This window comes from Enhydra lutris, unplaced genomic scaffold, assembly GCF_002288905.1.
Source record: "Enhydra lutris kenyoni isolate GAN:26980312 unplaced genomic scaffold, ASM228890v2 scaffoldscaffold53, whole genome shotgun sequence".
Lineage (NCBI taxonomy): Eukaryota > Metazoa > Chordata > Mammalia > Carnivora > Mustelidae > Enhydra > Enhydra lutris.
The window spans coordinates 12,459,535-12,561,650 of NW_019154137.1; the positions used below are offsets into that span (position 1 = coordinate 12,459,535).

The following is a 102,116-nucleotide window of genomic DNA, read 5'->3' on the forward strand; positions in this document are numbered from 1 at the left end:
TCTGGAAATCTATCCAAAGGAAAAATTGTGGATGTGAATATTTACCTTAAGGATGTACCGCGAAGAGTAAGGAAAAAAAATGAAGCCAACCTAAGTTCATCCGTGGGGTGTTGAAATAATCATGGTACATGCGCACGATGTGCTGCTTGGCAGCCATTACGAATGGCAGAGTTGAAGAATATCTCATAGCTTGAGAAAATCTCAGTGATACTGTATTCAGTTGGACAAGCAGACATCAACACCATTTGTGAAGTGTGAGCTCTTTTAATTTTTAAAAATGTAAAAATGGTTCTGTTTAGGTATAATTGGCCTGCAAGAATCTGCACGTTTTTAAAATGTATGATTTGTTTTAACATACATATACACCCATGAAACCACCATGGCAACCAAGATAGTGAACGTATCTACCACCCCCAAAAGGGTCCTTGTGCCCTCTCTGACCTCTCCCTCCTCTCCATATTCCCTCAAACCGCAGATCGGCTTTCTGTGAAGTATCATTTTTGTAAAACGGGGGGGGGGGGGAGTTAAATGCTCAAAAAAAGAAAAAGATATTTATCCAAACATTGTAATTATGGAGAATTTTGAAATTTTCTTCTTTTTGTATATTTGTGTTTGCTAAATTATATGTGATGAATAAGAATTACTTCTGTAAGATCATTGAAGTTATTAAAATACCTGCCACATATAACCCACAAAGTGAACATTCTAAACCCCACACGCATTTAAGAAATACCTCTCGGCTGGAACGTTTGCTGATGGTCTGAAGCTGCTTGCGAAAGCCTGTCTTTTTCATGGTGCTGGCTGTTGTGATGATAGACAGGGTGGGGGCAGGGGAGTCAAGGTGTTTTGACCCCAAACATGACTGCTCTGGTGAGGATGGCTCTAGGTGTGCTGGTGGCAACGGAGATGAATGCTATAGGGAGATGGCCGTGACCAGGACAGCAGTGGTGGGGCAGACAGAGGCAGACGGCTGAGCGGTGTTGACTGGAAGGCTGGCTGCTCTAGCAAGTGGCGGTGATGGCCGTGGGGATTCCTGCCGCCTTGACCCCTGGGGGTGTCTTTACAGCCATAAAGGTGATGGCTATAGGGCTGATGGTGGTAGGGGTCCAGTCGCTGTCGGTGACTAGCTGGGACGTCCATAAGGGTGACAGCCAGGAGGCTGATGACTGTGAGGGTGACAGCTGAGGGTGCTGGCTGGAGGGTGCCTGCTAGAGAGACGGCGGCTGTCGGTGTGCTGATGACAGTGGGGATGACTGTAGGGTCATAGTTGCGGGGTTGGTAGTGGTAGTAGTGACGACCTTGGTGATGCAAGGTGACCAGAAGCATCGGCCTAACGGGCAGACAGAGATAGCCCCACTCCTGGCTCTGGCTTCTGGGCTGCGGGATCGGTGGCTGGAGGAGGCCATGTCATGTCAAGTTGATTGGCCACCTCCAAGGAGACGGAGCAGGATGGGTGACGACTGATGTGAGATGGCAGGGTAGGGACTTTTCTCTGCTTGTTCAACCTAAGAGCCATCTGTATCAGAATCTCTGGAGACCGAAGTTGGGACTTCCTTCCTCCCTAGGGGCCGACAGGGGCCGCGATTGCTGTAAGAGCAGGTCACGTGGCAGAGCTTCCTGTATGCTGCCGCCGGGTGTCCATGGCCCGCACCCCCAAGCTGCCACCACAGCACTCAGAGTGGCGGCCAGAGGCTCGGTCCATGCCGTGCACCCTGAGCGGTGCTCGCGAGGCTGAGCAAGAGGCCTCGGCATCTCGACACCTAGGATCGCAGGGACGGAGCATCACCAAAGTAGAGGACCATGTTGCGCCGCAAACCCTCCAATGCCAGCGATAAGGAGCCCACTCAGAAGAGAAAGGTGAGGAGCATCTCCGGGAGCTTGCTTCTTCCTTCCCTCTGCTCTCTCAGCCCTCTGGGACTCCTAGAAGTGGGAAGCGCCAAAGGCCAGACGTTGTGTCTGTCAGCAAGGGTCATTCTTCCAAGGACAACGGTACAGGGGCCCAAAGGTTACTAGAGTAACACAAGTACAGAAGAGACTTTCAAAATCTGGAGAATCAGGGTTACAGACCCTTAGAAGTCTAGAGTTACAGAATTCAACCCTACAATGAAGGGATAGAGATCTAAAATCAGGGGCCAGAAGTCTAGACTAGATTTCACAAAATGCACTTCTCGAGTTACATCCTTAGACTGTACTCAATTCTCTCTCCCCTACGCTGGTCTTGCCGCTGCTTCTGCCCAAGCCCGGCCTCTCAGGAGCCATCTCACTCAAAGGGCCCTGCTGGGCCACCCTGAGAGGCGCCATGATGCTCCTGGGGCCCCTGCCCTCTGGCCATAGCCAGACTCTGCCCACTTGTTTCGGCTGGGTTGCAGCTCCCCAGGCCCACAGGAGAGGATGCCAACCTGGAGAGGGGGCCCAAGGTGATTTCTAGACTCAGGAAAAGGCTCTCCAAACCTGCAGTGGGATACAGGGGTTCGACAGGTTCTTCCTAGGCGGGAAGAACTTATTGTGAAGAATGAGAAATGAAGCTGGTGAGATGGGAAGTAGGGGCTGAGGAGGAAAAATTCAGTGGAGGGATTCTAAAGGCCAAGAGGAAAAGCAGCTGTTGTGGACAGTTGAAATATTCCTCTTCTTGGAGCAGAGGCCAGACCAGAAGGTTCCTTGAAGACTGCCAGATCTAGATTTTTCTTGTTGGATTTGAGGATTGCTAGACTTATTGGTTATAGGACTCTCCCAAGCAACCAGCAGGTATATTCCACACATCCTGTGGGATCCTAGGACCATCCCCAAGCAGGCCTGAACCAGGTCCAAGAGATCTAGGCCTAGCCCCAGACCCCACTCGGAAGGCCTCCAGGCCCCGATTGTGTCCAGCTGTTTTCCCCAGGAGCTCAGCCCAGGTGCCCAATGGGGGAGCCCCCTTGTCAGGGGAGCATCTCCCAAGTGGAGGCCAAGCCAGATGAAGGACTGTGCTCCTGGGCACTGGGGTGTATATCCTGCCCCATCTCAGGTCCTGGGGTTGCTGCCACTTCCGGCTGTACTCTCCCCACCCCAGATGCTTCTCTAAGTTGCAGTGGAGGTAGGCAGAGGGGGTGGTAGAGATTCACAAGTCTTCACACAGGCTCTGTCACCCCCATCTGAGCCCTGCTTGGCACTAGGCCCAGCAGATTTACCATTGGCTGCCGCTCCTGGGTGAGCAGGTCCCACTTCCCCTTGCTCTCTGGCTGACGGGGGTGGGAAGCAGAGACCGCTGTAGACAATGCTGGGCCCCAAACCGCAGGGGAGCTGAGCTGGGGGAAACAGCCTGAGAAAGAGCTGACACTTTGACACTGGGACCCTGTGCCATCTCAGACAGAGGTGCCCAGGGACACACAGAAGCCGGAAGTCCCTGTCTTCTTCTCTGGCTTCCATTATCCGGGTTCTGTATTTGGTGGCTAAGCCTCTGGGATTGTTCCCCCAGGCTTCTCCCAGAAGAAGCAAGGCCCATGTGGCACTCTGAGGTATATATATCCCTCTAGGGAAAATCATCAAAGCAAACCCTGCCTCATCCCTGTCTGAGCCTGGGCCAGCCTCAAGAGCCACTCTCCGAGCCTCAATACCATGGAAATGGCCTTGGAGAAGCCAAGTTTCCAGAAGGTAGAGAGAGCATCTTCCCCGTGCTCAGAGACAGCAGCCCAGCTCCAGCACTGTGACCTTGGGCAAGTCCCTTCTTCTTAGTGGCTGAGGTGACACAGTGGAGGGGAAAGCACAAAGGCAAGTGAGGCCTCTCTCTCCTGTCCCTGCTCCTCCTCTCAGGCCTGCCAGAAGGGAATGTGCTAGGCAGGGGGCCAGAAAGTGGAGTTGAATTCCTACAGGTCCTAGCTGTAGGACCTTGGACAGTTCGTTGACCTTCTTCGGTCCACGGTTCCTTCACCTTGGAAAAGGAGGGGAACTCTTGATCTGCACATCTCAGGAGGCTGTATAGAGGGCCTGGGACAATAAACGAGAGAGCGCTCTCTCATGGACACGCGTGTGCACACGACAGGGTGCATGCTGCCGGCGTGGCAGGGGTGCGGGGAGCGCACTGCAGAGAAGACCAAGCCCCCATCCCAGCCCTGAAGTGGAGGAAACAAGACTTAAAAGCACTCAGAGCCTGCGCTGAGGGAGGACTCACCAGGCGCCAGGTGCCACGCACTCTGCCTGTATCTTAGCTCATTGGCTCTTCGTGAGAACCTTGTGAAGCAGGGGCAGATGTTGCCTCTATCTCGATTTTATGCCCAAGTTTCAGAGAGGTAAAGTGACTTACCCAAGTTCACACAGCAAGTAAGCTGCAGAGCAGGGATCTAAGCCAAAACTCGTCAGTCTCCAGAGTCTTAATCCCTTCTCCCTTTACTCTCTTATCCCCCTACTGATCCCAGAAGCACTAGAAGAATCTGAAGAGCATAAGAGACTCTACCCATGCGTAGGAAAGCACACCTCTACGTGACAGCCCCACCAGCATACACGTTGCATTTCCAGTGATTCCTCGTTGACTTCAGGCTAATGTCCCAGTTCCTTGGCATAGCTTGCTGGGGCCTTCCATGGCCTTTTCTGCTCCACCTCCCACCACGTCAACTATGCTCAGAATGTTTCTGTCATTCTTCTTTAAACCCTTCCCAGCTCCTCCTGGAGAAATCCTGGCTCCTTTGCATGGCCCAGCTTAAATATGCCTCCTCCTCCTTGAAGCCCTCCTGAACCCTTCCTCCTCCATCTGTCCTGGAAGCTCCCTCCAAACACCACCGACAGTTTCCATTACACTCAATGCATTTCTATACCGGGAGGTAACTTACTGGGCTCTGAACACAGCAACACACACAGCTTTCAGAGTCACGGACCAGGGTTCAAACACCTGTTCTTGCTGCTGTCCGCTGTGTGACTCTGCCTTGGACACTTCATTTCTGAGTCTCCATCTCCTTGGCTGGGCAGTAGGGATGTTAAGATGGGGCTATGGTGAGCCTGCAGTGAGCCGGCACACACGAAGGGCTGGACAGGGTGCAGGGCACATGGGAGGTGTTTAGCCCCTTTCTTACCGGATTCCCACACATGCACAGGCCAGAGCCTGGAGCGCAGAGGGTGCCGGGTATGTGACTGGTACGCTGAAGGGCTGACGGGCTAGTTGCCGAGACACCTGGCGAAAGCCAAGCTCGCTTAGGAAGCAAGGGTAGAAGATGCTAATGGGGAGCAGTGTGAAGTTCTGAGGGGGTGATCAGAGGAGTCTTCCTACAGAGGGCAGCACCTTTGAAACTGGATTTGGAAAACCTTTATCCGGATGTATAACATCTGTCCAAAGAAGTGTATAAATTACAAGTGTTGGACTCAATGAACTTCCATAAGGCGAACATTCCCTCATAGGTAGCACCCAGATGAAGAAACAAAGCACTTTCAGGGCAGCTGGCTGGTTCCGTCGGTAGAGAATGCAACTCCTGATCTTGGGGTGGAGAGTGCAAGCCCCACTGGGGCATAGAGCTTACTTAAAACAAACAAACAAACAAAAAGCGCTTCCGACACTCCAGAAGCTTCTCTCATGCCCCTAAGGGTAACCACTATCCTGACTTCCAACGGCATAGCTTCGTTTTGCCGGGTTTTGAACTTTCCATACAAGGAACCACATAAAGTGCTCTGGTGGCTGGCCCCTTCTGCTCTACAGTGTATCCATATTGTTAGGGAGAGCTGTACCTAGCTCATCGCTATGTACCATTCCCTTTGATGACTGCTACAATTCTACAGTTGGTGGGCATATGGGCTGTTTCCAGTGCCACTGGATTTTGAAGGAAGGGAGAAACTGGCTGACAGAGAAGGATGGAGGGTTCCAGGTGGGGCACGCCCTGGGTGAGAGTGTGGAGGGGGTCAGAGGAAAGGCTAAGCACACGTGGACATTTGCTGAGGGCTTGCTGTGTTAGCAGTCGCACCTTCTATCCTCACAGCAACCAACCAGGCAGGCGCCCTTGTCTTCATTTTACTCACAAGGACACGGAAGCCCAGAGAAGTGGAAGAAATCCCCCCGCTTTACACAGCTGGTCAACGGCAGAACCAAGATGTGACGACCTGCCAGCTCAGAGCCAGTGAGGGTCGGAGAGGTTAAATAATTCATTAATAAAATAACATCTCAGAGTTGAACTCACCAACATCTGATGCCAGAAAAGTAGCTCTTTCCAAGAGGCCCACAATACTCCCCTCCGACATGGAAAAGGGGCCACCAGTGTAGGGTACTACCTCCTGCCTGGCACAGGACCCCCAGGAAGGCCTCGCCCCAGAGGGAAACTAGGTGGAAAAATCCAAGGGCACTCAAGAATTTTACCTCATACTCGGGAGGGGGACCATTTCAGGGTCACCAGAGGCTTTCAGGATATGTGGGGTTGGCCCCGAGGTTGGAGGTAGGCTGAGCAAAAGGCCATTCTGACAGGACCTCACCCTTAGTCACCTGGAGCACATGTCTAGTCCTTTCCATGTCCCTGGGCTGAGGAGTGGCCAGCACGGCCCAAGTCCCAGCGCCTCCCCCATGGCACTTTTGGATTGTTTCCTCCTGCTTTGAGCTAAACCTGGGACAGAGGTGCCCTGACATAAGGTCTCCGGGGGCCAAAGGCCCCCCTCCCAGCCCCCAGACTGCAGATTAATGACAGGAAAAGGAAAGAACTGGGGCCCGGTGGTGAGTTTACTCTCCCCAACAAAGCCCACTTCCGTCGCCGGGCCTGCCCTCTGGCATGCTTTCCAGGCTCGCAGTCCCTGGGGCGTCTGGGGCGACTCTCGGCCTCCCGGTCTGCAGACCAAGCTGAGGGGCAGTGAAGGGAAGGCCGTAACAGGTCCCATCGATTTCTAAATAGCAGCCCAGCCTGGTGCCCACCCTCTCTCTCTGTTCCCTCTTTTCCAGGCAATAAGAGGAGGAAGTTATCCAGGCAGCTGCATCCTAGCCATTCAAGAGGAGGAAATAAACAAAAGGTGGAGGAGAGAGGGGGAAAGAAAGGGGGAAAAAGAGGAAAGAATAGTGGGTGGGGGAAACCAAGGAAGCAGGAAGGAGGAGATGCATGGGAACCCGAGTGGTCACCTCATGGTCATGCCGTCCCCTGCCTATGCCCACTTGTGGCCGCCCCTTTCCCAACTCCCCAGTGTAGCACAGAAAAGGCTTTCTTTTTTTTTTTAAGATTTTATTTATTTATTTGATAGAGATCACAAGTAGGCAGAGGGGCAGGCAGAGAGAAAGAGAGGGGGAAACAGGCCCCCCCGCCAAGCAGGGAGCCCATTGTGGGGCTCGATCCCAGGATCCTGGGATCACGACCTGAGCTGAAGGCAGAGGCTTTAACCCACTGAGCCACCCAGGCGCCCCCAGAGGAGGCTTTCTGATGGAGGCCATGGGTGCCGCATCCAGGCAGCCCTCGTGGCGGTAGCGTCTGATGGCCTGCCCGCTGACCTAGTTTCTGGTGCACTAGCTCGCTGCAACCTCTAGGAAGGCGTGACCCCTGACCCTGATGGCTGACGTGCCTTGGTCAAGACCTTCTAGGAGAACCAAACTCCCCAGGAGTCCCCACTGGAGTCCCCAGGAGTTGGGGCCAATTGTGTGTGTGTTGGGGGGCAGGTGCTATTGTCAGTGGACCCCCCCCTTTCATAGGAAAGAGGATGTGAAACTTTCAGCTTTGTGTGGGTTTGGGGCTTCAGTTCCTCAAGCCCTTATCTCTGGTGTCTGTAGTCTATCCTGCTCTATCTTCCTGGCCATCTGTGAACCCTGGTTCCTGTGTATATCTCTGGTCTTGACTATTGATCTTGATTCAGGGCTCGGCCTTACTTCTTGTGTGTAAAGCCCGACTCCTTACCTGCCGGGTGCTGGCTTCTGGCTGCTGTCTTGCCTTGAGCATACATATATAGTTAAGAAAGCTCATTTCCTGAGAATAGTCTCATCAGTGCAAATAATCAGCCGGGTTTAAAAGTCCAAACACTGGCATACGTCATCAGCAGTCATCATCGCGTTAGTGCCTAAGGTTAAAGGCCGAGATGAAGGAAGGAAAAACAGCAATGTTCTTTTCCTAAATGAGCTCTAATAATTCATGGCCGAAATCTGTTGGCACCTTCCCTTAAGAAGCCTCTACCGAGGGTTTCCAGAAAGCAGAATGCCAGGTCTTACTGACTCTGGGGGGATTGCCTTGCTCTTCTGGGGACACAGATTCACTGGGCTGGGAGGCCTCAGTGTGTTTGCCATCATTACCATGACAGGGACACCAGACTTGCCTCAGGGCCAGAGCAAAGAGGCGGCTGCGGGGTTGGGGAAGGTTTGCTCTGTGATGTAAAGGTGACGCTGTCGTCATGCTGAGGTGCGTCTCTAGCAGGAGAAACACTTTTGCTGACTCATCTGGTCTTTGCCTCCAGAATTCTGGGGACCAAAGTGCAGGCGCTGGCGGACGTGTGAGGCCTGGCTGACGTTGGAGGCTCCCGAGGTCCAGAGCTTGCTCTGGGGGCCCGCAGTAGGGGCTACTCTCAGCTGAAGAAGAGCAGGAAGCCAGGGGGCTCCAAGTACACCTTGACGCTTCAGCTCCTTAGCCCTGGCTCGGCAGGGCCCCCCTGGCGCTGCCTAGCCCCGGGGGCTGCTCAGGAGGGCTCCCGCTCCTGGCTCCACCAGCCCTTCTCCAGCCACTGAGGGCCACACCTCTGCTTTTTCCAGCTCTCCCTTCAGCGCTCCAGCAGCTTCAAGGATTTCGCCAAATCCAAACCAGGCTCTCCTGTGGTGAGCGAGAAGGAATTTAATCTGGATGAGAATGTGAGTTGCAGAGCCTCCCAGGGGGATCTGGCTGCGGCCCTGGGTGGGAGAAGAGGAGATCTGGGCATTGCTGAGGAAAGCCTGCTTACATACAGAAGGCCAGCCCTCCCACCCGCCAAAACTCTGGGCCCCGAGAAATCACCCACATCGTTTTCAATTACAAATTACAGTTGACCCTTGAACAACACAGGTTTGAACAGCATGGGTCCACTTACACGCAGATTTTTTTTCAATAAATACAGTACAGGACTGTAAATGTATTTTCTCCTCCTTATCATTTTCTTAATAATGTTTTCTTTTCTCTAGCTTACTTTGTAGTAAGAATATAGAATATAATACAAATACATACAAAATATGTATTAATCCACTGTTATCAGTAAGCCTTCTGGTCAACAGTAGGCTTTTAATAATCAGGTTTTGGGAGAGCCAAATGTTATACACGGATTTTCATCTGCACGGGGTGGGGATAGTTGGCACCCCTAACCTGCACATGTTCAAGGGTCAACTCTAATTGTCAAATTAATCACAAATTAATAGGGCTGAATACGGGACTGGGGCTAAGAGGGAAGGAGATGAGGGCCTCTCATTCCCACACCCTCCCCCATCCTCTGCCAGGACCTGAAGGCCTCCTTCTACCCCTAAATCCTGGACCTCCTCCTTTGTTGTCACAGATTCCAGAAGATGAGTCAGGTGTCCCTACCACAGAAGATGCTGGGAAGAGCGGCAAAAAGCTGGGGAAAAAGTGGAGGGCCGTGATTTCCCGAACCATGAACAGGAAGATGGGCAAGATGATGGTGAAGGCGCTGTCAGAAGAGATGGTGAGGCCTGCGGTCTAGGGGAGGGGCGGTGGGGAGCAGGGAGGACACGCAGTGCTCTGGCCTGGTGTGAGCATGGCCTTGACAGCCGCAGCTCGGGTACTGGGCCTGAGGGCCTGATTCAATATGAGAATGAAGTTCATGTGGGAGGAGAGCTCACTCCACCATGGACCTGGCAGCAAGTCATGGTCCTAAGGGAGCAGGGGTGGGGTCTCAGGAGGGATGAAAGTCTGGGTAACAGAAGCCTCCGAGGAAGGCAGGCCTGAGTGGCGCTTGAAAGGGAGTTGCAATTGCTGGAAGCAAATTCGTCCACCTCAAAATTTCGCTTGGAACTAGCCTCTGGGATTGGGAAGACTGGATTGGAAGAGGGGCCCCTACGAGAGAAAATAGAGAAGGCTGGCTTGGGCCCAGGGAGAGAGGGTGGTAGAGAGAGCTGTGGGGCAGGCGTGCAAGTAGCTGACGTCACACAGTGAGTCGGCTGTGCTCATGGCTCTTACGGAAGGTTGCCCAGGTGGTGGTGTGACTGAGTCAGCTCGTACTGGCTCCTACCAGCTGAGGACAGTAATTGGTCAAATTTTCAGGAACTTTGTGAGCCAGGTGTGAAACTCAACCATTACTGAAAATACATTCTATAAACTTAGAATTAAATAAATTCTATTGAAAATAAAGACTATGGGCAATCTTCAAAACCCATAATGTCCTGATTCTCATGCTACCTTTCAGTGTTCTCTGTGCCCTTGAGGTTATTTGTATCTGTAGTCTCTGTGTGGGGCCGTGAGCCCCCGCGGTGCGCTGCTCTGCCAGCGACTCACTCCACGGTGGCGAGTATTTACAACACAGGAATTGGCAGCTGCTAGCAATCAGGGCTCAATTCCTAGAGAGCAGGTTGTGAAAGGGTCGCCACCGCCCTGAAGTGCGTGGTGAGGCGGGGGAGCTCTGGAGTCCAGCCAGCTTGGTTTGGGGTTCCTGTGTGGCCTTGGGAACGTTCCTCCATGACTTCTCCTCTATAAACTTGGGATGAGCATAGCGCTTACCTTCAAGTGTCGCTGTGAGGGTGCAGTGAACTGACAGGCGTGCCTGGCACGGAGGAGCACAGCAGAAGGTAGTTCGTCACCAGCGCCCCTGCGAGCTGGACTCTGCCCTAGCAGCAGCTCTGAGTGCAGGCTCTGGCACGGTAGCCCTTTGTGCGTGGACATCAGTGCTTTACGCTGACGGAGCACATTCAAGCAGCACCCTGTTCGAGCCCCACTGTGTGAGATCGGCGGGCTGAGGACGGTCATTCCCACTTCACAGAAGCAGGGACTTGGGCTCAGATTGTGGGGCAGCCTAGGAGCGGCAGAGCTAGGACTCGAGCCAGGCCCCAGTCCTCCAGAGAGTCCAGGCCCATTTCCTCTGCTCTCGGCGCTGCCCCATGGGATCCCAGCCAAGGCTGCTCAGGGCTCCCTGCCTCCCATCCCCTGCAGGGAGACACTCTGGAGGAGGGTTCAAACTCCCCGACATCTCCAGACTGCAGCCTGGACAGCCCTAGCCCTGAGAAGATGGCACTGGCCTTTTCTGAGCAGGAAGAGCGTGAACTCCCAGCACTTAGCCGCCAGGCATCCACAGGTGAGTAGGGGACAGAAGGGGACATCTGCTGAGTCTGGAGAAAAGTACTGGGTAAAGGCGAGGCAGGGGGCTGTCTAGGAGGGAGCTAAGAGAAAGGAACCTTTACAGTTTGCCTTCTGGGAACTTTCCCAGCCCTTTTTTTTTTTTTTAAGATTTTTTTATTATTTATTCACTTGACAGACAGAGATCACAAGTAGGCAGAGAGGCAGGCAGAGAGAGAGGGGGAAGCAGGCTCCCTGCCGAGCAGAGAGCCCGATGCGGGGGCTCCATCCCAGGACCCTGGGATTATGACCTGAGCCGAAGGCAGAGGCTTTAACCCACTGAGCCTCCCAGGCGCCCCTCCCAGCCCTCTTCACGTTACATTTTCACAATAACTTCATGGTGCTGGCACTATTATCCCCACTATACTGATGTGAAAACGGAGGCTCAGAAAGGTTTTCACTTGCCCAGTATGACCCAGTCTTGAACTCAGGTCTACCCTGGAGGAGCTGCCACTTGCTGTCACCAGGCCGTGGAGGGGCCCAAGGGAGACGATGAGCCCCATTGTGCTCTCGGACTAGGTCCCCTTCCAAGGGGAGTTAGAGGCTACAGCTGCCTGGGCCTCTGACATCCCAGGCTGGGGGTGGGGGCAGAGAGTCTCCAGCTGGGAAGTCTCAGCCTCTTAGACTACAGCCCGTGGTTTGCGGCTCAGGGTGCCACTTGGCATCTTATAATGTTCTTCATCCAGCCCTTCCCAGAGAGAAAGAGCCCTTCTGAGTTTCCATGTGATGTTGTAACTAGATGCTGAGTCTTATTATGTACAGAAAGTAAAATACTAGTTTAGGGTGTGGTTTCCCAGGTGGAAGGCATCTTCCAGAATCACTGGACTGGGAGTTAGGAGACCCAGAGTTGAATGGACCCAGTGCTACCAATTATAAAGTGAGAGGTCTTCAGCGCTCAGTTGGCCTGTCTGGTTTCAGTGTTCCTTATCTGTTCATTGGGCCCAGCGGGTCTCTAGAGGCTCTCCCAATTTGCTCATTCTTTAGTCGGTGAGACAGTTTTCCTTCTGTGGTTAACTGTTTTCATATCTGAGGCCCCAAAGTTGAGGTTGTGCTCCTGCAGGGTGGCCTTGGGATTTCTAGCCACAAACCCTGGCAGGAACCTGCTGGGCACCGCCCCAGCTGTCTTGGGACAAAGGTGACTCTCCTCCCTTCCCCGTCTCCTGCAGGCAGTGAGCTCTGCAGCCCCAGCCCAGGCTCTGGCAGCTTCGGAGAGGAAGCACCTGCCGCCCAGTACACAGGGCCCTTCTGTGGCAGGGCACGAGTCCACACCGACTTCACTCCCAGCCCCTACGACCATGACTCGCTGAAACTGCAGGTAAGGCTGGCATCCAGGCCTCTCCTGAGCCTGGCAGGCTGTGCCCATAAAGGAGGCTGTATTGAGCCCGGATAGGGCGGTGTCCACGGAGCCCAAGGGAATACCCTTCTCCTCACCCCTGCTCCACTCTGCTCTCCTGTCCTCCCACAGAAAGGAGATGTGATCCAGATCATTGAAAAGCCACCTGTGGGCACATGGCTGGGTCTGCTCAATGGCAGGCTGGGGTCTTTCAAGTTCATCTATGTGGATGTGCTGCCTGAGGAGGCTGTGGGGCCCGCCCGCCCCAGTCGCCGACAAAGCAAGGGCAAGAGGCCCAAGCCCAAGACTCTGCATGAGCTACTGGAGCGCATAGGCCTGGAGGTTTGAGCTGGGATCTGCGGTGGGGTCTGGGACCCGGAGAGGGTTGGAGGCTAGCACACGGTCAGCTGTGTGGGAGGGGAGGGGTCCCAAGCGAGGTGGTTCCTAAGTGGCCGCACTGGTGGTCCACCTCTGCCTGCAGGAACACACGTCCACCCTGCTGCTCAATGGCTACCAGACGCTGGAGGACTTCAAAGAGCTGCGGGAAACACACCTCAACGAGCTGAACATCATGGACCCGCAGCACCGGGCCAAGCTGCTCACGGCCGCCGAGCTGCTGCTGGACTACGACAGTGAGCGGGTCTAGGAGCCGGGGGGGGGGTGCCTGCCTCGGCCTGCCCCTGACCACACTCAGCCCGGGCGCTCCTCTGCGGGGGTCAGGCCCTTTCCACGCTTGAATTCCAGTCTTGGGCAAAGTCTGCCGGCAGAGGGGCCTTAGAGATGATCAGGTCCAGCTCCCTTTGGGGTTAAAGGGGAGACTTAAGGCCAGCGAAAGAAAGGCATGTACTCAAGACCTCCACATGGGCAATAGCAGAGCCAGGAAACAAGCGCAGCTTTCCAGCTCCTAGCTGGGTGCTAAAGTAGTTTGAGCTCCTGGGCAGGGTCACTGGCTTGGAAACCACCCCTACCTGGTTCTAAGCCAGAAAGGGTGAGAGGGGCAGGGCTGGTGGGGGGGTGCCCAGAGGGAGAGACGGCCTACAGTGGGCTTCCCAGAGTCCCCACCCCCCTACACAGGGGCTTCCTGGGGCTTCTGGCCCAAGCCCCCCCATATTCCATCTCTTTGCCCCGGCAGCCGGCAGCGAGGAGGCGGAAGAGGGTGCCGAAAGCAGCCAGGAGCCAGTGGCCAACACAGTGTCTGAACCCAAGGTGGACATTCCTCGAGACTCTGGCTGCTTTGAGGGCTCGGAGAGCGGACGTGATGAGGCAGAGTTGGCAGGCGCTGAGGAGCAGCTGCACGGCCTCTCCCTGGCCGGGGCGCCTTGAGGCAGAGGTGGCAGCACAGGCCGAGGCTGGGCCCCAGCAGCAAATATTGCAGGGAGGGACCCGGCCTCCCACGGTGGCCCGGATCCTGAAGGACTGGTGCTGAGCCTGGCCCTGCTCCCCTAGGAGCGCCCAGGGCCGCAGGAGTTAGCCAGAGCCCCCGTAGGCTGGTCTGGAGAGGATGAGGAGGCACCCAAGGGCACATCCCACCTGCCCAGCCTGCTCCCTCCACCACCTACTGACAGCACAGAACTTCTGGGCACTGCTTGCTCCCAGACACAGCAAGTGGGACATGGAGGAGCCGCCCTACCCACATCCCTCACCACCGAGGCCCCCAAACCCTCCTCACTCCCACACCACTTTCCCCTATCACATTGCTCCTGGAAAGGGGGCCAAGTCAGTGTTTCAAGTCAGTTTCAAAGCCCTAGGGAACCTGGCCCTTTAAAAAGACCTGAACTGATCACGGGTGGATAGATTTCCCCCAAAGGGTGGATAGATTTCCCCAAACAAGACTTCAAGAAAGCCGCATGTTCCTTTCCCACATTCCTTCCCCTTAACTTTTTTTCTTTTGGAGGTTTGGCCACTAACTGGTGGGGATTAGAATGGATTTTGCTGGGGGCCTTGCCAGCTCTGACATTCTGAGACATTAAATGTCTGTTCTCCTGTTACCTGTGGCCCAGGACACCAGTGGGGTTTACTGAGGGAGCTGAAGGGGCCTTGGGCTTCCAAATGAAATGGCTCCTCCCACTCATTCATTCCATGCCTCCCCACATAACTCAAGACAAGCTGCAGCTTCCCCCAGCTTAAAACAATGCCCAGACCTCGTGGAACATGCACTCTCCCCTTCCACTCCTGGCCCCATCCGATGACACTTCCCTGAAGCCTGATGGCCGATGGTCAGATCTGGCCTCCAAGGACAGAACTGCCCTTTGGAAGTCACATGCAAGTCTGAACTCAGACTTGGCTGCCTGTGTGGGTTCTTACAAGCAAAGAAAGCACAAAACTTGACCCTGGGGAGTCTGCTACCCCAGCTTTGTTTTGCAAAAGGTTTTAATGTACCCTGAGCTCCAGAAGGGGAGGAAGTACATCTGTTGGTGGGGCCTCCCTTGACCTCAGTACCAAGTCTGCCATGAATTCAGAGTAACCCTTCCCCCGGGCCCAGCTGGCCTGGGGACAGTGCCCACTACATCTAGGACTGCCTGCTTAGTGAACACACTTCTGGGCCTACTACGAGGAACTTTGGTAAAAGCTAGCTTGGGGGAAGGGTTTGGGTGTAAATATGAGGGGATGCGGGGATGAGTTGGCAGCAATAAACATAGGTAGAACTAATTACAGTCTCCAGTTATCTTTCCTGTGGGGAGAGAGTTGGGGGAGGGTCAGCCCAGTATCCTTTGGAGCTGTACTTGGCACAATGACCTCCATTGTCCTTTCAGGGCCATATGTCCCTTTCCTGAAGATGCCCACTGCCACTGATCCCGCTCACTAAAGCCCCAGTTTGAAGCACTAACGGTCTCTGCTCTTCCCACTAACGAGCTGTCCCCTGAGTACAGGCACCCAGGGCCATAGGCCTTGCTGGGATCGGAGAGTGGCCTCTTCTAGAATGATTAACAGGAGCCTTGAGGGCTTCCCCAGGGAGGAAGGGCCAGCACTAGGGGCTGTCCAGGGTCCAAAAGGGAGAGATTTGGATTCGGCTGGGCCTTCCCTCTGAGGCCACCACCTCTTGGGTCCCACCTTGTGCCCACTGAAGCTACACCATTTCCCAGGAGGTGGGACAAAGACAACGACCCCTGGCTTCCTTTGTTTCTGCCGGCGCTAACTGCATCAGGGAGGGCAAACTGGACTGAGAGCTGGCCCCAGAGCAAAGACAAGGCCACTCTGCTTCCAGGCTTTGTTCTCAGCTGCACTCACCCCACTTCCCTTAGTGGCTGTGGGCAGCAGGAGACGGCAAGCATTACCCTCCCCAAAGAAACAAGGAGAAGCCCAGCCTCAAAGCTTCAACAGTGCTGACTACTGTCACTTAGCGGGCACCCACACTGGTGCCTGAAATCAAGCACTTTGCCTTGATTCCCTCAGATAATAATCACAGTACCCCGCTGAGGTACATACCGTCATCTTCTCATTTTACAGAGGAGGAAACTGTAGCTCAGACAGGTTGAAGAAGTTGAGCAGGGAGTCCCACGAGCTTTCAGAGGTCCTCAGCCCTCCGGAGGGCAAGCTGACCCTCCGTAATGGCGTTACGGACCCAGCCATGCCCCGCCCCCCAAGGATCTGATCCTCAGAAAGAGCCACACAAGTGCACACAGATATATGGACAAACATACAACAGCTTTGTCTGTAAAAGTAAGAAATTAGAAACAACACAAATGGGGAATCAGTTAGATATAGTTCGTTCACACAATACTATGTAGCCATTAATGCAGAAAAATACTTAGTGACACAGGGAAAACCTTCATGATTTTTTGTTTAATTAAAAATGTTTAAATTATACAAATAATGTACAAACATTCTTGTTGTAAAAGAAGTCTGTGCTTTATCATGGGGGAAAAGGGGAATACTAAAACATTATTTTTAGGGTGATTCCATTTTTATTTAAGAAAAGGAAAACATAAAAAGAATAAAAACTGGAAAGATCCACACCAAACAGTTACCGCTGAGACAAGTGAGATGGGACTGGGGGATTAAGGGAGAGAAGTGCTCGCTTTCTATATTCTTCTTTTATTTGAATCTCAAAAGTATCTATTATTCTATATCTACTTAAAAAGGAACAACATTTTAACTTTTGAAAAAAATAAAACCAAATAAATAGGCCTAAACCTCTGGCCTCCAATTTGGGGCAGCAGCAAAGTCATTATCCTGCTGTCTTTTGGCCCAGACTTCTGGGAAGGTGGGGAGTGGGGATTGAATAATGCCCCAAATACTTAAAATTCACACACCAGCAAGGGGACCTTATCAGAGGAAATTCCTAACCCTTTCAAACTCCCTGGGTAATATCTATCTATTAGGTGTAAGCTGGGGAAAGGAAAATATCAGCAAAATCAGACTGAGAAAATGATGTGAACTCCCCTCCCAGCCTAGGGAGGAAAGTGGGAGCATCTCAGAACTATCGGGCCCCAGATGGGTCTACAGGTTGGATACAGGCTAGAAGTAGATAGTCGTGCAAAGACTCCAGTGACCACAGGACTTTGGGAAGGGCAGGTAAGGAGGGGCAACGGGGAAATGTAGTCTACAGGCCAGGGCCTGAGGGAGGAGAAAGGCAGTGCCAGCTGAGGCTACAGCCCATGGCCTGAAGCTCCTCCTCCAGGCAGGGCTTCTGGAACCTCTTCTCCAGCCCATGGACATCTAGAAGATGCCAAGAGGTCCCCCAAGTCCAGCAAACCAAGGGCTGCAGTCCAAGAGGTTGAGTCATCCCAGCTGCAGACCCTCTACCCCCACCCCCAGCCTAGTATGTCAGATGCCCAGGCAGCTGTAGCCTCTAACTCCCCTTGGAAGGGTGGAAGTGGACTAGTCCAAAAGCACAATGGGGCTCTTCCTCTGACCTTGGGCCCATCTAGGGCCTGGGGACAGCAGATGGAAGATCCTCTAGGACAGGCAAAGCCTAGCAGTTAAGAGTCAGGGCCCACCTGAGTTCAAGTCTTGCCTTTGTCCCTTAGCTGAGTCATCCTGGACAAGTCACTTAACCTCCTTGGGCCTCACTTTCCAAATCAGTAAGGTGAGGAAAGTAGTACTAGCCCCATGAAGTTGTTACAAAGACTGAATGAAATAGTGTATGTAAAATACTCAGCAGAGTGTCCCGTAAAAAATCAATGCCTAATGAATAATAATGTGTCTGATCCCCTAAATCCACATCACCTTGCTCCCTCTATTTCACTTCCTTCAAGGCCCATCTCACCTTGAACCCCTAGTTCACGTAGTGACCAAGAGCAAAGGCTTTTGAGTTAAACTAAAGTGTCTTCGAATCCTGGCTCTACCACTTGCTAATTACATGACTTGGGGTAATCATATACATACACATTTCTTTTCTGTAAAATAAGAATAATAATCTATATTGCAGTATATAAATATATAAAGCCAACATACTGCACACCCTAAATGTATACAATGTTATATGTTAATAATATCTCAATAAAAACTAATTAAAAATTAAAATTAAATTTAAAAAATAATGATCTAATAATACCTTCGTTTTTGGGTTGTTAGAGATACAGATGAGATCAGCATATAAAGTTCTGGCCCAAGGTAACAATAAATGGTGGCCTTCTGACTTTCTTGTAACCTCTAGGGTACTGAACTCAAGAATGGCCACAAAGGCCATGTCCAAATGCGTTTGTCTGCAGACGGACTGCTACACTCTAGAGGCAAACTGCTATCCAAGCTCCCAGATGGTGTTGAGATTCAGGGTAGAGGGTGTCAGTTCTGGTGCCCAGAGAGGCTGGTGTTGGAGAGAAAGCCCGTATGAGGAGTGGGGGGAAGCCCTGGATCTGCCCGGTTCACAATAGGATGATCAGCCTTGAACACTAGACTTACTTCAGGCAATTTCCTTGGACATCCATGGGCTACCAGAATGAAGAGGATACAGGCCAGTTTCAAGAAGAAAGAGTTAGAGCCCAGCCAGCTCCTCCCCAGTTCAAGGTTAGGAGCAACTTCCTCCTCCCTGGCCCATCAGGGAAGCAGCTGGGGGAAAATCACACCCCACCTGAATGAACTTGCTCTCCCTGTTTCTCACAAGCTTCCCTCAGACTTCCCCAGATAGGTTCTGATCAGCTCCCCTAAAACCCCACAACGAAGGCTGTCAACTCCACAAATTCTCTCTCCTACTTGCCAAACCCTACAACAGTGTGGTTCATCACTGGCCCAGCCCCCCAGCCATGGCTTCCAACTCTTTCACTCATACAGACCCCCATACCCAGATCTTTCGCATGACTGGAGGCCATGGCAGGGCCAGTAGAGACCAAGAGCATGAAAACAAAAGCTAAACAGAGTTTTAAAAGGAAAAAAGGGCACTGATCACTGTAGTCTCAGTGAGGTCCAACACCTTCCCCCACACCTAAGTCAGGAAATTCAGGATGAGGTATGAGGTTTCCCAGCTGGGGAAAAGAAGTGGCTCTCCCACCTCTCCTTCACAATAGAGGCCTCCTTAGCTTCTCACACAACGTCGGCCACATTCTATATTATTCAGCCAACAACACAATCAAGTGGGAAGGAACTGCCTCCCTTCTAGACTCAGCCAAGACTCCTCCTCCAGGAAGGCCCTAAATAAATGGAATTCTATAGCACTTGATATGTAGGCTTCATCTTTTCCTATAACTTCACAGTTACCAATAGAGCATTTGTATACCATTGCCTCTGGGACCTGCCAGGGATAGCGTCAGAAGGAGCCCGGGGCAATGACCCTCACAAAGGACAGCCAACTCGACTGTGGGAACCAGGCAAGGCAACTTCCTGACTTTCTGTGCTAAAGAAACCCCACCATCAGTTCAACCTAAGTGCAGGGATCTGGAGAAATATTTAAGAGATTTAAGTTTAAAACAAAACCCAACAACCACCCCCATATCAGACTGACTATATATAGTCAGCTCTCTCTATGCCTAAAATGGAGAGATCATTGGTAAAGTTAATCCAAAATGGAAAAAAAAATCATTGTTTGTTCTTACTCACAAGAGAATGGGGTCAGTAATGCAATTTCTCCTTAAGTTAACCCTAGCACGCAGTTTTCAACAAGTACTTATTGAATGTCAAATAAATGAACAGGCTCTCCAGTAGACACTTGGAGTTATTTAGACCTCTCTGTCTGCACCTGTGTTATGCCAGAGAACTCTTTGCACTGGGAGTCCAGACATCTGGGTTCTGGTCTCCGCTCTACCAATGATTGTCTATGTGATCTCAGGTAAGTCACAGTACTTAATTTGGTGAGAGAGCAAGAGTACATGAGAACATGTTCCTTTTAGCAGCATCATTTAACAGAGCCCTGGTTTTATGACAATCACCCTGCCTCTAATTTGGCACGAAACCACAACCCTTTAGTCACACTGGAACGACCAGATAGCTGAAGATGGGCAGTGGCTGGCAGAAAAGGCAATGAGAAGGGGGCCTGAAGGAAGTGCAGGGGCATGGAATGTCAGGGAGGTAATTCTACACCATGTTTCCAACATTGTAAAACCACTTCTAAATCAAGGCCCCCTCATTTCCTGGCCTGTGGTAGAGTGTGAGCTCCAAGCTCTCATTTACTAATCGAGTAGAAGAAAACCTCCCCAACACCAGAAGAAAAAGAAAGGGTTTGGACAGCCAATTCACAGAATACAAATGGCAAGAAACATAAGGCAAAGAGGAGGTGCAGAAAATGTTTGACTTCATTATTAACAAAAGAAATAGAAACGAAGTGGCGCTGAGACACCAGTTTACAACTATCAAATTACCAACTGTTTATTTTATTTTATTTTTTTTTTTAAAGATTTTATTTATTTATTTGACAGAGAGAAATCACAAGTAGGCAGAGAGGCAGGCAGAGAGAGAGGAGGAAGCAGGCTCCCTGCTGAGCAGAAAGCCCGATGTGGGGCCTGAACCCAGGACCTGGGATCATGACCTGAGCCGAAGGCAGCGGCTTAACCCACTGAGCCACCCAGGCGCCCCCAAATTACCAACTGTTTAAATGAGATGTGTTAAAGCAGGCTCTCCAATACACTGCTGGCGGGACTAACACTGACAGGCTTTCTAGCAAATTGGCCATGTTCATCAAGAGGCTTTAAAGAGTACTCCATTTGACTCTAGTGATTCCACTTCTGGGAATCTATCCTAAGGAAATAATCACAGACATCCTTCACAACATGATTTATAATAATGAAAAGTGAAATTCCTACATGGCTGACAACGGGGATGTGTATATGTTATGGAATCATTAAGTATTTTCAAATGATTTCTAATGATATGGAAAATGTTAAGTAAAAAAAAGCAGGGGGCGCCTGGGTGGCTCAGTGGGTTAAGCCTCTGCCTTCGGCTCAGGTCATGATCTCAGGGTCCTGGGATCGAGCCCCACATCAGGCTCTCTGCTCGGCAGGGAGCCTGCTTCCCTTGCTCTCTCTCTGCCTGCCTCTCTGCCTACTTGTGATCTCTGTCAAGTGAATAAATAAAATCTTAAAAAAAAGCAGGATTACAAAGTATATAGTTGAATTCCAATTATGTTTAAAAATATACGCGCACACTGGAACACCTGGCTGGCTCAGTCAGTAGAGCATGAGACTTGATGTCAGGTTTTGAGCTCAAGTCCCATGTTGGGGTAGAGTTTACTTAACTTAAATATACAGAGAAAAGACTAGAAAGAAATACACTAAAACATTAACAGTTATATCTTGGTGATGGGTTTATAAGTAATTTTTATTTATTTATTTTATTTATTTATTTGACAGACGGATCACAAGTAGGCAGAGAGGCAGGCAGAGAGAGAGAGAGGAGGAAGCAGGCTCCCTGCAGAGCAGAGAGCCCGATGTGGGGCTCGATCTCAGGACCCTGGGATCATGACCCAAGCCGAAGGCAGAGGCTTTAACCCACTGAGCCACCCAGGCGCCCCCTATAAGTAATTTTTAAAATCATCTTACTTTCTTATACTTTCCCAATTTTCAACAATGAGCATGTGTTGTTTTTAAATTTAAAAAGCACATTAAGGGTGTGAGGGGAGGGGGGTGTTTGTTTGTTTTTTGAGTTTTCCAAATATTTAGAGGTAGAAAGGAACCTTTGATATAATATAGTGGTTCTCAACCCTATCAGCTCCAATCCTCCATGGTAGATACAATATTTTGTGACGCACCCTTTGCCACCCTGAAACGACTTTCATAGGTAATATAACCTGCTTATACACATAATTTCCAGAATAGTAATGTAATATACTAATTATAATATAAAGGAGAAAAAAAGGAAGTTTGTTTAAGATAATATATATTTCAATATGCAAATGCCTGGGCAAGACTATACTAAAAGATATAATAAAGCAGTCAGAGGCTTCCACTTACACACGTAGATCCACTATGAATGCAATTGCTACAAAGAAAGACAAATACAGTGGCAACTTAAAAATCCATGAATGGCACTGTGTTGGTGACATGATTTTCGAAAGTCACAACTCTTGCTAAAGTTCTGAATCAAATAAAATACCATCTTTTCTCAATTTATACAGTTGTTGCATTCCTGGAAATTCAGTGTATATACTGAAATTGTACAAACAGGGGCACCTGGGTGGCTCAGTTTGTTAAGCACCCAACTCTTGATTTGGGCTCAGGTCATGATCTCAGGATAGTGAGATTGAGCCCCTCACTCCGTGGGGAGTCTGCTTGAGATTCTCTCCTTCTCCCTCTGCCCCTCCCCCTGCTTACTCAGTCTCTCTCTCAAATAAATAAATAAATCTTTAAAAAATAAATAAAATTGTAAAAACATGTTTTGTGTTGATTTGTAAAGTAATCAGGCCAAACTAATTACGCTAGGTTTGCCCACTTACATTGATGTCCTATAGGACATTTGAAAATTTACAGATACAGATTTCTAGTTCCCATTCCCACTTCATATTTATCCAAAATGTGAAATTCACAATGACTCTCTTTTTTGTGAGTTGGGCTTGCATCCTTTAAAAGTAATGATATTCACAGTTTAAGGTTTTGATACTATTTCTAAAACCTACTGCCTAAAAATACCAAGTGGTTCCTAGAATGTAATCTTTTTTTAAAAAAAGATTTATTTATTTCTTTGTGTGAGAGAGAGAGCGCTCATGTGGCAGGGGGGATAGAGGGAGAAAGAGAATCTCAAGCAGACCTCTTGCTGGGTGCATAGTCCGTGACTTGAGAGCATGACCTGAGCCAAAACCAAGAGTCAGATGCTCAACCGACTGAGCCACCCAGGCACCCCTAGAATGTATTCTTAAAACTGATACAGATGCTTCTAGATTTATCGAAAGCATTGCTCTTCTTTAGTAGCACCAAGCATAAGGGCAAATTATCGGTTTTTTGAAACCATTTACTGTAATCCCTTGGTGATTTTCCCTAGCCTGGCCCCATCCTCAGAAGTATTAAATGAACAGAGCTGGAAGAAAAGGACTAATAGGGCTAGGCCACGGGGAGATAGAGGATGCTAGGTTGCGAGGTTACCACTTGCGCCAATCTAAGCAGTCCCAGAGGAGTGCCAGACACAGGACAGGTCCCTCTCCCTGTCCCACCAGGCTGAGGGCTCTCTCAAAGGAAGGGGGTCAAAAGGTGGGAGAAGGGCTGGTCACTCACACTAGGCACAGGTAAAGAAGTGAGGCAGAAGCACAAAGAAACAGACATCCCTGTATTTCTAAAACCATGCAAGTCTCCTTCATTAATTGGCTTCACCCCAAAAAGAAAGATTTCTTTATTAAGAAATACCAGAGAGTGAAAAACCTACCACACATACACATTTGTAGATTCACACAAAAGTGCAGAGTTTTACATATTAAATTGCATTTAAGTTAGAAAATAGATTTAAAAACAAAATACTTTTTTTTCCGCAACAAGGTAAAGAGATTTGGTCAGTAGGAAAAGGGACCTTAGGGGCAAAGGCAGGAAGGGCAGGGCAGGAAGAATGGAATTTAGCTGCTACAGAATTAGAACCCACATCTGCCACTGGGAAAAAATGCGAAGGGGGAGATGACACTCTCTGCTAGGGCAAAGAAGGCCCCCGGAGCCAAATGGACATGAAGAAATGGTCCCAAACAGCCAAATCCCACCACTCCTTAGGGGTTTTGGATCTGTGCCAGCCACCCTGGCCTGGGGAAGTGGGGTACATAGGAAACTTAAGGGATGTAGAGGAAGGGGAGAGGTGGAAAGAATGTCAGGTATTGAAAAGAGTGAACAATTTAAGGCCTATTCCCCCGGGAAGAACCAATTCTTCAGTCCCCTCTGTGATCCATCACTCAGACTAGGTCCCAGCTGGTGCGTGGTATGAATGGGACAGATCTTCAGGCCAAGGCCTTAAATACAGAGGATTTATAAAGGGAAATAAAGCGGGCAGGGAGTATGAAAAAAGCAGAAACTTTTAAAAAACTGATTTCACACTAGAGATAAGGGATCTCCAGGTTTACCCTTCATCTCAGAGAGAAAGCTTCTCTGACAGACCTCAGGGTCAGCAGAAGAGTGGTTGAGGTTAAGTTGAGCGAGGAGAGAATCTGTCCTAACCCAAAAGAAAAGATGGGCTGAGACAGGGTAGGCTGAGAACTGACTAAAAAGGGGTTCATCTGAGTGTCAGGTTAACTGGAAAAACCTAACAACTTCCAAACTCTTGAGGCTTGGCCTTATTTTGAACTAACAAAACTCTAACTACAAGGATAAACCTGAAAGATTCACAAAAACAATGGGAAAGTGGAGGGAGATAGGAGAGGAATCTGAGTCAGTCAGAGCCAGTCTCTCCCTAAGGACTATTACACTCAACCCCTGCTACAAGGAAAATAGGAAGACATACAGAAAAATCTGGAAGCAGCCAAATTTCATTAATTTTAATTAGCTAGGAAGGGTGAGATAGGCATTGGTAAGGGGTCTTGACTTTAGACCATTTAAAAAGAAATATATACCATCACTTATAAAAGATCACTAACAAAGTATTTCCAAGAGGAGGCCCTGATGAACCTGCTTCAATAACCAAGACTCATTTGCAATTAACAGCATCCCTCTGCATAAAAACAATATCCTAATAAAGAACAGGTATTTTTCAGTGAATATAATCCCCTCTGACCCTCCCAATCTTGTTAACACTGTATATTGCCTTGAAAGCCCTTTTCTCATAGCCCAGAATAAGGTAAACTTCAGCCTGAATGTGGTATAGATCAATGGAGAGTTTGGGAGCTATCTCTCCAACACAAGGGCCCCCTAGAAAATGGAAGTATGGGTAGTAACAAGCAACCCCTTCAACCCCCACCCCCACCCCCACACAGACATTCACAACCTCATGGTGGTTCTTGAAATGGAAGGGGGAAGGAGGAGGCAGGCAGTTTGCATTAGACACAGTTTAATCACCTTCAAATAGATTAAAAGTTCTGGTTTACACTTCCCCCCCCTCCCCGTAAGTCATCCAGACAGGACCCTGGCTTAGAAAGAGAAAAACACAGGTGCTTTAGGAAATATAGCCACATATAATACATAAATCTTCTTCCCTGAAATAGAGCAGGTCCTGAGCAGAGCTGACTGGGGGCCATGGCCCACCCCCAGGATGAAGCGGCTCTGGGACTCTGCCGGTGGAAGTGCTGGAAGAGTGGGGCTTGGAGGAAGCCCCCGTGTGGTTACCAAGCCCGAGGTGGGCCAAGGCCTTGGAGTGGGTTTACCCTGGAGGGCAGCAGTGCTGGGCTTTCCCTCCTCACTCAGCCGAGGCCTAATGGAAGTACTGGTTATTCTTTTTTTTTCTTTTTTTTTCTTTTTTGAGGGGACATAGGGGGAGAGGAGAGGAGAGGAGAGCCTCTCTGTGCCTTGGTTTCCCCATTTGTGCATTCAGGGCCTCTACAGGCCTCACACAGGGAGTCTGAGGGGGTAGTGTTTAAGTGAGCACTCAGGCTTCCTTTGAGGAAAAGGAACCACCAAAGTGCAGACTTTTATTACTGCCGTTCCTGCTCCTAGTGGGAGCAGGAGTCAAAAGGAAAACAAAAGGGGCTAACGAGAAAGGAGGAGAGATGAGACAAAGAGTGCGAGGGGCCATGCCATTGGCATCTCATAAATTCTTACTAAGAATGGCACAGGTATTAAAAAGTTTCCGGACAGTCTACAAGAAATATGAATTGTTATCTCTACAGTAACTACTTACATATATCTAACTGGAAGAGTGGGGCCTGGGTGTTAGAGAGTGGGCAGGAGACAAAGGAGAAGCTACATGAATAAATACAAGTGGAAGTTACCTGCCCCGTTCCTGAAAGGATTTGCTGGCAATGTTGGCACTTTGTAGCCAGGAGAATCCTCCACGCCCACTCTCTAGCCTCTTCAATTCTGAAGGCCCCAAGAATCTAATTAGGATTCCCTGGTCAGGGTTCTCTGTGACTGTCTCTGGACTCATGACATGCAGCAGCTTGAAAGGATTTGAGCCAGTCTCAAGAACCTTTAACCCCAGAATTGGACCAATGATCCCAAGCAGGAGAGCTGGGATCTGGAGGAAAGACAAGGGAGTCCAAGGAGACTCCGTGGCTGAGGCCATGGAAAGCCAGTGCCGGGGCCCAAGAGACCCATTTGTCCAGTTACCAGAGGTGACTGACATCTTCTGTGACTGCCTTGAGTCCAGAAATTAAAAAAAGCTTGCAGCAAGAAAATGCCAGTGTGCAGTTGGGTGAATAAAGACCAAAGGAAAACAGTAAAAGGGACAGCTCACTTGCTCTCTGTCTCAGGTTTATCTTCTCCCCTTAAATCTCTCACAGTCCTAATTAAACACAAACAAAAGTCTCTTCCATAGATAGGCTACTTCTCAGCTTCAGTCACCTCCTGTGGTGGCTCTGGGGGCTCTGGGGGTGGCATCTCTTCAGGAGTGCTGGTGTCCTCCGGCATCTCATTTGGGCTCAGATGTTCTGTTGGGGCCTGAGAAGGAGAACATATCAAATTCAATACAAAGCTCTCCCTTAAAATCCAAATAGAGATAATACATAGATACTGAACTCGTCCTCTGAACCCATCAACCACACTGATGCTCCAGATATGCAGCCTCCGGCAGCGAACTCAGAACCAAGACTGAACTACAGTCTTCTCAACAGAATGCAACCGAAGTGTGAGTTCTCTTCTTCATTGTTGTGGATAGATGTTTCCATTATTATTCATGATAATAATAAAAGGGGGCACAAATAATTACACAGACCCCTGCACCTTCACAACAGAATGTTATAACATACTTGTCTAACAAGGCCTGACCCAGTGGTTCTCAATCTTTTTTTCCCCTCTAACACACAGCTCACTAGAACAGTGATTCTAAACCAAACAAGGTAGCCTGGCAAAATCTTCAGATGGTATATGTGGTTGGAAATGCCCCCTGAGTGATTCTAAAATACCATCCTGCCCTACATTCAACTTAGCATCACTAACTTAGATTGTTATGATTTAAGATCAGATTCATCAGAAAAATGATATTCAAAATGATGATAGTAATATATAAACAAGAGTTTGCTTTACTTCAAAAAAAAAGAAAATTCAAAATTTAGGAAAGACAAAGTAGAGAATAATTATTTACTTTACAGAAATCAGTCACTTTTTTAAAAGTAAGATTCTAAAAAATAAATAAATAAATAAAAATAAAAGTAGGATTCTATTTGAAAAGAAAGTTCAAATCTACTAAAAATCTATTAGAATAAACAAGTTCAGGAAGTTTTCAAGATATAAGATCAATATACAAAAATCAGCTGAATATACTCCCTATGTACAATTCAAAAATGTAATTAGGAAAATAATTTCATTTGCAGTAACACCAAAAAGGATAAAATAGTTATGAATAAATGTAACAAAAGAAGTATAAAACTTACACTCTGGGGGCGCCTGATTGGCTCAGTTGGAGAAGAGTCTGAGCCCCACGATGGGTGTAGAGATTACTTAAATAAATAAAACTTGGGGCGCCTGGGTGGCTCAGTGGGTTAAAACCTTTGCCTTCAGCTCAGGTCATGATCCCAGGGTCCTGGGATCAAGGCCCACATCGGGCTCTCTGCTTAGCAGGGAGGCTGCTTCCGCCTCTCTCTCTCTCCCTCTCTGCCTGCCTCTCTACCTACTTGTGACCTCTGTCTGTCAAATAAATAAATAAAATCTTAAAAAATAAGTAAATAAATAAAACTTAAAAAAAAAACTTATACTAGGGGCTCCTAGGTGGTTCAGTTGGTTAAGCATCTGACTGCTAATTTCAGCTCAAGTCATGGTCTCAGGGTCATGAGATGAAGCCCCACATTTGGCTCTGTGCTCAGCACAGAGTCTGCTTGAGATTTTCTCTCCCTCTTCCTCTGCCCCTCCCCCTGCTCTCATGTGCACGCTCTAAATAAATAAATAAAATTTAAAAACTTATACTCTGAAAAATACAACATGTTGAAGAAATTAAAGAAGACCTAAAAAAGTGCAGACAGCCATGTTAATAATGGTTTAGAAGATTTAATCTTATTAGAGAGACAATACTCCAAAAATTAATGTACAGATTCAACACAATCCCCATCAAAATTCCAGTTGGCTTCTTTGCAAATTGACAAGCTGATCCTAAGATGCATATGAACATTCAAGGGACCCAGAACAGCCAAAACAATCGAATAAATAAAGAATAAATTTGTACTACCCACACTTCCTAATTTCAAAACTTACTACAACACTACAATAACCAAGACGGTGTGATACTGGCACAAGAACTGATATATTGATCAGTGAAATAGGACTAAGACTCCAGAAACAAACTCTTGAATTTACAGTCAACTGACTTTTGACAAAGGTGCCAAGACAATTCAATGGGGAAGAAATAGTCTTTTCAACAAAGGATACTGAGGCAACCGGATATCCACATGCAAAAGAAAGAATTTAAATCTCCTACCTCACACCATATATAGAAATTAGCTCAAAATGGATCAAAGATCTAAACATAAGAGCTAAAACTATAAAATTCTTGGAAAACACAAAGACCTAAGTCTTTGTGACCTTGGATTAAACAATGGTTTATTAGATCTGACAACAAAAGCCCAAGAAACAAAAGAAAAAAATAGATACATTGGACTACATCAAAATTTAAACTTTTGTGCTTTAAAGGACACCATCAAGAAAGTGAAAAGACAACCCGCAGAATGGAAGAAAATATTCGCAGATCATATACCTGATAAGGGACTAACACAGAGAATATATATAGAACACTTCGTATTCAACAATAATTTAAAAAAAAAAGTCGCCCAATTTAAAAATGGATAAAGGATCTGAACAGACACTTCTCCAAAGAAGATACACAAATGACTAATAAGCTCATGACAAGATGCTCAACATCATTAGGGAAATGCAAATCGTAACCATAATGAGATACCACCACACACCCACTATGATGGCTGGAACCAAAATGGCAAATACTGACAAGTGTTGCCAAGAATGTGGAAAAACGGACACCCTCATACACTCCCGGTAGGGGATGCAAAAAGGTGCAGCCACTTCGGAAAATAGTCCACCAGGTACTCAAAAGGTTAAACATAGAGTTATTATAGGACCCAGTGATTTCACTCCTGTGTATACACCCAAGACAAATGATTATTATGTGTCTACACAAAAACTTGCACAGGAAAGTTCATCACTGCATTATTAGTAATAACCAAAAAATGCAAAGAACCCAAAGGAGGAATGTATACATAAAATGTGGTATTATCCATATAAGGGAATATTATTCAGCCATATAAAGGAATGAAACAACATGGAGGAACCTTGAGAAAATATTATGTCAAATAAAAGAAGCCAAACATAAATGACCACACATGATGTAATTCCATTTATATGGAATGTACAGAAGAGGAAAATCTATAGCAAAAGAAAGTAAATTAATAGTTGCCTAAGGATGGGGTTGGGGGAACTAGGAAGAAAAGAGAGAGTGACTGCTGATGGGTGCAGTGGTTTGGTGAGGGACCATGAAAATGTCTTAAAATTGATTGTTGTGAAGATTGCACAACTCTGAATATACTACAAACCAGTGAGCCATAAAGGGGCTTTAAACAGGGATTTTATAATATGTGAATTATAGCTCAATAAAGCTATTATGAAAAAATAGAAATGTCAAGGGCCGCCTGGGTGGCTCAGATGGTTAAGCATCTGCCTTCGGCTCAGGTCATGATCTCAGGGTCATGATCCCAGGGTCAGCCTCACATCCGGCTCCCCACTGGGCGGGAAGTCTGCTTCTCCCTCTGCTCCTCCCCCCCGCTTGTGCTCTCCCTCTCTCAAATAAATAAATAAATAAATAAATAAATAATTTTTAAAAAAGAAATGTCAAATACTAACTTTTTAGGAACATACTTTGTAAAGCATATCCTGAGCAAGAGAACTGGGAGATCTTCTACAACATCTGCATATGCCAGGGAGGAAGCCCCCTTCCACCAAGATAACCTCTCCATTAACTCGAACCTACTGCCCTCACCCCTATCTTAGGTCTGACAGCATTTTAATGCTTTCCTCCTCGAGTCACTTTTCATAACATTGAGCAATGGCATATTTTCTTGTCTCACATCCCCACTAGACAATGAGCTCCTTGAGATCAGGGACATTGTTTGTCATGTTCACTGGCATATCCCTAGCACCTAGCACAGTGACTGGCACAGAATGTCTAAGAAATGATTTGCTCTTAATCCACCTCAAGGGCACAAAGATCTGAGGACAATGTCAGGGCAGAAGCAGAGACAGAGAAGCTGGAATGACTAGACATGAAATTGCCTAATTATATTTCAAAGGTATAAATTAGCATACACCTTCTATCACTGACTCAGCTGTTAGGTCAGGAATACTTACTGGGCTCTGTGGCAAAAGGCTGCTACTGGTCTCTTGAGTACTGGGAGGTCGACTTCCACTTTCCTCCAGTGGCAAAATACCCCTTCGGTCCAGAACACTGAAGGAGAGAGGACCGTTAATAAAGCACTTTGTATTCACCCCTCCACCCATCTGCCCCAACCAGAACCTCTCTGTGTGTGCTAGAAAACATAAACCCGCCCTTTAGCAGCCTAGTGTTTCCTAGCACATGCCTCCTGTCTTCCATTGTTTTTTCTTCAACAGACCAGGGAACAACACATTAGGCAGGGAACAAATAAATAAGAATGAAAGGTCATCCCTTCAAAAAAAAGGTCATCCCTGTGGTCTGCGGTCCATATAGGTATGGCACCAAGGGATAATCCCCAGGAAAACCCATTTGACCCCAAAAGGCCACATTCAGAAGAATGCATCAGGAGCACCTGGGGGGCTCAGTCGGTTAAGTGTCCAACCCTTGATTTCGGCTCAGGTCATGATCTCAGGGCCCTGAGATCGAGCCCCCGTGTTAGGCTCCCTACTCAGCGGGGAATCTGCTTCAGGATTCTCTCTACCTCTCCCTCTGCCCCCTCCTACCCCACTTTTGCTCTCTCTCTCTCTCTCTCTCTCTCTAATTAAAAAAAAAAAGAATGCATCAGGCCAGGTAATAGGATCAGGTTGAACTGCTTGTCCCAAGAATCCCAGAATCTTCTAGTCCGCTGAGTACCTGGGGGGCAAGGGGCCACACAGCACTTCACAGCAGTTCTTCACAATGTTGCCATGGCTATAGGGATTCTGAACGCGATTCTTCCCTGTCCATGAGCCTTTGATCTGCAAGATAAAAGCGAAGGCCTATAGTAAAAATTATGTTGCAGAAACACCTGCAGCATGGAAAGATGAAAAGCTGTGGAGATGGATGGTGGTGATAGTAGCACAACAACATGAATGTACTTCCTGCCACTGAATTCTACATTTCAACATGGCTAAGACAGTGCATTTTATAATATGTATATTTTACCACAACAGGAAAAAAAGAAATACCTGCATAGCCATAGAAAAATATTGACATTCGAGTGAAAAATCAGAGGCTGAACAGCATGTATTATTTTCAATTAAAAATACAAAATATATATTCATCTAAATAAACACAGGAACAAGTCTGGAGGACTACAAATCATACCATTAACAATGGTGAATTTAGAGAAAAACTTAAAAAAACAGAACCATGGTGAAATCCAGGAGGTAAAGTTATGGGGACTTACTTGCTGTGATTTACTCATCTGCATTTTCTGATTTTCTACAATGAACATGGATTAATTGGTAAGTTTTAATGACTGAGCCACCCAGGTGCCCCTTAATTGGTAAGTTTTAAAAAGCAAGGATTTATTCAGTGCAACTGTCCCTCTCCATTCCAAATCCAGAGGCCCTAACTAGCCTGTAAGGACCTATGAACAGCTGAAGACCTTGTACCCACTCAATCACTGAACCTCTTCTTCCCAAACAAAGCAGCGTGCTTCGTCTTCCACACACTGGATTTAACAATCTCGCAAACCAGCTTTCTGTCTGCCTTGACCTACCAAGCCCTGGGGACTCCGTTCTCGGGCAGGTAATGAGAGCACAGGCTTTGGAGAAGGAAGAATATGTGATGAGGAAGAGGGAAAGTTGACTCACGTCTTCATTTGTTGTCTGGTTGAGAGCCACGAGGAAAGTGTGAAATCCAGTCAGTCCCACGACGGACCACAGTGTGAAGAAGCAAATGAGCACTTCTAGGACAGTGAGGTGATGCTAAGGAATGTTGAAGAAGCTACACCAGAGGACTCAATGCCTCAGCCTCATGGCAACAATCATACCGTCTTTACCTCTCAGAACATATATCAGAAATGGCCAAGTATCCATATATAACAACAGATGAATTCTAAACTCACTGGATACATGAAAGGTAAAGGACTCCTATTTATTCACTACGAGTGGCTCTCTAATGTTTCTGGTGTTTTTAAGTGTTTGTTTATTCATCATTAGCTCTTTGAAGAGAAAGTTTAGAAGAAGGCCAAAGCTAAATAATGTTGGCCTTCACTGCCAGTGGAAAATCCATCGAAAAATAAACTTTATAAATGAAAAACTGGTGGGAAAAACAGAACGTGACTTACAGAAATCCCATCGGAATCTCTTTCTCAGAAATGCAACTGTTGTACAAAATAAGTCTGAGCTATAACAGAAAGGGGGGGCTTTGGTCAAGTGATGTAAGAGGTGTACTGAAACAAACACAGCCCACTAGAGGAGGCAGGGCTGAGCCTGGGTCAGAAGGACTTGGGAGGGAGGCAGTGGAGAAAGGAGTGAGGGAAAGACCTCCCTTTAAGCCCTGGCCATCTTCCATTCTGGTTGCTACCATTAAGACTACATTTTTTTTTAAATTTTAGATCTTGGCACTCTCTAACAGATAAAAAATGAGATGGTGGGAGAAATGCAGAGAGAAAGCCTACTCTAAACTAGTTTAAGAGGGCGTCACAGGGACATACTGCCAGGGGAGGATATGTTCCAGGAGTTTCTTTCAACGTCTCCAGGAAGCCAATTTTCAAGGATTCTGTTAAATTGGGAGGACAAGTAGAAAGAAAAATCAATGACTTTAGTAAAAAAAAAAAATGCACATTTATCCTAGTACCCACTCATTTCCTTCCCTCCTTATCCCGTGTTACAAGCTGCTAAGAGATTAAGCCCTCACTCAAACAAGGGACTCTCACCTACAAGCTGGCAGTATCCTCACTAAAGAGTTTACATTTTCACTGCGGGACCTGGCACTGGACTACAGAGTCTGGCAGAAGTCAAGCTTCCCGCTCCCCTCCCTTTTCCTGAGCCCCCAACTATGGGCATGGATGGGGAATATTCATTCATAGATGAAAGAAATCAGAAATATTCAAGAAAAATCCTTTCTCCTCACCAATCCATATACCTCCCTTGTTCAAAATCCAGCTGAGAACTCATCTCTTGATGAAGAAGCCTCCTTTAACTCCACACCCCATCTGGCTTTAGGGTGATTTGGTGTGTGTGCGTGTGCGTGCACGCGTGCGTGCATGCACATGCATACATGTGGGTGTGTATTTTCTGTCTCCCAAAGTAGACCACGAGCTACTGAAAGACATTTCTCTTGTATAACCCCTTCTACCACCTGTCACAGAGCAGGTCTTACAAGGCAGAAGAAAGGATGCAGAGCCAAAATACCTCCTCAACCTTTGGGATCACCTCAGAAATGTCCACTACTCTGGGTACCCTGATTACTGGGTACAGTAATCAGAGCCTCGGTCTTCAGCAGAAGGCCAATGACAAGGTCAACATTCTCAGGAATATGGATTGATATGAGCTGAGGTTTGGTGCTAAGCTTGAGAGCAGAGGGTAGTATTCACTTCTAATTGGTCCTAGGGTGCCTCTGCAATGGTAAAGTCCCACCAAGAAACCCAACCACTCCCCTTAGCTCTCAAAGTGTTTTCCCACCCTTCACCAACAGACACTGCCCTGCATACTCACTGAGAGCCACATAGACGATGTTGAAGGCGAAGACATAAATCGTGAGGAGGGAGAGAGATAGGATAAAGAGGTAGAAGTAGCGGTAGTTCCTCTTTCCAACACAATTCCCCACCCAGGGGCAGTGATGGTCGAAGCGCTCTGTGGGAGAAAGAGAGAGTCCAGTGCCAAAGCCTCCAAAACAAAGTATAGCATGCCATCCACATAGTACCTGATTTAGAGACCCCCCAAGATCACTGCCGATTTTGATTATAAAAAACACTGGTTTTTATTTTTCACAATGTTTTCAGTCATTTCATTTGATCCCCACAATCACTCTGGAAGTCAAGCAAAAGAAGATATTCTTTTCCTCACATTGCAGTTGAAGAAACTAAGGCACTGAGGGGTCAAGCAAGCTGCCTCACTGCCAGGTGACAAGAGATTTTGCTTTTCCAAAGAAAAATCTTAGGTGGACTTACTAAGTTCAGGAAGAATAAGTAGGTGAAAATAGCCAAAGAAATTTCGAAAAATGAGTAGTGTGGTTTTTCTTTAACCTCTAGCTTAAAAAAAATGATAAAACTACAGCGGCACCTGGGTGGCTCAGTTGGTTAAGTGTCTGACTTTTGATTTCCACTCAGATCATGATCTCAAGGTTGTGAGATCCAGTCCCACACTGGGCTCTGAGCTGGGTGTGAAGCCTGCCTAGGATTCTCTTTCTCCCTCTCCCTCTGCCCCCTCCACCTCTCTAAAAAAGTTTAAAAAATAAATATAAAAACAAAATATAACCAAAAAATAACCATAAAGAATAGATGAGGGGAGCCTGGGTGGCACAGCCTGTTGAGCGGCCAACTCTTGGTTTTGACTCAGGTCATGATCTCAGGATTGTGAGATCGAGCCTCAAGTCAGGTTCTGCACTCCACACGGAGTCTGCTTGAGCTTCTCTCTCTCTACTCCTCCTGCTCCTGCTCTTGTTCTCGCTCTCGAAAATAAATAAATAAGTCTTTTAAAAAAAGAACAGATAAACATTCATCCACTGTACAGATAAGGATTTTCTAAGTAAGCATAAAATTAATAGAGGAAAACACAGATGTTCAAGAAAAATATACTTGACTCCATAAATCTTAAAAATATTTTATACATGTTAAAAATACTATAAAAGAATATTAAACAGGAAAAAAAAACAATGGAAATATATGTCAATTTTGTACCTTAGTATCTGAGAAAGCCTTACAAATCAGTAACAAAATACAAAATACTCCTTCAAGAAAATAGCCAAAGGGCAAAAACAGTTAAATACCACATAACCATATATTTAAATGTTTTCAGATTCACTAATAATTCAGTGCAATACTAGTATAAAATAAGAATTTTTATCTATCAAAATAAGAATATAAAAAAATAATATCCAGTGCTAGTAAGAATAGCATAAAATAGATACTAACATACTCTTTGTGGGAGTATAAATTCAGAGAGCCTTTCTGAAAAGCAATTTGGCAGTGTGTATCAATGGCCATAATAAAGCTCACACCCCTTTGGCAAAATAAATCCATTTTCAGTAACTTCTCATAAGGAAATAGAGATGTGTACAGAAATTTTAAGTTCAGTAATTTTTTATTAGATTTTTTATTGTGGCAAAATATATAATACATAATTTGCCAATTTATTCATTTTAAGTGTACAATTCAGTGGCATTGATTACATTCAGTGTTGTGCAACCATCACCACTACCTATTTCCAAAAATTTTCACCAACCCCAAAGAGAAGCTCTGTACCCATTAAAGAGTAACTCTCTGTTTTCCCCTTCCCCCAGACCCTGGTAACCTCTAATCTTTCTGTCTCTATACCCATTCTAGATATTTCACATAAGTGCAATCATATGATATTTGACTTTTTCTGTCTGGCTTCTTTCACTTAGCATAATGTTTTCAAGATTCATCCACATTCAGCATATATCAACACTTCATTCCTCCTTATAGCTCAGTAATATTCCATTGTATGGATATACCACATTTTGTTTATTCATTCATCTGTTGATGGACGTTGTTTCCATCTTTTGGAAATACGGCCATGCACACTGATATACAGAAATGTTTGATCTATTTTCAATTCTTTTTTGGTGTTTTTATGGACAGAATCGTGCCCCCCCCCCCAATTTATATGTTGAAGCTCTAACCTCCAATGTGACTGTATTTGGAGACAGGGCTTCTAAGGAGGTAGCTAAGGTTAAATGAGGTCATAAGAGTAAGGCCTTAATCCTATCAGATTGGTATCCTTATAGGATGAAGATGAGACACCAGGAGTGCATGAGCACAGAAAACTAGCCATATGAACAGAGCAAGAAGGTGGCCCCTGCAAGCCAGAGACAGAGACCTCACCAGACATCAATCCTGTTGGCACCCTGATCTTGGACTTCTAACCTCCAGAACTGTGAAAAAATAAATTTCTTTTAAGCTCCCCAGTCTGTGGTATTTTGTTATGGTAGTCTGAACAGACTAATTTAGATACACACACACACACACACACACACACACATATCCAGGAGTGGAACTGCTGGATTATATGATAATTCCATGTTTAACTTTTTGAGGAACTGCCAAACTGTTTTCCATAGTGGCTGCACCATTTTATATTCCCACCAGCAGTATATGAAGGTTCCAATTTCTCCACATCCTTAAATTTAATCATTTTGATTGCAGTGTAATAATAATGAGTAAAATGGAATAGTAAATAATATTTAATTAGAGGAAACTGCCTAAATAAACTAGAATATAGCCATATGATGGATTATGCAGTCATTAAAATAATATATTCAAAAAATACTTATTAAAGATGTAGAAAAATGCTCAGGATATAATGTTAAATGACAAAGGCAGGATTAAAAACTCTATCATGTGTGGGGTGCCTGGGTGGCTCAGTGGGTTAAAGCCTCTGCCTTCGGCTCAGGTCATGATCCCAGGGTCCTGGGATCGAGCCCCGCATTGGGCTCCCTGCTCAGCAGGGAGCTTGCTTCCCTTCCTCTCTCTCTGCCTACTTGTGATCTCTGTCTGTCAAATAAATAAATAAAATCTTTAAGAAAAAAACTCTATCATGTGTGATCTAACTTCCAAACAAGCGACAGTGGAAGGAGATACAGAAAAATGGAGAGTAAATTTGGGATTAAGTTTTATTTGTACTTGCTGTACTTCCCATATTTTCTACAATGAACATGTGTTATTTTAATGAATAAAATACAGCATTTAAAAAATGAGCTATGTACTGGTCAAAATTAAGACTGTAAGAATGGTACATCTCCTGGCTAAATGGCTACAATATATCTTTTCAGCTAAAGGAAAAGAATATGTAGAAAAGACACATCCAACTGATTAGGGTAATATCTGGATCAAGAATTACAGATATTGGGGTGCCTGAGTGGCTCAGTGAGTTAAGCCTCTGCCTCTGGCTCAGGTCATGATCTCAGGGTCCTGGGATCAAGCTCCACATTGGGCTCTCTGCTCAGCAGGGAGCCTGTTCCCCCCCCCCCCCCATCTCTCTGCCTGCTGCTCTGCCTACTTATGATCTCTCTCTCTCTGGGTCAAATAAATAAATAAAATCTTTTTAAAAATAAAATAAAATAAATTAGAAAAGAAGAATTACAGATATGGCCTCACTTTAAGCAAAACTGCCATATAAAAACATTGAAAACCGTAGATTTATACAGATACATTTTTACTGTATTTTATTTTTATTTTTTAAGATTTTATTTATTTATTTTAGGGTGGGAGGGGTGGAGGGAAAGGAGACAGAGAATCTCAAGCAGACTCCATGCTGAGCGTGAAGCCTGACACAGAGCTTGACCTCATGATCCTGAGATTATGACCTGAGCTGAAATCAAGAGTTGGACTCTTAACCGACTGAGCCACCCAGGCCCCCCTACTATTTTAAATCATACTTTTTCTTTATTTTTTTCCTAAAGATTTTATTTATTTATTTGACAGACAGAGATCACAAGTAGGCAGAGAAGCAGGCAGAGAGAGAGCAAGGGAAGCAGGCTCCCTGCCGAGCAGAGAGCCTGATGTGGGGCTCCATCCCAGGACCCTGGGATCATGACCTGAGCCGAAGGCAGAGGCTTTAACCCACTGAGCCACCCAGGTGCCCCTTAAATCATACTTTTTCTGATAATATAACTAATATATGCTCATCACAGAAAACTCGAAAGAAAAAAGAAAAATAGAGGAAATAAAATCACTCATAATTCCACAACCTATAGATAAGAAACTATAAGCATAAGCATTCTGGTATATTTCCTTGCATATATCTTTATATATATTTTTTCAACTGTGTAACTGAGATCACGCTATAAATGTAGTCTATCTCCTATTTTATTTCATTTAGCTTTCTTTTTTTTTTTTAAGATTTTGTTTATTTACTTGACAGAGAGACACAGCGAGAGGGAACACAAGCAGAGGGAGTGAGAGAGGGAGGAGCAGGCTTCCCGCTGAGCAGGGAGCCCCATGCGGAGCTCAATCCCAGGATCCTGGGTTCATGACCTGAGCTGAAGGCAGATGCTTAACGACTAAGCCACGCCAGTGCCCTTCATTTAGCTTTCTGATCTGAGCTTTCCCCACAAGTCTATTGCATGAATGTCCCACAATTTATTTGACCACTTATCTACGTGTGGTCAATTAGGTTTATCCTATTTTTCATCATCATAATAATCCTGAGGTAAATATTTCCATACCTAAATCTTTTACCACATCCCTGATTATTTTCTATCTAGGGATCTATGCCTAGAAAGGGAATATTTTTATTTTATTATTTTCTATCTAGGGATCTATCCCTAGAAAGGGAATCACTGGCATCAAAGGGTATACATATTTTAAAGCTTTTATGAATCTTACTAGGTTGTCTTCCAAAAAGTTTGTTCCAATTTACACTTCTGTCAGGGTAGGACTAAGCATTACCAGGTTTTATTTGCTAATGTTCTAGATTTTAAGAGACCCTGTTTTAATTTTTATTTCTTTGATTTTTAGTAGGGATGACCCTTTTTCATGTTAACTAGTTAATTACATTTCCTATTTTACAAACTGTCCATATTTCTACTGGAATGTTAGTGCTTCTTTTCAAAAAATCAAAGTTCTTTATACGTAAGAATATTAATAAGGAGAGAGAATTCTTTATGAAAACCTTCACATCAGGGGCACCTGGGTGGCTCAGTGGGTTAAAGCCTCTGCCTTCGGCTCAGGTCATGATCCCAGGGTCCTGGGATCGAGCCCCACATCAGGCTCTTGAGAGCCTGCTCCCCCCTCTCTCTGCCTGCCTCTCTGCCTACTTGTGATCTCTGTCTGTCAAATAAATAAATAAAATCTTTTAAAAAAAACCTTCATATCAGAAATTCTTGAAATATCAAGCTTCCTAATTTAAAACAAGTTTTAATTTATAAAAGTCCCATCTACATACAGATTTTTACCATATAAAGTAAACTTTATCTTCCCAACATTTGCCCAAAGAATTGGCTAATAAGAAGAAAGCAATGTACTCAGTGAGGCATGTTTCATGGCATATACAAAGAGTGCTAGAAGTATGCTTGGGGAGCCTAGTGGCTCAGTCAGTTAAACATCTGACTCTTGGTTTTGGCTCAGATCATGATCTCAGGGTCCTGGGATCAAACCCTGAGCCCTGTGTTGGGCTCTGTTCTCAGGACAGAGTCTGTTTATCCTTTTCCCTCCCCCTCTGCTCCTTCCCCCAATCCCTACCCCGCATGCATGTGCACTTGTGCTTTCTCTCTCAAATAAAAAAAATAAAATCTTTTTTTAAAAGTATGCTTATTGGTAAGGTAAGGAGTTGCACATTATCAACAGACATATTTACTGCCTGTTTCTGATCTTTCCCAGGGTTCAACACACAGTAGGCAGTGATTACAACTAAGCCACATATATGCAGATAGAAGCACAGACCCATGTACTATGCACACCCACCACCCTTGCAACATCGGCAGAGAAAGATGAAATGACAGTTTTGGAATCAGACCTACTCCAGTTTCTTATCATATTAATTACATGAGCCTGCACAAAGATGCATCACCTATTTCCTCATCTGTAAAAAGGGGATAATACCCACCAAATGGGGTTCTGATGAGTCTTAAATAAGAGAAAGGGAAAGCACTTAGCACAGTGCCTGGGATATAGTAGGAACTCAATAAATGCTAGCAACTTTCTTCTTGGGAACACTACTTCTTACATATCCCTTCCTTCCCTGATGCTGCCCTCTAGTGGACTAGAGCTCTCTTCCCCCCAAGTAAGGCAGGTTCCACTTGAAACAAATCCGGATTTGAAAAACAGGTCAAGTTTACTTCCCCATTTATCAAAAAGGTTTTTTAAATACATTTCAGACTAGAGGATATTTAAATTATGATATGATCTATAGAAGTACAATTGATCTACAGCTGTTCAGTACCTTGCTTCCTAAAGTTTCCTAACTAAACCTAGCTTATTTCCTATATAAATCAATCTTCCCACCACTACTGATTCTTCCCTAAAAAAATAACCTTGACCCTCTCCTTCAGTTCAGACTTTCCCCCAGACAAAGCCCCTTTGGTTTTACTCACCCACACAGTTGTCACAGATGCTGCAATGGGAGGCCCGGGGAGGCCGGAAGATCTTGCATGTATAACAGTATTTCAGCTTTACAATCTGGTTGTTGATCTGGAAATTCTTGATACGAGGAGGTGGTCGCTGGCCCTGGGGCACTGCACCATTGGTAGCTTCTGTAGGTCAGTAAAGACAGTTAATATCACTGCCAGTCATTATTTGAGCCCCAAAGTCTCACTTCTCCAAAAGCAGTGGGAGCAATCACCAGTTCCTTAGGCCCACTGCCTTTTCCAGACTAGCACTGCCTGAGGGCACTGTCAACATCAACAAGTATCCCATCAAATTCCACTGAATACCATGGAATTCTTTTCTGCACATGTGAAAAGAGGTTTCTTCATGTTTTTCAGCAGATTACAAAGAAAAACATTTATAAAAGAAATAAAAATGGCTAAAAAGCATATGAAATGAAATCATTCAAATTCACTAAGAATCAAAGGCATAAAAAGATGCACACAAAGATGCTGATACCTCCTAGTATATTAACAAATATTAAAAAGAATAAAAATGGGACGCCTGGGTGGCTCAGTCGGTTAAGTGTCTGCCTTCAGCTCAGGTCATGATCCCAGGGTCCTGGGGTTGAGTCCAGCATTGAGCTCCTTGCTCAGTGGGGAGCCTGCTTCTCCCTCCACTTGCTTCTCCCTCTGCCTGCTGCTCCCCCCTGCTTGTGTTCTCTCTCTCTCTCTCTCTCTCTGACAAATAAATAAAATCTTTAATAAAAAATAATAAAAATCCCCAGTATTGGCAAGGATGGGGAAGGTATTTTTATACATAATCAGTAAGTGATAAAGCAGTGGCTCCCAAAACTTTAAAGGCATATATTTTTTGACCCAGCAATTCTGTTTCTAGGAATTTAACAAAATTACAAAGAGATACACAAAAGATGTTGATGGAAGGATATTTGTCACAGAGTCCCTTTTAATAGTGAAAACCTGAAAATAACCTCAGTGTCACAGGGGATTGGTTAAGTAAATGCATGCATAGGATGGAATATTGTGCAACCATTTAAAATGATGTAGACAAGTGAATGAAAACACAGGACAATATTCACAATATATTGCAAAATGAAAATGTACACTAGAAAGCATGTAACATGCATAAAAGGATATTATCTTGCAAAAATAAAATATATGCATAAAAAAGGCTGGTAATACTTAGAATCAGAAAAATAATCATTTAAAAATAAGAGTAATGCATGCTTATTGTAAAGGTTTAGAAAAAACAAAAGATGTATGTAAGAAAAAAATCATTGATAGTCTCTCAACTCAGGAATATCCAGGTGTTTTGGTGTATTTCCTTAACAGGTAAATAAACCATGATTTTTAAAAATTTGAGATCACATTATAAATATAATTTTGTACCCTCTGTTTTTCGCTTAACACTGTATGGTGAACACTTTCCCATGGTTGTTAATTTCTCTTCCAAAAAATATTAATACTGGCAATATAATATTCCATCATATGTACATACCATAATCTATTTAACCATTCCATATTGTAGGCATTTAAATGGCCTCTGGGTTTTGACTATTTAAATGATGTTGCATGAAAAAACTTAAAATGTTACAGATAAAGTTTAAATCCCCTCTGATCACCACCGCAATCCCAATTTCCACCTCCCCTTCTCAACAATATATACATATGTTGGGGCACCTGGGTGGCTCAGTCAGTTGAGCATCCAACTCTTGGTGTCAACTCAGGTCATGATCTCAGGGTAGTGAGACTGAACCCCGATAGTTGGGCTCCAGTCTCACCTTGGAGTCGGCTTGAAGTTCTCTCCCTCTCCCTCTGCCCCTTCCCCCACCTCTCTCTCTCAAATAAATAAGATCTTTTTTAAAAAAGAGAATATATATTATTTAATATGCATTACAATTAATTTCTAAAACAGAAAGAAAAAAAAGAAAAGCATGTTGAAGTCTGAGCAGTAATATATGAAGTTGCCAGCATTAAAACAGCTAGGCCCATATTAAAAAGAAAAAAAAAGGAAAAAGAAAAAAATGACATGCTGAAAATCCTTCTACAGTAATTTGTATGAATCTGATTATTTCCTTTAACTAAACTCTAAGTGAAGTGGAATTACTGGGTCAAAGGGTATGAATCCTTAAAGCCCATATTGCTTATTGCTAAAATGCTTCCCAGACAGATTGTATCAATTTGCACGCCCATCCATCTGCAGCATATGAGAATGCCTGTCTCGTTGCACCCTAGATGTGCAGGGTAATTCTAAAAACAGAAAAATTTTTCAATTCACTTTGATTTTAAAAATATCTGCCATATGGAACTTTTTTCCTTTTTTTGCAGAGTGGGGTAGATGCTGTGAAATCAAACAATAACAGTGTGCCACAAGTCTTAAAAGGATGGGGATAGCTCTTCACTAGAGAATGATGTAAGGACCAGCATGCCACCTTAATATTCCCTTGCATGGCCTTTACATGAAGGCACTTGTGAGATAGAGTTCATGGTTCATCCTCCCCATGAGGAGCTATGCTGCAAGGGAATCACAATGTTGTCTTCTGCCCCAACCTCCATGCATAGAGCATACCCAGCACAGGGATGAGTGCAAATTGACAAAAACTTGCTAACATAAACATACAAATGAACGCAAGAATGTATTCTTCTACGGAGAGAAACATGCTAAAAGGAGAGGTCACAATGTGACAGCTCAAGCGTGGGCTCCAGGCCCAGTGATCTGGCAAAACAGAACTAACCTTGCTAACACCTGCTGGGAGATGCAAGAGACAAGTCAAGGCACTGCCTTGACCTTCAGTTTCTCCATATGTGAATGGAAAGATGATGATAAAAGAATAATCCAGATGGCGAAAATATGGCACACACAACTCTCCCTCCTATCTTATTCCTAACTACCCCAGCTTTACCAGGTCTCCCCTGAACTCCAGCTGCACCAACACACCTGGCCTCTGCTTTTTCCCCACTATTCCCACTCTTACCCCATCCCTAAGTAGTTCAAGCTCAGATGTGCACAAACTATGCCCCCTTAGCTCAACTAAAACAGGCTAGAATTCTTCAAAAAGAAATTCGCTGAGAAGCTAGAGGGAAATGCAGCTAAAATAAACAAAAGAAATACAAAAGCCTGGACGCTTTCAAACCACTGTAAAGGAGTATCAAATCAACAGATTGTATACTTTAAACTTACACAATGTTGTGTCAATTACATCTTGATAAAACTGGAGGAAAAGACATCAAATGGAAATGGGAGAAAATATTTCATTGATGATAGCATGCATATAAACATTAGGAATAAATTCAATATAAGAAATATAGAAACTAGAATTTAAAACTATAAAAATTTTATTCAAGGGCATAAAATTCAATCTTAAAATAGAGACATAGTATTTTCTTGGATAGGCAGATAATATTATACAAATGTAAATTCTCTCAAAAATATAAATGTAATATAATACCTATTATAACTTTAATGTTTGTGTGTTTTTAATTAAAGTAATATAAAAATCATGGGGCGCCTGGATGGCTCAGTGGGTTAAGCCGCTGCCTTCGGCTCGGGTCATGATCTCAGGGTCCTGGGATCGGGCCCCACATCGGGCTCTCTGCTCAGCAGGGAGCCTGCTTCCTCCTCTCTCTCTGCCTGCCTCTCTGCCTGCTTGTGATCTCTCTCTGTCAAATAAATAAATAAAATCTTTAAAAAAAATAAAGTAATATAAAAATCAAAAAACAAACAAACACCCTAACAATCTAAAGGCTAACCATAGATTGATGGTCCGTGGGCATGGCTTTTAGTCTTATAAGTCCTGGGCCCCTTTCTTCTAATCTATCTAGGTTGGACACTAACTCAAGCTACTTGGCTACTGGACTTGCAAACAATTTAGGCAAGCACTGCTGTGGAGTCTGGGAGGCTCCCAGTCCCCACGAGTACTGATATCCTGGACTTCTTTCCCGGTGCGAGCTCCTAGGATATTCCCTCCTCTAGCCCTGGGATCTTCTGGTTCAATTTGTGGAGTCACCCTGCATCCTGGCTAGTGTAGCACTTTATCTCTGTCCCAAAGAGACCTACCCTGAGCTGAAAACTGCACCATAATGAGCCTGTAACTGCTCCCTTTACCCTCCTTTACCTTCCTAGAATTCTCAGTGGTTCCTGGCATCATAGCTGTTTCCTCCCACCTTGTGTATTGCCTTAAAGCAGGAGTTCTTGGTGGGGCCCATGATTGTGCTTCAAAAGATCTGTGAATCTCTGAAATTACATCCCAAATTATATGTATAATCAAACATATAAGAATATTTTTATGAAAAGAAGGCTTATAGCTTTCATCAAAAAAAAAATCAAATGAGTTTATGACCCCTCAAAGGTAAAAAAAAAAAATCCCATCCTCTTAGGACGAGTGCAGTAAGACAAACCCTTCCTGAGACACAACCCAACACAAGGAAGAATGAAGCATATGGCTTTCAAATCTTGCTAAACCTGCCTTACCAAAACCATAGGGTAGTCATGATCTCAGATTCAGGATCTTACAGGGAAAAAGCTAGATATTATTCTTAGTCTGCAACTACTATTATGATTCCATTCCTTTAGTGATTAAAGTCACCACAGCATCTTGCCAGCTGGTTAGAACACTCACCTATCTCCATTTCTATGAAAGCTGCTTCATCTGGTAGGGCCCGAGGGATCACTCCAGGGTCACTGAAGCTGGTCCTCAACAGTGTAGCCATGGAGAAAAGGAAGAGCATGGCAGCAAACACAGGGATGGCAGGAGAGAGCTGGACAGCCAGGTAGCGACATCTGAAGAAAGTGGGTGATTGAACATTTAGTTATATCCACCCTATATTGGCCACAAACTCTTACCAGCATGTCGATCTGGTCTCCACAATAAAATGAGCAGTACATTGAGGGAGGAGACCATGTTTTTTCCTTCTCTTGAACTACGCATAACTCCTAATATACGGTTCTTCACATAGTAGGCTCAACGCTTACTTGATGTCACCTATAACCTCAGAAGACAGTCTCCAGGGACCTCCCCTATCACCAAGTCCAATTCCTCCTGTCAGCCTGCTGAGGACATTTCCTCTGTGCCTTGGGAAAGGCTCACACCTAGTAGGGTCAGGGAAGCAACTGAGCCTGGACTTGTAAATACCACAGGTTGCTCTCACTCTGGGAATGTCTAGAGCTTTTCATAATCACTCATCTGGCATTAGGCCTGAGCTCAAAGAGGAGGAAGAAAAGATGAGGACCATTCATGAAGCAGGGTCCCAGTGTCAGAGGGTACATCTGGCACGCTTCAAGGCTAGTGAAAAGCTTCAGGGCTGCTGATTGACTTTGTAACATCCATCCTCTTCTCTCCTCAATTTGCTCTGCTAGTAGGTACTTAGTGACCTCAGGCAAAGGAATAAGAAAATTGTATCTCCTCAGCACCTCTCCCCAACATCATGTTTGCTCCTCCTCTTTCCTCATAATTCACCCGGAAAGCCACCCCTCTTCCTCTCTGGATATCCCAGATCTACTCATCTTTCAGGTCCCAGAGATATCAATGCCATCATTGCCACCATCACAACTCAGCGTATGCCAGGCACCGCACTAAGCCGTTTATATGCATTATCTCATTCAATTCTCACAGTAAATCTATGACATAAAGTCTATTATACCCATTTGATAGCTGGAGAATCTGGGATTTAGAGAAGTCTTGCCTCTTCTGAGAGGCCTAGCCTAAGCTGCACTAATCTCTCCCTTCTCTACCGTGGTAGTCCTCACTGCCAGAGCCTTGTAGTGTTTCCTAGCTGCTTTTCACTATGTTGACCTCGTCTTCCCCAGCTGCACTTCGTAAGAGGAAAAACCTTGTCTTTGTGAAGTAGGAATGTTTGTGTTTGCATTCTGGCTCTGCCAGCTCCTACTTGGGTGACTTAATTAACTTCAGTCTCCTTAGCTGTGAACTGAGGATAGTAATAGCACTACATAAGATCATTGTGTCATCAAATGCATGAATATAAATAAAGTGCTTAGAACTGCACCTGACACATAGTAAACGTTAAGTAAATGTCAGCTCTTAACGTTACCATCTTACCATCGTGGTTCTGTATCTCCCAGAGCTTAATACAAGTATGGGAACAAAGAAGCTATCCACAAATACTTGTTGCATCCAGCTGAATTTCAAATAGGAATATGTGATGAGAGTTATCACTGACCTATTTTTATTCTTTTCCTCCTGAGGCACATTTTTTCCTTCAATACAGAGATCTTCTCTTGGAGGCAGACTATAAGTGGATGAGCAAGGGCCAGAGGGAGAGTGGAGAAAGTAAGCTAAGGAAAAAGGCTTACCTCATCGGCATGGGGATTAAGCAAGCTGCTGTCCACTCAAAGCAAACATTTAACCCCAGGTTGTACATTCACTGTAGTTTTAGAAATCCACACGAGATCCTCCCCCTGCCTCCCTGCCACACACACGAGTGCAGGGGTGGGCGGGTGAGAACCAACCAAATATTGGGCTGAGCAATTTGTCAGTAGAAATGAACATATGTAGTGAACTTGCAAAATGATTTTGTGGCTTTTTGTTTGCTCGCCTGTTTGTTTTTAACAAAATCCTCGGTCATAGCCTGATTTTGTATGATTTACTTCCTTTCCCTAAAAGCTAAGGGTAGGAGGTAAAATTTGAAGAACTGAAGGATCTGACTATATACAAGGTAATTAAGGTCCTTACAGATCACTAGCTTGTGGATTACCTTCTTTTCCATTGTTCCACCTTCAGTAGAACGCGTAGCCAAAAAGTGAATTTGGAAACAAAAGTCACCTCTGCCTATCAGGAACCCAGAGGATACAGAAGAAACATTAAGACTCTGTTTCATGAGCAAGCCAAGTAAAATACACTAACAGAAAACAGCCATCTTTCTAGTCATTGCCTATTTCTAAGATCACTCTTGAAAACAAACAACTTCTCTAGGACTTGAACTGCTCTGGGTGTATGGTCTCCAATAAACAGAAAAATCAGAGCTATCTGACTGGCCACCAAAGGGATTTTAAATCATTTTATTACAGGAAAAAGATACAGAGAAAACAGAACTCTCTCTCTCTCTCTCTCTCTCTCTCTCTCTCATACATGCGTGCGCACACACACACACACACACACACAATCAATGTTACCCCCATGCATGAAGGACCTAAGATTAACTAAGTCTCATTCCAACACCTGCTTGTTAACCAGACAAAGGACAACTTAGATTTGAATTATGCTACGCCATCAAGGATAAAGGTCTCTGTAATCTCCGCACGGACTATCTTCTGCACCTGCTAAAACAATCCACTCTGTATGTCAACAAGTACACAACAGGCCCATTGTACTGTTCTCCAGAGATGAGGCTATTGGCAGTCAGTTGTCACTAGTGAGTGGGTGTGGCTGGGAAGGCAGATGTGGGACCAGCAGGCCTTTCCACTCCAAGTAAGAGGAAACTTGGAGAGCCAGTAGCTAAAACTGCTGTTAACTACAACTTATCATGTATGTCTGTCTTTAATAGTTATGATCAAAAATACCCCCTTAGGGGGCACCTGAGTGGCTCAGTTGGTTAAGCTTCTGCCTTTGTCTCAGGTCATGATTCTAGGGTTCTGGGATTGAGCCCCACGTCCAGCTCCCTGCTCAGCGGTGAGAAGCCTGCTTCTCCCTCTCCCCATTTCTCCTGCTCTCTTTTACTACCTCTCTATCTCAAATAATATAATATAATATTTTTTTAAATACCCCCTTGGATTAATCCCATAATTGCACTAAGCTAGAGATCTGTCTCTGACAGGACCAGGGTATGTGAAAATTTGGTGGCAATTCCCAATATCAACCTGAAAAGTCAGGAGTCTAATAATCACTAATTTGTCTTACTGGAAGACTAGATCTGTCATCCATGAATATAAGCTGTTTTTTTTTAAATCCCCCAGTATTTTCCATTTATATCACTTCTTGGAATAATGATATCCATATACTTTTTGAAACAGAACTCTCTTTTATCTTCAGAGTACCAAGAGGCTTTCCCCCTTCCAAAGGGTTCAGAAGTTGCTTTTCTCCCTTGTGAATTTTATAAACACAACCATGTCTCCACTAAGTCTTCCTTTATGCCACCTGAAGAAATATCATTATTTTAAGCCACCTTCTATCAACCTCTTGATTGGCCTCAGGCTTTCATAGCTGGACTACACGACTGGACTTCCACATGTCCCATGGGCCGCATGATGGTACTGTCTAGCAGTAACTAGCAGTGCCAGGCTGGGCTGGTGTGTCATGTCCCATCCCCCATCCCTTGCATGCTAGTTCATTGGAGGGACAATGATAATGACACAGACTTTAACTGATATGAAAAAATTCAAAAGAGATTCATGAATGGAGTTGGTAAGAAACCAGACAGGTTCCATAGCAGGGCTCTGCCTCACAGACTGGGAGCATGGATTGGTATTCTATACAATACTCTACCTCCAAGTCTTCCTAATGGCTCAGTGCAATCAATCAGCCAACAAGTGTTTATGGGTCTAACAAATGAAGAACAAAAGAAAATAGGAGTTAATTTTGTTGGGAAAAACATAACTAACATATGAAATAGCTGAAGAATAAGATAAGGTCTTATCTTATAATCAAGGGTTAGGATGGTGATTCAGACTCTAAGGACTATAAGTGGTCAGAGAAGAGCTCTTGGGAAGCTGGTGGCTGCTTAAAACTGCTCCCATAGCAGCTGTTAAGGGTGGCTTTAAGGAAGAGCTGTGCTTGGAACAGAAGAAAGGGCTCAAGATTAGAGTCTCACTATGGCCCTTGTCCCACATAATAGTAATAAGCCTTTGCTATTAGTCCCCACTGATATGGACAGTTGTCTGTTCTCTTACACACTACCTACTTCTAAAGCATAGTAAACATGCAGAGTCACCTATACTGGCTCAAGGCTCTTATGATGACACTCAAGAGTTTGCTGATAGGGAAAAGTTTCCTTGGACACTAAAAACATAATTTAAAATCAGTCTCTAGTTTGACTGCTATGTGAAGGTCAAAGGAAGAGGCATAAGTCTGTTTTGCTCCAGTAGCAAAGGGGAAAATTAACCAAACAGGGACATTTTCAATTCTGAGGCAATGAGCCATCTTCTAAGGAGGGCCAAAATCTCTAGCCAGACAAACCTGCTAAGCAGTTGTTAAACGGCAGTGATAATAGCAAATTTCACATTTCGATTATAACAAAAATAGCAAATTTCAAATATAACAAATAATAAATTTGAATTATAATGTACTCCTGCCCAAAGCATAGAACAATTCCCTGCTGCTTATACTAATCCCCAAACCCCACAGGCCAGTTATTCCGAGGCCCTCCATTAACTGGCCTCATCTAATAACCATCATAAGGTTCTTGCCTTCTCATTGCTCCGTTCCAGAAATATTCCCCTAATTACCCTGAATTCACTGGCTTCTTGCTATTGCAAAGGCATAAGGTGCCTCCTCTGTTCTTAAACATGATACCAGCTCAGGTGTCTCTGAGGAAGAAGATTTAGGAGATCCCTTCTTTACCTCAATAAAAATCTCAAGTGATATCAGCATACTGGGGGAAATCCCTGTTCTTTGTGCTTGCTTTTCCCAAAATAGAAGATCACTATACTCAATTAAGACTCAATCTCAAAAGATAGGAGGGGTGCCTAGTGTCACAGTAGGTTAAGCATCCAACTCTCGGTTTCAGCTCAGATCATGATCTCAGGGTCCTGGGATCGAGCCCTGCATCAGGCCCTGCACTCAGCATGGAGTCTGCTTGAGATCCTCTCTCCCTCTCCCTCTGCCCCTCCTGATCATTCTCTCTCTCTCTCAAATAAAGAAATAAATCTTTAAAAAAAAAAGATGGGAGATGCATTCAGTAGAGATCGACAGTGTGAAACTTATCACCAAAAAAGGTAGTAGAGGCTGAAAATATATAGATAAATTCTGAATGACAGAACTGTAAAGAAAGGAAAGCATACCATTTAGAAGACATAATCCAACCCTTCTCCAGGGAATGTGCTTTATCAGCAAGTTGAACTTAGCTACGTACTTCAACAGATTGATATCGGAGAGGCAACTACGACTTTCTAAAACTGCTATTTGGTTGGCCAAGTCTTAGAATCTTGGGCTAGGTAAAGCACAAGACAGAACCTCCACGGAAAATTTTTCCAGAAAACGTTCTCTTGGTTAGAGACCACGACAAAGTCACTTTTTCATCTTCCCAATCTCATCTAAGTAACTTCAGGAACCTGGACATAGGATCTATAAGCGCAATATTCTGCCATGTCAGTTTGGCTTTGGTCTACATAGCTCTGTATTTCCTCAACCTGGTAACTTTGTGCTGTCATATTGTCTTTCCCGTCTCTCCACGGGGACACAATGCCCCTCTCATCAGGATCACCCACATAGTAATGAGGTAGGGAGCACACATGGCTTAAATTTTCTCCAAACCATTCTCATTTGGGCAGCAGGGACGGAGTAGTAGTCACAGAGGTGATGACCCCTAACACAAAGCTTCCTTTCTATGTTCACTTAAACACGGGCTTCTCTGTTCCTGCAAGGCTACCAGAATGCTAGGCCAGAGTGCTACTAGTTTTCTACAAAGACACCTTCACTTCCCAGGAGCTTGAGTGGGGGAGGCCCAAATAACCTAGATGCCACTAGGTAACACAATCCCTAGTTAGCAAGAACCCAGAATATGCTAGTTTAGCATTTGGCACTATGCACACTTTAGTAAATCTGAATGTCTTTAGGATTCCATATTCAAGGTAACAATGAAATGAAAGGTAGTGTCATACAGAGGCACTGGCTGGCTGACTGATCTTGACAACGGGACCTCTATTCTGTGCACCTGGTTTCCTCGCCTGCAAAAGGATGGAGATAATTTCCAAGGCCCCTTCCAGTTCTACCATTCTATGATTCTGTGAGTCAAGACTGTTATATTTTAATGTGTCCAGAATGTATTAATTCAGTAACATTTATTGACCACCTACTCTACGTAAGGTCTGGTGGAAGGCACCATGGAGGGCTACACAGACATAGGAGATAGTCCCTGGCATTGAACGAGCTCAAAGTATAATAATCATAGAATTTAGAAATCTAAGAAATGTCATATGATGATGTGTTAAATGAGCAGTATGTGCAGATTACTGGAAAGGTTTCAGGAAGGAAGACTCAAGAAGGGACGTGAAAGAGAGGTAGAATTTGGATAGGCTAGAAGTGGGTCAATTACGAAGCACCACTACAAAGGTTTTTTCAGTTCATCTAATTCAATGACTCCTCTACACATCAAAATCACCCACAAGGGTCAGTCCAACAGGGTTTGATAGCGCCTTGATACAATTCCCTCTACATAGAGCACAATGAGACATAAGGACTGAGCATAGAAGCAAACTGCTTATACTTCAGGTCAAGAGTCACTTAGTCATTCTTGCCACAAGAGAAGTATGGGTATCTTGACCCCACCTATAGTCTGGTCATAAAGTTAAAAGAGACAGATAGGAAGCCAATTCCAGAAGACACTGCACTTGGTCCTTCCTCCAAGCTTTATCAGGAAGTTGAATTTGACTAACACCACAATAGTCTTTGAGTAGCTGGACACCTCACAGTTGTCTGTGTCATTCCACTAGAATGTCCTGACATAACTGGCCAAGCTGGTGGCCAAGCTTGTGTGTTCACACAAGCTGGACAGGGTTAGGGCAAAAAAGACCGAGAATGGTTCATGTGGTCAAAGCTAAAACTGGCATATTCACTCACATTTCCTAAATACCTCACCCTAAAAATAAATTAGGAAATCCTTTTTTTAAGCACTGCAAAATTTTCACTCTGCTTTTAAAGTCAATACATTTACCATAGATATAATTATGTTTAAATATGAAATATATTTAAATACAGCTACCTACTGGAAATCCAACCTTTCCTTTTCAGTGTGTGTATCTGAATCTTCTAGACAAACACAACAGTTATACAGAACCTCAGACTCTCAGAGTTGCAAGAGGCTTAGTGATAACCTAGCCCAATTTCCCATCTGGGCAGGAATCCACTTTGAGATAGCAGCCCTGAGAGATGGCCACCCAGTATCTTTGGAAACACTTCTAACAATACAGAGCTAACTAGCTCCTAGATGGACAACCTTCTTTCATCTTATGTATTCGACCTACTGTCTGTCCACTGAAAATTATAGGTCCCTCCTTTGAGAAGTCTAAACGTGTAAAGGCAAAATCAAAAAATAAAAAATATATATACACTGGTACTACTAATACTGCATGGTTTCATCAAGGGGTGCCCACATGCCTGACCAGATTTCTCCAGCCATCTGGCTAACCCAGAGCTGTGCCATGGGCAGCTATAAATCAGCTTCCACTTGTTCCTAAGCACCTGCTACAGGCAAGACCCTATGATGAAAATGCAGGTCCAGATGTGCGGCAAGATCTATACTTCCCTAAGGTAAAAATGCAGCAGCCAGAGGATGTGGAATCTACACTCCTAGGCAATTTGAGGTTGAAAATAGACAGCCCTCTGTCACTGGTGGTTCAGATGCCCTCACCTGCCTGAAAGCAGGGGACTAGATCAGCTGATTTCCTGAGGTCTCCTTAAATTCTAATGCTAACAAAGGGGCCCATATTCTGCCTCCCAAATGCTATCCCCCACTGTGTGGTTGGTAGTGAATTATATATTCCAAAGGAAAGGTTGACCAGAAAGAGATTTCATGCCTCAGAGGCATGCTGGTGTCCTTTGTACAGCCTGTCATTAACTAGGCATAAGGCAGCCAGCACTCAGAGTGTTTGTGTGTCTCTACGTGAGACACACACACACACACACATACACAGAAACACACGCACATGTGCACAAACAGATTCCACCACTCTCAGTAAAAAGGATTCATCACCAGTGTCCTCTTCCCTTTGGTCAGCTTTATGCTTTCCCATTCCACTCCTTTGCTCACACATTAACTTCTTTCTCCCTTCTCCCTCCCCTAGCCCTACCCTCAAACATATTTACTCTATCTGGGTGGCTCAGTTGGTTAAGCGTTGGATTCCTGATTTCAGCGCAGGTCATGATCTCAGGGTTGTGGGATGGAGGCCTACACTAGGCTCCGTGCTCAGCACAGAGTCTGCATGTCCCTTTCCCTCTGCTCCTCCCCTGGCTTATTCTCTCTCTCTCTCTCTCTCTCTCTCTCTCTCTCAAATAAATAAAAATCTTTTAAAAATATTTACTCTATCACACAGATTGCTGGAACTCAAGGCAGTTCACAAACAACGTTATCCTTCATATCTGAGGGCAAAGCACAAGAAATAACTTGGGGGAAAAGTGATCTTGGTAGAAAACTCAACCTGCCTCCATCAAACAGTAACTTGGCTAATTATAAGCTTCATCCCACAGGCAGTTTTGTTCAGAGGCCTCTGGGGCCTAAGTGGGACAGATTCAAATCGGATTCTGTCTGGCTCCCAGATACAGAAAGGGCCAAACGCCAATAGCCCCAAATTTCAAGTTCCCCTGGACGGCCAAACCAGAGGTTTCCTGGGCCCAGAATTACTAGCTCACTCAGGGCCTGGAAACAAATCTCATCCCTGTTTCAAATGGTTCCAACCACAAAAATTTAACTCTAAGATGGAAGGGTGTGGCGGCAGAAAGAGCTAGTGATTCAGCAGGGGGAGGACTGAAAGAGAGGGAGAATGATAGCGAGTTCAGCTTTGCACTTTCAAAAAGAAGCAAGGCAGGAAAAAAAGCAAAAACAAAAACAAACAAAACAAAAACTTGGGGAGAAGGGTGAGAGGGGAAACTTTTTTTTTTTAATGTTTCACATACTCCTGCCTGACCACACATGCTCATTTGTACCACACACAAGTACACACATACACACGCTCACCATAAACCTCAGACTGGAAAGCACCTAAGAAGCCATCACCAACCGGACTTTGCCAAATACTTCACGAAGTCAGCAGCAACAGCAGCAGCAAAAGTGCCTTTGACAAAGAGCCTCTCTGACCTTCCTTTCCTAGCCCTGTTATAAACTGCCCCCCCTCGCTGTTATTCAAGCCAGCTGCAACGAGCAGAAAGTCTGGCAAAGCAGCCTGAAAAATCACTCTTGATGCACTGGGAAAGCCTGGATCCCTTACAGAAGAAGGGCAAAATTGAGCTCCAAGAGACCAGAGCTCATTTTAATTACCACAAAGCCTGGCCAAGGAGCCCCCTCTTCCCTCCTACGGCCATGCCCCAGCATGGGAGCTCCATTTCCAGGTCACTCTAGTATATGAACTATAGCAGGCTCGTATTAGGTGTGGCTCACAGTCTACACACACTCCTTTTGGCTCCTCAGAGCTCTCCCCATAATAATCCTAAACCAATTAGCATTGCTCCCATCCCTAGAGTATCTCAGCACACCCAGTAGTCATGCCATTGTACCCTAGAATCCAACTGGCCACCTCCCTAAAGCAGTGACTGATATAGGATTCAAATAGTGGCTCTAGTATTAGCTTTACATCGCAGAAAAAATAACTCCAAGGCTGGTATCAGGCTCACACAGAATACAGAGTTGTTTATGTTGAGTGATCCTGAGTGAAACTTACATTTAATAAGCACATATGTACTACACAGGTGGCTAGTTTGTGGTACAAACTAGTTTGAGGCTGGAACTGATCTGCAGGTCCCCGATTCAGATGGCTTTTCAATTTAATAGCCAGCAGAGAGCTGAGCCCTAAGGAAATAGGACCCAGAATAACAGAATAGGTCAGTTTTGTGGTATTGAGTTATGACCATGAGGGCTGCCCCAGCCCCAAAAGGGGTGGGGAAGAGGGAGTCTGTCACTAAGCACCTAAGGAGACTACTGAAAAGGAGAGGTGAATAACAAAGACAAATTCCTTTATTACCCAAGTGTGCCAGGGGTAACCCCAAATCAGTGCTATAAAATTGGAGTCAAAGGTCTTGGACTTTTTAGGAAGCAGGTACTCTGCTATAAGCACAAAGAAATGAATTCGGTTGGCATGATCTAAGGACATAGCTCAAGAGGATAGTGCCATCCAAAGACCATCCACAAACTTCCCAGAAAGAAGGTTCTTCCTCTAGACCCAAAGAAACCATAATCAGGTAACTCTACTCAATGGAAACTCACTCGAAGGCGAAGAAGAGTGTACATGTCCCCAGGATGAGGAAGAGGGTCAAATAGAAGATGCCCTTTTGCCGGGCCATCATGACTCGCCCATCACAGCAGAAGGTGTTCCTGCCTGGGAGTTTCTCCCACTTCCGTGTCACCTTCTTTCTCACCACCATCACAGACATGATTGGAATTCCTGGTCCAAAATGGGCTTTGTGATTACAAGAGGGAAGAAACAGAAGCTGAGCCCAGCTTTGATATCACGATGCCTGCTATTGCTGCCGCGGGGTCAAACATCATCAAAAGTCCAATTTCTAGCCCTAAGAAAAAGCACAAAAGGAAAAAAAATGAGGCAGGAACAAGAAAATGCAGTTCAATCTTCCTTTCCCACAGGTGGAAAGACGAGCACTGCCTGAAGGGGTAGGGGTAGGGAAGCGGGAAAAGTTTATTTCCAATCCGTGTTTGTCCTCTAAAAGGAAAAAAGGTTAAAGGTTCTCAAAAAAAAAAAAAAAAGAAGAAGAAGGGGGCTAGCATATCTTCTTAAGTAAATCCCTATGCTTCCAATATAATACTGATGATCTAATCATCATAAAACCTTGGAACTAGAAGGGATTTTATGGGTGATAACCCCAATTACTTTGTTTTGGGAAATGAGTAAAGTTAAGACCATAGAGAGGAAGTAACTTGTCCAGTGTCACACAGCTGCAAAGCTAAGCCAAGAAAACACGTAAGCTGACTTCCAGTGCAGGGCACTTTCCATATACCACACTGTTCTATCATCATCAGTAAGAGGACTCTAAAAACAATAGTAGAGTTTCTGTCCTTAAGGAGCCATTCCCTCCCCTCCTCCACTTCACCTTCTTTCTTCAATTAGCCACTCAAATATGAATCACACCCGGGAACATGTCACCCTCTGGCAGGGCTAGGAGGTTCTGGACATTCTGTACACATACCCAGGTTGTATTTACTCAAAACAGATTTCCCCTAATCAAACCCTCTGCAACCTCCTGAGTTCGGGAAATGAACTAATCTTGCCAGTCTAGCCTAACATTTGCAGGAATCTTAATGAAACCACATCACAGACCTATAGGTGAAAGGCTGACTTAAGCAGGAGAGGTTTTGGAAGGGTTGGGGGGGGGGGTGGGTGGACATGGCAGAGTTATGAGCTAAGAAACGTCATAAAGGTGCTTGCTTTCTGGGACATTTCATAAGTGCCATTTCTACTTGGCATCCTGAACCCGGGGGGCCCAGCCTCTCTCAACCACTGTAACCCTTCTCCTCTCAGGTGTGGTGCTGTGGCCTCTATTTACTGACACCACATGCCCCACGCTGGCAAGAATGAGGTGGAAGCCTGCAGCCCGCCTGAGAGAAACAACCAACCCGAAATCGTTCTGGGCTGGAGAGGGCAAGGGGTCCAAACAGAGACCAGGAGATGAGCAGGGAAATGAGAAAGCAAGAAGGCTTGGCCAAAGGGAGGGAGCACCAGAGGTGAAGAGAACACTTCCTTTGTGTAAAACTAACCTGGAAAACAATCTCCTCCAGATAAACCGGCCCAGCGGGAGAAGAGAGACCAGGAAGGGGAGCCGGGCCCTGGGAGAACAAAGATCAAAATCCATCGAGAGGCAGCGACCGGCCCACCAGCCGGGGACCGGAGGCCCGAGTCCGGGGCGGGCGGCAGGCGCGGCCTCGGGAGGCCAGCCCTGCCTCCGCCACGCAGCGGACCACCGCCCCAGGCAGGTTGGGACGCGCGCCACCTCCACACGCTCGTACACACTCACACACGCCCGCCACGTGTAGTCACCCGCGGCCAGGGGCTCGGCGGCAGCAGCCCGGCTGAAAAGGGCAATTGCCTATGTCCGCACCGCCGGGCTCAGCGGAGGGGTTGGCAGCCCACCATGCGGCCGAGCCCAGGAGACCCCAACCCCCACCCCTCGTTACCTGAACCCGGGAGACCGAACTCGGCCGGGAACTGAGGGCAGGAAGTGCACCTTCCCAGGGGACCGCGTCAGCTGCCAGAGGTGGCAGCGACTTCTCCTCCCCAGCCCGGAGGCTGCCTCCTCCTGACAAGGGGCCCCAATAGTCGGGGCCCTAAACCAGCTGTGGCAACCGCCCACCGCTGGCCGAATGGAACGCTCCTCACGTCACCAGGTCGTTCCAGTAGTTGCTCGCCTGCCATTGGCTGCTCGGCCTTGGTGCCTCTGCCCCGGCCACCCCTGCCCCGAACTACCATTGGCTACTCCAAACGCCACTCGACGCTGCCTCCGCCCCACTCCCCCACCCATCTCCCGGCTTCGTGCCCACCTGCCAAGCCACAGCGAGCCTCCCTTTGGGGTCCGGGCGCCAATGTGAGAAGCGTCGCTTTCTACTGATATAGTTATGCAGACACGGAGGTGAAGGGTAGTGCTGAAGGGACAAGGAGGGACGGACTACCAGCCTCCCCTCGCACACAGGGTGAGACGCTGAAGCAACACTGGCTCACAGATCCCGGTGCTCACCCCATACTAGGTCTGCCCTGGGCCTCTTCCGCGCTACGTGCCTGAAATCGATCGCGACTCCGGATTTTACTCTTTATCAGCATAGAAACAAGTCCTCTCCCTCCCAAGTCCCATTCAGTAGTTAGGGATCTCACCTCTGTCCCAGTCACCCTGGCCTGCATCTCTAAGGCTTCCTGAACACAACAAACATAAAAAGGAACATGAAAGGGAGAGCTGTCCCCAGGAACGCAGAATCGTTTTGCGGTACCGAAAACAAGTAATTGACTGTGATGAAGTTAGAGAAACTCTACTGCCAGTGCTTAAATTCTTCCAGGTAGGTAATGAAGTAAGGTTTCCAAAAAGGTTGTAAATTACTGTTCGCTTTGGAGAGCTTATGATAATTGGAGGGGGGCGGGGATACAAGGCACAATCCCCACCCACCAACCACATTGATTCTGTCCCTCTGCTTCCCCCCTCTGCAGCTACTGCCACAATGACCCACTGCTCCTGATCCGAGTGAGCCGCATCCTTTAGAAGTTCGAGATTGGAGTGAGAAAAACAGTTGAGAACAAGGGCATTAATATTATACAGAGGACTTTAAAAGACATCAGGTCTGTTTCCACTACTATGGCTCTTGGCTTCCAAATACAAGGGGAAATATGAGAAAGGGCTGAAGGTGGCCTCTCCTTACCCATCACACTGTTGGGGACAGTGCCTAGGTTGCTAGCCAATTTCTGAGCTTGAATAAAGTTTCTCTAAGGTGAGAGTATTTGCAATTAATAGAGAGGAGATTGCCAAAGCTCTTCCCAAGGCAGTTTTTGTGTGTGTTAGTTGAAGGACCACATACATGGTCAGGAACTATTTCTCCTTTACAGTATTTGGGTCCCACGTGATATGAAGAAAAAAGCTAATGATAATTACACTTGACACTTTCATGGCACCACCCTTCGATCAAAAATTTAAAAGGATTAAAAAATCGCTAGGAAATTCTCTTAAGAGAGAGATGTGTTATAATTAATTTGTAGGGTAAAGTCTGTCTTTATAAAGCTTCTATTGTTCCTTAGCACTCATGCTGATTATAATCATTGCTTTATTCCCTATAAACTGTATGATCAGTATCATTGTCTTCAGTCCCCCCGCCTTTGAATCCTGGAGGGTGCTGGTATTGCACACACTTGGTATGGAAGGGAGAGGAACTTCCCTCAGCCCCATCAGACCCCTGGATTCTCAAACCTGTGTACACTTGAGGCCCTTAGGCATAGCATGTTTACCCTAGCTGCCATCCCCCTGACTATGGAGCAGTCACAAATAAATCTCTGCAGCTTCCAAACATACTTTGTCCATATCTCAGGCACAGGTGAAGCCCAAGGAGTCCTGGAATCAATTTGTCACAGCATTCCTGGGCTCTGCCCCTCCCTGCTCTGGGTCACATCCCTCTGGGATTAAGTGGCTGTGTAGGTCAGGCTTGTTTTATTACTATCTGTTATGACTTGTGTTTACCACTAAAAGAAATATAAGTAAGATTTATATGGACAAACATTCCATAGCACTTCCTTCTCTGTAGTTACATCATTTCATATAATCCTTAAAGTCTTAGAGCACACACACAACTAAATTTTGACTATAAAATGAGATTGTTTCTTTTTTCTCTTCTCTTTCCTTCTCCTCTCAACAAACCTCCCAGACTTTACATATCCAAATGAGCACTGGTTCCCTTGAAGGGGAATTAACAGTAACGTGATGAGCACTGGAAGCACCACTGCAATCAGCTGCCATTGTGTGATATACATTTTGGTGTGCCTGTTTAAAGATATCTGTCTCCACATTTATGGCTCCCATGCTAGTGTGTGTTGTGGATGTGTTGGTATAAAGCACAGGCCTGAGGACTGCCAGTGGACTACAGCTTGCCTACTAGTGTTGCTCTATGTATTTCTTCTGGAAACACCCAAAGACCCATTTAGTACTGCATCCAAGAACAGACCCCCGAAATCAGGCCCCATCCTGCATTCCAGCTCATGACGACCCTTTTCTTTTGCTCTGTTTTCTCAAGTTTCAACCCTCCTATGTTCCCTTGCCCTCCCCCCACACATGTGTGTCCCTTCCCACCCCGCCTACCTGACCTGCACTCCTCTCCCAACTCTGTGGCTATAAATAAATACATATTTGTATAATGAATTGATGAGCAAAGGGAAGAACCATGGGACACCCTACCCACACATAAGCAACTAGTTCTTAGGCAGCAACTACTTCCCTGGGGCCCCGGCTGCTATGACTGGCACAGAAGAGGCAGAACAGAAGGCACAAAAACTTTATGGCCAGGTAGACCTGGATTCAAATCCTGGCTCTCAGTAGCTTGTATAAGCTTCTGTAAAATAGAGCTAATACCTACTTCATAGTGTTATAAGGGAGATTAGAGATAATGTGCAGGAAATGTCTGGCATATAGGAGAAACACAATGCTATATGTTATGATGAACGTCTATATGTAACAAACCTGGCCCACCTCCCTCCTTTATCTATGCTGCTGACTAGGGGTAGAAAGGTAAGAAGAAGGAAACCCATTCTTCACTTTGTTGAATCTGTGTCATCCATGTTTTCTGAGCCTCTAAATTTGTCACTGAAGTTAATCCTTATCTGACTGACCTCTTGGTTTCCCAGTTCCGGGGGCACCCCACTCCTGATTAGGAAAAGCTTGGGCAGTAATCTTGTTCTAGACAAATGGCTGTTCTCTAGCACTGTTGTCTCAGATGAATCCCCAGCACTGCTGCTGCGTTATTCACTTCAACAGGCGAGAGATCAATGGAATCTCTTTCATTACACACCTCCAGTATTCACAGCACTGTGCTGGGATTATTGGCTCCTGTTAGAGACTGAAAACACCTTTGCCACTGTGCAAAAGCCAAACATACAGAAAGCCCAATAAAAAATGCCTGGGGTGGCAGGGAAGGTGATATTACAATGCAACTGAACTCAAACCAAGGCTCTGTCTCTGCCTCTGATACCTGTTTGCTCCTGCTGGTTCTCAATTTTGTTTCATCTCTAGACTGGATTTCTGATTCCAGGCTGAATGGTTTTAGGTGCTGTGCTTGAACCCTCAACACTAGCCCTAAGACAACTCTCTCATCAATAAAGACCACTTATTAGGAACCTCCTCTGAGCCAGGGATTAAGTTAGGTGTTTTATGTAAATGAGGTTCTTACATTATGGTCTAAATTTGATATCCAAGTGACAGCATCTGACACTGACCCAGCACAGCCCTAGTCTCTGACTCTGTCCAGCCTTCTCATTCCAGGAGCTGACCTCAAGGGATTGTGTGGCCCAAAATATAAACTGGTTTATCAGTCAATCACTAAGTATGTACTGAGCACCCACAGTTTGCCCAGCCTGTACTAAGCACTATAGGAAATACCAAGGAAGTATATGACATGATCCCAGCCTCTAAGGAACTTGAAATATTCAAATATTCAAAGACAGAAAAGACCAGCTCATGTGAAGTCATTAAATATAAATAAAAAAACAGTACAGAGTCTAGTTCTCAACTATGCACAGCAGAATCTCCAACTTTTTAAGGAGAGTTTGCCTCAAAGGTTTGTACCCTCTCAAATATCTTTAGTAGAAAAGTAAATTGGCAATTTTTTTTCAGCAGGGCTATTCAGTAGTATCTCTTAATGTTTTTTACATTTCATAGCCATTGACCCAACGGATCGACTTCTATTAAGAAATACTAACACGCTGGGGTGCCTGGGTGACTCAGTGGGTTAAAGCCTCTGCCTTCGGCTCAGGTCATGATCCAGGGTCCTGGGATGGAGCCCCGCATTGGGCTCTCTGCTCGGCAGGGAGCCTGCTTCCTCCTTTCTCTCTCTGCCTGCCTCTCTGCCTACTTGTGAGCTCTGTCTATCAAATAAATTAAAAATCTTTAAAAAAAAAGAAATACTAACACAAAAGTTCAAAGATCTATGTTCCAAGATGTTCAGTATAGCATTGCTTGTAATTGAAAAAGTTAGCAAAACAATATATATATATATATATATATATATATATATATATATATAAAAAATTGGGTAGGAGTACTATGCAGCTATTAAAAATAATGAGATATAGCATATATGCAGAAAGAACATGCCATTGCCTTTCTATATGTGTATATATTTCAATAAAAACTTTACATTAAAACTTAAGTTTTGGGGCACCTGGGTGGCTCACTCAGTTAAGCCTCACTCTTGATTTCAGCTCAGGTCATGATCTCAGCATTGTGGGATCAATCCCCGTGTAGGACCCCATGCTGAGCATGGAGTCTTCTTGAGATTATCTCTCTCTGTTCCTCCCCCATCCCCCAAAAATCTATTGTCTATCTATGTGCTGATATGCAAGTATGCCCAATATGTTAAGCTTAAAAACCCAGTATCTAAATGTTTATAAAATCCAACTTCTATCAAACAAAAAAAACTTATTTTTTCTATGTGTATATGTATATGATTTTGCATATGCATATTTTAGAAGTCTGGAAGGATATTTATCAAACAGTGTCACCTCTGGGGTATGAGGGTAGTGAACAAATTTTAAAATTTTATTTTATTCACTTCCTTAATGTCTGAATTAATTACAAGAAACGTTATTAATTTTAGAACTTAAAAAATAAAAATTTGAAAAAGTATTGTAAGGCTCTATATTTGTTCAGTACGGAAGAATAACCATGTGCATTAATCTGCTCTCTCTCCTAAGACACCATTAGAATTATAGTAGAGGGATTTAAAAGGTATAAACCCACAACAAAGAAAAGGGACATCAGATGACAATACATGTCATCTGGAAGATAAAAAATTGAGGGAAGGGGGCTCCTGGGTGGCTCGGTTGGTTAAGCAACTGCCTTCGGCTCAGGTCATGATCCCAGAGTTTCTGGATAGAGTCCTCATCAGGCTCCCAGCTCCTCGGGGAGTCTGCTTTTCCCTCTGACCTTCTCCCCTCTCATGCTCTCTCTTACTTTCTCTCTCTCAAATAAATAAATAAAATCTTTTTTTAAAAATGGAGGGAAGTGTTGTTGACAGAATACACAGAACTAAGGCCAATTTGTGGAGCCAACCAGCCCAGAAAAGTGCCACACAGAACATAGGAGGACTCCAGGAAAAAGGGAAATCAGCAAAAGAGATGGTGTGGTTAAGAGCTAGGAAAACTGGGGCACCTGGCTGGCTCCAGTCAGTAGAGCATGCAACTCTTCATCTCAGGGTCTTGCGTTCGAGCCCCATGCTGGGCATAGAGATTACTTAAAATAATAAAAATTTTTTAAAAATGAGCTATGAAAATTAAGGATACAGTAACGCACAGAATGTAAGAAATAAACCAAAAAGGTGCAATAAAGATATCCGCCGTAGGGGGTGGTGACTGGGTGGTTCAATCGGTTAACCATCTGCCTTCGGCTCAGGTCGTGATTCCAGTGTCCTGGGATCAAGCCCCACATCTGGCTCCAGATGGGTTAAGCCGCTGCCTTCGGCTCGGGTCATGATCTCAGGGCCCTGGGATCAAGTCCCGCATCTGCTTTCTGGCTTTCTGCTCAGCAGGGAGCCTGCTTCCCTCTCTCTTTCTCTCTCTCTCTCTCTCTCTCTCTCTCTGCCTGCCTCTCTGCCTACTTCTGATCTCCCTCTGTCAAATAAATAAATAAATAACATCTTTAAAAAAATAATTAAAGAATAAAAATTTTTTTAAAATGTCATTTTCCAATAATTAAGGCAACCAGGACATGGAATGATATACAACAACCAACAGAGGTTGTAACATTGGAACTACAAAGAAGAAAATATAATTAAGGCCCATCCTTTGGCTTTACACAGATATATATTTACATAGTCATAATAATGTAAACACTATCCTTATTGGTTTTCAACTTTTGAAATCCAACCTAGAGACAAATCACAGAAAACTTAATTGTGATTACAAAGTATAAAGTAAATGTTTACAAACTTAATGTAAAAGCATAGCACACAGAAATTGGAAAGTACACAAAATTAGGAGGTGGAAAATTGTGTAGAGGCACTAATATGCCAATTGTAGAAAGTACAGAATCAAGAGATACTATCTGTAGATGATGGAACCAAAAAAACAGAGATTTATGTGTCTTATATAAAGGCACAAAGAGGGGTGCCTGGGTGGCTCAGTGGGTTAAAGCCTCTGCCTTCAGCTCAGGTCATGATCCCAGGGTCCTAGGATTGAGCTCCGCATCGTGCTCTCTGCTTAGCAGGGAGCCTGCTTCCTCCTCTCTCTCTCTCTGCCTGCCTCTCTGCCTACTTGTGATCTCTGTCTGTCAAATAAATAAATAAAATCTTTTAAAAAAAAGAGTGATGTATTTGGAGGAAGAGAGTGGTGGTACAGCTGTGTTAGTGAGCTAACTCCCACCTATTAGTGCAGCAAGTCACTAGATGACGTTATTAGAGCTGGTAAACCAACGACTGGCAGTATACACATATCATTTAGAGAAAAGAGATAATTGCAATACTCCCCTTACTGGTCTCCCTGAGTTCACCCTTGCTCCCTTTTGGTCTATTATTAACACAGCAGCTAGAAAGATTCTGGTGTAGTTCTTTTTTTAAAAAGACTTATTTATTGTTTTTTTAGAGAGAGAGCATGGTGGGAGGAGGCTGCGGGGGGCGGCGGGCAGAGGGAGAGTGAGAGAGAGAGTCTCTAGCAGACTCTGTGCTGAGCATGGAGCCCAATGTGGAGCTGGATCCCATGACCCGGAGATCACAACCTGACCAGAACCCATGAGTCAGATGTTTAACTGACTGAGCCATCTAGGGGCCCCTGGAGAGATTCTTTTAAACGTTCACTCAGATCTTGCCACCCACAGCTTGTCCAATGGCTTCCCATCTGTGAAATAATAGAAAAAAATATATATACATGTCCTCAATTCATGGCACAGAGCTAAAACCCTTGTAAATTCCTAAGTGGTAAGAGCACTATGAGCATCTTTTGTTCTAATGTTTGGTCTTTGACCCTGGTTCCTGACACACGGCTCCTGAAACCCTTGTAATTTCCTGGGTGATAGAAGCATCCTTTGTTCTAATGAGGCAACTCTGGGTGGGCTCTTGGGTGGTTCCTGGGTGGAGGCTGGTCACCAGAAAGATCAAGCCATGATTAGAAGCCTGGAATTTTCAGCCCCACCTCCATCAAGAGAAGAAGGGAGAAGAGTGGAAATGGAGTTAATGACTGATCATGGCTACCCAATGAAGCCTCCATAGAAATCCCAAAAGTATAGGATCCAGAGAGCTTGCTGGTTGACGAATACATCCATATGTCGGGAAGGTGATGCACCCCAACTCCACAGGGACAGGAGATCCTATACTCGGGACCCTCCCAGCCCTTGCCGTATGTAGATATATCATCTCCTTCTGGCTGTTCATCGGTATCCTTTATCATATCCTTTAATAACCTGGTAAACCTGTTTCCCTGAGTTCTGTGAGCTGCTGTAGCAAACTAATCAAACCCCAGGAGGGGACCATGGGACCCTCAGATCTATAAGTAGTGGGTCAGAAGCACAGGTGACAACCTGGACTTGCCATTGGTATCTGCAGGCGGGTGGGGGGGAACAGTCTGGTGGGACTGGGCACTTAACCAGTGGAATCTGATGTTATCTCCAGGTAGACAGTGTCAGAATGGAATTAAATTCTAGGACACCTAGATGGTATCACAGAGAATTCCTTGTTGTAGGGGGAAAACACCCACACATCTGGTGTCAGAAGTGTTGAAATGTGACAATAGTGTGAGAGGAAAGGAGACACACAAGAAGGAAGAATGAGACATTTCTAACATGCCATCTCACTCAGAGCAAAAGCCAAAGTCATTACAAGGGCTTATTAGACCTTACACAATCATCTGCATCACCATCTCCCACCCCCCTGCATCTCCTGCTACTCCCCCTAGTTCATTCTGCACCAGCCCCAGTGGCCTCCTTGCTGTTACTTCAACAAACTGGACGTGTTCTACACAGGATCTTTGCACTGGCTATACTAGCCACCTAGAATGATCCAGATATATGAATGCCTTACTCTATCCCCTCCTTCAGGTCCTTACTTAAATGTCCCCTTCTCAGAGAGTTTCTCCCCAGCCACACTATTTGAAATTCCAGCAGCCCCTCAAATCTCCCTATCTCCTTTCTTTGCTTTATTTTTCTCCCATAGCACTTAGTGTCTTTTAATATACTATATATTTTAACTATGTATTTATAGTGTATTATTGCTCTCTACTGCTAGAATGTAAACTTAAGAAGAGCAGGGACTTTCATTTTTTGTTCACCACTTTATCCCCAGTGCTGAGAACAGTGATTGGCACATAGCAGGTGCTTATTAAGGATTAAATTGCAGGAGTTCCTGGTGGCTCTGTTGGTTAAGCGTCTGTCTTCAGCTCAGATCATGATCCCAGACTCCTGGGATTGAGCCCCACATCCGAGTTGCCTATTCAGTGGGGAGTCTGCTTCTCCCTCTCCCTCTGCCCCTCCTTCCACTCATACACTCTCTCTTGCAAATAAACAAATTTTTTTAGAAAGAGCTAAATTTTGTCCCCCCCCCCAAATTCATATATTAAAGTCCCAATGCCCAGTATCTCAGAATGTAATTGTATTTGGCAACAAGTTATTTTTTAAAAGATTTTATTCATTTATTAGAGAGAGAGAGTGCACAAATAGGGGAGAGGGGGAAGCAGGCTCCCTGCCGAGCAGAGAGTCCCAGGACGCCAGATCACCACACTGAGACAAAGGCAGACGCTTAACCCACTGAGCCACACAGGTGCCCCTGGGGGTGAGTTCTATAAAGAGGTGGTTGAGGGCTCCTGGGTGGCTCAGTCGTTGAGTGCCTGCCTTCGGGTCAGGTTGTGATCCTGGGGTCCTGGGACCAAGCCCCACATCAGGCTCCCTGATCAGCAGGAAGATTGCTTCTCCCTCACCCACTCTCCCTACTTGTGTTCCTGCTCTCGCTGTCTCTCTCTGTCAAATAAATCAATAAAACCTTAAAAATAAATAAATAAATAGGTGATTGAATTGAAATGAGGCCATTGAGATGGGGCTCTAATCCAGTATGACTGGTATCCTTATAACAAGAGGAAGAGACACCAGGGGTACAAATACACAGAGGGACAATCACATAAAGAGGCAGCAAGAGGGTGACCATCTGCAAGGCCAGGAGAAAGGCCTGGAACAGATCCTTCCCAGATGGCCTTCAGAGGAAAACAAGCATGCCAGAATCTTCATCCTGGACCTCCAGCTTCCAGAACTATGAAAGAATAAATTTATGCTCTTTAAGCCTCCCAGGCTGTGCTATTTTGTTACAGCAGCTCTAGCAGACAGTGTGTTCAACGAATATGTGCTCTGAATGAATGGATAAACAGGTAGATGGATACGGCAGGAACATGAGAAAAACTCAAACCAGAAACAGTTTAAAAGTGGTAGACCTCAGGGACGGAAATACAGGTGAGGAGGAATGGGGCAGGAGACAGATGCTTTTTATTATAAGTCCTTTGGTACTATTTATTTTTTATCTACATGAATGTATTATTTCAGTAAATACTCTTAAATGTTAATTTTTTAAAAGGGGTGTTACAGAACAAAAGAATATAGGTTCATGAGGCTTTATATTACTTGTTCTCCATCCAGGGCAATTTTGTCCTCCAAGGGATATTTGCCAATGTCTAGACATTTTTTTTTCTCAAATTTGGAGAGAGTGCTACAGGCACCAGGTGGGTCAAGGCCAGGAATACCACTAAATATCTTACAGAGCACAGCGCAGCACCCCACAAAATGTCAATAGTGGTGAGATTGAGAAATCCTTTTACACAATTGTGTGGATGGTAGTGCCATAACAAGTTATTAAGGAAAGTTATGGCTGTTTAGCTAATAGAATCAACCTCCGAGAAGAACTTAATGTAGGAAAACTATCATGTTATGCTACAATCCACGCTTTGGTGCCTTTGTTAGAGAAAAATTCTGGACTGAATGATAGTTCTGATGGCAGTGCTAGCGACATGACTTCTGTCCCCAGATTCTTACACAAACCTTCAATATACACAAATGCAAATGGCCATTCATCCCACATTACCTCACTTGCACCTCACTGTCTCTTCCTACCAGTCTAATTCATCCCTTCTGCTCTCCACAAATTAACACTCAATACTCCCTTCATTCTTTTATACCAAACCCCAATTCCAAGATTTCTCCCAGACCACAACTCATGCTGTAATGCCTTTTCTGTACCTTCCAGCCAAGATTTCTTTCTTCTTTTACCTCTCTCATGAAATTTCCTTTCCCTGGAAAAGAGGGAATAATTTCTCATTGGTTCCATCTTACATAAAAACAGAACCCCTTCCTTGCTCAACAACCTACCAAAAGCACCTACATTTTCACACAAACCACTAAGTAAATATCTAGTGTATGGGTCTACTAGGTGTTTTGACTGCTGTATATTCATGATAAATGTGTCTGTGGTAGTGTTACATCCAGTTAAGAGGTGGTGTAGACAAATGTCTGGTGATCTGCTTTGGGAATATGGTTTCCTAGGAGGGGTATAAGAAGAATCAAGGGCAGTCGCTGTTTCATACTATTGCTCAGAACATTAGTTTTGACCTCAATGAGCAATATTTTCATGCTTCCAGGTACTGAGAACCGGCTAGGGAAGGGGAAAGATCCTACTCCAGAATCAATGTACTTCGGAATAGCTACAGAAGGAAACACAGGAGACTAGTAACACTGATTGCCCTCAGAGATGAAAACTGGAGAACTTAGAGATAAAGGTAGGAGAGAGATCTAATTTTCAGTGTACACGCTTTTATAACTTTGGAATTTTGCTCTATGTGCATATATTAGTTGTACAAAAATATTAATTTTTATGTCAGCATGCTATATGAAACTATAGTATTTGTATTAATTAATTTTTATGTCCACATACTGTACAAAACTATTTGTACAGTATGTATTTGTATCTCAGCCAAACTTCTACCCAGCTACAAATGGATGTGAAAATATCTTGTTTTCAAGTATTAACTGAAACTGAGGTATTAAATATATATCCTGGCAATCTGTTAGACACTGAATCCCACACCAAGGAAAAGACTAAAAAGAAATTGTCTGCAATGATATGTTCCTTATTGATATGACTGTTTTAAATTACATGGAAATAGGCAGAAGAAAATTGACCTAAACTATAGTGTTCCTCTACCTCCCTAAAGCAACACTTTTAAAAATAACTGGAGGAAAAAAAATAACTGGAGGGCTGAAAAAATGCAGTGACAAAATTTTATTTACATTTTAATATAATATATAATTTATTGACCAGGAGCTTTAAGCAGTCTGTGTTCTAGATGACAAGAGAAGACCATTTTATCTGGGAATAAATAGTTCTCTGCCTTATTTTGGTTTGGATGCGATAATGATGAATACCAAATCCCTCGGGATGAAAAAATGCTTTATTGAGAACTCCATTTCCTCAAATTTTTCTCATTTCCCCAGTGACTGTAATATCAAATGTCGTAAGTTTAAAACAAAACAAAAATGTGGAAATGTCCCTTGTTCAGACTGAGTCTCTCCTATGAAGATATACTCCTTTTTTTTTATCTGATCTGTAAGGCCCTTCTGAATTCGAGGATGTCTACCAGACCTCTGGCCATCCAAGGTAAAGGGTCATCAATCTGGTATATCTCCCCCTGGCCACTCCAGGAAATTGACTTTAGTTCCCATTGATGAACCTCATCTTACTGACACCTCCCAGCACATTTTGCTTCTGTTCTAAATTAATTTGCACAGCAGGTGAGCTGGAGACTTTCAAAAGGTGACATGAGTATGTTTTACAAATGTACTTCTTAACGACTGAATGAGGAAGGAATCAGGCAGGCGAAGCTGAATCGGCTAAACCAGGCAATCTGACGACCTGGAGATTCTCAGTATTCTTCTCTGTGTGCTTCTGTTCTGGGTTGAATAGACATCCCATTGGTTATTATATTTATCTGTGGAAATTTGATCTCTGTATTCTAAAATAAAAAAGTCATCTCTTCACCCTTGCAGTCTGTTTCTATCTGATAACAGCTTTATTGGTTGTGCGTGTACATTGATATATTTGTCTGCTAAGACTGCCATAACAAAATACATAGACTGAGTAGCTTAAACACAGAAATTGATTTCCTCACAGTTCTGGAGGCTAGAATTCCCAGATCAAGGTGCCAACCAGTTCAGTTCCTGGTGAGGGCTCTCTTCCACCCTTATGACCTCACTTAACCTGTATTATCTCCTTATAAGCTCTGTCTCCAATACAGTCACATTGCAGGTTAAGGCTTCAACATATGAATGGAGTGGGGGGAGTTCAGTCCATAACAACTGAATTCACAGTAATGGACTGTTTTATATTTTATAGGTTATTAAACATATATGTAGGAGATGTATCTACCCACGTATATACAAACATTTAGAACTGGCCAAGGGGCAAAGCAAACTGATTGCTTCGGAATTAGTGGGATTGGTGTATAGAATGCATTTAGGGGAAGAGGAAGAAGGGTGTCAGGGAGGAATGGAAAAAATCAGCTGGTGGGATAGGAAAGGAGGAACAGGAGAACTCCATATAGGCAGTCTCTAACCAGGAGAATATTAAGTTTTTAGTAAAGTCTTGCACCAAAGCAAACAAATTCCACAGAATTGAATAGGATGCTTTGAATCCCCACTCCACCTAATATCCACGAAGGCAAAGCTCTGCCAGGCAGGCTGGAATATAAACATTGGCCTAACCTGTCCTATCCTGATTTCAAATTTACAAGATAATGGCAACTATGTCCCTTTAACTCACACCATACAGTATTGCTGGGCAAAGGAGCCTTTAAATGCTTTTGATGGTGATGATTATGGAGAAAAATGGAATGCAAATGGCTACTGACAAGTTTCATTGTAACAACTTTTATAACCCCATTATTAAAGAGATGAATATCTTCATATTCCTAAATAAGAGGTAATCACATGTCTAAAGCCTCTTTGCCCCTCACTTATTTTGTTAAAATGCTATTCTCATTTATTCTCAATCTTTTCCCCTTGGTGTGCATTAGTTACTATGGAAACATTGGAATACTGTAGTTTGAGCATATCAACATTTCCAAATTCTATTAGAATATGAAGCTAATTTATACTGTGGTATTGGGGGAGAGAGTTCCCACTCAGAGTTATAAATGAATGCAAGACAAAATGAAATATATGGCACTGCCACACAAATACAAGCCCCACTTAGCACCACAAAATGGCTAAGGTTCATCTTAACTGCCTACTCTATGTATCAGAATCCGGACTACAGCTGTCAATGAAATTGTCTTAGTCTGTTCACGCTGCTATAACAAAATACCATAACGGGGAGGGGGGGCTTATAAACAACAAACATTTATTTTTCACCGTTCTGAAGGCTCGGAAGTTCAAACTCACAGCCACAGCATATTTAATGTCTGGTGAGAAACTGCTTCCTAGACAGTTGATGTCTTCTCAGTGTGTCCTCACATGATGGAAGGGGCAAAGGAGCTCTCTGGGGTCTCTCATTAGAGCACTAATCTTGTTCATGAGAGTCTTCATGACCTAAGAACCTCCTAAAAGGCCCCACCTACTAATATCGTCACCTTGGGGGTTAAGTTTTAACCTATGGATCTGTGGGGGACAAAAACATTCAATCTATAGCAAAGGTCTACTAAGAAAGACATTAATCCATAACAACATCAGTACATGTTCTTTCCTCTTTATGTTATAATTATCATTTATTCATGAACAGTTTATTTGTTTCATTTCCACTCGAACCCAAGAGTTTTTAGGCTAGTCATTTTAAATTTCGAAGTGACCAGATTCTTTTGTTGTGGTGGTTTTCTTGTTAATTTCTCATTTTTAATTTTATTGTGGTAAGAACATTTGCCCATGTGTGGGTACTTACTATACATCTTGACCACAATGTCTGGCATACAACTAAAACTGAATGTATCATCTTCTCTCTTGAACTAGATGATCTCTATATTCCTTCCTCAGTTGTAATACCACATTCACCCAATCACTCAAGCTAGAAAATCTGCAAATCAGCTTTGTGCCCTCCCTCCCCCTTATTCATTAAATTGAATCAATCACCAAGCCTTATAAATTTTACCTCCTCTTCAAATTTCTCCCCTCCTCTATATTTCTTGACATCATCTACTAAATAATGCTATGAGAGATAAGGATTAAGCTCACTCCCACCACTCACACCTCCCATCTATCCCTTCCAATATAGTTTTAACATTATTTTTATTTCCTCAAATGGCTGCCTTTTTTGCCTTTTTAAGAAGATTTTATTTATGTTTTCATTTGGTGGGGGGAGAGGGAGAGGTGGAGGGGCAGAAGGAGAGGGAGAGAAAATTTTAAGCAGACTGTGCTGAGCGTGAAGCCCAATGCAAGGTTCCATCCCACGACCCTGAAATCATAACCTGAGCTGAAATCAAGAGTTGGCTGCTCAACCGACAGAGCCACCCAGGCACCCCTCTTTTTCACTTTAAATAATATGCATAAACTTACATTTCCTGTTTGATAAACTATAGGTAGTTTCTCCTAACTGCCCACTTTGTAAGATGAAGACATTACTGTTCTACATTTCCCTCTCCCTCGTCTCACCCCTACCTCCCAGTTCCAGTTTATGTCTGTTTCTGTACATCTCTGTTTTCACATTTATCCATGCCATCATCTTATCAAACCTCCTACTTGGTCTCCCTACTTCCTTTCTCAGCCCATCTTAACTCTTCACACAAAAGCCAGAGTGATCGTTTATGAGTTTAAATCAATATCTGATTTTGTCAATGACAGACTAACTTGTCTCAGACTAACCATCCCATTGAGAGCAAGTGTAAAAGCTGAACACATAAAAACATTTTTAGTTACATTGAAGGACCATCAAGGCAGCAAGAAATTGAGACAGACCAAGATTCTGGAGGAGAGAGAGGGAGGGGGAGAGAGGAGAGATGTGAGTCAGACATCTGGCTGCATTTTTGCTTTAAGCCATTTGTCCATTTGAAATCTGTGGAATGAGAAGCTAAGAACCTTAGCACACACACACACACACACACACACACACACACACACACACAATGCAGAAAATAGTGCCTAAGAGTCTGAGAAGCTGAGAAAAGCTTTCAGAAGTCTAATGAAACTGAGAAAGGGAAAATGGAGTTGAGTGCCCATGAAGGAGAAGCCCTGGTAAATACCACAGACTTTCAGCTGAATCCCCCAAAAGGCCACAGCCCAAGAGTAAGAGAGAATGAGGAAAAGATCAGCCCTCATAAAAACGAAAGCCTAGTCCCCATCTCTAATCAGATGAAGGTGATTTATCCCTACCCTGAGTGCTTGCCAGAGTAGAAAATAAATCCCCTCTGAGGAAAATAGCATCAGCCAGAACCTCAAATTATCTCTTCAACTTTTTATATGGTTCAATATATGGTTCATTCAATCAATAATCATAAAGCATACAAAAAGATAAAAACTGACTGAAAATCAAGAGAAAATAGGGACAGGCCACCTGGGTGGCTCAGTCAGTTAAGTGTCTGACTCTTGATCTCAGCTCAGGTTCTTGATCTCAGGGCTGGGAGTTCAAGCCCCACACTGGGCTCCATGGATTCTACTGGAAAAAAAAAAAGAAGAGAAGGAGAAAAATAGACAATAGATACGGAGCCACATAAAATCTAGATATTAGCAGTTCTCAGACATAGACTTTAAAATAATTGTAACTAATATATTCATGAAATTAAATGACATAATGGAGAATTACAGCTATAGAAGACTAACTGCCTATAGAAGAATTATATTAAGAAAAATTGGGAGCCATGTTTCCCCCTTTTAATCTATGGAGAGGGCCTGGGAGCAGGGGCACACTTGTCTTAGTCAGCTCTGATTACTATAACAAAATGGCATAGACCAGAGGGCTTAAACAACAGAAATTTATTTTTCACAGTTCTGAAGCCTGGGAATCTGTGATCAGAGCACCAGCGTGGTCACGTTCTGGTGAGAAGCCTCTTCCTGTTTTGAAGATAACCACCCTCTCATGGTACCCTCATATGCCGGAGAGAGCTCTGGTCTCTCCCTTTTCTTGAAAGGGCACTGATCTTCCATCTTCATGGCCTTGTCTAAACCCAGTTATATCCTAAGGGCCTCATCTCCAAATACCATCACATTGGCAATTAGGGCTTCAACATATGAATTTTGTGGGGATACAAACATTCAGTCCATAACAACCCTAATGACAGTGAGCATACCCAGGGCCCAGATCTTGGTTTCTAAATACCATTCTCCATTAAAAGGAACCAAGGATCCTTGTAGAAAAGGTTAATCCCACGACCAGGGCACAGAATGTATAAGAGGAGTTTTAACCTTCTTTTTGTCCCTAAAAGTAAAGAAGTGCTCAAAGAATAATGGGGGAAATATCAAAAGGACACAGAAGCCAACCTAAAAGGGCTCCCATTGGCTAAATTTGAGCATCATAGTAAATAATGATAGTAATGACTTAAAACCCATTGAATAAAGTAGGAAGTCATGAGTCCCATACTAATATGAATGAATGAATGAATGAATGAATGAAAAGTTTGATGAGGAACTAGGGATAGATATACATATACAGATATATAGATATATAGATAGACAGTTTCAAAGTGCCTGTACACAAAATACTTATTATTTGCAAAGTTAAGAAGAAGCACCCTACAGTGGAGAAGCATGGAAGACACCAACTTAATGCAATGAAAGAACAAAGCATCACTTCTGTGGTATTCCTGCCAAAAACTTATAAACAAATATAATCATGAGGAAACATTAGATAAACACAAGTTGTGGGACATTTTACAAAATAACTGAGCTGTAATCTTTAAGTGTCAAGGTAATAGGTAGTCAAGATAATAGAAATCAAGGAAAGAGTAACTATTGTAAATTACAGACTAAACAGACATGAAAACCAAATGCAATGCTTCATTCTGAATTAGATTCTTTGCCTATAAAGGACATTATTGGCAAGTTGGCAAAACTTGAATGGGTATCTGAGTATTGGATAATAGTGATATATCAGTGTTAATTTTCTGACTTGATGGTTATGTTGCAGCTTTTTTTTTTTTTAAGAGAATGACCTTTGTTTTTTAAGAAATACACATGGAACTATTTTGAAACGATTGAGCATCATGTCAGTTACTTACTCATAAAAGGTTCAGGCAACTGGGATGCCTGGTGGCTCAGTTGGTTAAGTGGCTGCCTTTGGCTCAGGTCATGATCCCAAGGTCCTGGGATTGAGTCCTGCATCGGGCTCCTTGCTCAGCAGGGAGGCTGCTTCCCCCTCTGCTTGCCTCTCCCACTGCTTGTGTTCTCTCTCTGACAAATAAATAAATAAAACCTTTCCTTAAAAAAAAAAGTTTTAGGCAAAAATTTCTTTGTACTATACCTAAAACTTTTCCATAGGTTTGAGATTGTTTCAAAATTTTTTTTAAGATTTTATTTATTCATTTGACAGAGAGAGACACAGTGAGAGAGGGAACACAAGCAGGGGAAGTGGGAGAGGGAGAAGCAGGGAGCCCGATGCAGGGCTTGATCCCAGGATCCTGGGGTCATGACCCGAGCCAAAGGCAGATGCTTAATGACTGAGCCACCCAGGCGCCCCTGTTTCAAAATACTTTTAATGTCTTATGATGTTTTAAAAAACATGATAAATTAAAATTCACGACAATAATAGCACACAACAGCAGCTCAATTTATAAGGGAATAAAATGAGTTAGAGAATTGAAAGGTCCTTACATTAAGCAGTGGTAAAAGTAGTAATTGCAGGTAGGTTCTAGTCAAAATCCATGTAATTTTTAGGTTCACAACTAAAAGAATAATAAAAGAACGTATTACCAGTAAACTAAAGATGGAAAATAGAGTAATAAAAAACACGACATACTTAATGGCTCACTTCTAAAGAATGCAGTATGGGAAGGGGAAAACATAATAACTTTACAGTGAAGTAACCTGGCAGATACCATCTTAATCATGGTTAATATGACCAGTGATAAGTCATTTTGTTAGCAGGCACCCTCTGATATGATGTGATGAGAAATGCACTTCATCTCTGTGGTGCACTCTCTCAAAACCCAATAACCTAATCTAATCATGAGACAAACCCACATTGAAGGACATTCTACCAAATGCCTGACAAATTCTGCTCAAAACTGTTACAGTCATGAAATTCAAAGACTAAGAAACTATCACATATCAGGGGAGACTAAAGGCATATAACAACTAAATGCAATGTGGTATTATAGACAAGATCCTGAAGCAGACTATTTAGAGTATTACAATTCAAATAAAATCTGAAGGTTAGTTAATAAAGGTGTAGAAATGTTCATTTCCTAATTACAACAAATGAGAACATTCGGGAAAATTGAAATTAGGGGAAATTGAACCTTGGTGAGGGGTTTACAGGAACTTTCTATACTATCTTTGCAACTTTTCTGTAAACTTTAAAGTATTCCAAAATAAAAAGTTTATCTAAAACAAACTTCATAAATATAAAAGTACATAAGACATGAAAAAAAGAAAAGAACAGGTATAATAAATAGGCAACAAAGAGAAGGATGCTAGACATAAATCTAAATATGTCAATAATTAACATTAAATATTATTAGACTAACGTCCCAATTAAAGAAATGGTCCAGGGGTGCTTGGCTGTCTCAGTCAGTAGAGCATGCAACTCTTGACCTCTGGGTTGTGAGTTTAGGCCCCATGTTTGGCATAAAGCTTACTTAAAGAAAAATCAACCATATGCTGCTTGTAAGAGATACATTTTATTTATTTTTTAAAGATTTTATTTGTTTATTTGAGATAGAGTGAGAGTGAGAGAGCAAAAGCAGGGGGAGCAACAGGCAGAGGGAGAAGCAGGCTCTCCATCGAGCAGGGAGCCCAGCCATACTGCATTCTTTAGAAGTGAGCCATTAAGTATGTCGTGTTTTTTATTATTCTATTTTCCATCTTTAGTTTACTGGTAATACGTTCTTTTACTATTCTTTTAGTTGTGAACCTAAAAATTACATGGATTTTGACTAGAACCTACCTGCAATTACTACTTTTACCACTGCTTAATGTAAGGACCTTTCAATTCTCTAACTCATTTTATTCCCTTATAAATTGAGCTGCTGTTGTGTGCTATTATTGTCGTGAATTTTAATTCATCATGTTTTTTAAAACATCATAAGACATTAAAAGTATTGCCTTCACACAGGTTAACTCAGAAGACAAAGGAGCTCTGGTTAAGCCAGTGGAAGCCATCAGGACCAATTACAATGATAGATACAATGAGATCTATTGTCTTTGGGAAGGCAATGTCTTGGTTCCAAAGTTGATGTCTCTCAATGCCAAGTTAGAAAAGGCAAAGGCTAAAGAACTGGCCACCAAACTGGGCTGAGTGGATACTGTCGAATTTTCTTTACATAGAAGTAATAAAAAGTTCTCTATAAATAGATAAATACATACATACATACATACATACCTAGAAACAAGGTGTAACCCATACACAGGGGGAAAAGCAGCTTATACAAATTATCTGCAGGAGGGCCTCCATGATAGATTTAGTACATATGGACTTCAAATAAGCTATTAAAAATATGAACTAAAATAAACCTTATTTAAAGAATAAAAGGAATGTGTGATGACAATGGCTTATCATCACATAGGGAACATTAACAAAGAGATATGAATTATAAAAAGAAATAGATAAAAATTCTAGAATTAAAAGGTACAGTTGAATTGAAAAATTCACTCAAGGGACTCAAAAGCAGATTTGAGCTGATAGAAGAAAGAATCAGTGAACTAAAAGGTAGATCAATAAAGACTATCCAGTCTAAAGAAACAACATGTAAAAAAAAAAAAAAGAAGAAGAAGAAGAAGAAAACTAAAGAACGTCAAAGGCCTGAGAGACACCATCAAACACACCACATATGCATAATGGGAGTTCCAGAAGAGAAGAGGAGGAAAGGGGGGCATAAGTACATGAAGAAATAATGAGTGAAAACCACGAATCTAATGAAAAGCATTAATCACAGCATCCAAGTTAATGCTCTACACCCAATTTACATCCAAGTTTAATGAATTCTGAGTAGAACAAATTCACAGATATTTATAGCTAGAGAGGGAAAGCCAAAGAGAAAACCTAAAAATAGCAAGAGGAAAATCACATGTGAACCACAATGAGATTAACAGCTGACTTCTCATCAGAAACAATGGAGAAAAGAAAGTGGTATTATGACATATTCAAAGTGCTTGGGGAGAAAACTCCACCAAGAATTCTAGGAGTCAGGTCACTGTGGCAACAGTTCATGACAACATTTTCTCCTCCCCAGCTTCTGGGTGTCCCTTCAGGCCTTCTGCTGTAAGCTGTGCTGAGGAGAAGGGTGTGGGAGGTCTCTGACCTGACGCCATGGGGGACGGTAGAGGGGACAACTTTGAAGGTATGAGCACTGATCGCCTTAAACTGGAGTTATTGGAAGAAATCCATATGAAAGACTTGGTACAGCTCTCAATACTTGAAATAAGACACAAGATAGTGGAACTGGAAGCCAAACTCAATACTAACAATGAAAGTGGTGAATGGAAAACCCGTTATGAAGCACAACTTGAACTGAACGTTCAACTAGAAAAGCAAATTGTTACTCTCAAAGAGAAAATGGAAAAAATCCGTGGAAATCCTTCAGATAGACTAGCTTCTATTCGTGTCTATGAGAGAATGCCAGTGGAATCCTTAAATACATTACTTAAACAGCTAGAAAAAGAAAAAAGGAGTCTTGAAAATCAAGTGAAAAACTGTGCCCTTAGACTGGAACAAGAGTCAAGAGCTTACCACAAAACCAATGATGAACGCCGCGCATACCTAGCTGAAATGTCTCACATCTCTGGCTCACACCAAGTTTCTAAAAGGCAACAGATGGATCAATTTCATAGAATTAAAGAGAATCATGTGAAAGCAGGAAGACATAATCCAGCTAATCAGAAGATAGTAAATGCTAAGAAAGGACCAGCAAAAAAGATCACAAGACCAAACCATCTTCCAAAACTCAATCCATGATCCAGAACTGGATGGATTTCTATTTCTTCCCTTCATTCATATGTAACATTCAACTTGTGAAGTTCGAGTTCAGTGCATTTTTCAGGGAATGAAATAGATTTTTTAAAAAAGCTATTAAAACTTCTTTAGCTCCTCTTCCAGCTGTTTGTTCCTTTATCTGCATGAAAGTAATTTTTTAGTAATCTAGTTTAGTTTCAAAAATTACTCTAGAAAATAATTTTAGTGACTCTAATAGATCTAATAACAGTTTGTGATTCTTAAAAAGTCCTAGAGAACCTGAAGGTTATCATCATTATATTTTCTTTTTAATAACCTCTCCATGATATACTTTGATAGGTAACATTGCTATTGTATTTGGTTTCTAGTCGGCTGTAATCTAAAAATGTGAACTCGGGGCGCCTGGGTGGCTCAGTCAGTTGGGCGTCTGACTCTTTTTTTTTTTTAAGATTTTATTTATTTGACAGAGAAAAATCACAAGTAGGCAGAGAGGCAGGCAGAGAGAGAGGAGGAAGCAGGCTCCCCGCGGAGCAGAGAGGACCCTGAGATCCCAGGACCCTGAGATCATGACCTGAGCCGAAGGCAGAGGCTTTAACCCACTGAGCCACCCAGGCGCCCCGGGTGTCTGACTCTTTTTAAAGATTTTATTTATTTATTTGACAGAGAGAGATCACAAGTAGACGGAGAGGCAGGCAGAGAGAGAGAGAGAGGGAAGCAGGCTTCTTGCTGAGCAGAGAGCCCGATGTGGGACTCGATCCCAGGACCCTGAGATCATGACCCGAGCCGAAGGCAGCGGCTCAACCCACTGAGCCACCCAGGTGCCCCCGGGTGTCTGACTCTTAATCTCAACTCATGTCTTGATCTCAGGGTCATGAGTTAAAGCCCAGCATTAAACCCACTTAAAAAAGTAAATAAATAAAATTCTTTTAAAAAAAATCTGAATTCACCAAAACTTTTTGCTATTTTAGGCTGTATCATGTTCATTTTTTTAAGCCCAAAGCTTAAACAAGGCTGCAAATCAACTGCATTTTAAACTTTGGCTTGAAGTATCATGGTATTGAGGAAATAGCTTTCAATTGGGAATCAGCTTGGTTATAGTCCCCACTCTGCCAAGAACTTATGAGATTTGGGGAAAGCCCCTTCACCTCATCTTTATTTCTTGTACCTATAAAATGACTGAGGCAAACTATGCAACTTCTAATGCTTCTTACCATTCTAGAAAACGAATATGTATTCAGCTACAGGGTCCTGCCACTTAGCACACAGTGAATTAAGTCATGTTTGTGATGCTTATTAATTCATAGTAATGAGCTCATTTTTGGGGCCAAACTTGGCCAGTGTCCACAATACTCAAGTCTAGAAGTGGAGATAGAATGAGGATAGGAGACAGTTCTTCTAGAAAATTTATTAAATTCTCCTATTTATGTTTAGACTGTTTTTGTAATTGTTACATAGATCTGCAATACACATATAATTTATTTGCTCAACTTCATAAGTGAATTTAAATTCCCAGAAATCACCCAATGGTCAGTATAACTTTTAGCTAATGGCGTTCTCACGTTGTCTCTGGCACTAAAACCTAAATTCTATTCAGTATACTAGTAATGAATACCAAATGCATTTCTATAAATATCTCAATAGTTATTCACTTTCTTTAAGGAGAATGCATAAATCCCATATAGCCAAATAATTATTTTATATGACTGTAAAATATAATGCAGTGAAATATAAAGTCACTTCCTATAAATTACTCTAGATTGGAGTTGTTTGGAAATATTGTCTCCTATTCTTAATTAAGCTAACTGCAGATACCAGATACCATGGCCCATATTATCAAACAAGTACTAGATTTTTATGTTTTATACCATCTTTCTTAGCATTAGAAATAAATTGATAATCTTAATATTAGTAGTAAATAGAATCACAGATCATCACTGAAGAATAAAAAAGGTGGTTTTTTTTCCTATCATACAGAGGTAGGCCATTGTAGGGACTGAGTTAAAGAACATTTAAAATTATCTCAATCATTGTGATGGTCTATTGAACAGCTTAGCACGGGGATCTATCACATTTAAGTGTTAGTTCTATAGGCGCTTCTTTTGAATACTTTCCAGATATCAGAAAGTGTCTCTTAAACACGATGATGGAATGTTGATGAGGTAGTGTAAAGGACTGAAATGAGAGACTGTCAAGATCCGTATTCTGATATCAGTTTTGCCACTTCTAAGCTTCTGACTATAAGCAAATCACTTTTCGTTGCCTCATTTCATTATGTATAGAGCTGGGAATATTTACCCTACCACCTTGGGATTGCTGTGTGGATCAAGGGTACTTACTGAACATTTATTTATTTACTTCTTTATACCTTATTTCCCTCTGAAAGGTTGCCACTAAATTTAGAGGTATAAAAGCAACATCCACAACATAGAAGATGAAAATAAAAGTTAAACAGTTTTGCAAGAATTTGTGACTAAGCAAAACTCTAGCTTTAAGCTTTCTAACAGCCAGCACAAAGAAGGAATGAGCTACATAGCTCTCATTAGTTTTGTAGATGGAATACACAAGTAGTGAAAAAGTTTTCCTTCATTCCCTAGTTCTGAGTTCTGAAGATAATTTGCCATGCGAGATTTTATAAGAAAGTACAATTATTGGGGCACCTGGGTGGCTCAGTCATTAAGCGTCTGCCTTCAGCTCGGATCATGGTCCCAGTGTCCTGTGATCAAGCCCCATATTGGGCTCCCCGCTCAGCAGGGAGCCTGCTTCTCCCTCTCTCATTCCCCCTGCTTGTGTTCCCTCTCTCGCTATCTCTCTCTGTCATAAATAAATAAAATTTTTTTAAAAAGAAAGTGCAATTATTTATTGCAATAATCAAAACAAAAATGAGAGTTTGGGATCCTTCTTAGTTTAATACTGAAATATGTATTAATAAATACCAGTATTTTTTAAGTTCAGAATTCATGGGTACCTGGGTGGCTCAGCTGGTTGAGCCACGCTCAACAGGGAGCTCAGTTTCTGCTCTGCTTCTCCCTCTGACCCTCCCCCCTCTCATGCTTTCTCACTCTCTCTCACTCTCTCTCAAATAAATAAATAAATAAAATCTTTTAAAAAAAAGTTCAGAATTCATAAAGCAGAGAATCAGTAAAACAATATTTAGTATATTTCAAATTTTTAAGTGTCTAAATGTATTACAAAATATCAAGAAATACTATTTATAAACACAGATGTTGTTACAATCTAAAAGACAGATAATAACAAGTATTGGCTAGGATGTGGAGAAATAGGAATCCTTACACACTGCTGGTGGGGAAGTACAATGATGCAACCACTTTGGAAAACAGTTTGGCAGTTCCTCATAAGGTTAAACATAGAGTTATCATATGACTCAGAAATTCCACTCTTATGTATATACCCAAGAGAATTTAAAGCCTATGTCCAGGGGAGCCTTGGTAGCTCAGTCAGTTGGGCATCCACCCTTGGCTCAGGTCATGATCTCGGGGTCTTGGGATCAAGCCCAATGTTGGGCTCTCTGTCAGCCAGGAGTCTGCTTCTCCCTCTCACTCTCCCTCTGTGCTCCCCCCCAATAAATAAAATCTTTAAAAAATGAATCCTATGTCCACATAAAAACCTGTACATGAATGATTATAGCAACATTATTCATAATAGCCAAAAAGTGGAAGCAACCCAAATGTCCATCAACTAATAAATGGATAAACAAAGCATAGTGTATCCAAACAATGGAATATTATGCAGCAATAAAAAGAAATGAAGTACTGATATATGCTACAACATGGATGAATCTTGAAAATAAGTGAAAGAAGGCAGTCATAAAATACTACATATGACATAATTCCATTTACATGAAATGCCCAGAACAGGCAAATCCATAGAGACAGAAAGTAGATTAGTAGTTACCAGGCACTGATGGGGCCAGAGCCTGGAGGGTAGGTGATGGGGAGTGACTGCAAATGGTACAGGGTTTCTTTTGGGGTGATGAAAATGTTCTAAAATTAATGGTGGTGATGGTTGTACAACTCTGTGAATATACTAAAAACCATTGATCACTTTAAGTGAGTTAATCGTATGTTATATGATTTATATCTCAATAACAATGCTAGTAAAAAATAATCTTTTTTTTTTTTTTTAGTAAAAAATAATCTTATACCCACCGAAATAATCCTTAAAAATTGAAGGCCCCACAGAAAAAGACATTCCCAGGGGGGAAAGCCCAGGAGAACTAATTGCTATCAGACCCACCTTATAAGAAATTTTTAGAAATTCATCAGGCTAAAAAAATAATAAAAAAGGGTTTTTTTTTTTATTTTAAAAAAAGGAACTTTGTCAGGCTGAAGAGAAATTGTAACTCAAACCCACACAAAGAAAGAAAACACCAGTAAAGGTAATTACATAGGAAAACATAAAATACAACATACACATATTTTTCTTTCCTTCTCACAACTGATTTAAAAGACATCTGCATAAAACAATAATTATTAAAATATTGGTAGATTTACATAAAGATGTGATGAATGTGATAATAGCACAAAGGAAGGGAGAGGAAAGGAAGCAATATTAAAGCACTTCTATACACTACCAGAAATAAGTTAGGACTAATGTGAAGTATATTGTTTTTGGTTAAGATGTATATTGTAATTCCCAGACCTACCACTAAGAAAATAATTCAACAATTAGAGTAAATAAAGAAAATTAAGATGGCACACTAGAAAATATCTGTTTAGTGTAAAAGTAGATAGTAAGGAAGAAACAGAGGAGAAAAAATACATGAGACATAGAAAATAGCAAAATGGTAGTTATAAATAATGACATTTATATTATGATCAATAATTACATTAAATGTAAATGAAATAAACATTAAAATAAAAATAGATGATCAGACTAGATTTAAAAATGGGATCTGGAGCACCTGGGTGGCTCAGTGTCAGTTAAGCATTCAACACTTGATTTCAGCTCAGGTCTTGATTTCAGGCTCATGAGTTCCAGCCCCATGCTGGGCTCCATGCTGGGTGGGGAGCCTACTTTAAAAAAAAGAGGATCTAACTGTAGGCTGCCTAGAACAGATACTTTAGATTCAAGGCACAGATAGGTTGAAAGAATGGAAAATGATATGCCGTGTGCAAACTGTAAGTAACCATAAGACAGCTGGAGCAGCTATCCCTAGGCATTAGTTTTCTATTGCTTGTAACAAAGGACCACAAATTTAGCAGCTTGAAACAGTAACAGTTTATTAGTTCACAGTCTTACAGGCCGTAAGTCCAGGCATATTCTCTGCTTAGGGACTCAAAAAGCAAAAATCAAGGTGTTGGACAGGCTGGCTTCTTATCTGGAAGCCCTAGGGAATAATCTGCTTCTAAACAAACAAACAAAAAAAAAGCCCTAGGAAATAATCTGCTTCTAAACAAACAAACAAACAAAAAGCATCTGCTCTGAAGTTCAAAGAATCTGCTTCAAGTTCAGGTTTTTGGCAGAAATTCCATTCCTGGCAGCCATAAAACTGAGGTCCCCATTTCTTTGACACATGGTCCCTACTATCTTTACACAAGCAATAGAGCTTTAAATCCTTCTTGGGCATTGAATCTTTGTCAACCTAATTTAGCACCAGCCAGAAAAAAACTTTGTATTTACAGGGTTCACCTGATTAGGTCAGTTCCACCTAGATGATCTTTGTATAAGATTAACTGACTTGGGATTTTTTCCAAAAAAAAAAAAAAATATGTTTTAAGTAAGCTTTATGCCCAATGTGGGGCTTGAACCCCAGGATCAAGAGTCACATGCTCTACCGACTGAGCCAGCCAGGCGCCCCTGACTTAGGGCTTTAATTACATCTGGAAAATTGATCACTTCATAACAGTATCCAGATTAGTATCTGAATGAATAAGAAGAGAACAGGAATCTTGTGGAGCCATCTTTAAAATACTGCCTACCACAAGTAACATCAGATAAAATAGACTTTAACACAAACAGTATTACTAGAGAAAAAAATGACATTTTATAGTGAGGAAGAGTCAATTCATCAGGAAGACATAACAATTATAAATACATACCTGACAAAGGAGCCCCAACATAAATGATACAAAACCTGATAGAACTGAAGGGAGAATAATCTCTAATATCTTACTCTCAATAATTAGTAGAACAAGCAGAAATGTCCACAATAGCCAAAATACAGAAAGAACCCAGATGTCCATCGACAGATAAATGGATAAGGAAAATGTAACAAATACACATACACACACACACAAAATGGGATATTACTCAGCCATCAAAAAAAATGAAATCTTACCGTTTGCAATGACATGGATGGAACTAGAGGATATTTTGCTAAGCAAAAATAAGTCAGTCAGAGAAAGACAATTATATGATTTCATCCATATGTGGAATTTAAGAAACAAAACAGATGATCATAGGTGAAGGGAGTTAAAAACAAAGTAAGACAAAATCAGAGAGGGAGACAAACCATAAGAGACTCTTAACTATAGGAAACAAACTGAGGGTTGTTGGAGGGGAGGTAGGTGGGAGGAGGAGGTAAAACTAGGTGATGGGCACTAAGGAGGGCACTTGATGTAATGAGCACTGGGTGTTCTATGCAACTGATTAATCACTAAACTCTACATCTGAAACTAATAATACACTATATGTTAATGGAATTTAAATAAAATTAAAAAACAATTAATAGAACAATTAGAGAAAAAAATCAGCAAGGATAAAGAAGACCTGAACAACACTGTCATAAAATTTACTCTAAATGATATCTAGGGGACATTCCAACCAACAACAAAAGAATACACATTTTATTTTCAAGTGTACATGGAACATCTAATATTGTTTTCATTTACAGCCTATCCTTGGCCATAAAACAAGCTACAATAGATTTAAAAGGATTAAAATTTTTAAAAATAAAAAAATTTTAAATAATTGAAATTATACAATGTATGTATCTGACCACAATGGCATTAGAAATCAATAATAGAAGGAAATTTAGGAAATCCAGAAATACTTGCAAATTCAACGATATATTTCTAATAACCCATAGGTAAAAGAAGAAATCTCAAGGGTAATTAGAAAGAAATTTGAAGAATGAAAACCAAATCACAATGTGTTAAAATATATGAGGTAGAGCTAAAACCATGCTTGGAGGGAAAATTATAGCTTGACATTATAGGAGAAAAGAAGAAAGATCTCAAGTCAATAATCTAAGTTTTTGCCTTAAGAATCTAGAAAAAGTAAAGCAAACTGAGCCCAAGGCAAACATAAGATAGAGATAATAGAAATTGCAAAATATCAACCTCATGCAAATGTAGGTAGTAGAGAAGAAATAGAAGAGAAAAAACACATGAGACATAAAATAGCAAAATGGCAATTATAAATACATTTATGTTATAATCAATAATTATATTAAATGTAAATTATATAAGCACTATAATAAAAACAGATGACCACACTAGATTTAAAAATGGGATGGGGGGCTGGTGCCTGGGTAGCTCATCAGTTAAGCGTCCAACTCCTGATTTCAGCTCAGGTCATGATCTCAGGGTCATGGGATGGAGCCCTGTGTTGGGGCTTCTCCCTCAGCAGGGAGTCTGCTGAAACTTCTCTCTCCCTCTTCCTCTGCCCTTTCCCTCCTCTCTGTCTGTCTAAAATAAATAAATAAATCTTCTTTTAAAAAGAAATCATATTAAAAAAAACTTTGGGGTGCTGGTAATAGAGGTTTTCAGTAGTAGGGCTCAAGTTGTCCCAAATGAGAAAAAACATTTTATTATGGGAATAAGAAGAAGGGGGAACACAAGTAAAGGTATGAATCCTTGTAGGTCAGCGCATAACTAGGTTTCTTACTTATTATGGCCTTAGCTAAGAAAGTGGATTTGAAACTTAGGAGGTATCTAACAACATGTTAGTGGAGTTGTAAAGTGTGTTAGAAATATGCTCATGTTAAGGTGGCGGGCCTGGAAGTTGTGTTGTTGGAGGGTATGAACTGCTAAGTCTAGGTAAAGATTAGTGGTATTTGTGTGTAGTTAAAGAGAAGGAGTGGTTGTGGTGGTCATGGTCAGAGAAGCAAGGCAGGAGATTGTGGTGGATAGCTGGAGGAGAGTAGTAGAAGGCACTTGGGAATGAGTGGTCCTCTCCCCGGGAAGTTGAGGGGTTTACTGATAAGAGGCAGGTGTCTTCTGGGGAACGCAATAATCACCATTACTTTTTAGAATGACACAGATAGCGGTAACTGCTACCAGATTTCCCTTTAGACCTGGGAGTATAGGAGTGTACATTTTAGCAAAGAGCAAGGAGTATAGCAGGATCATGAGCTCTGCAGACAGTGTGCTCAGGAACATAATAGGATCCCTAATATGAAAGGAAGGAAAGCAAAAATGTCCTGCGTCCATTTTGTGCCTTAGGAGAGGCAGTTCATGCATAGTGTTTGGAAGTCTTAGCACCTAGGGTGAACTCGTCTCCAGTGGTGAGGTCTTGGATTGAGGTGATATTGTCTGAAGTGATGTAATCTCCAGCAGTAAGTTTCCAGACCAGGGCAATGTCATCAAGGGACTTGGGGTATCCTTTTTAAGGGGTTACCCACTCAGGTTGATGTGGGTCTTAGCATTTGCCATGTTTGGTTGAAACAATGGACAGTTGGGCCTCCAGATTAAACCAATGAAAGTATCCAGACCTGTGGTAATAAGACTACAATCACCAGCATGGTATGTAGCTGCACTTAATAGCTTTTTATTTGGGGTGGAAGTTTAGGTTCAAATGGGTCATATATCAGATGAGCAGCTGACCTGCCTATGAGACAATCTATGGTTAACAGGTCCTAGGAGAATATGCACCCTGGATCTGGCCTCCAGCCCCCATGGGATAGAGCAAGGTCAAAAATTTATAAAGACTGGTTAAGGCCTGGGGTGAGATAGAGACTCATAGAGACTGAAATTTGAAAAGGAATTGTTTGAGAAGACCATTATGTCTCTTATTTAAAGAGGCTATTTGGGACCTACTAGAGACACGGAAGTTCTGTTGAGTGTCTTTTCCAAGAGCCAGGAATCATATATTTTAAGAAATGAAATGTGTACCTTGGTTATTATTATTGTTTCTAACTCCAAACGTAATGAGTATTTCGGCAAGGTCTTATATTTAGAGGACGTGAGTCCTTTCATATTTTGGGTTTCCATGAGGCAAGAGATTCCTGGAGTTCTTTAACCTGAAAGAGACCATTTTAAGGCAATGGCCATCAGTTTACAATAAATGTAAAAATAGTACCATTCCTTGGCTGGGGCATCCAGTATTAAAATGATTGCCTGAAATTTGGCTAAGTGTGTTGTTTTTTGGGTCCCATCTTTTATGAGGGATATCCTGGCTAAAGGATGGGAAGCAGCAACATTTCACTTAGCTCAATCACGTATGACAGTCAGCAGTGCCATTGGGATAAATGTATTGTACTGTTGTTCACTCAGTTAACCCCAGGGGGTTTCCAAGGTATCCAAGCGTCTGGGGGAGGGGTGACTTCTTGGCATCTGGCGAGGGACTGAGGACAGGGAAAGTCACCCCCTCCTGCAAGCAGAATACGTCAGAAAGCCCAGGTGTGGTTGCATCCTCTTTTAAAAAGGCCTCTGTAGCTGTGCCAAGTTTGTGGGATGCTGTTCCATGACTCAAAGCATACTGGGCAACAGAGTATGTAGGATCACAGGATCAGGTCTATGAAAGCCTCTATTTTTAGGAAAACCCTGCAGGTAGCCAGTCATTTTTTTTTGTTTTAATGGTGTATGGTATGAGATTTGGGGGGGGGGGTTCTTGTACCTGAAGCCCTTGGTCAACTTACAGCCATCAGAAGTGGCCCAGACTCCAGCAAGAATGAGAAGACATTGCCAAAGTGTCTTTGGTGAAGGAGCTTGGCAGGGGGAGGGGGAGTGACTGACAAAAGTGCCTGTCAATTTTAATTTGGGAATAAAATTTGTAAATGAGAAATATGTTGTCATCAGAACCCAAGATGGACTGAAAGATGTTGGATTGGTATGTCCTTAATGAGTGTATTTACTGAATCTCCTTGGAGGATTATCAGTGTAATGTCATACCTGTGCTCCTATAGGAAGGTGGATATAGTTAAGACCTTGTCTGTAAAGATTATGTGTGATGGCACATCTGTTGAGATGTCCCATGGGTAGCCTGGAAGTGTTTGTGTCCCTTCAGAGGAAAAAGCAAACTATAGCTGATACTGAACAGAAAATGGTAGCCAAATCTATAAGAGCAAAATATTTGCCAGTTATTCACTGAACAAAATCAGTAATTTTAATAATATTGGATGTCTGGTGTAGGGGCCATAGCATAAAGATAGTAGTGATCTACCATGAGGAATACCCACCCACACACAACTCTTATTTTTTTTAGACTTAAGAACGGGCAAAAATGGCTATCAAAGAAGTAGTGAAGATATACACCCCTTTATTAATTAGGTTTTGTATAGTGAGTCTTAATTCTTGATCCCCCTGTTTTAACTTATATTGGGCCAGGTTAATGATTTTAACTGGGGGTCAGTGGGGTTCCATTTCATTAAGCCAATCTGTAAGCCTCAAAGATCTACTTTTTTATGTTTTTTTAAATTTAATTTTATTTTTTCAGTGTTCCAAGATTCATTGTTTATTTTTTTGAAGATTTTTTATTTATTTATTTGACAGAAAGATCACAAGTAGGCAGAGAGGCAAGCAGAGAGGCAGGCAGAGAGAGAGAGGAGGAAGCAGGCTCCCCACCCCGAGCAGAGAGCCTGATGCGGGGCTCGACCCCAGGACCCTGGGATCATGACCTGAGCCAAAGGCAGAGGCTTTAACCCACTGAGCCACCCAGGTGCCCCCCAAGATTCATTGTTTATACACCACACCCAGTGCTCCATGCAATACGTGCCCTCCTTAATATCCGCCACCAGGCCCTCCCAGCCCTCCACTCCCTTCCCTCCAAAACCCTCAGTTTGTTTCTCAGAGACCACAGTCTCTGATGGTTCATCTACTCCTCCAATTTCCCCCAACTCACTTCTCCTCTCCTTCTCCCAAGTCCTCTGTGTTATTCCTTATGCTCCACAAGTAAGTAAAACCATATGATAATTGACTCTTTCTCTGCTTGACTTATTTCACTCAGCATAATCTCCAGTCCCATCCATGTTGATACTAAAGTTGGGTATTCATCCTTCCTGATGGCTGAGTAATATTCCATTGTATATATGGACCATATCTTCCTTATCCATTTGTCTGTTGAAGGGCATCTTGGCTCTTTCCACAGTTTGGCGACTGTGGCCATTGCTGCTATGAACATTGGGGTACAGATGGCCCTTCTTTTCACTCCATCTGTATCTTTGGGGTAAATACCCAATAGTGAAATTGCAGGGTCATGGGGAAGCTCTATTTTTAATTTCTTAAGAAATCTCCACACTGTTTTCCAAAGTGGCTACACCAACTTGCATTCCCACCAACAGTATAAGAGGGTTCCCCTTTCTCCACATCCTCTCCAACACTTGCTGTTTACTGTCAAAGACCTACTTTAATTTTAAGTTACTATTTATTGTGTCAGACCACATATGTCTAAAGGGAATATTTTAGGTCAATGGCTATTATAATTTTGGAAACTTAGATAAAGCTACAATTAGAGTGAAACAAACCAATTTTTTCTTCACTTTATATTTAGTTACCTTCTTAAGATTATAGAGGACAGAATGCTGAAGTTCAGTGAGATTCCCAGATACAGCTACAATTTGAGCCCCATCTTGATTAAGTCCATAAAGGCCTTATCAATTGATGTAGTTTAGCAAATGTTAAAGTTAATTCAGAACAAAGGTTGTAGAGGCACAATAGCCAATCAGCAGTCTTTTTATCATTTACTTATACAAATTCTTTAGCATTTAATTTTGGACTTCGAACTCGATCAAATTTGGGGCTTTGTTTTAATCTAGTTTTATATATATATCACATATATGCATATATATACAATTTCTCTATTATATATTTATATTATAATCTTATATATGCATACATAATTACTTAATTACATTTCATTTTCTCCCCCTGTACCTAGAAGTTTGTTTTATTTTTTTTTAAAGATTTTATTTATTTATTTGACAGAGATCACAGGTAGGCAGAGAGGCAGGCAGAGAGAGGAAGTGGAGCAGGCTCCCTGCTGAGCAGAGAGCCTGATGTGGGGCTCGATCCCAGAACCCTGGGATCATGACCTGAGCCGAAGGCAGAGGCTTAACCCACTGAGCCACCCAGGCGCCCCTAGAAGTTTGTTTTAAAATCAGTAAGTAATCCAGGGCTGGGGCACCTGGGTGGCTCAGCTGGTTAAATGTCTGACTTGATTTCAGCTGAGGTCATGATCACAGGTTTGTGAGATCAAGTCCTACATCAGGCTCCGCACTAGGTTTGGAGTCTGCTTAAGATTCTCTCTCCTTCTCCTTTGCCCCTCCCCCACCTCTATCTCTTAAATAAATAAATAAATCTTTAAAAGATAAAATAAGGGGCACCTGGGTGACTCAGTGGTTTAAGCCTCTGTCTTCAGCTCAGGTCATGATCCCAGGGTCCTGGAATCGAGCCCCACATTGGGCTTTCTGCTCAGTGGGGGGCCTGCTTCTCCCCCCCGCCGCTTCTCCACCTACTTATGATCTCTCTCTGTCAAATAAATAAATAAAATCTTTAAAAAATAAATATAAATAAATAAATAATAAAATCAATAAGGGCGCCTGGGTGGCTCAGTTGGTTAAGCATCTGCCTTGGGCCCAGGTCATGATCCTGGGGTCCTGGGATCTAGTCCTAAACTGGGTTCCCCACTCCATAGGGGTCTGATTCTCCCTCTCCCTCTGCTCCTCCTCCCTGCTTGTTCTCTCTCTCTCAAATAAATAAAAATGTTTAAAAAAATAAAATCAATAAGTAATCTAGGGCTAGCAGTATGTTTGTCAGACCTGCATTTGCTCAGTACATAAGGTTTAAAGTTCACCTTTTTCCCCCTTGGGCTTGTATCCCCATGGGCCTAAAACCATGGTCTTTTTTTTTTTTTTTCTGTTTTTTTCCCCCTGTGTTTTAGGCTTGTAGCCACCTGAAGCCACAGTCTTTAGTTTTTGTCTCCAGCTGGTAAGAGAGAAAGAGGGGAGAGAAAACGGACCCCATGCCTCTAAGGAACCTCTCACTGGGACCATCCCTGTCCCAATTTAAGCTTTTTTTTTTTTCCTTTTAAAATGGCCTATATTTCTAGGTAGCTAAAATCTCTCCCCTTTTTTTACCTTTGGAACCTACGTGTGTCAAACCAGGGAAATCAGATTTGGCCCAGTGGACCAAGCTGTCCAAGGTAAGCCAGACTAAGTGAGGAGTGCCATGGAGGCTCATGCTTTCGAGGTTCTCCTTGATTTAGCTGGAAGGTCATGGCAGCGTTCAGCAGGTATATCATGAACCAGTGGACTCCAGAGTGCCAACATGCCAAGAGCCAGCCACGCCTTCCCTGGTAGCACTCACTGTTTGGTAAAGCCAGTCAGTAAGCCAAGAGCACTCTAGAAACAAGCCCCCTCCGTTGGACCCTGAGTCACCTAGCACACTGTGCCAACTGTTCTATGCCCAGGCCTTAATTTATAAAGGTGACTGTGTGATAAAGGAGGGATAGGTATAGGCCACTGACTTAATTGGGAAAGGCAAGACAGGCAGCGTAAACAGTTTAAGATTGGGTAGTTTAAATAATTTTGGCAGGCTCTGAACTACAGGAATGTTCTCTGGTTGCCTGGTACCTGGCTCTGGGATGATTAAGGTAAAGGAATATTGTCTATTGTTTCTAGAGTAACCATGAGTAACATTAAAATGTTCTTTCAATGGCATCAATCTCTCCATGTTGCCACTCAGTAACCTTTATAAATTAAGACTGGGGCACAGAACAACTTCACACCCATTAGACTGGCTAGTATTAAAAAAAGAAAGAAAGAAAGACCAAAGAAAGAGTATTAGCAAGGATGTGGAGAAATTGGAATGCTTGTGCATTGTTGCTGAGAAGTAAACTGGTGTAGCCACTGCAAAAAATGATATGGCAATTCCTCAAAAAATAAAAAATTAAAGATAGAATTACCATATAATCCAGCAATTCCACTTCTGTGTATATGCCAAAAAGAATTGAAAGCAGGGGGGCGCCTGGGTGGCTCAGCGGGTTAAAGCCTCTGCCTTCAGCTCAGGTCGTGATCTCAGGGTCCTGGGATCGAGCCCAGCATCGAGCTCTCTGCTCAATGGGGAGCCTGCTTCCCCCTCTCTCTCTCTGCCTGCCTCTCTGCCTACTTGTGATCTGTCTGTCAAATTAAAAAAAAAAAAAAGAATTGAAAGCAGGGACTCCAACAGATATTTGTACACCCATGTTCACAGCAGCATTATTCACAATAGTCAAAAGGTGGTACAGTGGTCTGAATATGTCCCCCCAAATCCATACCTTAACATCCAAATTCCCAAAGGTGATGGGCCCCAACCACGTTGGTAGGTGGGGTCTTCGGGAGACGATTAATTTATTCAGGTGGAGCTCTCATGAATGGGATCAGTGTTTTTATGAAAGAGATCCCACAGTGCTCCCTAGCCCCTTCTGCCCTGTAAGAACACAGAGAAAAGGCATTGGTTGTGAACCAGGAAGAGGGCTTTCATCTGACCATACTAGCATCTTGATCTTGGATTTCTAGCCTCTAGAAGTGTGGGAAAGAAATTTCTGCTGTTTACAGGCCTCCTAGTCTGTGGTAATCTGTTACAGCAGCCCAAATGGACAAAGAAAGGTGGCAGCAACCCAAGTGTCCAGTGACAGATGAATGGATAAACAAAATATAGTGTGTGTGTGTGTGTGTGTGTGTGTGTGTGTATACACACACAAACACAAATGGAACATTATTCAGTCTTAGAAAGAAGGAAATTCTGACACATGTCACAATAGGGATAAACCTTGAAGACAAGTGGAAATAAGCCGGTCACAAAAGGACAAATATATGATTCCCCTTATATGAGGTACCTAGAGCAGTCAAAGTTATAGAGACAGCAACTACAATAGTGGTTGTTGGGGGCTGGGAGGAGGAAATGCTTAATGGGTACAGAGTTTCAGTTTGGGAAAATGATACAGTTCTGGAGGTAGATGGTGCTAATGACTGTGCGACAATGTAAATGTACATTATACCACTGAAATGTATACTTAAAATGGCTAAAATGGCAAATTTTATGTTATGTATATTTTACCACAAATAAAAACGAATTCTCAGCAAAGTCAGAATGGAAGGTAAATTTCTCAAACTGATAATGGACATGAGAAAAGTCTATAGCTCACATCATAACATCATCATAGTATCAATGGTCAAAGAGTGAATGCTCTCCCACTTTGATTGGAAACAGTCAAGAATGCCCACTCTTGCCACTCAAATTAAGCACTGAACTGGAGATTACTAAGCCAGAAAAATCAGGAAAGGAAAAGAAATAAAAAGCATCCAGATTGGGAAGGAGGAAACAAAACTGGCTTTTTTGAGAGATGACAATCGCCAGTATAAACTCAGATGAAATCCACAAAAAAGCACTACTAGATTAATAAGTGAGGTTAGCAGGAATATGAGATAAAAGATAAATAATATAAATTTTATTTCTATATACTAGCAATGAAAAAACTGTGAGAATGAAATGAAGATAATTCTATAATACCATCAAAGAAAATAAAATACTTAAAAATATACACCAAAACATACACCAAAAATTGCTGAGGTAATTTAAAGATCTATATAAATGGAGAGAAATTCCATGTCATGAACTGACTCAGGATTATTAAGATGACAATTCTCACCAAATTGATTTATAAATTAAATGAAATCTCTATAAAAATTTTGGTAGCCTTTTTTTTTCTTTTGCAAAAATAAACAAGCTGAAAAAAATTAACAAGCTGGTCCTAAAATGGATATGGAAATGCAAAGGATCCAGAATAACAAACATGACCTTGAAAGAGAGTCAATGGGAGAATTTTTGCCTCCATATTTGAAAACTTACTGTAAAGCCAGTTATCAAGACTGTGATGCTAACATGAAGATATAGAGAAATCAGTGGAACAGAATGGAGAGTCCAAAATGAACCTTTATATTATGGTCAGTGATTTCTGACAAGGTGCCAAGGCAATTCAATGTAGAAATGACAGCCCTGGGGCATCTGGGTTGTTCAGCCAGTTAAGCATCTGCCTTCAATTCAGGTCATGATCTCAGGGTCCTGGGATTGAGCCCAGCATCGGGCTCCCTGCTCTGTGGGGAGCCTGCTTTTCCCTCTCTCTCTGCCTGCTGCTCCCTGTGCTTGTGTTCTCTCTCTCTCTCTGTCAAATACATAAATAAAATCTTTAAAAAATTTTTTTAAAAAGAAATGACAGTCCTTTCAACAAATGCTGCTAGGACAACTGGACATCCATAAGCAAAAAGATACATTTAGACCTTTATCTTACACCACACACCATCGATGAACTCGAAGGGCGCCTGGGTGGCTGGGTTGATCATCTGACTCTGAATTTCAGATCAGGTCATGATCTCAGGGTTGTGGGATAGAGCCACACGCCGGGCTCTGTGCTCAGCATGGAGTCTCCTTATCCCTCTCCCTCTGCTCCTCCCCGCCCCTCTCTCTCTCTAATAAATAAGTAAAATTTTTTTAAAGATTTTATTTATTTATTTGACCAAGAGATAGAGAGCACAAGCAGGCAGAAGGAGAGGGAGAAGCAGGCTCTCCGCTGAGCAGGGAGCCCGATGTGGGACTCGATCCTAGGACGTTGGGCTCATGACCCGAGCCAAGGAAGCCGCTTAACAGACTGAGCCACCCGGGTGCCTAAATAAGTAAAATCTTTTTAAAAAAATGAACTCAAAATGAATCAGAGCTAAAATGAAAGCTAAAACTATAAAAATTCTAGAAGTAACAGAAAAGTCTTTGTGACTTTGGGGTTTATTTCCTTGTATGACTGAGGGCCATACCAATTTCGCCTACCAACCAACTAAATCAAATTGACATTTATACAACACTCCAATCAACAATAGCATAATACACATATATTTCAAGTGCACATAGAACATTTACCTATATATACCATATTTTGAGCCATAAAAAGAATCTCAACATATTGTAAAGGATTTCCATTATAAAAAGTATGTTCTCCAATCACAATTAAACTCAAATGCAATAACAGAAAGAATATGTGTAAACCAAATAGCACATTGCTAAATAACCCAGGAAATGAAAGAAATCAAATGGAAAATTATACAACTTTTTAACTGAAAGAAAAATTTTAAACAGTATATGAAAATTTGTGAGATGCTGAGAAAGCAGCACTTGAAGGGGATTTATAGCACTAAATGTTTCTATATGAGAAAAGAAGAAGTATTTCCAATCAATGAACTCTGATCTCCAGCCCATCTCCCCTCCCCAGAGGTAAGGGCAAAGGCCTGAGAGCTCCAACCCATTAATCATGGTTGGTTCCCTGGCAACTAGCCCCCACCCTTAGGGTACTTAAGGGCTTTTCAGAAGTCACCTCATTAATATAAACTCAGGTGTGATAAAACTAAGAATGATGAAAAACACTCTAATCACTCAGAAAATTCCAAGGGTGCTGGGAGTTTTTTGCCAGGATCCAGGGACGAAGACCAAATGTATTTCCTATTATATCACAGGGGGAGATGGCTAAAGAAGGTATAAGGTTTGTTCTTGGGATGATGAAACTTCTAAAATTGATTGTGGTGGTGGTGGCACAACTGTGTGAATATACTAAGAACCACTGAATTGTACACTTAAAAAAAAAAAAAAGAAACTATTGATATACACAATAATCTGAATGAATCCCCGGTGAGAAAATCCAATCCCAAGAAATTGCATCCTGTATGATTCTATTTATGTAACATTCTTGAAATGACAGAATTACAGAAATGAAGAGATTAGTGGTTGCCAGGGTTGTTAAGGGGGCAATGGTGGGAGGGAAGTGGGTGTACTATAAAAGGGCGACATGACTGATTCTTGCCCTGATGGAATTTTTGTGTGTCTTGACTGTATCTCAATATCAATGTCCTGATTGTAATACTGTATTAGAGTTTTGAAAGATGTTACCATTAGGGTAAACTAGGTAAAAGATACATAGCCTCTTTGTATTTTTCCTACAACTTGTGTGTGAATCTACAATTATCTCAAAATAAAAAGCTTAGGGGCACCTGGGTGGCTCAGTTGGTTAAGCAACTGCCTTCAGCTCAGGTCATGATCCCGGGGTCCTGGGATTGAGCCCCATATCAGGCTCCCAGCTCCATGGGGAGTCTGCTTTTCCCTCTGATCTCCCCTCTCATGCTCTCTTACTCTCTCTCAAATAAATAAATAAAATTAAAAAATAAAAAAAATAAAAAGCTTAATGAAATATTTAATTAAAATGCCACAATGGATGTAAAAGTACTTAATCTGTTCAGGCTGCTATAACGAAATACCACTGATTAGATGGCTTATAAACAGCACAAATATATTCCTCACAGTTCTGGAGGCTGGTAGTCCAAGATCAAGATGCCCGCCTGGCTGGGTGAGAGCCCTTTTCCTGATTCATAGCCTTCTTGCTGTGTCCTTACACTGAAGAAAGGGCAAAGGAACCCTCCGAGGGTTCTTATAAAGTCATTAATCTCATTCATGAAAGCTCTACCCTCAAGACCTGTTTACCTCCAAAAGGCCCCACCTCTTAATACCATCACCTCAGGGATTAGAGTATCAACGTATGAATTCACACCACAGTAGGCACCCTGCAAAGTCTAAAATTATATACAGGCATACTTTGTTTTTATTGTGCTTCACTTTATTGCACTTGGCAGATACCATGTTTTTGACAAATTGAAAGTCTGAGGCATCCCTGTGTTGAGCAATTCTACTGGCACCATTTTCCCCACAGCATTTGCTCACTTGGTATCTCTGCCACATTTTGGAAATTCATGGCAATATTTCAAACTTTTTCATTATTGTTATGGTGATCAGTGATTGGTGGTTTCTTGAGAAGGAAACTATTCCTGGTGTAGATGCTGTGAAGATTGTTGATGTGACACAAATGATTTAGAACATTACATCAACTTAGTTGATAAAGCAGGGACAGGGTTTGGGAGGACTGGGTCCAATTTTGAAAGTTTGGCTGTGGGTAAAATGCTATCAAACTGCATCACGTGCTACAGAGAAATCATTTGTGAAAGAGTCAATCGATGCAGCAAACTTCATTGTCTTATTTTGGGAAACAGCCAGAGCCATCCCAACCTTCAGTAACCACCACCCTGATCAGTCAGCAGCCATCAACATCTTGAGGCAAGACCCTCCACCAGTAAAAAGATTATGACTCACTGAAAGTTCAGATGATAGTTAGCATGTTGTAGTCCAAGTGTTTTTTAATCAAGGTATTTACACTTTCAGACATAATGCTATTTGTATACTTAATAGACTACGGTATAGTGTAAACATAACTCTTATGTGCACCGAGGAACCAAAACATTCATTTGACTCACTTTATTGTAATACTCACCTTATTGCAGTGATCGGGAACCGAACCCGCAATATCTCTGCCTAAACAAATAGTTATTACTCTGCATCTTTTATGAGAGTGAATAGCATGGAACTATAATGGCTTTATTCAATCATTAATTTAAAAAAACACTTATTGAGTCCCTTATTATTGTTCAAGGACTAGGTTAGATGCTGCAGAGCATACAACAGCATGAATTTATGGTAAAATCACAATTGCCATGTTGCAAGTTTTGGCTGAGCCTGGGCCTTTTTTGTGAAATGTAAGTCAGGTAATATATAAACGTGCTTGTAGGGAGAAAACATTATTTTTATTTACTGATCATCACTAATAGCTGTTGTTGAGATCAAAGGCTCTTAACTAATTATCTTTCACAACTCCTATAGCCAACTACATACTGGGTATCTCCACTTAGGTACCTTACATTCAAACCTCAAAAGTACTAAACTGAACTTGTGATCTCACTCCCCAAATCTGTTCCCTCCATCATTAATCTTCTACATCTTAACAAATAGTCTACTATACTTGTTCAGGCCAGTGATGTAAGCATAATCTTTCTCATTCCCTTACCTCCCACATTCCTCTGATGGGTCCATCAGTGACACTATCTCCTATTGCAAACCATCACCATCTCCTGCTGTATACTACACCACAGCAGCTTCCCGACTGGTATCCCTGCTTCCACTTTTGCCCAGCCCCAACCCCCAATGCATTCTCTGCACAAACGCCAAAGCGATTTTAGTAAAATTTACATTATATCACTCTCCTACATAACCCCTACCTAACAAATAAATTGTGGCCCATTTTATGTAAAATCCGAATTCTACCATGGCCTACATGGCCCTACAAGACCTGAATCCTGCCCTTCTCTCCATCCCTCTCCATTATATTTACTTTCTTGTTCACCACCATTCAGCCACACTGGCCTTTCAGTTGCTAAAATATAGCAAGTTCTTCCCAGCCCAGAAGGCCCTCTAAGTATACATTGTTTCCGTTGCCCAAAACACTCTTTCCCATTCTCCACAGTGCTGGTTCCTTCTCTTCCTTTAGGTCTCAGCTGAAATGCTGCATCGCTGTTTCATAATTCTACGTAAAAGGGGAATGGGGCAGCAATCCAGTTAGAGCTGGAAAAGGGGAGTACCTAGGGAACTTGCCTCAAAGCTGCATTTGCATAGCAAACACACAGTCTTTACTTAGATTAAGTATAGATCAATAAAAAATGTCAATGTTTTCTTAAAAGGCTTTTATTCATACTTCCTATAAGATTAAGAGAACATCATCTGTCCAAAAAATCTAATTTGGAGTGCCTTGGGGGAAGCAGCAAGCAATTCCAAAGAGATTGGGGAGGTAGACAAGGACCAAAGAGATTTTTATAATTTTATCTTAAAGGTGATGAGGGTCTATTTGCATCTTTTCGGTTAGGGGTGCGACATGATCAGACTTACAGGATTGAAAGAGGAGAGACTAAAGACTGAAAAGTCGGTACAAAATGATTATTATAACTAACATTCATTGAGCAGTTAGTGTATGACAGGTATTATACTAAGGGCTTTCCATTTATTTGAGTGCTTTACGTGTATTAATTCATTTAGTCCTCACAACTACCCAGTGTACTATCATACCATTTAAAGGTGAAGAAACAAATAAATGGAGAAGTTAAGTGATTTACTCAAGAATTACAAAGCTAATAAGTGGCAGAGATAAGAGTCAAATCCAGACAGTCCAGTTCACAACTCATCCTATAAAGGCTATAATGCCCCCCTTCGCTTTAACAGTCTTCAGTAGTACCACAGGCTTGAAATTGCAAGGGTCTGACGGATGATGATGGAAAGGTGGGAAGATATTCAAGAGAGATTCAGGAAGTAAAACCAACAATGTGAGAATCGGGGGCACCTGGGTGGCTCAGTCTGTTAAGCAGCCGACTCTTGGACTCTGGATTTCAGCTAGAGTCATGATCTCAGCATCGTGAGTTGGAGTCTCCGGTCAGGGTCCGCAGTTAGCGGGGAGTCAGCTTGAGATTCTCTCTCCCTCTCCCACTAGCCCTCCCCCTGTGCTTGTGTGCTCTAAAATAAACAAACAAATCTTTTTAAAAAAACACAATGTGAGGGGCGTCTAGGTGGCTCAGTCGTTAAGCATCTGCCTTTGGCTCAAGTCATTATGACCCCGGCTCAGGTCATTATGATCCTGCATCATTGGGCTCCCTACACAGCAGGAAGCCTGCTTCTCCCTCTCCCACTCCCCCTGCTTGTGTTCCCTCTCTTGTTGTCTCTCTCTCTGTCAAATAAATTAATAGAAAATCTTGAAAAAAAAAAACACAATGTGAGGAGCAACTGTGAAGCATAAGGTAGAGAGCAATCAAGGATGATTCTCAGACTTTCGACTTGACCAACTAGCAGTTGATGGTGCCAGTCATAGAGATGTAAAGTGCGGAACCCTGGTGAAAAAGACAGAAGTTTATTAGATACTTCATGTCTGATGTGCCTGTGGGACAAAAAGGACTGCCAGGAAACCATCAGTGATACTAGTCTGGAACTCAAGAAAAAGATCTGGGCTAGACATACAGATTTTGGAATTCTCATACAAGTGTTAAAAGCTTAAGAAGAGCATGTGGAGGGTCACCTGGCTGGTTCGGTCAGTGGAGCATGTGACTCTTAATCTCGGGCTGATGAGTTCAAGCCCCACATTGCATGTAGAGATTACGAAAATAAATAAATAAATAACTTTTTTTTTTTTTTTTAAAGAAGAGCACGTGGAATAGACAAACAGGCTGAGAACAGAGCCTGGGGAACATCATCATTTAAGGAATAAGTACAGAAAAAGTATCCAGCAGTGAAGACTGAGGAAGATGGCCATGAAGCTAAGATGCCAGGAGAGAGTGTTGTCATGCAAGCCCAGGATGGAGTTTCAATACCAACAAATTATCTATAATCCCACGAGAAAGTCAGTCCTATGAAGCCATGGAACATGTCTGTTTTGTGCACCAGTGTATCCCCTGTGCCGAGAGGCCTGGCACACAGTAAATGTCAAAAACATTTCCTGAGTATGAATAACGAAAACCAACCAACAGTATCAAATACCACACAAAGTTCTGGGAAGACAAAGACTGAGTGAGAAGTGTCCGTTTTATTTAGCAACCTAGTGTGTCACTGAGGATCTTGTTCAGAGCAGTTTCAGCGGAATAGTGGGGCAAAAGCAAAATGGAAGCGGGTTAAAATAGAGGACGAGTGTGTTTTCGTATGTTACTTTTCCGCTTTTTAATTTAAAAAAAAAAGTCTTAACACTGGATGTGAAGTGAGGAAGTTGCAGCCACCAACACAGCCCATTCTTGGAAGAAGCTCTGTTACCTAGGGTAGGTGGAACTGGAGCTGCAATGACCAGGGAGCACAGGACGAAAGAGGATTTTTTTCCTTAGGAGGGGAGGAAACTTGCTTCGTTCACCGACGAATCTCGGGGGTCTAACACAATGCTGGCCATTTCCCTGGCGTTCTAGAAAGCCTCGAGCTGGCCGATGCCGGACTCGAAGGACGCTGTGGAACACGGTCGGGCGTGGGAGCCTTTCCTTTCGGATCAGGCAGCGACAACCAAGGCTT

The 102,116-nt window shown here is 43.1% G+C and overlaps 3 protein-coding genes across 4 annotated transcripts; 2 read left to right on the forward strand and 1 right to left on the reverse strand.

Annotated features, from left to right (window-relative positions):
• The first annotated feature begins 1,642 nt into the window (after positions 1 to 1,642).
• Positions 1,643 to 15,198, forward strand: LOC111157212 (SAM and SH3 domain containing 3). Its single transcript, XM_022518509.1, has 8 exons — positions 1,643 to 1,857; positions 8,660 to 8,755; positions 9,427 to 9,573; positions 11,034 to 11,175; positions 12,383 to 12,531; positions 12,682 to 12,891; positions 13,031 to 13,181; positions 13,682 to 15,198. Exons 1-8 carry the CDS (start codon positions 1,801 to 1,803, stop codon positions 13,870 to 13,872), a joined length of 1,143 nt encoding a protein of 380 aa, XP_022374217.1. The 5' UTR covers positions 1,643 to 1,800; the 3' UTR covers positions 13,873 to 15,198.
• A 7,480-nt stretch (positions 15,199 to 22,678) lies between these two features.
• LOC111157277 (zinc finger DHHC-type containing 9) lies at positions 22,679 to 57,612 on the reverse strand. 2 transcript variants are annotated; one of them, XM_022518571.1, is made up of 11 exons: positions 57,403 to 57,573; positions 56,986 to 57,054; positions 55,483 to 55,784; positions 45,018 to 45,178; positions 40,387 to 40,545; positions 33,828 to 33,965; positions 32,841 to 32,889; positions 31,980 to 32,082; positions 31,036 to 31,139; positions 30,318 to 30,414; positions 22,679 to 26,411 (listed from the first exon to the last, which is right to left on the reverse strand). In XM_022518571.1, the coding sequence occupies exons 3-11, from the start codon at positions 55,647 to 55,649 to the stop codon at positions 26,295 to 26,297; spliced, it is 1,095 nt and encodes a 364-aa protein (XP_022374279.1). In that variant the 5' UTR covers positions 55,650 to 55,784; positions 56,986 to 57,054; positions 57,403 to 57,573; the 3' UTR covers positions 22,679 to 26,294. The 2 variants fall into 2 exon arrangements, with proteins under 2 accessions (XP_022374279.1, XP_022374281.1); XM_022518573.1 differs by lacking the exon at positions 56,986 to 57,054 and having other exon boundaries at positions 57,403 to 57,612.
• Positions 57,613 to 78,369: 20,757 nt separating this feature from the next.
• Positions 78,370 to 79,143, forward strand: LOC111157313 (coiled-coil domain-containing protein 169-like). The gene has a single exon (XM_022518618.1). It carries the CDS (start codon positions 78,370 to 78,372, stop codon positions 79,012 to 79,014), a length of 645 nt encoding a protein of 214 aa, XP_022374326.1. The 3' UTR covers positions 79,015 to 79,143.
• The last annotated feature ends 22,973 nt before the right edge of the window (positions 79,144 to 102,116 follow it).

Excerpts from the sequence above, each read along its gene's own strand:
- LOC111157212 (XM_022518509.1), top strand. The coding sequence starts at position 1,801 with ATGTTGCGCCGCAAACCCTCCAATGCCAGCGATAAGGAGCCCACTCAG. Across the intron at positions 9,574-11,033 it reads AGGCGCTGTCAGAAGAGATG|GGAGACACTCTGGAGGAGGG; the intron begins GTGAGGCCTGCG and ends CATCCCCTGCAG. Across the intron at positions 11,176-12,382 it reads TAGCCGCCAGGCATCCACAG|GCAGTGAGCTCTGCAGCCCC; the intron begins GTGAGTAGGGGA and ends CGTCTCCTGCAG.
- LOC111157313 (XM_022518618.1), top strand. The coding sequence starts at position 78,370 with ATGGGGGACGGTAGAGGGGACAACTTTGAAGGTATGAGCACTGATCGC.
- LOC111157277 (XM_022518573.1), bottom strand. The coding sequence starts at position 55,649 with ATGTCTGTGATGGTGGTGAGAAAGAAGGTGACACGGAAGTGGGAGAAA. Across the intron at positions 40,546-45,017 it reads TTTCATAGAAATGGAGATAG|AAGCTACCAATGGTGCAGTG; the intron begins GTGAGTGTTCTA and ends ACTGACCTACAG. Across the intron at positions 32,890-33,827 it reads CATCGTCTATGTGGCTCTCA|AATCCTTGAAAATTGGCTTC; the intron begins GTGAGTATGCAG and ends CCAATTTAACAG.